The sequence below is a fragment of the Equus caballus genome, chromosome 1, assembly GCF_041296265.1.
Source record: "Equus caballus isolate H_3958 breed thoroughbred chromosome 1, TB-T2T, whole genome shotgun sequence".
In the NCBI taxonomy this organism is placed as follows: Eukaryota; Metazoa; Chordata; class Mammalia; order Perissodactyla; family Equidae; genus Equus; species Equus caballus.
Window position 1 is genome coordinate 175,547,255 of NC_091684.1, and position 142,573 is coordinate 175,689,827.

General features: G+C 46.1%; 3 protein-coding genes and 1 pseudogene across 9 annotated transcripts in view; all 4 read right to left on the reverse strand.

Annotated features, from left to right (window-relative positions):
* The window catches only part of LOC138919162 (granzyme B-like), a 1,771-nt gene extending 1,711 nt beyond the window's left edge, over window positions 1-60 (reverse strand). The window contains exon 1 of the mRNA XM_070243485.1: window positions 38-60. Coding sequence (XP_070099586.1) covers window positions 38-60 — 23 coding nt within the window. The remainder of the gene's footprint in view (window positions 1-37) is intronic.
* Window positions 61-51,381: 51,321 nt separating this feature from the next.
* On the reverse strand, window positions 51,382-59,867 carry LOC138925082 (granzyme H-like; annotated as a pseudogene).
* A 6,925-nt stretch (window positions 59,868-66,792) lies between these two features.
* On the reverse strand, window positions 66,793-117,829 carry LOC100053132 (granzyme B-like). 3 transcript variants are annotated; one of them, XM_070273614.1, is made up of 5 exons: window positions 117,608-117,803; window positions 69,024-69,171; window positions 68,385-68,520; window positions 67,921-68,178; window positions 66,793-67,266 (listed from the first exon to the last, which is right to left on the reverse strand). In XM_070273614.1, exons 1-5 carry the CDS (start codon window positions 117,660-117,662, stop codon window positions 67,105-67,107), a joined length of 759 nt encoding a protein of 252 aa, XP_070129715.1. In that variant the 5' UTR covers window positions 117,663-117,803; the 3' UTR covers window positions 66,793-67,104. The 3 variants fall into 3 exon arrangements, with proteins under 3 accessions (XP_070129715.1, XP_070129731.1, XP_070129722.1); XM_070273630.1 differs by having other exon boundaries at window positions 66,793-67,182; window positions 117,608-117,801; XM_070273621.1 differs by lacking the exons at window positions 66,793-67,266; window positions 67,921-68,178; window positions 68,385-68,520; window positions 69,024-69,171 and adding exons at window positions 114,426-114,644; window positions 115,260-115,520; window positions 115,725-115,860; window positions 116,391-116,538 and having other exon boundaries at window positions 117,608-117,829.
* Window positions 98,827-107,595, reverse strand: LOC100146914 (granzyme H). Of its 5 annotated transcripts, XM_070273526.1 has the most exons (8): window positions 106,909-107,575; window positions 106,638-106,835; window positions 105,190-105,410; window positions 102,107-102,628; window positions 100,822-100,969; window positions 100,160-100,295; window positions 99,698-99,955; window positions 98,827-99,051 (listed from the first exon to the last, which is right to left on the reverse strand). In XM_070273526.1, exons 4-7 carry the CDS (start codon window positions 102,159-102,161, stop codon window positions 99,779-99,781), a joined length of 516 nt encoding a protein of 171 aa, XP_070129627.1. In that variant the 5' UTR covers window positions 102,162-102,628; window positions 105,190-105,410; window positions 106,638-106,835; window positions 106,909-107,575; the 3' UTR covers window positions 98,827-99,051; window positions 99,698-99,778. The 5 variants fall into 5 exon arrangements, with proteins under 5 accessions (XP_070129627.1, XP_070129624.1, XP_070129621.1 ...); XM_070273523.1 differs by having other exon boundaries at window positions 106,638-107,585; XM_070273520.1 differs by having other exon boundaries at window positions 105,190-107,541.
* Window positions 117,830-142,573: the final 24,744 nt, after the last annotated feature.

A 142,573-nucleotide genomic window follows, 5' to 3' on the forward strand; every position in this document is an offset into this window, starting at 1 on the left:
TTGCTCTCATCTCTGACCCTCTGATGCCAAAGCTTACCTGTCCTGTTTCTCACTTTCCATCACCCAGTCATGCTCTCAGATGGCCCCTCTCAAGAGCTCTCATGGCCCTGAGTTACCAGGAGCCAGGAGAGCTACCCTGGGCTGTAGCCCCTGGGCAGAGGACAGGGGTCCCTGTAGGGGTCTCAGGAGGTGTCAGTTGTCTGCGGCCCCTCACCTTCCCCAGCAGCGACCTGCCATCAAAATAAAGTACTTTCTTATGAGGACACCTCCACATTTCACGGTCTTCTTTTCAATCAGAAACCTAACCAAGGCCATGTAGGGGCGGGAGTGGGACCTGGCCTCATGTCCTCCAGTGATGATTCCTGGAAGAAAAAACTGGAAGATGGGCTTTCTGGAAGCAGCTGTGGTCAGGAGGGAAGGCTCTGGAAGGTAGTGATTGAGGGTGGGGTCTACAGTGCCCTGCTGACACTGGGGACAGTCCTCCCAGGTCCTCCTTGCAGCAGATTAAACTTTTCTGAATGTCAAGCCCCAGAACCCCCTGTGTTAAAAGGGAGCACAGTGCTTGTTGTCCCAGTTCTGCTTCAGACCATTCACGGAGGAGGTAAGAGGTGTCTTCACGATGGTGGAGCCCAGGGGATTGTGGACAGGGCTGCCCTGATGCCTTCTGTCTCAGTTAGTCTCCCAACCCTTCTGAGCCTCTGCTAACATCTCGACTGGTGCCCGTATCTAACAACCTGTCCATGAGCTTACGGTGTTGGATTTTCTGAAATCCTCATGTCATAGGGTCTAACCCAACCTAGGATCTCAGTAAACGTTTTTTGACTGTGTGAATGAATGGCCTTCAGTTAGCTTTCTGCTGAGGTTTGGTGGGGATCATTCTTGTGGGATTGAAGGTCATCATCATGGGGGGAGGGCCCTGTGTGGAGCAGCCTATGGCTTGGGAAGTTGGGGGAGGTGTAGTGGAAAGTGGCGTCCTTGTGCCTCTTGTGAGCCAAGGCAACAGGGGAGCCCTGCATGCAGTCACCTAGTTCTTTCTGAGATGAACTGTTCCCTGGGCTCCTCTCCTGGGCAGGGGTGACGGGCTGAGGGCACCGAGAAGTGAAACTGCTTCTTTAGCTGGGTCCAGGGACAGGTCCCACGACTGCAACCAGATTGTCTGAACTTCCCTTTCCTGAGTTGGAGCGAAGAATTTTAATTACTTATCTTTTGTATGGCCATTTCCTCTGCCAAATGCCTTTCTGTGAACAGCCCGCTTTCCAGTTGATAAGAGAGAGTTTCACAAGCTAAATCTTTTAGTGAATACCCTTTCTTCATACTATCCTTGATGAGTGTCTGTGTAACATCTGTTACATGTGTTAGTCTAAGTTTAGGATGGCAGCTGAGTTCTAGAAAACTCTTGGTCTGAAATTGAGGGAAATCTGTGACTGTGCTGGGTGGAAGGGTCAGGAGTCTAGAAGGTTTTGTGAGATGGGCTGGAGCCTCTGGAATGGGGATGGTCACTCACCTGTCCCAGCCTCAGGAGGCAGAGGAAAGGCCAAGAAGAGCAGGAGTGGCTGCATCTTCCCTGAAGTTCTGCCCAGGTCTGAGCTGCTGGTGTTTCTTCCTTCCAGACACACAGCCCAGGAGGGGAAGGCAGGGGTGTGGCTCAGGACCTCACAGACCTCCTAGAAGTGTGCTCCTGGTTTTCCTGCGCCATCTGGTAGGTAGTTTGTCGAAGTTCTCTGGCTTGGGATAGGTGACAGTAGCCCTGTCACCACACCTGCACTCCTAGTGCTGAGTCACAAGGTGAAAGCCAGAACAAAGAATAATAAAGGGTGGCCTTTGCTGCAACCAGCAAAGAAGCTGGACCCTAGAAGCCCCTCAGTAACTGAATCTAGAATGTCTCTATTTCTCAGCTCTTGGCTCTTTTTCCATCCTGATGAAGTCATGAATAATTATTTAGCAAGCTAGCTCCAGGGAGATGAGCGAGATGGCTCCTGACCTTGACAAGATGATGGTCAGCCAGAGTAGACTGAGAATCTGTGGTTAGAGTACAGTCTGGTAAGGGCTGTGGTGGGGGTGTGCTTGGTGGTGTGAGATAGACGTTGGACCTGCCTTAACAGCATGTAGATCTGGACACACCCATACACCCCAAATGGTAACCCCACTTCCTCTCTGACCACCAGTCCAGACTGGTAGTTTGGAATATTTAGAATCCCCTCTTTAAATGTAAATATTCTGTGACAAAGAGAGATTCTCTTATCCTACACTTTTGAACAAGGTTCCTGGAAGTGATATTCATTGGACCAAAACAAACCATCAGCGGGTCTGTCAGAATTGAGTGGCCTGATTGGTTTATGCTGGAGTCTTGTATCATGCCTGTACCCGAGGTGGGGACTGTTCCTCCCAAATCATAGTGCCTGTTCTCTGGGGCAGGAGTTCACTCAAGAAATGCTGGTCACTGTTGCCTGGTTATGGGGAAACGGATGCCAATTGTCCTAATAATTACTATGCACTAAGAAGTCTCTGTCTAGGGTCCAGTGAACCATAGCTCTGATATCTCTTGGCCTAACGGTTATAAATATTTGCAAACAGATTATCCCAACACTCTCACCAGTGTGATGACAGATGAAGGAGTAATGAAAAGAAGGCATTATGAGTTCCAAACAGCCCAATTCCAAGTCTGCTAAAGGAACAGCATCCTATGAAGATATAGAAAAAGAGAGGTAGGCAACTTGCTTAAGCATTAATGATGAAGATCTCTGGGTGGTGGAATTCTCAGGGGTTTTAATCTTCTCATTTCTGTTTTCTGCTTCTACTGTGTTTCTCTGTTGTATGTAATACTTTTCAACCCAGCATACATTTTCCTGTAGTTGAAGCATGCTTATTAATGGCAAGCATTGAGCAGACCAGGTTGTTCTACTCTAGCTTTCTCTAAGGTGGATGCTTTAAAAAATGTTTTAAAATTAAAGGTTACTTTTATGAATCAATTCTTATATAAAAAAGACATTCTTGATAAATAGAAGAAAAATTTACTCAGTAAGCTATAGTCTATAGGACATTTTGGTGAGTAAAGGAGGAATCAATGATTTCCATTCTAGAGGTGGAAGTTTTTTAAGTCCCTAGCAGCGTCCCCTCCACTCTACTCTGCACAGGGCACTTCTGGCCTTGCCTCAAAAAAGATGGGCGGATCAGTCCTGGGGGCACCTGAGTCTGGGCCCTGCCACCTGAAGTATTGGGCTTTTTATCCAGGGCAAAAAGCTCAAGATCCTGGTGAAGCTATATTGAAGCTTCCCATTCTTTTTTGCAAAAGAGACAGTGCCCTGAGTCACGTTGTTACACATGAGGGGGTCCTTGGAGTCCCTCTGTGCACAGAGAATGGAGAAGTCTCACTCAGAGCCCTCTGGCTTCACCTAGCTCCGCATCCTTTTCTCCCTGGTGCTCTCCTGCCACCCTCTAAGGGCCAAGCTGTTAATAGGGGTAGAGGCTGAGTGGTTACCATACATCTTGGCTCTGAGTGTCAGGGGGATTGGTGGATCCTCTGTGATATACCCGTACCATGACCTGATGTCATGGCTGTGTCCTCTCTCCTGCTCAACCCAGTTCCAGAAGCTCCTCTTGTTGTCCATGGGCAAAGGCCAAGAGATTGGCTGCAGGGAGATGCCTGGGCTCCACACGCTGGGAACAGCATGCCTCCACCCATGACTGGACCCAGGTCAACCATTGGTTGTTCAGTGGGAGAAGTCCTGACAATGTCACCCCAGCCTCATTGTGTCCCTGGGCAAGGTGGGAGGACACTTGTCTCCTTATGCTTGCAGTGCCCTTCTTGTCCTTAGATTTCCCCATTCCCAGCTGCATGGAGTTTTTGCAGTTTTAGAGGAGGTCCTTGCACTTCTGCTCATTCTGCACATCTAGATTCACCTCCCAGAGCATGTTTGCCTTTTTGCCATTTGCTAGTTGTCCCCAGACTGCCACACTGCACACCTGCCCCGGCCTCACCCAGTCCTGGCTCTGCGGCAGGGCAATGGTCTTCACACCCCAGTTGAATTGAACCTTGTTTTGCAGCTGGTCAGAAAGGTGAGAGATGGCAGGTCAGGTCCCGCCCTGGAGCTGGGCTCAGAACCAGGGGTGAGGTTGCCTGTACCCATGCCTGGAGTCTCCCAAGCCCCCTTCTATTGCACTGACTCAGTAGAGTGGACAGGTTGGAGGAGAGGAGGGGACTGAGACCCCAAATGAGCTGTCTGCTCCCTCGTGACCTGTGTGAGTAAACCTGAAAGTTGGCAAGCTGGTACCCTCAGTAGCATGAGGTCATTGACCTTTGAATTATCATTATAATCTTTGTGAGGGAAGGTTTGAGCACAGGAATGACCTGCTTGCTGTTTTTTACTTTTCTGATATTGTGAGCACCCAGGATGACACTTATTTCTCTGTAAAGAAAAGGTGGATTGGGCCAGCCACAGGAGCTACAGCTCAGTCTCTGAAAGGCAGGTCGAAGTTCCAACCTAAGGCACACCTGCAGCTGAGTCAGATAAGGAGGAATGGAAAAGGGGACAATATCGCCATTTTGTGCTGTGCAGCAGTCACCCAGCCTGGTTCGTCAGCAGCCTGTCTGTCACCAAGACTTCTTTCCACGCAGTCCACCCCTGAATCCCACACTCACTGTGTCCTGGTCTGAGCAGATCAGATTGCTCCTCTGATTAGTCATTTGCTCTTTGTGCACAGTGACCTTCCTGATTATGGGCCGTGGGACCATGCCAGGGGATCCTAGAAAGACAAGGACTCATTTGTGCTCATTCCCTTCGATTAGAGTGAGCTGCTGTCAATAGGAAGTTGTCTTGCACGAGGACCCCTCACATCTACTCCAGCCTTCTTTGTCATTGTAGGAAAGGACAGACACCCTGTAGGGCTGGGAGGTGGTCTGAACTTTCTGCCTTATCTGATCTTCCCCGAAAGAGAAAATTGCCCTGGATCTCTGTGTTCATGGCAAACATGGGCCGAGCACTGCCTGGTGGCCTCAACACATGGGATGTTTAGAGGCTGGGATGGTTGTAGTGTCCTCATGGACCAACACAGTGAGAGGGTCTGCAGGTTTCAGAGGGCAACTGGCGGGCTTGCAGCATGACTTGTTTCCTGGCTTAGTTCTCAGTTTCCTCCTGTAGAGATGAGGAGCTCAGCCCTTGTTCTGGAGCAAACCGACTTCATATACATGTTAAGGGGACTCTCCTAGAAGATCTGGAAATTACTCTCTCTGACTTACCCTGGTGAATTTGTCCCTGAGCTGCTCAGACCCCTGTGACCTGCTTACTTCCAGGATGTGTCTGGTCTTAGAGCTGAATATTTAGAGCTCATGGAGCAGAAGACTCTGGCTTCTTTCTCCCCAATCCTGGATCAGGCACACAGTACATACCCCAGAAACGCTTGCTGGATTCATAAATGAATGGTCCTCAAATCTGCTTGGATCAGAAGCTGGGGAGGAGTGGTTTTATTGTAATGTGAACTCCAGCACAGTTTATCTTTCAAAGGCACCCAGAGGACAAAATACAAAGGAGGTGGAATCAGAGTGAGATGGGGACTAGGGTAGAGGGGGCTGGAAGGGAGCCAGTGTGCACTAGAGTCATGGGAACAGTGGTGAGGCAGCACTCTGACGGCTCCTTTAGGTTATGGATGTGTGCTCTGGCAGAACTGAGTGGCTCTATAGAATGGGGCAAGGTGAAAATGACACCTAGGAAGCTTAGTATTAGCTAGCTCTTCTATTCTTGATCCAGACAATAGCTCCTGGGATAGATAACCACACGTACCTTTGTAGAATGAGAATTATAGTGCTTATTTCAGCTTTCTCCTTCTGCCAGCATCACGTGCTATCCTAATATTATGTCACTTTCCAGGTGACAAGGATGTAACCCTTGGAAGGGAGAGGACTTACCAGGTATCCTTTGGAGTAGCTTTCTTTTCTTTAATTTCTCCACACTACATATCCAATGAAGATATAGGGATCATCAAATTTCTGGGAATGGACTGAGGCAAGAAATGGTCATAATGATAGTCTCACTGGGAGACCGTGGAAGTGTCACTGTTGGAATATTCTAGGCCTCTCAGGATCTACAGGGACACTTAGCTCCTTCAGCACTGGAGGGTTGGAGATTGGCCAAGAAGAACAGAAGCAGCAGCATCTTCTCTGAAAGTCTGATCAGGTCTGAAGTGCTGTGTGCCTTCTCCTCCCAGGCTTTTCAATCCTAGAGGTGAAGGAAAATGAGGCAGGCTCAGTGACCAACAATTTCCTCCCAGTTTTATTGATTCTCAAGAATGGAGCTTTCATCACATCCCTCTTCCCCTTACAGTGAAAGGGCTGTGTGGTGAGGGTTTTGCAAGAACCATGTTCGAAGGCTGTTGATAGCATGACCACGTTTATCAGGATAAAGTACTGGACACTTTGAATGGAGAAGGAGGTTTGGGGTGCTTTAGCATTAGCCAGACAAGGTGTCCCCTTTGCCTAAGTGAGATCTTTCAACAACAAGAATACGACCCAAACATGACTTGAATTTGTGATTCTGCAGCGTCTACCTCCTAAAATAGAATGCATCTATACAATCCTACTATTTGGAGAGCTTCATTTTTTTGACAACCCAAGGTTTTTCATTCTTATTTTTAGTATAAATGCTAAAGTACCGAGCACTGGTGTCTCCTAAAACACACCAGCCAAGAGCCTAGTCATCCATCAACTTCATGGTTGTTGCAGGCAACTGCAAACTCTTGGGGATGGGAGTGAGAGCAGCTATTGGGGATGAAGTGTAGATGGAAGGCTGATGAGAGTGCTAGGAAGAGAAGGCAATGACAGAGTAGGAGAGTTTGAGAGGAGGGGTTTGACAGACAAATGCACTTGAGTTCCCTATGTGGTCCCAGGTTGCCCTGATAAAGCTAATGTTGGCCTCAACTTCGGGATATTTCAAAGCTTTAAAAGACCCCAGTGTTGAAGTAGTTGGGGACATGCAGTTAAAGACTGAAAGAAGACAAACAATGCTTTGCTACTCATTCTGATTTTCCTTCGTAACTCCTGTCCCACCTAGAACAGGTAACCTGGTGTCCCAGTGCAGACTTGATTTAGGAAAAGGTTCTGTCCCTGGGGCTCCCTGTCCGTGGTGAGGAACCTGGCATGGTTGCTCTCAAAGTTCTCTGCACACAGGAGCTTGAGGGCTGTCAGCTTTTGAATGGGAGAAGTTTCAAGGCATCATGCTACTAAGAATACAAGCAATCAGCCTGACAGTTTAAATTATTTTTCTTTGTTCTAATATAATTTAATATAGATATAAGGAGACTTCCGAAGTCTTGTCTCAAACTGGGTATATTGCTTATGTTGCTTTTCCATCTGTTGGATCAGTCATTACCCAGAAGGTGGAACATGTCAAGTATCTTCTCATTTTCATTCTCTGTCCAGACATGTTTGCTGCTTACAGGGGATATCATTGTTCTCCTACCTTTGGTGTTTTATGCCTCCTCCCCACCCTCAATTTGGAAATCACAAGTATGTTCAACAATGTTGTAGTGATTTATTAATTAAATGTCTGTTAACCTGTTGGGTTATGAAGTACCTATTAAATAATGTCTGAAGTTTTGCAAGCACAGACAATGAATCAAAGATGATAGAAGTAATTTTGGCTCTAAGGAGGTGTTTATCAATTGAGTGCATCTTGTCACATAAAACCATGAGAGTTTTCACAATTTACATAGCTGGTTTTCTTACTGAAACTGAAGAAGGTTCCCTCCTGGCAAGTTAAATCAGACTCTCCACAAGAAGTAGTTGTGTCACAAATTAAAGTATATTTGCTCCAAATAGGAAAGAAGGGGAATTATTTCCAGAGGCATGCCGTCCCCAAACAAAGGGCAGCAGAGACCTTTCTTTTGAATGGGGAATGAATATTTAAAAGGGAGAAGTGAGTATTCTCCTGTGCAGGCTCAGCTGGAAAACATGCTTCCACATACACTGCAGGTTCCTGGAATAAGGCCTACGTGCCTCCTGGAGAGATCTTGGCATTAAAATTAAGGAAAAATGTCATAAGCATAGCTGTCTGGTGAGGCTTGGTCTAGTTCAGGGTGGTTGATGATTGCCTCTCCTTAATATTACCTAAGGTAAAGAACAATTTGGAAAAACAGTTAAAATATCCAAACCCACCGTTGGGTTCCTTGGAGTAACTAGTCAGTGACAGTTTCTTGTACATTTGGCTGCGCTATCACATTTTTCTGGTAGATAACCTTCCTCTGACTACTGGCACACTGCTCATAGCTATTTGTCGATGTGGGCTATACATCCACCCCACAAATGGCACAGGCCCCCATTGTCTCAGGGTGACCCATGGATCCAGATCATATCAGCAAGCAGTTGCCTCCTTCAGCTCTCCTGCTGCCCCTCTTTGCCCCCTGTCTCATCTGACCCACACCTAACTGATCATGACTCTGATGCCCTGGCCAAGAGCTGAAGGCACCTGTGCCTGTGCTTAGCTATTGTGACTGGAGAGAAGTTGGCTGCTCTTCTGAGGCTCTCATTACTACATTTGTAAGTGCTCTACAACTTTTCAGTGAAAGGAGGAGAAAAGAAAGAAGTGAAGTGAACAGAGTGTCAAAGATGTGTGGGACACTGCATTCAATACACGTGTAATGGGAGTCCCAGAAGGAGAGGAAAGAAAGGAGCAGAAAAAAAAATTTGAAGAAATATTGGCTGAAAATTTCTCAATTTTGTTGACAAAACCCCAAAACAAACCAATAATATTAATGTACACACCCAAGAAGCTCAGTGAACTCCAAGGAGGATAAAGTATCATAGAAGAATGAGCAAGATTTCCCCCATCTCTCCTTCCCTTCTACCCTAGATCTCGTGGTCTCATTTCCAGCCCAGCCCTCTCTCCAGACATCTCCTCTGGATCATTCTTCCCACAGCTGCTGCTTCTATGTCATGTTAACAGGGGAAAAACTCTGGGATGGAGCCACTTCTGAGTCTGTGACATCAAGCACACATTATGCCTCCTCTGCTTGAATTAGAACCCAGAGAGCTCAAAGGAAAATGTAGCTCTAACAATGCCGTACATGTGCAAAGCAGGTCTCTGCCCACTTTCTCCAAATAACTCTACTACCATTAGGACCTTATTCCTTTTGTATTACAAGAGATTCTTTTCCACTGTTACTTTTTAAATTGTAGTAAAATAAAAATAACATAAAATTTAACTCTTAACTATGTTTAAGTGTACAGTTCAGGGACATTAAATATATTCACATTGTTGTGCAGCCATCACAACTATCCATGCCCGAATTTTTCCTTTTCGCAAATTAAAACTCTGAATCCATGAAACAGTAACTTCCCTTTTCCATCCCCCCTTGGTGCCAGCCTATCACCATTCTACTTCTTGCGTCCATAAACTTTTGAGAAATTCTTGTGTAAATGCAAGAGCCTTGAGCATGGTCTCATCTTAAGCTTTACCCCGTATTTATCCATTGGACATCCTTAGGCAGTAGGCCAACTCTAGGCAATGAGATTGAAAGAAAAGTGGAAGGGACAGAGGAAGAGCTGGGGAGTGGCAAGTGATAGCACACAAGCCTGCCTGAATTCATCCTTCTGCCCCCGACCACATGAGGAAATTGAGCTTCCTCCTAACTTCTCCAGACTGTCTTCAGGTGGGATAGAGAGGCCCGGCTCTGCACACTTTTAGATATTTTGGAAGATAAAGAGAGAGATGAAGGGCGAATTTCTTCATCTGAATGGGGTTTTGATGTCATCAGGGACAACTGACCAGTGCTTGAAGCCTAGCGAGGGCTTCTGTTCTTGTTTCCAAGGAAAAAACAGTCCCAGTGAAGAGTGACTGTCTCCACCTGGGCTCTGGTCCTCTGCCCTTTCTACAAAACTCATTGTTTTGAGAAGTGGGAACATAAGCAACATTTCCTCCAGAAACCACATCCTTAGTCCTGATCCTCAATGGAGCTTCTCAGTATAGTGCAGATTGGGCTCTTCCTCCACTTTCTGGTTTCCTTCACTACCTGACAGGTTAACTTGGGACAAGGTGTGAGAAACCTCAACTTGAGGCTGGGTTTTGGAGGCACATGCCTTGGGCTCTGATGAAAATTCTTGAAACCACAGGACAGCTCTGGTGGCCAGACCTGGTTAGTCTGTGGAGGTGGACATGGTAGGGAATGGAGCCCTCTCTCAGGAGCGCTACACGCTGACTTGGGGCTCCTGGCTTCTGTGGGCAGCATGGTGGCTTTGTGATATGGCCTGTTTCCTTCCTTTGTTCTCGATTTCTTCCAGTTGTGATGAAGAGCTCAGCTCTGGTCTGTATCAAGCATGCTTCAGATGCATCTTACAAGGATGGGTTCTGTCTTTAGGGTAGACTATCCAGAAGACCTGGAAAACACTTTCTCTTGCCTATGCTGGCTGGTTCTTTGTCCCTGAGCATCTCAGATCCATGTGTCCTGCTCCTTAACAGATTGAGGCTGGTCCCTAAGACCTGAATATTTGAGACCATTGGGCAGAATACTGTGGTGTCTTTCTCTTCCATCCTGAGTAGGAGACATACGAAATACCCATAAAGGTTAGTTTGATTCATAAGTGAATAATACATAAATTTGCTTTAGCTTGCATGTTAGTGGGAGATGTCCACATGGGTTTCTGAACTCCTGCATGGATTTAACCTACTAAGGCATCGAGCTCTCAGAATAATGGGGGCAGACTGCAATGGATGGGACATCAGAGTGAGATGGTGAAATGGGCAGGATGGGCATGGGTGGAAGCCAGCCTCCAACAGGGCCATTGGAGCAGTGGTGAGGCAACACTCCGATGGCTCAGTTAGGTTCTGGGTATCTGCCCTGGTAGAACTGAGTGGTTCAGCAATAGAGGGACAGGGTGAAAGTGACACCTAGGAAGCTATTAGTGAGCTCTTCTATTCCTGATGCAGAAAATAGCTCTTGGGATACATAACCACTCTTAACTTTGGACAATGGAAAGTTGTATCCCCCTTTTTCAGTTTACCAGCCACCAGAGTCAAGTGCCATCTTAATACTTGCTCAGTATCTTGCCTATAAGTGAGCGAGCCGTGAAATGGAGAGGCCCACCATTGCCCTTTGGAGAAGTTTTCATTTCTGCCCTTTCAGTGAATTATTGTCAACAATAGTGCTGGGGTTCAGAAAATTCCTTGGTAGGAGTGGGGCAAGGATGGGTCACAGAGATAGCTTGGCTGAGGCTCTCTGCAAGAGCTGAAGGTGTGGTGAGAACCCCATTCTTAGGCAGTTGCTGAGTCAGCCTGACCACGTTCACCAGGAGGAAATACTGGGCTCTTAGAAGGAATGAACAGAGCTTTTGGGGACCCTGGCCTGAGTCAGAAGTGATGTTCCCTACCTTGGTTGAATTCTGGGTGTTCAAAGAGGCTGAATATCACCCCACATTGTCCTGCATGTGTGATTAGCATCAAGCTACTTCCTAAAATATCGTCATTCGACCCAATCCTTTCCCTTTTAGTCTCTCACTGTTTGAAGCCTGAGCCCCTTTTTCACATTCATGCAAAAGTGCCCTTGTGGCCTGCCCTGTGTCAAATAATTAGTTTTATGGGCTCCTTTTTGGCAGCCCTGGGTTTGCCAGTTCTGATCTTCTGTGCAGACGTACACACTGCTCATTAAGCCATGCTGTGATGACACCCCATATAGAAGAACTAGAAGAACCTACAACTATGATATATGGCTATGTACTGAGAATTTGAGGAGGAAAAAAATAAAGAGGAAGATTGGCAGCAGATGTTAGCTCAGGGCCAATCTTCCACAACAAAAAGCATACGTAAAACAAAACAAAACAAAACAGTGCCCAGCTCTGGTCTCGCCTGAAACATGCTAGCTAAGAGCCCAGTCATCCATCAACTTCTTGGTAGTTTCAGACAACGGCAGAATCCTGGGTGTGTGGGTGGAGCATGGAGATGGGATGTTGAAGAGAGTAGGAGGAAGGTAAGGAGAGGCCAGAAGGGGAGCCCTTAGAAGAGAGAGGGTTGAGGATTAATGTACTTGAGTTCAGCATTTGTTCCCTACAGACCAGAGGTCTACTTTATTTCCAAGTGAGGTTACTAAGAATGAGCTTGTTATGGTTTTATGACTTCCCAGTCACTCAGTAGGGCCTTTAAAGAACAGAGTCTGCATCGGGAGAAAGAGTGGGAGGAATTGTGTCGTTTTGCACTAGAGTTCAGTGTGCAAAACACTAAGGCCAGAATTCTGCTGCTGAGGTTTCCTTAATATAGAAGAGGGCAGAGCTGTGGGAGGTGGTGGGCCTGGCCTCTGGGATGGTCAGGAAGGAATTGTCTCCTGGAGGTGAGTGCCATGAGGCATGGAACTCTTTGCAGCAGAGCAGCTGGAGGCAGAGAGCTGCCTGGGAAGTGCTGACAGGCAGAGAAAGACCTGGAGGTGAGACATGTCTGCCCTGGGTGTTTCCTGGGGACTGAGTCCTGAGACTGGGTGGTGCTCTGGGGCTCTGGGTAGCTGTCGCAGAAAGGAAGGGCTATCTGGGGGACTCTTCCAGTGCTCTACCCTACCCCTCCCCACCATCAAGTATTCTTTCCGTTTGCCACCTGAAATATTTAATGGGACTGCTATCCTCCCAAGCAGGATAGTAAAGGAAAATTCCTGTGGGTAGATGGAAGCAAACATAGAGAGTGACTGAGTGTTGTCAAAGATGTATTCTTGATTAAAATTTCATTGATAAATGGCTTACACTGAATATTAGCCTAGTGAGTTTGTGATAAGCAAGACCCATGTAGTAATGATCACATTTACCAGAGCATTTCTGTGCATAGTCACCTGGATTGTATGAAATATGTCCTCAGTGATTATTACATTTAAGATCATGGAAATTTCAAAAGTTCAGATAGTATGTGTCACACTGCAATGAGTAAAGACATTTTTTCCTTGATTTTATTGGGATCATGAAGGTTTATAACATTGTGTAATTTCAGGTGTACATTGTTCTTGATCAGTTTCTGTATACACTGCAAGAGTAATTTACATTTTGCTCGAGGTAGAAAACTCTGCCAGCTCATTCTGTATAGTTACCTCAAGAAGGTCTTTAAAACATGATTTTAAATTAAATGACTTCAGTAATCTTTTCTTTGAATTTGGTGTTATCTTTAGGCTAAAAGTCATTTTATTTTGGTCAACATTTTGTGTGGCATTTGCTATATCTTCAGAGCATCCAGTGACGAAGTTGACCCTCCTCACACTGAAAATGAGAGCATTGCTCCACAGTACGGTGGGGTCAGTGTGTTGAATTGTTGAGGAGGGGGACTCTGGCTGTGATGGACATGTGGGTTCCTTCTATCTCTTGGCCATTGTGAATAGTGCTGCTGTGAACATGGCTACTAGCTGGTTAGCTATCTTTCAGCAAGTAAATCTTTTTTCTTCCAGTACTTGTATGGTTTAGTTTTTTGCTTTTAGACATCTGATCCACTTGAGGGTTATTTTAGACTATGGTGTGAGGAGTGGATCCAACTTTCTCTTTTTCCCCAAATAACTACCTGGTTCTTCTAACACCATCTTTAAATGTTTACTGTTTCCGAGTGATTTGAGATGCCACGTTTACCATGTATTAAATTAGGCCTCATATGGCATTTCAGTTCTGTCCCTTGTTCTGCCTGTCCCCCACACACCAATGGCACTTAGTGTTAGAGTTTACAGTCATCCCTCAGTATCCAAGGGGGATGGGTTCCAGGACCTTCATTGATATCAAAATCTGCAGCTGTTCAATTCCTTGTATAAAATGACAAATTATTTGCATATAACCTATGCAAATCCTCCCTATCATACATTTTAAATTATCTCTATTACTTATAATACTTAATAGAATGCAAATGCCGTGGTGGTTAATACTGTAATTATTGTTTAGGGAATAATTACAAAAAAGAGTGTGTACATGTTCAGTATGACACAACCATCACAGGCTTTTAGATCTCCATTGGTTGAATCCTCGGGGGACACAGAGGTGGATTGTACTTTGATATGGGTTAGGGGGTCTCTGGTAGGGTGGAAAGGAGGAAGCTTTTCCTTGGGGAGAGAGATGTCCTTCCATCCCTTCCCAAGGCCATGTGGGGAGGGAGGATAGGGAATGGGCAGCTTAGAAGAGGGAAGAAGCTCATCCTGATCTCCAAGACATTGAGGGGGATTCATTTATCCTGAGGAAGAGAACTCATTTTCCTGGATTTGCTCAGACTCGGTCCTGGCATACATTTGTTGTCTACTGAATGATGTTGAATGAGCAAATGAGAAATCGGCTATTTCTGCTCTAGACGAGGTTGTTTATTAAGGCTCTGGGAACCCCCCTGGAGCTGGCCTTTACCCCAGAGAAGAAGAGTAAGTCATGGGGGGGGTGTCTCAGTATGATCCCACTGTTTGAAGTATCTCATTGTTCTCCTTATGCAGGGTAGGCAGCTGGAAACCCTGGTGAAGACTGCTGGAGGAGTCCCCATCCTATTTCCATAGGAGCCAATGCCCTGGGCCTCCTAGTGGCACACCAGGGAGCCTGTGGTGTCCCTCTGTGAGTGATGAGAGGAAGGGACATGAAATCAGGCCCACCAACTCCTGGCATCCTAAGGCACAGTCTTCAGAGAAGATAGGGATGGGGGGCTCCTTCAATGCGGGGTGTGTGTGAGATGGGAGGTTGTTGGATGGAGAAGTCAAACTTCTGGATCTTTCCATTGCTAGGCTTCAGTCCTTACTGTGGTTACTGTCTGTATTCAACCAAAGCAAGGGTACCTTCCCCTTCCCCAGGCTGTACATGTACAGGTTGTGTGTCCGATGCTCTTCCAATCCCCCAGAAATCCTACTGATAGAGGAAAGCCCCATGTCACTCAGGTCTAGGCCCCAGACTGAAGCTGTGGGCATGTGGTCTGTTCCAGCTGGTCAGTACTGCCGAAGCCTGTCTGTTTTGTAAAGTTTTGGCAGATGCCTGGGCCTTACCAGGAAGGTGGACTTCCTCATCCTAGGCGTCCCCACGCAAATCTACATTGGACAGGTGTAGAAATTGAAGCGATCGTTGCACCGCTGGTCCCTCTGCCCATTCAGCCGCACATCCTGGGCTATGTCTGTTCTATCATACAGCCGAACCAGGCCCCACCCCTCCACGATGTACTTGGCCCCAGGACTCAGCCTGGCCTTGGTCTGAAGCGGAGCACTGGCCTCATGACTCGGTTCAGTCTGGCTCTATTCTCCAGCTGGCAGGAAGAGTGCAGGCCATCAGGGACCCTTGGGCAGAGCTCACCCCTTTCCCCCACCACTACCTGGACTCTGTACCTGCTTCCTATTCCATAGTTCCAACATAGGGTGGAGCCTCCCATGCTGGGCAAAAGACAACTGGGTTGGAAAACCAGAGGTTCAGCTGGTGGTACCTGCAGTAACATGATGTCATTCAGGTTGTTCTGCTGACATGGATGCTCCGAGCACTGATAAGCGCTGCTGGGTGCTTTCCAGCCTCCCCATGTTGTGGGTGCCCACAATGACATTTACAGCACTGCTAAGGAAAGTTGGCCTAGAGGTAGGTGTGAGCCCCAGGAGCTCAGTCCCCAGAGCTGTAGGACAGGAGGACAGCCCAGGATGCTGAGACAGTAGCTGAGGGAATTAAAGGGACAGTAGTGCTCTAGGGCTGAGCTGTCTGTGCCCTCTGATTCTCCAAAGCCCTGAGCTGGGGATGGTGGGGGTCACTGGGACGTTGAGTTTTACTCCCTGTAGAATCAATTGAGAGAGTGCTGGAATTCATATTTTGGACCCCAATATGTGTCTTCCATTTCCACCATTGCTCTTTTTCATCATGTCCTTTTCTCCTGTTCTCTGGTCTGTTCTCTACCCCTAAACCTACCTGGTGCCCTTGTCATCCCTTCATTGCTAAAACCCTGCTTTCGGATGGCCCTTCTCCTGAGCTCTTCTGCGCCAGTGTGATTGGTCACCCAGGAAGCTTCTTAGTGCCTCACATTCCTCAGCAAAGAGCTGCCATCAGCACAAAGTATTCTCACACCAGGAACACCCTGCAGGTGCCCGGACCTGCTGGCCACTGGGTCTGAGGGTTGGCCATGTAGGGATGGGAATGGGTTCCGGCCTCTTGGCCTTTGATGACTTCCTGTGGAAGGAAGCATTCAGTAGTTATCTCTGTGCTCTCAGAATCCTCAATGTGGGTACCAGCTTGGTGCTCCAGAAAGGCTAGAAGATGGGAGGCAGGAGAGATGATGCAGAGGACAGAGGAGTCACTGACTGCAGGGGTCTGTTCCACACATCAGAAGAGCACTCCAGGTTCTTCAGGAAACACTGCTGACTCTCCATCCCAGACCTCAGCTCCCTCCCACCTCCCTCAAAGGAGGAGAGGAATCCTTTGTCCAATCCTGGTCAGCTTCAGCCTCCTCTGTTGAGGAGAGATGTTCTGCTGTTGGATGGGAGCCCAATGGACTGGCTTCTTCCTGAAGTCCCTGGTACTTTCTTCTCAGGGAGCTTCCCAGATCCCTCCGAGTCCAGCTCATGGCCAGCTCACGACCAGCAAGGGACTGATTTGAAGATTCTAGATGCGAGCCAATGAGACTGTTATTGCTGTCTCCTTATCTCCTAGGCTCTGACACATGGATGTCAAAGTGAATTTAGAGAGCACATTTATATAGCACATTCTAGGTGCCAGGGGCAATTCCAAGAGTTTTATGTACACCAACTAATTTAACTCTTATAGGAATCTATGAGGTAGGCATGAAATGATTCCTATTTTAGGGTGAGAAACCTGAGGAATGTGAATTCAAATAACTTGCCCCGTGAAGCTGAGGTAGGCAGTACCTAGGCAGGCTGGCTCCAGGGTCCAGGGTCAGATCTCTGAGGTTGGGGATGGTCACTCACCTGTCCCAGACCTGGGGGGTTGAGAAAGGCCATGAGGAGCAGGAGGGTGTGCATCTTCCTAGGATGGCTGCCCAGTGAGTTGCTGCTGGTACTTCTTCCTGACAGACTTTTAGCCCCCGAGACAGGAAGGAAGCCTAGGGCAGGGGGTCAGAATTCACAGTCTCATTAACCTGGTGGTACAATAGGTTTCATCACCCAAGGTGCCCAGGAGGCTTGCCCCCTAACTGCCAGTGATCTGGACCCAAGAGAGTCATCCCAGCCAACACCCGCAAGCCCCCTCCTACTGCTGAGTCAGTGCTGGCAGCAGAAACGGGAACCCAGGGTGATGGAGGGCTGCTTGGAACTTATGTCTCAGAACGCTAAACCCACCAAATTCAATAATTTCCCAACAACGCATGAAAGCTGGTGGCTGCTCATTTCCTCTATTTCCTGTGTCTCTGGGATTAGACCTCAGTTGTTTGGAATTTCAGCTTCTCTGAATGAATATAAGTTTGCTGGATTCCTTCTTCATTTCTACTTAGTAATGAATGAAGAAAGGTGAAAGAAGCACAGGTGTGTTGGTGGGATGTGGTAGGGCACCAGGAATCAGTTGAAGGAGATCAAGGAGCAAGGATGAAACCTGCCCGTCTTCACCCTCTGAACCCCAGCCACCCTGCTGAGACCCTGGCTGCTCCCGCTTCCTATTTGTTTATTTATTCATTTATTTTTATTTTATTGAAGTCACATTAGCTTATAACATCATGTAAATTTCAAATGTACATCATTATACTTTGGCTTCTGTAGACTGCATTCCATTCACCACTGAAAGTCCAGTTTCTCTCCGTCACCATAAATATGTGCCCCTTACTCCTTTTCACCTTAGTCTACCTGCTTACCCTCTGGTAGCCACCACTCCGTTCTTGGTATCTATGTGTTTATTTGTTTTCTTATCTTCCACACATAAGTGAAATCATATGGCATTTGTTTTTCTCTGTCTGACGTATTTCGCTTACTGAAATGCCCTCGAGGTCCACCCACATTATTGCAAAGGGCAAGTTTTGTCATTCTGGGGGCTGAGTAGTGTCCTGTTGCATATACGTACCATGTCTTCTTCATCCATTCCTCCTTTGATGGGCACTTACGTTGCTTCCAGGTCTTGTTTATTGTGAATAACACTGCAATGAACACAGGGGTCCATATCTTTTTGAGTTAATGTTTTCCTGTTCTTTGGAATAATATCCAGAAGTGGAATAGCTGGATCATATGATATTTCTATGTTTAATTAATTTTAATTTTTTATTTTTTGAGGAAGATTAGCCCTGAGTTAACATCTGCTGCCAATCCTCCTCTTTTGGCTGAGGAAAACTGGCCCTGAGCTAGCATCTGTGCCCATTTTCCTCTACTTTATATGTGGGACGCCTACCACAGCATGGCTTGTCAAGCGGTGCCCATGTCCACACGGGGATCCGAATCCGCGAACCCGGGCCACTGAAGTGGAATGTGCAAACTTAACCACTGCGTCACCAGGCCGGCCCCTCTATGTTTAATTTATTGAGGAATCTCCATGCCATTTTCCATAGTGGCTGAACAAGTTTGCATCCTCACCAGCAGGGTATGAGGGTTCCCTTTGATCCATATCCTCTCCAACACTTGTTATTTCCTGTCATTTTAATAATAATCATTCTGAAGTGTGTGAGGTGATGTCTAATTGTACCTTTGATTTTCATTTCCGTAATTGTTAGTGACGTTGAAGCCCTTTTTAGGTGCCTGTTGGCCATGTGTGTATCTTCTTTGGAAACATGTCTGTTCATACCCTCTGCCTATTATTTGATTGAGTTGTTTGGTTTTTTGTCGTTGCGTTATATGAGTTCTTTATCTATTTCAGGAATTAACCCCCTTGGATATATGATTTGCAAATATTTTCTCACAGTTACTGGGTCATCTTTCTGTTTTGTTGATAGTTTGGTTTGCTGTGCAGAAGCTTTTTAGTTTCGTGTAGTCTCATTTATTACCCTTTCTTTTGTTTCCCTTGCTTGAGGAGACATGATATTCAAAAAGATACTGCTAAGACCCAGGTCAAAGAGAGTACTGCCTATGTTTTCTTCTAGGGGTTTCATGGTTTCATTCTTACATTCAAGTCTTTAATCCATTTTGAGTTAATTTGCATGTGTGGTGAAGATAATGGTCCACTTTCATTCTTTTGCCTGTGGCTGTCCCGTTTTCCCAACAGTATTTAGTGAAGAGACTTTCATTTCTCCATTGTATGTTCTTGGCTCCTTTGTCAAAAATTAGCTGTCCTCTATGGGGCCCTCTGCTGGTGCAGCAGTCAAGTTCTCACATTCCACTTCGGCCACTCGGGGTTCACTGGTTTGGATCCTGGGTGCCTAGCCTAGGCACACACCAGTCATCAAGCCATACTGTGGCAGGCATCCCACATATAAAGTAGAGGAAGATGGGCATGGATGTTGGCTCAGGGCCAGTCTTCTTCACCAAAAAGAGGATGATTGGCTGCGGATGTTAGCTCAGGGTAATCTTCCTCAAAAAAGAAAAAAAAAAGACAAAATTAGCTGTCCTCCCATTTCTTTCTATGAGTTGTTCAAGGAGAATGGGAGGTATGAGAGTAGATAGGGTTATGTATGTTTTTAAAATGCATTTATTTTCTATTTTAGTAAAAAGTTGTAATATCAGATCAAATACGAGTGTGAAACATTTCACAACATCCATAGCCCGTTACATCTACTTTGGACTGTTTCATTACATTTCTGTCAGTTACATCTTTTTCTCCTCTCAGATGTTGTGACATTAAAGTTGTGTGTTCCCGCCTTCTCCTGGAACCCCCTAGGCCGCCAACAATGTAAATCTTCTGGGCAGGCTGCTGCTGGGTCACTTCCCCTTCATCCCTCTGATGCTGCTGTGGTCAGAAACCAATCTCGGTGCTCTTGGCTTTGTAGGAGAGCAGTGTACTACTGAGCCATTCCAGACATCCTCAGGGCTGCCTTAGTGTCACTCTCAGAAGGACGTTTTGGAAGCTCCTTGAGGAGTTTCTTCTGATGAGCCTGTGATGTTTTCTGGAGTGTCAGTGCTGGGAGAAGGCTGTGCATGCGCCATTGTCTTCCAACCACACGTGTCTGTTGGGAGTGAGAAACTCTCTTTCCAAGAAGTGGCCGGTGATGTTGTCCTTGTAGGAAGGAGCAGGTGACACAGGACATTCAGTGACATCAGCATACAGTCTTCCCCTCAGAGTAGTCAGTGGAAAAGAGGGCCCCAGACCCTGGATGTGGCAGAGAACAATTTGAAAAAAGGTGCAAGACCCTCAGTGTTCCCTGGCAGAAAAACTTACTTCTGAGACTGAGCTGCTGACCTGGGGCCTCTCCGTAAACGTAGAAAGACGTGGAGGTGGACATATTCCCTAAGACCCTCTTCTGCAAATGCTCAGACAGTCCAATTGTTCAAGATAGGAGAGTTGTAATATACATTGTGATATGTTCCTGGGATGGAATGCTGACCTGCTGTTAAAAAGCATCATGTTTTAGATGACTGCTTAGTGGCATGGAGCGGTTTGTGTCATCCAGTGTTAAGGAAAAAAAGTAGACTGTAGAACGGTGTATACAATTTGATACTATTCTTTTAATGTGAAAGACAAGAACCAGAACAACCATTTTATGTGACTCTTATTTTCACCTTTCCATTATCCAATTTTTTTCTATAATGGAAATATATTAGTTTGATAGACAGAAAAACAATTTAGGGCCCGCGGTCCCTATAAACAGCAAACTCTATTAAGCATCGCGGTAGAGATGAGCTAGCAGTTTACCCAGACAATTTCCTTTTCTTCCAGGGGGCACAGGTGAACCCCATTGTGCAGCCTCATTGAGGTCTCATGTGGCTGTGTGACTGTTACTGAAAATGGAATGTGAGTGGAAATGATGTGGGCACCTTCCAGACTTGGACCCAAACAGAGGCCTGTGCCCGACCATGCAGATTTCTCCCCTTCCAAGGTTTGACGCAAGTGATCACGGGGAACACAGATACCATCTTTAGGGGACTGTGCCTGGTCCTTGAGCATGGGTTGACCATCTAATTATTGTCCAAACAAGGACACTTGAAAGTAAGAGGGGGCACTACTCTCCAGGAAACTCCTTTTAGATGGTGTGTGAGCAAGAAACAGACTTCTCGGGGCATCCCTGTGGCGCAGCAGTTAAGTTTGCATGTTCCGCGTCAGCAGCCAGGGTATCACCCGTTCAGATCCCGGGTAGGGACATACGCACCACTTGTCAAGCCATGCTGTGGCAGGCGTCCCACATATAAAGTAGAGGAAGATGGGCGTGTATGTTGGCTCAGGGCCAGTCTTCTTCAGCAAAAGGAGGAGGATTGGCAGCAAATGTTAACTCGGGGCTGATCTTCCTCAAAACAAATTTAAGAAAAGAAAAGAAAAAGAAATAGACTTCTTTTGTGTTAGTCACCAAAATCCTGTCTGTCATTTAGAATAGTTAGAGTTATCTTAACTAACATATGGACCATCTTACTGAAGCCTTTTTCTGAATTTTACTATTTATAAAAATAAAAGTATTTTAATCATTGTCCATTTTCAAAAAGTAAATAAACTAAAAAATAGAAAGAAGAAAAATATCAGCCTTAATGTCACCACCCAACTGACCATGGTTAACAGGTGTTTTCCACAAGACTTTTTCTATGTATGTTTTTATATAGGCGTGATCACAACATATTTAGTTTTTCTTCTTATAATTTACTCAACATAAACATTTCCCTCATTTTGTTAAAAATCTATTATTGAATATCATTTTATGATCTCCTTCGTATTTAATAAATACACTTTAAAGTTATCTAAATAATACAGAAAACTTATGAAAATGAATATGTAGGAGGAATAAAAGCCAAAAGGAAAATATACTTATAAGCAAAGATATGAGTGTAGTCTATACTGAACTTTAGCTAGTGTTCACTTCAACAGACCAAAGGAACATTCTTCCATGTGATGAAATGAAATTCTATCTCAAAACATTGAAGTTTCCATAGTGTTCGATGGTATGAAACTTTTCAAAAACGAATCCCCAAATTGGTGCTGAACATTGGCACTTATTTAGATGATTTGACATTTGTAACAAGTCTATAAGGAATAACCTTGTCCACTTTTCTCAGTGTGGTTGATCACGAGGTGAAAGACTCTTTTTGTCTTTCTTTTTTTAAGGACCTTTGTGCTCAAGGTGTGAAAATGCCATTTTCTCAATGTCCATACTGAGTGTAAACATCACTGGTTTCGTAAATCCTTCCCAATTAGAGAAGCACAAAATTATTAATATTTTAATTTGCATGATTTTTTAGTGAGCTTTTCCTTTTTTGCAAATGTTTATTAGTTTTTTATCACTTGCCTATTAATGTTCTTAGCCGAGTTTCTTAGACCCACGAATAACGTGGATGTTAAGAGCTGTAGAGTCAACAATGAGCATGCACCATATGTTACCCTTTTCCTCCTTGGAAATTAATACTGATTCCAATTTGGGGTCTATTATTGAATAATGGTGTGATGAACATCTGTATGAATAGCACACAAATACATACACACACACATGCTTTTAGACCTCATGTAGGAATAAGAAAAATCGCTAGATCAAGAGAGAAATAGATGTAAAATAATGTGGAAGCCATTTTAAGAAAAAAGGTGCCATCAGGAGCAGCCAAGTCTTCCTGATGCTACAGGTATTAGAAGGTCATCGTTTTCCTTCATGATGTGTGTCATTCAATATCAAGTGTTCCTCTCAGGTGTGAGGGGAAAGTGACCCACCAGGCACTGTCATTTGAGGACACACATGCACGTCCCTGGTGGCGTATTTCCCTGGCTACTCTCTCGCTGGCTCTGGCTTACACCCTGGGACTCTGTGGGGCGCCTCATGGCCGACTTTCTGGGGTTTCTAATTCTGTAGTGTGATGGCTTCTCCTAAGAGTGTCCATTTCTACTGCTGTGGCCCAAAGTTGTCCCCTGGCTCGTGCACCTTCTACTATTCACTTGCTTGTCTCCGCACGTGCGTTCAGCTCTTCCCTCCCCTGTGCTTCTGCCGGTGCTGTGAGCCCCAGGGGAGGCTTGGCAGATGGACATGGGGACAGTCATGAATGAAAAATAAGCTTTCTTTTGCTTTTCATCTTGGTTTTCAATGTACTGGCTTTTGCTTTTCATATCTGTGCGATTTATTTGTTATTCTTTTTAATGATGGTGCTTCTCTTTTTGATGTTGGTCCCAGTTGATTAGGTGTTTGTCCAGCTATCATGAATTTGCTGTGTTCTGTCACATTCAGTTCACTGGTGGTGCTGTTTGAAGGATGCAGGATCCTAAAATAAGGTTGTCTGGGTCATAATTGGTGACGAAAATAGTCAATGACCAATCTTTAGATAGGAAATATGGAGTGATATTTATTGAGCCAATTTGCTTCAGACTAGCCTGGAAGTGCTGTCTCCCCCAAGGAAGAAAGCTCTCCTGAGAAGCATGGTCACCTCATGGCTATAGACCATTCCACAACAAAGAACATACAGGAAGCATGACAGGAATATAATGTTTTTCCAAGTCACAAGGTATGTTTTTCTGCAGTTTAACACATGCATAGCAGGTCAACTTGACCTTGGTCCTCTGGGAAGAAGAGCTTACCTTGAAAGAAGTGCTGGTATTGGGGTCAGAGAAAGGCAGACATTCATCCCTGTCTTTAAAGAGTGCATTCTTTACTTTGGGAAAATGTTTGAGCAGATGTATAATGCGTGTTTTGTGGGTCATAAGTCAGGCTATGCTGGGAAAAACAAGTTTTAGGTCGATCACGGTTAAACCAGAATGCCTTCCCCATACACCTCAAGATGTGAAAGCTTCTTATTACTCTTATTGTTTTCATCACAATGAAAGGGCTTGCACTTGAAATGTGGCACTTTGTGGGTTTGTGGACTGAGGGTCATGCCTTCCACATGTAAATAAGCAAAAATATGGCTGCCCCAAGTGCCTCTTCCCTCCCTCCCCTCCAGACATGGACTCCACTGAGCACAGACTGCGAACTTCAGGACCTGTGGGTCTCGAAGTCTCTTCATTTTCACACTGACCTTCTGGAATCAAACAAGATCACCCATGTGAAACTCTAACGTGCACTCGAGATAGAATACAGAGAATTTAATTACTTTCAAGGCAAGATGTCTTGAGGATTCCTAACACTGATCCATTGGCCAAACTGGCAGGCCTGGGGAAAGAGGAGGCACCAGGGGAGTTTAGAGGAAATTTCCCCTCACTGTAAGTTTCCCAGTATCAGGGACAGAGCCTGTTATGTGCCTGGCACAAAGACTCAGGTTGCCAGCAGGGGGAGTCCGGATAGTCTGCCAGGGCCTGAGGCTCTTGGAGTGACTCCACAAGCCATGATGGCAGAAGGCCCGGGGATGCTGGGCTGCATGGAGGACCTGAACTGTCTCTGCTCAGATGGGAAATGGGTACTGGGTGTTCTGATTGTCATCAGGTGGGCTGGTGGTTATGGTATGACAAGGACAAGCTATAGAGGAGAATTCACAAGGGGCTTTAGGATCTCTGTTAGGGATCCCAAGGAAGCAGGAATCACACACCTTAGGGAGATGAGAGAGAGGCTGGTGCAAAACAGGGTGGGCTGGAGGGAAAGGAGCTGATGGGCAGGGCAGTCACATGGAAAACAGGGGCTGATGTGGGACGGCCAGTCAGGAGGATGGTTGACTGAACTCAGTGCTGGGCACATTGTAGGGCAGGAAATGGGACGAGAGTGAGGCTAGAGGCCATCTAGGGAGCATCTGAGTGTGTAAAGCTGCAGATGGTCCTGGCTGTGGGAGAAGCTGCCCCCACAGCAGAGAGAGGCCCTGGAAATAGGAAGCTCAGTGTCCATGGCCTGGCCCCTGTCCTCTTGGGTTTTTGGAATTACTCCCTTTCCACTGCCCTGCTTCTCTTCCTGCCAAATTGTTGGGGGGGCTGGTGACGGTGGTTGGCTTAGAGAAGGTAAGAATTTTCAATGTCCCAAGGAGGAACATATTTTGGGGAAGAAGTTTGTCCTTTTGTAATGGGCACCCTTCAGATTCAGCCATTGCACAGGGCTAAGCACCACAGAGGTGTGACTGAGAAACTATTCAGCATGAGGTTTAGGGGGAAGCAGGACTGGAAAAGAAAGGAGGAAGGCCAGCCCACAATTGACAGCAGAGGGCTGCCTGGAGCATGCTGTTGCGTGTTGAAAGTGGTTCAGTGAGTCAGTGAGACTTCAGTCACACTCGCTAGAGATCCATTTATTATGGCCCCTGCAGTCCCACTGCCCGCCCCATGGGATTCCTGCCTCTGCCCCAGAAAAGGTGGTCAGGCGCAGAGGAAGGTCAGCATCATGCCTGCTATGAGAAGAACTTCATTGTTCTCTTTATCCAGTGCAAGTAGGGTGACACCTTCATGAAGACTCCTGGAAGGGTCCCTCTCTCTTGTACATGGGAGGAGATACTCTGGACCACATTTTCACAGACAAGGGGGCCCCCTGAGTCCCCCTGGAAGCAGAGAGAGGAAAGACTGAGCTTGCATCCTCGTGGCCCTGCCCTTCTCACCACCCCTAGGGTCAGTGGTATCTTAGGGGGCCACGTGTGAAATCAGAGCAGGGCAGGCCTTGTCACCTCCCTCATCCCAGGGCTCCAGCCTGGCTCTGACTGTCACATGCAGCTCCACCCAGGCCAAGGCTTTCTTTCTAATCCTCAGGGAAATTTTGGTGAGTACTCTGCTGTGGGATGACTGATCCTTCCTCAGCTTGCACCCCTGATCTACCCCAGGGAAAAAACTAAAGACTGGATTTGTGGACCCAGTCAGCCCACCTCTCAGGCTGAGGCATGAAGATATGGCCACTCCCATTCCCCAGAGCTCCCCATTTCCTCTCTTCCCGGGTCTGTCTAGGTAGACGCTGGAAACATTACCTCAGAGTTGGTCTTCAACTTCTTTGGGTCCCCTACACAAATCTGAGTGGCCCCGCTGGAATACCCAAGGAAGCAGGAATCACACACCTCATCCTTCTGCACGGTCAGCTTCACTTCCTTCAGAGTGGTTGCTAAAATGTCCATTGAAATTTTCCCCAGCCGGCCACACTGCACACCTGTCCAGGCCTCACCTGGGTCTTGCCCTTGGGCAGGCTGAGGGGCCTCACAGCTGCAGTCAGCTTGGCCTTTCTCTCCAGGTGATGGGAAGAGGCAGGAAAGTACCCCTCAGCCACTGCCCTTGGGCCACGACACCACAATGGGGCTGCATTGACTTCCCTCTCCCCTGAGCCACTGGGACTAGTCAGGTGGCCAGGATGGGAAGGAAGGAAGGGACAGGCCCCAGTGGGAGGGGAAGCAATCTGGACCCAGGACAGCAAGAGCAGTAGGGAGATTCCCTTACCTTTAGTAACATGACGTCATTGGAGAAGTTCTTAGGATTATAGTGTGGCTGGCAGATGGCTTCTCTGACACGGATGACCTGCTGGGTCCTCTCCTGCTCCTGAATGTTGTGGGCCCCCAGGGTCATGTTGATTGAGCTGCCAGAAAGTAGAGTGGGGATGTGAGGGTCATGGAGTCACAGGAAATGAAGCCCTGGAGTCATGAGGGGCAGATGACAACCAGGGCAGGGTAGGACTGCAGCAAGGGGAAATCGCGACAACACGAGCTCTGGGTGCTGAGTGACTGTCCCCTGTGCTTCTCAAAAACCCTGAGGGAAGGACACTTGGAAGCTTGTCTTGCCCTCAGTCAATATTGTGAAAACACTCTGAGTTTGCCTGTTGACCGGAATACATGCTTTCATTCTCCACAGCTGTTTTATTTGGCCAGTGTGGTCTCTCTTCTCAAATGAGCCTCTTGCTCTCACCTCTGACCCTCTAACCCCAAAGCTTACCTGTCCTGTTTCTCACTTTCCATGAACCAGTCATGCTCTGATCATGAACCAGATGGCTCCTCTCATGAGCTCTCATGGCATTGAGTTACCAGGAGCCAGGGGAGCTCCCCCGGGCTGTAGCCCCTGGGTAGAAGACAGGGGTCCCTTTAGGGGTTTCAGAAGATATCTATTGTCTGCAGCCCCTCAACTTTCCCAGAGTGATGAGCCATCAAAACAAAGTCCTTTCTCATGAGGACACCGCCGCACCTGCCTTGATTCTCCCCCTCCACAAAGTGAACCAAAGCCATGTAGGGGTAGTAATGGGGCCTGGCCTCATGTCCTCCAATGACGTCCTCTGAAAGAAAAGACTGGAAGATGTGCTTTCTGGGAGTGGCTGTGGTCAGGAGGGAAGGCTCTGGAAGGTGGTGATTGAGGATGGGGTCTACATTGCCCTGCAGACCCTGGGGCAGAGTCCTTCCAGGTTCCCCTTGCAGCAGAATAACCTTTTCTGAATGTCAAGCCTCAGAACCCCCTGTGAGAAAAGGGAGGACAGTGCTTGTGGTCCCCATCCTACTTCTGACCTTGCATAGAGGAGATAAGAGCTGTCTTCATGATGGTGGAGCCCAGGGGATCATGGACAGGGCTCCCCTGATGGTTTCTGTCTCAGTGAGTCTCCCGACACCTCTGAGCCTCTGCTCATGTCCCACCTAGTGCCCATATCTCATGTCTGTCCTTGAGCTTATGGAGTTTGATTTTATAAAATGCTCATGTCCTACGGCCTAACTCATCCTAGGATCTCAGTGCACATTGAATGAGTGAATGGCCTTCTCTTAGCTTTAAACTGAGGTTTGGTGGGCTTTGTGCTGGTAGGATTGAAGGCCAATGGCATGGGGGGAGGAACTTTGCGGAGCATCGGAGGGCTTGGGAAGGCAGTGGAAAGTGTGGCTGTAAATGGCTGCCCAGGGCTGCGACAGATGTAAGGCACCAGGGGAGCCCTGCGTGCAGTCTTCCACCCCCTTCTGAGATCTACTGCACCCTGGACTCCCCTCCTGGACAGGGATGAGGGGGTGATGGCAGCGAGAAATGAAACTGGTTCTTGAGCTGGTCCAGGGACAGGTCCCACCACTGCAGTCGGTTTGTCTGAGCTGCCCTTTCCTGAGCTGAAGGGAGGGATTTTAATTACTTGTCTTTTGTAGCATCGCTTCCTCTGCTGAATGCCTTGCGATGAAGAACCCACTTTCCAGGTGATAAGGGAGAGGCTCACACGCTAAATATTTCAGTGAACACCCTGCCTTCTGGCCATCCTTGTTAAGTGTCCATGTAGCATTGGGCTTGTTAGTCTAGGCTTGGGATGGCAGCTGGGCACCAGAAAGTTCTTGGGCTGAAATTGAGGAAAATCCCTGAACGTGCTGGGCAGAAGGGTCAGGTGTACAAAGGGGTTTGTGAGATGAGCTGGAGCCTCTGGAATGGGGATGGTCACTCACCTGTCCCAGCCTTGAGGGCAGAAGAAAGGCCAAGCAGAGCAGGAGTTGCTGCATCTTCCCTGAAGTTCTGCTCAGGTCAGAGCTGCTAGTGTTTCTTCCTTCCAGACACACGATCCCCCAGGGGAAGGCAGGGGTGTGGCTCAGGGCCTCACAGACCTCCTAGACCTGTGCTCCTGGTTTTCCTGTGTTATTTGGGAAAGTGGTTTCTCAAAGTTCTTAGGCTTGGGTTAGGTGACAGTAGCACTGTCACCACACTTGCACTCCAAGTACTGAGTCACAAGGTGAAGGCAAGAAGAACAAACAAGAAAGCGAAGCCTGTGCTGCAGCCAGCAGAGAGCTGGACCCCAGAAGCCCCTCAGTGACTGAATCTACAATGTCTCCATTTCTCAGCCATTGGCTCTTTTTCCATCCTGATGAAGTCATGAATAATTATTTAGCAAGCTAGCTCCAGGGAGATGGGCAAGATGGCTCCTGTCCTTGAGAAGACAGCGGTCGGCTGGAATAGACTGATAATCAATGGTTAGTGTACAGGCTGGTAAGGTCTGTGGTGGGGCCTCCACTTGGTGGTGGGAGATAGAGACTAGACCTGCCTTAGGAGCATGTAGAGCTGGACACACCCAAACACCCCAAATGGTAACACCACTTCTTCTCTGACCACCATTCCAGCCTCGTATTTTTGGAATATTCAGAATTCGCTCTTTAAATCTAAACATTCTGTAACCAAGAGAGCTTCTCTTATCTCACAATTTTGAACAAAAGTCCTGGACTTGATATTCATTGGACCAAAGCAAACCACCAGCAGGTCCATCGGAGTTGAGTCGCCTGATTGGTTCATTCTCGGGTTATTTAGCACCCCTGGGCCAGAGGTGGGGACTGCTCCACACAAACTGCAGTGCCTGGTTTTGGGGAGAGGGTTCTCCTACAGGAAGGCTGGTTACTGTTGCCAAGTGATGGGGAATTGGATGCTGATCATTGTAATAATTACTACCCACTAAGTGTTCTCTGCCCAGGGTCCAGTGAACCATGGCTATCACGTCCATGTACCCAACAGTCATAAACATTTGCAAACAGATTATCCCAACACTCTCACCAGTGTGATGACAGATGACAGAGTAGTGGAAAGGAAGGCACTAGGAGTTCTAAACAGCCCCATCCCAGTTCTGTTAAAGCAACGGCAACTTATCAAGACACAGAAAAAAAGAGGGAAAGGCAACCTGCTTAAGCATTAATGATGATGACATCTGGGTGGTGGAATTCTCGGGAATTTTAATGCTCATATTGCTATGTTCTGCCTTTCCCTGTCTTTCTATGATGAACATGTATTGCTTTTCTACCCAGTAAACATTTTCCCGTAGTCAAAGCACATGCATCAGTGGCAACCATTCAGCAGACCATTTCTTTACAGTTCAGCCTTCTCTAAGCTGGATGTTTTAAAAATGAGGTTATTTTTCTGAATCCATTCTTATATAGAAGATTTAGAGACTGTTGAAAAATAGAAGAAAAATTTACTCCGTAGGCTATAGGCTATAGGTTATTTTGGTGAATAAAGAAGGAATCAATGATTTCCATTCTAGAGATGGAAGTTTATGAAGTCCCTGGCAGCCTCCCCTCCACCCTGCTCTGCCCAGGGTAGTTATGGCCTTGACCCGAGAGAAGAACAATCATGTCCCATCCAATCCCGTCCAGATCAATCCTGGGGGCACCTGAGTCTGGGCCCTGCAACCTGAAGTATTGTTCTTTCTATTGAGGGCAGATAGCTTGAGATGCTGATGAAGACAAATGGACATTTCCCATTGTTTTTTCCAAAGGAGATTACACCCTGGGCCACGTTGTTACACATGAGGGGCCCCCAGAGTCCCCCTGTGCACAGAGAAGGGAGAAGTCTCAGTCAGAGCCCTCTGGCTGCCCTTCTCAGCATCATTTTCTCCCTGTGGCTCTCCTGCTCGTCTCTAGGGCCCAGCTGTTCAGATGTGTAGTACCTGATTGATTACCATTCACCTTGGCTCTCAGTGTCAGGGGGCTAGGTGGATCCGCTGTGACCTACTCACCCCATGAGCCTGTGTCCTGGCTGTGTCCTCTCTCACACTCAACCCAGTCCCAGGCCCTGCTCTTGTTGTGCCATGGACAAAGGTGAAGAGACTGGCTGGAGGGAGATGCTTGGGCTCCACATGCTGGGAACAGCAAGCCTACACCCATGACTGGACCCAGGTCAACCATTGGTAGTTAGGTGGGAGAAGGCCTGGCCATGTCACCCCAGCATCACTGTGTCCCTGGGGCAAGAGTGGGAAGATCCTTGTCTCCTTACACTTGCACCAGCCTTCCTGTCCTTAGGGTTCCGCACGCACAGCTGGACGGACTAGTTGTAGTTATTGAAGAGGTCCTTGCACTTCTGCTCATTCTTCACATCTGGATCCACCTCCTGGATTATGTTTGCCTTTTGCCACTTACCGGTTGTCCCCAGCCTCCCACACTGCACACCTGCCCTGGCCTCAGCCAGTCCTGGCTCTGCGGCAGGGCAATGGTCTTCACAGCTGAGTCAAGTAGAGCCTTTGTTTTGCATCTGGTCAGAAAGGTGAGAGATGGCAGTTCAGGTCCTGCCCCCTGCTGATCTCAGAACCAGGGGTGAGGTTGCCTGTATCCCCTGCCTGGAGTCTCCCAAGCCCCCTTCTATTACATTGACCCAATAGAACAGACAGGTTGGAAGAGAGGAGGGGACTGAGACCCTGAGTGAGCTGCCTGCTCCTTTGTGACCTGTGCAGTTTCACCTGAAAGTCAGCAAAATGGTACATTCCATAGCATGATATAGTTGACCTTTGAATGATCATTATAATCCTTGTGAGGGAAAGTTTGAGCACAGGAGTGACCTGCTTGCTGTTTTTCACTTTTCTGATATTGTGAGCACCCAGGATTACACTTATTTCTCTCTAAAGAAAAGGTGGATTGGGTCAGTCACAGGAGCTAGAACTCAGTCTCTGAAAGGCAGGTTGAAGTTCCAGCCTAAGGCACACCTGCAGCTGAGTCAGATAGGGAGGAAAAGTGGACAGTGTCACCCATTTGTGCTCTGTGGCAGGACTGAGCCTGGTTCTTCAGCAGCCTGTCTGTCACCCAGGCCTCGGTCCACACACTCCACCCCTGAATCCCACACTCACTGTGTCCTGGTCTCAGCATATCAGATTGCTTCTCTGATTAGTCATTGGCTCTGTGTGCTCAGGGACCTTCCTGAATTGTGGGCTGTGGGATGGTACCAGCTTTCCCAGGAAGACAAGGACCCATTTGTAATCCTTATCCTCCACTACAGTTAGCCGCTGTCAGTACCAACTTGTCTCATGCCAGGATCTGTCCCCCCAACATCTGTTCCAGCTTTCCTTGTCGTTGTAGCAAAGGACAAATGCCTTATGGGGCCGGCAGTGCACTCTGGCCTCTGTCCCATCTGATCTTCCCTGAAAGAGAAAATTGCCCTGAATCTGTGTGTTCATGGAAAAAAGGGAATGGGCATTGGCTGGTGGCCTAAACCCATGGGATGGTCGAGGCTGGGGTGGTTGTAGTGTCCTCAGGGACCCAACACAATGAGAGGGGGCTGCAGGCTTTAGAGGGCAGCTGGCGGGCTTGCAGCATGACTTGTTTCCTGGCTTAGTTCTCCATTTCCTCCCACAGAGATGAGGAGCTCAGCCCTTGTTCTGGAGCAAACACACTTCATATGCTTGTTAAGAAGACTCTCCTAGAAGACCTGGAAATTTCTCTCTCTCTCTGACCCTGGTTGCTTCTTTGCCCCCGAGCTTCTCAGACTCCTGTGTCCTGCTTACTTCCAGGATGGGTCTAGTCTGACCTGAATGTTTTGTGCTCGTGGAGATGAATACTCTGGCTTATTTCTCCCCCATCCTGGGTCAGGTACATGGTACATACCCCAGAAATGCTTGTCAGGTACATGAATGGCCAGTCCTCAAATCTACTTTGGTCAGCAGCTGGAGAGGAGTGATTTTAATGAAATCTGAACTCCCCACAGTTTACCTTTCTCAGGCACACAGAGGGCAGAATACAAAGGATGGGAAATCAGAGTGAGTTGGGGAAATGGGTTGGAGTGGCTGGGTGGGAGCCAGACTCCACTAGGGTCGTGGGAGCACTGGGAAAGCAACACTTGGATGGCTGAATTAGGTTCTGGATATCTGCTCTGGTAGAGCTGAGTGGCTATGTAGAATGGGGACATGGTGAGAGTGACACTTAGCAAACTGAGTAGTAGCTGGCTCTTCTATGCTTGATCCTGACAATAGCTCCTTGGATAGATAAACATGTAGCTTTAGAGAGTGGGAATTACAGTGCTTATTTCAGCTTTCCCTTCCACCAGAATCATGTGCTATCCTAATACTGTCATTTTCAAGCTGACAAGAATTTGACCCTTGGAAGTGAGAAGACCCACCAGGTCTCTTTGGGAGTGGATTTATTTTGTGTAATTTCTCCACACTGCAGATCTAGCGACAGATCTGGGGATCAGCAAATTTCTGGGAATGGTCTGAGGGAAGGAAGGATCATAAGGACAGCCTCACTGGGACACTGTGGAAGCATCCGATAGAATAAGCCAGGCCTCTGAGGATCTACAGGGGCACTTAACTCCCCCAGCCCTGGAGGGTAGGAGATTGGCCATTAAGAACAGAAGCAGCAGCATCTTCTTTCACAGGCTGATCAGGTCTGAAGTTGTATGTGCTTTTTCCTCCCAGCCTTTTCAATCGTAGAGGTGAAGCCAGAAGGAACCGGCTCAGTGACCATCAATTTCCTCCCAGTTCTACAGATTCCCAAGATTAGAGCTTTCATCAGCTCGCTCTTCCCCTTAGAGAGAGGGGTTTGTGTGGTGACGGTTTTGCAAGAAACACATTCTTAGGCCGTTGATCACATGACCATATTCACCTATAAAGTACTGGACACTTTGAATGGAGAAGGAGCTTTGGGGGGCTTTGGCATTAGGCAGACATGGTGTCCCCTTTCCCTAAGTGAGATCCTCCAAGAACATGAATATGACCCCATTATGCCTTGAATTTGAGATTAGGCAACTGTCTACTTCCTAAAGTACCATGCATCTATGCAATCCTACTCTTTGTGGAGCTCCATTTTTTGATGACCCAAGAGTTTTTACTTTTATTTTTAGTATAAATACCAAAGTACCAGCGCTGGTCTCTCCTAAAACACCTCAGCCTAGAGCCAAGTCTTCCATCAGCCTCTTGGTAGTTTTAGGCAGCGGCAAACTGCTGAGGTAGGGGTGAAAGCAGGGATTGGGGATGAAGTGCTGATGGAAGGCTGATGAGAGTGCTAGGAAGAGAAGGCAATGACAGAGCAGGAGAGTTTGAGAGGAGGGTTTGACAGAGAAATGCATGTGAGTTCACTCTGTGTTCCCAGGTTGCCCCGATATAGCTAATGTTGTTCTCAACTTCTTGATATTTCAAAGTTTTAAAAGACTCCAGTGTTAAAGTAGTTTCGGACATGCAGATAGAGACTGAAAGGGGAGAAACAAAGCTTTGCCTCTCATTCTGAGTTCTGTGGTCACTCTTGTCCCACCTGGCACAGGTAATCTTGTGCGACAGCGAAGAACATGATGGAGGCAAAGATTCTGCCCCCAAGGCTCCCTGTCCCTGATGAGGAACGTGGAATGGCTACTCTCAGAGTTCCCTGCACACAGGAGCTGGAAGGCTGTCAGCTTTTGGATGGGAGAAGTCTCAAGGCATCATGCTACTAACAATACGCAATCAGCTTGACAGTTTAAATTATTGTTCTTTGTTCTTATATGATTTAATATAGATATCAGAAGACTTCTGAAGTCTTGTCTCAAACTGAGTATAATGCTTTGCTGCTTTTGCATCTGCTGGATCAGTCATTGTCCAGGAGGTGGCACACGTCACGTGTCTTCTCATTTTCATTCTCTGTCCCAGACATGGTTGTTGCTTACAGGGTACATCATGTTCTCCTGCCTCTGATGACTGATGCCTCCACCCCACCCCTGATTTGGAAACCAAAAGTATGTTCAACAATGTTGCAGTGATTTATTAATCAAATGTGTGTTAACCTGTTGGGTTATGAAGTATCTATTAAATAATGTCTATGAAGTTTTGAAAGTATAGAAAATCAAAGATGATAGAATGTAATTTTTGCCCAAAGCAGATGTTTATCATTTGATTGCATTTCGTCACTTAAAACGATGAGAGTTTTCACAATTTCCATAGCTGGTTTTGTTACCCAAACTGAAGACTGTTCCCTCCTGGCAAGTTAAATTAGACTCTTCACCAGAAGCAGTTGTGTCTCCAAGTATATTAAATAAGAGAGCATGGGGAATCATTTCCCAAGTCATGGGGTCCCTGAAAACAGGGAAGCTGGGACATCCATTTCAGACGGGGAATGAATATTCAAAAGGGAGAGGTGGGTATTCTCTTGTGCTGGCTCACATGGAAAACATGCTTCCACACACACTGCAGGTTTTGGTAATAAGGCCTAAGCCCCTCCTGGAGAGCTCTTAGCATTAAAGATAAGGCAAAGGTCGTAGGCATAGATCTCTGGTGAGGTTTGGTCTGGTTCAAGGTGGTTGGTGATTGCATCTCCTTAACATAAGAAAAGGAAAAAAAAACAATTTGGAGAATGGTTAAAATATCCAGACCCATCCTTCAGCTCCTCGTGGTAACTAGGGGGTGACAGTTTCTTGTACCTTCGGCTGCGCTAGCACAAGTTTCTTATACATAACTTTCCTCTGAGCTATTGGCACACTACGTAGGGCTATACATCCACCCTACAAATAGCTCAGATCCCCATTCTCACAGCTTGACCTGTGGATCCAGATCATATCATCAGGCATTTGCTCCTTTCTGCTCCCCTTCTGCCCCTCTTCACCCCCTGTCTCATCTGGCCTACACCTGGTTGATCATGACTCTGCTACTCTGACCAAGGGTAGAAGGCACCTGTGCCTCTGCTTAGCCATCGTGTCTGGAGAGAAGCTTGGCTGCTCTTGTGAGTTTCTCATTAATAAATTTGTAATGGCTTTAGAACTTTTCAGTGAACTGAAAGAGAAAATGAAGAAGGGAAATGAACAGAGTGTCAGAGATGTGTGGGACACTGCATTCAATATATGTGTCATGGGAGTCCCCGAAGGAGAGAAGAGAGAGAAAGGAGAAGAAAAAGATATTGGAAGAAATAATGGCTGAAACTTTCTCAATTTTTGTGAAAAAACCACAAACAAACCAAAACTATTAATGTACACACCAAAGAAACTCAGTGAAGTACAAGGAGGATAAAGGATCATAGAAGAATGGGCAAGATTTCCCCATTCCTCCTTCCCTTCTATCCTAGATCTCATGGTCTCATTTCCAGCCCAGCCTTCTCCTCAGACAGCACCTCTGGCTCATTCTCCAGCTCATTCTCCAGCAGCTGCTGCTTCTATGTCATGTTAGAGGGGAGATGTACTGGGATGGAGTTGCTTTGAGTCTGTGATACCAACCACGCATGATGCCTCTTCTGCTTGACCTAGAACCCAGAGAGCTCAGAGGAAAATGTAGCTCTAACAATGCCATGCATGTGCAGAGGACGTCTCTGCCCACTTTCTCCAAATAACTTCTTCTACAATCAGAGCTTTGCTCCTTTTGTATTACAGGAGAATCTTTTTTACTATTACTTTTTAAATTGTGGTAAAATATACATAACATAAAATGTAGCTATTAACCATGTATACATGTTCACATTAAATATAGTCACATTGTGTGCAACCATCATGGCTATCCATCTCCAGAACTGTTTTTCTTCCCAAATTGAAACCCTGAACCCATTAGACAGTAACTTCCTTTTGCCCTGTCCAGTTAGTGCTGGGAAATCACCATTCTACTTCTTGTCTTTATAAATTTGCAAGACATTCTTATGTAAATACAAGAGCTTGAGCATGTTCTCTTCTTAAACCTTACTCCTTATTTATCAATTAGAACTTTTTAGGCAGTAGGCCAACTCTAAGCCAGCAGAGATTTGAAGGAAAGTAGACAGTACAGAAGAAGAGCTGGGGAGGGAGCAAGGCATGACACAAAGTTTGCCTGAACTCATCCTTCTGCCCCCGACCACCACGAGGAAGTGGAGGGTCCTCCTAACTTCTCGTGAATGTGTTCAGGTTGGACAGAGAGGCCTGGATCTCCACAGTTTGGGATATTTTGGAAGAGAAAGAGAGAGGAGAAGGACAATTCTTTATCTGAGTGGGGTATGGGTGTTGTCAGGGACAACTGAGAGGTGCTTGATGCCTCATCAAAGAAAGAACAGCCCCAATGAAGAGTGACTGTCTCCCTCTGGGCTCTGCTTCTCTACTCTTTCTACACAACTCCCTGCCCTGAGAAGTAGGAATATAAATGGCATTGCCTCCAGAAACCACATCCCTAGTCCTGATCCTCAGTGGAGCTGCTCACTAGGGTGGAGGATTGGATCTTCCTCCACAACTCTGATCAAGTTCATGACTGGCAGGTTAGCTTGGCACGAGGTATGAGAAAGCTCAACTTGAGGCTGAGTCTAGGAGGTCCTTGTCTTGGGCTCTGAGGAGAATTCTAGACACCAGAGGACAGATCTGGTTACCAGACCTGGATAGTTTGTGGAAGTGGACATTGTGGGGAAGGGAGCTCATTGTCAGGACTGCTACACACTGAGTTGGGGCTCCTGGCTTTTGTGGGAAGTATAGTTGCCTCATAGCATGCCCTGCTGCTTCCTTAGTTCTCAGGTTCTTCCTATTGGTGAGTTGCTCAGCTCTGGTCTGTATGAAGCATGCTTCAGATATGTCTTACCTGGAAAGCTTGTGTCCTTAGGGTAGACTGTCCAGGAGACCTGGAAAACACTTTCTCTTGCCTGTGCTGGTTACTTCTTTGTCCCTGAGCATCTCAGGCACTCGTGTCCTGCTCCATTCCAGGATGAGGCTGGTCCCTAAGACCTGAATATTTTGAGCTGATCAGGCAGAATACCCTAGTATCTTTCTCTTCCATCTTGAGTCAGACACATATGAAATACCCATAAAAGTTTGATGCAGAAGTGAATAATACACAAATTTGCTTTTGCTTGCCTGTGTGTGGGAGATGTGCACATCTGAAGTCCTGTGAGGCTTTATCTTCTTAAGGCATTGAGCTCTCAGAAAAATGAGGGCAGATACAAAGTTGGGACCTCAGAGTGAGATGGGGAAAGGGGGAAGAGAGGCCTCGGTAGGAGGCAGTCTCCACTACAGCCTTGGGCGCAATGGTGAGACAACAGTCTATGGATCAGTTAGGTTCTGAGTATTTGCCCTGGTAGAAGTGAGTCGCTCAGTAGTAGCGGGACAAGGTGAAGGTGACACCTAGGAAGCTATTAGTAAGCTCTTCTGCTTTTGATCCAGACAACAGCTCTTGAGATAGGGAACCACTTTTAACTTTGGAGAATGGAAAGTTATATCCCCCATTTTCAGCTTTTCCTCCACCAGAATCATGTGCTATCCTAATACTTGATCAGAGTCTTGGTTACAAGTGAGTGGACCGTGAAATGAAAAGGCCCATCATTGCCCTTTGAGGAAGTTTTTATTTCTATCCTTTCAGTGAATGGTTTTGGACAACAGTGGAGGGGCTCAGCAAATTCCTGGGTTGGACTGAGACAAGGATGGGTCAGAGAGACAGCCTGGCTGGGGCTCTCTGAAAGAGCTGAAGGTGTTGTGAGAACTCTGTTCTTAGGCAGTTGTTGAGTCAGCCTGACCACGTTCACCAGGAGTGAATGCTGTGCTGTGAGGAGGAGTGAATAGGGCTTTGGGGAACTCTGGCCTGAGTCAGAAGTGATGTTCCCTACCTTGGTTGAATTCTGGGTATTCAAAGAGCCTGAATATCTCCCCACAGTGCCTTGCATGTGTGATTAGCATCAGCCTACTTCCTAAAATATCATCACTTGACCCAATCCTTTCCCTTTTAGTCTTTTACTGTTTGAAGCCTGAATTCTTTTTTCATATTCATGCAAAAGTGCCCTTGGGGCCTGCCTCATGGTCCAGTGGTTAAGTTCACAGGCTCCTCTTTGGCTGCCCTGGGTTCACCAGTTCGGATCTTGGGTGCAGACCTACACACTGCTCATCAAGCCACACTGTGGCAGCATCCCATATAGAAGGACTAATAGGACCTACAACTAGGATAAACAGCTATGTACTGGGACCTTGGGGAGGGAAAAAAAAAAAAGAGGAAGATTGGCCATAGATGTCAGCTCAGGGCCAATGTTCCTCACCAAAAAGAATACTTTAAAAAAAAAACAGTGCCTTCCTCTAGTCTCACCTGAAAGACACTAGCCAAGAGTCCAGTCATCCATCAAATACTGGGTAGTTTCAGACAAAGGCAGAATCCTGGGTGTGCGCGTGCAGCATGGAGATTGGGGAAGGAGTGGAGATGGGGTGTTAAGGAGAGTAGGAGGAAGGTAAGGAGAGGCCAGAAGGGGAGCCTTAGAGGAGGGTTGTGGACGAATGCACTTGAGTTCAGTGTGTGCTCCCTGCAGACCACTTTAGCTCTGGGTGAGGTTACTAGGCATGAGCTTGTCATGATTTTAGCAGTTCCCAGTCACTCAGTAGGGCCTTTAATGCACAGTCTCCACCTGGAGAGAGAAAGTGGGAGGAATTTTGTCCTTTTGCACTAGAGTTCAGTGTGCAAAACACTTTCTTGCCCCAGTTCTGCTGCTGAGGTTTCCTTAATAGAGAAGAGTGCAGAGCAGTGGGAGGTGGTGGGCCTGGCTGCCAGGATGGTCAGGAAGGAATTGTCTCCTGGAGGTGAGCACTGTGACATGTGGAAATCTTTTCAGCAGGGCCGCTGGAGGCAGAGAGCTGCCTGGGAAGTGCCAACAGGCACAGAAAGACCTGGAGGTGAGACATGTCTGCCCTAGGTGTTTCCTGGGGACTGAGTCCTGAGACTGGGCTGTGTTCGGGGCTCTAATTGACACAGAGAAGAAGGGCTGAATGGGGGACTCTTCCACTCCTCTCTCTTACCCCCTCCCCAGCATCAGGTATTCTTTCCATTTGCCAATGCAAACAGTTAATAATGAGACTGTTATCCTCCCAAGCATGCTAGTAAAGGAGAATTCCTGTGGGCAGATGGTAGCAAATATGGAGAGTGACTGAATATTGTCAAATTTTGTTGATAAATGGCTTACACTGAATATAATGACTTTCTGATAAGCAAGACCCATAAAATAATGGTCACATTTACCGTAGCATTTCTGTGTATAATCACTTGGATTTTACGAAATATGTCCTCTGTGATTATTTCATTGAAGATCATGGAAATGGCAAAAGTTCAGATGGTATAGGTCACCCTGCAATGAGTAAAAGCTTCATTTTTTTCAGTTATTTTATTGAGGACATAATGGTTTATAACATTGTGTAATTTCAGGTGTATACTATTATATGTTGGTTTCTGTATACACTGCAAGAGTAATTTACATTTTGATGGAGATAGAAAAATCTGCCCGCTCATTCTGTATAGTTACCTTAAGAAGGTATTTAAAGCATGATTTTAAATTAAGTGACTTCAGTAATCTTTTCTTTGAACATGGGCTCATCTTTAGGGTAAAATTCATGTTATTTTAGGGGCCAGCCTGGTGGCATAGTGGCTAAGTTCACATGTTCCGGTTCGGCAGCCTGCTCTGCGCCACTTCAGATCCAAGGTGCAAAAAAGAGGAGGATTGATGGCAGATGTTAGCTCAGGCCTATCTCCCTCAAAAAAAAAAAAAAAAAAAAAGTCATGTTATTCCAGTCAACATTTTGTGTGGAGTTTTGTACGTCCTCAGAGTATCAAAAGAATAAGTGGACCCTGTTCACGTTGAAAATGAGAACATTGGTCCATAGTACAGTGGGGGCTGGTGTGGTGAAGGGTTTAGGGGAAGGACTCTGGCTGTGATGCACCCATGGGTTGCTTCCATTTCTTGACACTGTGAATAGTGCTGCTGTGAACACAGGCGTTTTTTAGGTTTTTTCAGCAAGCAAATTTTTTTTTCTTCTAGTTCTTTTATGGTTTAATTTTTTCACATTAGATGTCTAATCCATTTGAGGCTTACTTTAGATTATGATATGAGGTGTGGATCCAATTTTCTCTTTTTCCCCAAATCACTACCTGGTTGTTCTATCACCGTCTATTAAAAATTTCTTGTTTCCCAGTGATTTGAGATGTCACCTTTACTCTGTGTTAAATTGGGCTTTCTGTGGAATTTCAGTTCTGTTCTTTGTCCTGCCTGTTCTACACACACCGTGGCACACAGTTTTAGAGTTTACAGTCATCCCTCAGTATCCAAGGGGGATGGCTTCAAGGACCCCTGTTGGTAAGAAAATCTCCAGCTGTTCAATTCCTTGTATAAAATAACAAATTATTTGCATATAACCTATGCGTGTCCTTCCTACTGTACATTTTAAATTATCTCTATTACATATAATACTTAATACAATGCAAATGCTATGGCTGTTAATACTATAGTTGTTGTTTAGGGAATGATGATAAGAAAGAGTCTGTGCATGTTCAGTAGGATGCAACCATCATTGGCTGGTCTATCCCTGTTGGTTGAATCCTAGGGAGATGTGGAAGGTGCATTGTTCTTTAATATCTACTAGAGGGTCTCTAGTAGGGTGGGGAGAAGAAAGCTTTCCCCTGGGAGAGAGATGTGCTTCCATCCCAACCCAAGGACAGAGGGAATGCATAGTTTGGGGAGGGAAGAAGTTCATCCTGGTCTCCAAGACATTGTAGGGGATTCATTTGTCCTGAAGATGAGACCCCATTTTCCTGGATTTGCTCAGACTCAGACCTGGCATACATTTGTTGTGTACTGAATGATGTTGAATGAGCAAATGAGAAACCGGATATTTCTGCTCTAGATGTGGTCATTTATTAAGGCTCTGGCAAACCCTCTGGAGCTGTCCTCTGCCACAAAGAAGAGTGGCTCACGGGGGGCATCTCAGTCTGACTCTGCTGTTTGAAGTGTCTCATTGTTCTCCTTATCCAGGGCAGGAAGCTGGAGACACCAGTGAAGACTGCTGGAGGAGTCTGCATTCTATTTCCATAGGAGATGAGGCCCTGGGCCTCATGGCGACACACCAGAGGGCCTGTGGTATCCCTCTGTGGGAGATGAGAGGAAGGGACATGAAATCAGGTCTACCAACTCCTGCTATCCTAAGGCACGGGCCTCAGAGAAGATAGGGACTGGTGACCTCCTTCAATGCAAGGTGTGTTTGAGATGGGAGGTTGTTGAGATGGAGACCACAGCTTCTGGATCTTTCCATTGCTGGCCTCCATTCTGACTGTGGTTACTGTCTGTAGCTCACCCCAAGGGTAGCTTCTCCTTATAGAAGACAAGGCTGCACATGTGTAGGTTGTGTGTCCGGTGCTCCTCTAATCCCCCAGAGACCAGACTGATAGGGAAAAGCTCCGTGTCACTCAGGTCTCGGCCCCAGACTGAGGCTATGGGGATGTAGTCAGTCCTGATTGGTTAGTACCGCTCAGGCCCGTCTGTTTTGGGCAGTATTGGCAGATGCCCTGGGCCTTACCAGGAAGGTGAACTTCCTCTTCCTCAGGTTCTCCATATGAATCTGCATTGGGTGGGTAGAAATTGAAGTGATCACTGCACTCCTGACCCCTCTGCACTCTCAACCTCACATCCTGGACTATGTCTACTCTAGCACACAGGCCAACCAGGCCCCATCACACCACAAAGCATTTGGCACCAGGTCTAGGCCTGGCCTGGGTCCAAGGCAGAGCACTCAAGACCCTGTTCAGTCTGGCTCTATTCTCCAGCTGGCAGGAAGAGTGCAGGCCCTCAGGGACTCCTGGGCAGAGCTCAACCCTTGCCTCCACCACTACCAGGACACTGTGGCTGCTTCCTCCTCCATGGTCCCAAGACAGGGTGGAGTCCCCACGATTGGAGAAAGCCAGCTGGGCTGGGGAGCCAGAGGGTCGGGTAGGTGGTACCTGCAGTAACTTTAGGTCATTCAGGTTGTTCTACTGATCACATTCAGGGTGGCGGAAGCTCTGAGTGCAGATATGAGTGCTGGGTGCTTTCCAGCCTGCCCATGTTGTGGGCCCCCAGGATGACATTTCTATGACTGCAAAGCAAAGGTGGCCTAGAGGTAGTTGTGAGCCGTGGGGGCTGGGTCCCCCAGCTCTGCAGGGCAGGAGGACAGCCCAGGGTGATGTGATTGCAGCTGAAGGAATTGAGGGGACATGAGGGCTGTGGGGCTGAGCTGTCTGTGCCCTCTGCTTCTCTAAACCCCTGAGCTTGGGATCATGGGGACAGTGGGGCCCTGAGTTTTACTTCCTGTAGAATAAATTGATAAGTAGCTTGAATTCATATTTTCGGCCCCAATGTGTGCCTTCCATTTCCCCTGTTGCTCTTTTTGATTATGTCCTTCTTTTTTCCTTGTTTGCATTGGCCCATTCTCTACCCCCAGACATCCCTGGTGTCCTTGTCACCCCTTCATTGCTAGGACCCTGCTTTCAGATGGCCTCTCTCTTGAACTCTTTTTGGCCTGTGTGATTGGTCACCCAGGAAGCTCCTTAGTGCCTCATGTTCCTGAGCGGAGAGCTGCCATCAGCACAAAGTCTTCTGGCACCAGGAATCCTGTAAGTGGCCAGACCCACTGGAGTCTGGGTCTGAAGATATACCATGCCAGGATGGGAATGTGGCCTGGCCTCTTGGCCTCAGATAATCTCCCCTGAAAGGAAGCGTTCAGTACTTATCTCTGTTTTCTCAGAACTCTCGACGTGGGGAACAGCTTGGTGCTCCAGAAAGACTAGAAGATGGGAGGCAGGAGACACGATGCAGAGGACAGCAGAGCTTGGGCCTGCAAGGGTCTGCTCCACACATTGGGAGGGCGCTCCAGAGTTCGTCAGGAAACACTGCTGACTCCCCATCCCAGACCTCAGCTCCCTCCCACCTCCCCCAATGGAGGAAAAGAACCCTTGGTCCAGGCATGGCCAGCTTCAGCCTGCCCTGTTGAGGAGAGATGCTCTGCTGTTGGATGGGAGCCCACTGGAGTGGCGTCTTCCTGAAGTTCATGGTACTTTCTTCCTCGGGGAGCTTCTCGGATCCCACTGAGTCCAGCTCATGGTTAGCTCATGACCAGTATGGAACTGGCTTTAAAATTCTAGATGTGAGCTGATGGGACTGTTATTGCTGTCTCCTTGTCTCCCAGGCTCTGACACATGGATGTCAAAGTGAATTTAGAGAGCACATTTATATAGTACATTCTAGGTGCCAGGGTCAATTCCAAGAGTTTTATGCACACCTACTAATTTAAGTCTTATAAGAACTCTATGAGGTAGGCATGCAATGATTCCTATTTTAGGGTGAGGATCCTGAGGAACTGTGAATTCAAATAACTTACCCCATGATGCAGAGGTAGGCAGTGCCTAGGCATTCTGGCTCCAGACTCTACGAGAGGGATCAGATCTCTGAGGTTAGGGATGGTCACTCACCTGCCCCGGAACTGGGGCCTTGAGAAAGGCCATGAGGAGCAGGAGGGGGTGCATCTTCCTAGGAAGGCTGCCCAGTGAGTTGCTGCTGCTGCTTCCTCCTGCCAGTCTTTCATCCTCCAAGACAGGAAGGAAACCTGGGGCTGGGGGTCAGAATTCACAGTCTCATTCTTCTGCTGGTGTGATAGGTTTCATCTCCCAGCTTGTTTCCTAACTGCCAGTGATCTGGGGGCGAGAGAGTCATCCTAGCCAACACCACCATGTCCCCTCCTACCGCTGAGTCATTGCTGGCCATTCAAACAGGAACCCAGGGTTACGGAGGGGTGCTTGGAGCTTGCGTCTCAGAATGCTAAACCCACGAAATTCAATAATTTCCCAGCAACATGTGAAAGCTGGAGGCTGCCCATTTCCTTTGTTTCCTGTTTCTCTGGGATTAGAGCTCAGTCATTTGGAATTTTACTTTCTCTGAATAATATACGTTTCCTGGATTCCTTATTAGTTTATACTTAGCAATGCTTGGAGAAAGGTGAAAGAAACACAGTCATGGTGTTGGTGGGATGTGGTGAGGACACCAGGAATAAGCTGAAGGAGATGAAGGAGCAAAGGGGAAGCCTGCCCGCCTTCCCTCTGAACCCTGGCCACCCTGCTGAGACCCTGGGTGCTCCCACTTCATATTTATTTATTTATTCATTTATTTTTATTTTATTAAGGTCACATTTGTTTATAACATTATGTAAATTTCAGGTGAACATCATTATATTTCAGCTTCTGTATAGACTGCATTGGATTCACCATTAAAAGTCTACTTTCCGTCTGTCACCATACGTATGTGCCCCTTTACCCCTTTTTGCCTCAGCCCATCTGCTTACCCTCTGGTAACCACCAATCTGTTCTTAGTATCTATGTGTTTGTTTTTTTATCTTCCACCTTTGAGTGAAATCATATGGTTTTTTGTTTTTCTCTGTCTGACATTTCACTTTGCAAAATACCCTTGAGGTCCACCTATGTTACTGCAAATGGCAAGATGTCATTGTTTAGGAGGCTGAGCAGTATCCCATTGTATATATACACCATGTCTTCTTTATCCATTCCTCCATGATGGGCATGTAGGTTGCTTCCAGGTCTTGGTTATTGTGAATAATGCTGCAATGAACATAGGGGTCCATATCTTTTTGAATTAATGTTTTCATGTACTTTGGAATAATACCCAGAAGTGGAATAGCTGGATCATATGATATTTCTAATTTTAGTTTATTGAGGAATCTCCATACCGTTTTCCATAGCGGCTGCACCAGTTTGCATTCCCACCAGCAGTGTATGCGGGTTCCCTTTGATCCATATCCTCTGCAACACTTGTTATTTTCTGTCATTTCAATGATACTCATTCCGAAGTGTGTGAGGTGATATCTAATTGTACCTTTGATTTGCATTTCCCTAATTATTAGTGATGTTGAAGAACTTGTCATGGCCTGTTGGCCATCTGTGTATCTTCTTTGGGAAACTGTCTGCTCATGTCCTCTGCACATTTTTTGATTGAGTTGTTCCTTGTTTTGTTGTTGAGTTGCATGAGTTCTTTATGTATTTTGGAAATTAATCCCCATGGCATATATGATTTGCAAATATCTTCTCACAGTTGCTAGGTTATCATTTTGTTTAGTCGATGGCTTCCTTTGCTGTGCAGAAGCATTTTAGTTTGGTGTCGTCTCATTTGTTTATTTTTTCTTTTGTTTCCATTGCCTAAGGAGACATGATATTCAAAAAGATACTGCAAAGACACATGTCAAAGAGAGTACTGTCTGTGTTTTCTTCTAGGCGTTTTATGGTTTCAGGTCTCACATTTTAGTTTTTAATCTATTTTGAGTTAATTTATGTGTGTAGTGAAGATAATGGTCTACTTTCCTTCTTTCTCCTGTGGCTGTCCCATTTTCCCAAGAGTATTTAGTGAAGAGACTTTCATTTCTCCGTTGTATGTTCTTTGCTCCTTTGTCAAAAATTAGCTGTCCTCCTATTTCTCTCTATGAGTTGTCCATGGAGAGTGGAATGTATGAGAGTAGATAGGAATACCTACGTTTTTAAAATGTTTTTATTTTCCATTTTAGTAAAACATTGTAATATAGATCAAATATGAGTGTGAGATGTTTCACAACATCCATAGTTGGATCTACTTTGGACTATTTTATTTCATTTCCAACAGTTACAACATTTTTCTTCTCTGGGACGTTGGGACATTAAAGTCTTGTGCAGCCCACCTCCTCCCTGGGCCCGCTAGGCTGCCAACAATGCAAGTCTTCTGGGCAGGCTGCTGGCGGGTCACTTCTCCTTCCTTCATTCTGACGCTGCTGTAGTCGGACAGCAATCTCGTCACTCTTGGCTTTGTAGGAGAGCAGTGTACTACTGAGGCATTCCAGACGTCCTCAGGGCTGCCTTACTGTCACTCTCAGAAGGACGTTTTGGAAGCTCCTTGGGAAGTTTCTACTGATGAGCCTGTGATGTTTCATGGAGTGTCAGTGCTGGGAGAAGGCTGTGCCCACGCCATTGTCTTCCCACCACACGTGTCTGCTGGGAGTGAGAAACTCTCTTTCCAAGAAGTGACCTGTGCTGTTGCCCTTGTAGAAAGAGCAGGGGACATAGGACATTCAGAGACATCAGCATACAGTCTTCCCCTCAGAGAAGTTAGTGGGAAAGAGCGAATTAGACTCTGGATGTGGCAAAGATTTGAAAAAGGTGCCAGACCCTCAGTGTTTCCTGGCAGAAAAGCTCACTTCTGAGACTGAGCAGCTGATCCTAGGGCCCTGAGTAAATATAGGAAGAGGTGGAGGTGGACATAGTCCCTGAAACCCTCTACCACAAACACTCAGACAATCCAAATATTCAAGATAGGAGAGTGGTGACACACACTGTGATGCATTCATGGGTGGAATGCTGTCCAGCTGTTCAAAAGCACCATGTTTTAGAGACTGCTTAGTGGCATGGAGCAGTTTGTATCATCTAATATCGAGTGGAAAAAGTAGACTGTAGAACGGTGTACTCAATTTGATACTAATTCTGTTAAAGAAAAAGACAAGAACCAGAACAACCGTTTTATGTGACTCTTATTTTCACCTTTATCTTATCTAGTTTTTTCTATAATTGAAATGCATTCATTTTATAGGCAGAAAACAATTTAGGTCTTATGATTGTTATAAACAGCAAACACTATTAGGCATGGTGGTCGAGATGAGCTAGCAGTTTAATAAAACAATTTCCTTTTCTTCCAGGGGACACAGGTCAGCCACACTGTGCAGCCTCACTTGAGGTCAGGTGTGGCTGTGTGACTGTCCCCACAAATGGGATGTGAGTGGAAATGCTGTGGGCACCTTCCAGACCAGGCCCCTAACACAGTCCTTTGCTGACCGGGTAGACTCCTTCCCTTCCAGGGTTTGATGCAGGTGAACATGGGGAACACGGATGCCATCTTCAAGGGACTGAGCCTAGTCCCTTAATCATGGGTTGACCATGTAATGATTGTCCAAAATGGGACACTTGAGAGAAAGAGGGGCACCACTCACCAGGAAACTCATTTTGGACTGTGTCTGAGCAAGAAATAGACTTCTGTTGTGTTAGTCACTGAAATGCTCAAGTTTATCAGTTAGAATAATTAAAGTTATCTTAACTAACACATGGACCATCTTACTGAAGGGTAACTTTTTCTGAATTGTCATATTTATAAAAATAAAATTATTTTAATCAGTATACAGTTTAAAATATAGAATAAATTAAAAAATAGAAAGAAGAAAAATATCATCCTTAATCCCACCCAACTGACCACTGTTAACAGACGTTTCTCCATGTAGATTTTTTTCTATGTGTATTTTTATCTAGATGTGATCACAATATATTTAGTTTTTCAACCTGTCACTTAAATGATTCAGCATAAATATTTCCCTCATTTTATTAAAAATCTATTGCTGAAAATCATTTAAGGATATCATTCATATTTAATTAATAGGCTTTTAAGTTATCTAAATAATACAGAAAAGTTATGAAAATGAATATGTTGGACTAAAAAAACCTACAAGAAAAATATAAATATAAACAAAGATATGATTGTAGTATATATGGATCTTTAACTAATTAGGCTTAAACATACCTGGTGAATATTCTTCTCCACAAAAAAATGTAATTCAGTCTCAAAACTTTCAAGTTCCCATAGTGTTCACTGCTATGAAACTTTTCAAAAGCTCATCCCCAAATTGGTGCTGAATGTTGGCATTGTTTCGAAGGTTTGACTTTTGTAACAAATCTGTAAGGAATAACCTTCTCCGCTTCTCTCATTGTGCTTGAAGGCCAGGTGAAAGACGCCTTTGTTCCTTTTTTCTTATGAACCTTTGTGCACAAGGTCCGAAAATGCCATTTTCTCAATGTCCGTACTGAACGTAAGCATCATTATTTTTGTAAATCCCTCCTGATTAGCTAAACAAAAATTTATTAACATTTTAATTAGCATTGATTAATAAGTGAGCTTCTCCTTTTTTCCAAATGTTGATTAGTTCTTTTATAACTTACCTGTTAATGTTCTTAGCCCAGTTTTCTCCAGCAGTGGATACTGTCGACGTTAAGGGCTGAGGAATCCATAATGAGCAGGTGCCATATTGTACCATTTTCCTATTTTGGAGATTAATTCTGATTCCAGTTTGGGGTTAATTATTAAATAATGGTGTGATGAACATATTTATTAAAACACACAAACACACTCCTCTACTTTAGACCTTGAGTAAGAATAAGTCCTAGAAGAAAAATGACTAGATCAAAAGAGAGAAATAGATATAAACTGACTTAGAATTCATTTTAAGGAAACAAGTACCATCAAGAACAACCCAGTCTTCCTGATACTACAGGCATCAGAAGGTAATCATTTTCCTTCCTAACGTGTGTCATACTACGTTAAGTGCTCTTATCAGGTGAGAAGGGGAATTGACCCACCAGCCACTGTCCTTCAAGGCCACACACCCAAGCCCCTGGTGGGGAATATCCCTGTCTACTCTCTCGCTGGCTCTGGCTTACACCCTGGGGCTCCATGGAGCTCCTCATGGCTGACGTTCTGGGGTCCATTTCTTTCTTGTGACGGCTTCTCCCAACAGTGTTCTTTTTATCGCTGTGACCTGAAGTTGTCCCCTGGCTCCTGCCCCTTCTACTATTCACTTGCTCATCTCCGCACGTGCATTCAGCTCTTCCTTCGTGCCTCTGCTGGTGCTTCTGCTGGTGCTGTGGGTCCCACAGAATGCTTGGTGGATGGACATGGGGAGTGTCTTGAAGGAAAAATAAGCTTTCTTTGCTTTTCATCTTAGTTTTCAATGTGCTGGATTTTCCTTTTCATGTCTGTGGGATTTGTTTGTTATTCTTCTCCATGATGGTTCTTCTCTTTTTGATGTTGGTCCCAACTGATTCAGTGTTTGTCCAGCTGTAACGAATTTGTTGCATTCTGTCACATGCAATTTATCGGTGGTGCTGTTTGCAGGATACGGGACGCTAAAATAAGATCATCTGGGTCATAATTGGTGATGAAAATAATAAATGACCAATCTTTAGATAAGAAAGATAGAGCGATGTTTATTGAGCTGTTGCTGAAGACTAGCCCGGAAGTGCTGTCTCCATCAGGGAGGAAAGCTCGCCTGAGAAGTGTGGTCACAGCATGGCTATAGACCATTTCACAACCAAGAACATACATGAAGCAGGATAGGAATGCAATTTTTTCCAAGTCACAAGGATATGTTTTTCTGCAGTTTAGCACATACATAATAGGTCAACTTGACCTTGGACCTCTGAGAAGAAGAGATTATTTTCAAAGAACTGCTGGTATTGGAGTCAGAGAAAGGGAGACATTCATTCTTGTCTTTAAAGAATGCATTCTTGGGCCAGCCTGGTGGTGCGGTGGTTAAGTTCCCACGTTCTGCTTCGGGGAGCCCAGTTTGGATCCCGGGTGTGGACCTAAGCACCGCTTATCAAGCCATGCTCTGGCAGGTGAACCACATATAAAATAGAGGAAGATGGGTACGGATGTTAGGTCAAGGCCAATCTTCCTCAGCAAAAAGAGCAGGATTGGCAGTGGATGTTTGCTCAGGGCTAAATTTCCTCAATAAATAAGTAAATAAATAAAATAAAAAATGCATTCTTTGCTTTGGGAAAATGTTTGAAGCAGATGTACAATGTTTGGTGGGTCAGAGGTCAGGCTGCTCTGGGGAAAACAAGTTTTAGGTTGAATCATGGTTAAACCAGAACAGCTTCACCACATGCCTCAAGATGTGAAAGCTTCTTGTTACTCTTACTATTTTCATCACACTGAAGGATCTGGACTTGAAATGTGGCATTTTGTGCATTTGTGGACTGGGGCTCATGCCTTCTACATGTCAATAAATAAAGATACTGCTGCCCAGGTGGCTCTTTCCTCTCTCCCTCCATCCTGGCCGGTCATGGGATCCCCTGAGCACAGACTGGGAAACTCAGGACCTGTGGGTCTTGAAGTCTCCTCCAATTTCACACTGCCCTTCTCGAATCAAACAAGATGACTCATGTGACACTCTAATGTGCAATACAGATGAAATACAGAGAATTTAATTATTTTCAAGGCAAGATGTCTTGAGGATTCCAAATACCACTCCATCTGCCAAACTGACCTGCCTGGGGGAAGGGGAGGAACCAGGAGAATTTAGAGGAAATTCCCCTCCATGTAAGTTTCCAAGTATCAGAGACACATCCTGTTATGTGTCTGGCACAAAGAGAGAGATCAGTAATTGACTTATTGATGGACAGCCAAGTGGTACTTTCTGGCCCAATAGCCCTAGAGTCCTCAGGCTCACTGAGCTGCCATAACCCAGGTTGCCAGCATGGGGAGACAGGCTAGGCTGAAAGGGGCTGAGGCTGCTGAGCGACTCCACAGGACATTGTAGATATGGCCCTGGGAATGCTAGGCTTGATGGAGGACCTGAACTGTCTCTGCTCAGGTGGGAAGTGGGTATTGGGTCCTTTGATAGGCATCAGGTGGGCAGGCAGCTCAGGCATGACAGGGACAAGCCATAGAGGGGAATTCACATGGGACTTTGGGAACTCAGTTAAGGAGATGAGAGAGAAGCTGGCTCAAAACACGGTGGGCTGGAAGGGAAAGGAGCTGGTGGCCAGGGCAGTCACATGGAAAACAGACGCTGCTGTGGGACAGTCAGCCAGAGAGGAAGGTTGAGTGAGTTCAGTTCTGGGCCCAGGGTAGGGCAGGAAATGGGACCAGAGTGAGGCTGGAGGCCATCATGGCAGCATCTGAGCATCAGAAGCTGCAGGTGGTCCTGGCTTGGGAGAAGCTGCCCCACTGGAGACAGAAGCCCTGGAAACAGGAAACTCAGTGCCCACGGCCTGGCCCCCTGGCCTCCTGTCTCCCTGGAGTTATTCGCCTTCCACTGCCCTGTTGCTCTCTCTGCCAAATTGTCAGGGTGTCGGTGATGGTGGTTGATTTAGAGAAGGTAAGAACTTTCTAAAGCCCAGGGAGGAACATATTTTGGGGAAGAAGATCATCCTTTTATCATGGGCAGCCTTCAGACTCAGCCCTTGCACAGGGCTCAGCACCACAGATGTGTGACTGAGAAAGGATACAGCATGGGGTTTAGGGGGAAGGAGAGCTGGAGGAGATGGAGGAAGGACAGCCACAACTGACAGCAGAGGGCTGCCTAGAGCATGCTGTTGCGTGTTGAAAGTGGTTCAGTGAGTCAGTGAGACTTCAGTCACACTCGCTAGAGATCCATTTATTACGGCCCTGCAGTCCCACTGCCCGCCCCATGGGAGTCCTGCCTCTGCCCCAGGAAAGATGGTCAGGCACAGAGGAAGGTCAGCCTCCTGCCTGCTGTTAGAAGTGCTTCATTGTTGACTTTATCCAGGGCAGAAAGTGTGAGACCTTCACGAAGACTCCTGGAGGGGTCCTGTTGTTTTGTCCATAGGAGAAAATACCCTGAATCAGCTTGTTGCAGATGAGGGGGCCTCCGGAGTCCCCCTGGGGGCAGAGAAAGGAAGGACTGAGTTGGCCATCTCGTGGTCCTGCCCTACCCTCCCACCCAAGGGTCAGTGGTCTCCATTATGGGCTATGTTGGAGAGCAGGGCTGGGGCGGGCCTTGTCACCTCCCTCATCCCAGGCCTCCAGCCTGGTTCTGACTGTTACATGCAGCTCCACCCAAGCCAATGCTTTCTCTCTAATCCTTAGGGAAATTTGGGTGAGAACCCTACTGTGGGGTGACTGATCCTTCCTCACCCTGCAGCCCTGATCTGCTCTGGGGAAAAAAACTAAAGACTGCATTCGTGGACCCAGGCTGCCCAAGCTCTCAGGCTGAGGCTTGAAGATATGGCCACTCCCATCCCCCAGAGCTCCCCATTTCTTCTCTCCCCAGGTCTGTCTTGGTGGATGATGGAAACCCTACCTTGAAGCTGTTGTTCATCTTCTTCGGGTCCCCTACACAAATCTGGGTGGCCCGGTTGCAATGGTGGGGGAAGTGGGAGTAACAATCATCATCCTTCTGCACAGTCAGCTCCACCTCCTGCAGTGTGTTGGACACTCTGTCTACTGGGGAGACTTTCCCCCAACTGGCCACACTGCACTCCTGTCTAGGCTTCACCTGGGCCTTGCCCCTGGGCAGGCTGAGGGGCTGCACAGCTGTAGTCTACATGGCCTTTCTCTCCACTGATGGGAAGAGGCAAGAAAGTCCAGCTCAGCCATGGGCCTCCTCGGCCTGGACACTGTGATGAGGCTGCAGTGACTTCCCTCTCCCCTGAGCCACAGGGACTAGTCAGTGGGAGGGGAAGCAATCTGGACCCAGGGGAGCAAGAGCAGTAGGGAGGTTCCCTTATCTTAGTAAAATGATGTCATTGGAGAGGTTCTTAGGATTATAGTCTGGGTGGCGGATGGCTTGTCTCACAGTCATGACCTGCTGGGTCTTCCCCTGCTTCTGGATGTTGTGGGCCCCAAGGGTGACACTGATTAATCTGCATAGAAAGTAGAGTGAGGTGGTGGGGTGCATGGAATCAAAAGAGATCCAGCCCTGGAATCATAAAGGGCGGATGACATGGGGCAGGGCAGGGCTGCAGCCAGTGGAAATCAAAACAAGAGGAGGACTGGCACTGAGCGACTGTGTCCCCTGTGCTTCTCAGTGACATTGAGGGTAGGTCACCTGGATGCTTTCTCTAGCCCTCAAGTCATATTGTGAAAATACTCTGAGTATGCCTTTTCACACTAATGTATGCTTTCATCCTCCCCAGCTGCTTCATTTGGCCAGTGTGGTGTCTGTTCTCAACTGAGTCACTTGCTCTCACATCTGATCCTCTGACTCCAAAGCTTACCTGTCCTGTTTCTCACTTTCCATGGACCAGTCATGGTCTCAGATGGCTCGTCTCATCAGCTCTCACGGCTGTGAGTTACCAGGAGCTGGGGGAACTACCCTGGGCTGCAGTCCCTGGGCAGAGGGCAGGGGTCCCTGTAGGGGTCTCAGGAGGTGTCAGTTGTCTGCGGCCCTCACCTTCCCCGGCAGTGAGCAGCCATCAGAACAAAGTCCTCTCGCATGAGGACACCGCCACACCTCTTTTTGTTCTCAAGCAGAAACTGAACAAATGCCATGTAGGGGCAGGAGTGGGGCTTGGCCTCATGTCCTCTGATGATGTCCTCTGAAAGAAAAGACTGGAAGATGGGCTTTCTGGGAGCAGCTGTGGTCAGGAGAGAAGGCTCTGGAAGGTGATGATTGAGGGTGGGGTCTATAGTGCCCTGCTGCCACTGGAGAGTGTCCTCCCACGTTCTCCCAGTAGGAGAATAACCTTTTCTAAATGTCAAGCCTCAGAACCTCCTGTGAGAAAATGGACGACAGTGCTTGTTGTCCCTGTCCTACTTCAGACCATGCATGGAGGAGATCAGAGCTGTCTTCATGATGGTGGAGCCCAGCAGATCGTGGACAGGGTTCTTCTACGCCTTCTGTCTCAGTGAGTCTCCCAAGCCTGCTGAGCCTCTGCTAATGTCTCAACTGGTGCCCGTTTCTAATAATCTGTCCGTGAGCTTCTGGTGCTGGATTGTCTACAATCTTCATGTGCGAGGGTCTAACCTGTCCTAGGATCTCAGTAAGCCTTTTGTGGCTGCATGAATAAATGTCCTTCACTTAGCTTTCTGCTGAGGTTTGGTGGGGATCGTGCTGGTGGGATTGAAGGCCATTGGCCTGGAGAGGGGACACTGTGTGGAGCAGTCGATGGCCTGAGACGGCAGGGGGAGGTGGGGCTGAAAATGTGCTGCCCAGGACCAGGGCAGAGCCACGGCAACAGGGCGCCCTGCATGCAGTGATCCAGCAGCTTCAGAGATCAGCTGCTCCCTGGGCTTCTCTCCTTGGTGGGGGTGAGGGGGTGAAGTTTCCAGGAAATGAAACTGAATCTTAAGCTGGGTCCAGGACAACTCTCATTACCACACCCGATTTTTCTGAGCCGCCCTTTCTTGGGTTGGAGTGAAGGATTTTAGCTACTTGTCATTTGTAGCTTCCCATCCTCTGCCAAATGCCTTTCCATGAACAACCCACTTCCCAGGTGATAAGCGAGAGGCTTACACACTAAACCTTCTAGTGAACAGCCTTCCTTCCTGCCATCCTTTTTGAGTGTCTGTGAAGCATCGGAATTATTAGTGTAGGTTTGGGATAGAGGCTGGCGTCTAGAAACTTCTTGGGCTCAAACTGAGGAAAATCCCTGACTGTGCCGGGCAGAAGGGTGAGGAGTCTGGAGGGTTTTGTGAGATGGGCTGGGGTTTCCTGAATGGGGATGGTCACTCACCTGTCCCAGCCTCAGGAGGCAGAAGAAATGCTAAGAAAAGCAGGAGTGGCTGCATCTTTCCTGAAGGTGTACCGAAGTCACAGCTGTTGGTATTACTTCCTTCCAGACAAACAGTCCCCAAGGGGAAGGCAGGAGTGGTGGCTCAAGACCTCACAGACCTCCTACACCGGTGCTCCTCTAGTTTTCTTGTGTCATCTGCAAGGTGGTTTGTCAAATTTCTCTGGCTTGGGATAGGTGACAGTAGCACTGTCACCAATGACACTTGCACTCCCAGTGCTGTGTCACAAAGTGAAAGCAAGAAGAAAGAACAAGAAAGTGAAGCCTGTGCTGCAGCCAGCAGAGGAGCTGGACCCCGGAAGCCCCTCAGTGACTGAATGAACAATGTCTCCATTTCTCAGCTCTTGGCTCTTTTTCCATCCTGACGAAGTCATGAATAACTACTTGGGAAGCTTGCTCTAAGGACATGAGTGAGATGTCTCCTGCCCTTGAGAAGATGGCGGTCGCCTTGAGTAGACTGAGACTCTGTGGTTAGAGTGTAGGCCAGGAGGGGCTGTGGTGGGGGTCTGCTTGGTGGTGGGAGATAGTCTGGACCTTCCTGAGGGGCATGTAGAGCTGGACACACACAGACCCCCCCAGTGGTAACCTCACTGCCTCTCTGCCCACAAGTCCAGCCTTGTATTTTGGAATATTTAGAATCCCCTCTTTAAATGTAAATATTCTGTGACAAAGAGAGCTTCATTTATCCCACAATTTTGAATAAAATCTTGGACTTGATATTCACTGGACCAAAACAAACCATCATTGAGTCCTTCAGAATTAAATGCCTAAGTAGTTTATGCTTGAGATATTGAGCACCCCTGGACCTGAGCGGGGGATTGTTCCACCCCAATCAGAGTGTCTGTTTTCTGAGGAGGGAGTTGCCCTTGAGAAATGCTGGTTACTGGTGACAGATGATGGGGAAATGGACGCTGATCATCCTAAAAATCACTATCCACTAAGTACTCTCTGTCCCGGGTCCAGTGAATCATGGCTCTGATGTGCCTGGGCCTAACAGAAGTATTTGCCAACAGATTATCCCACCATCGTCTCCAGTATGATGACAGATGAGGAAGTAGTGGAAAAGAAGAGATTATGAATTCTAAACAGCCCAATCCCACTTCTGTTACAGCAATGGAATGTTATAAAGACAAAGAAAAAGAGGGGAAGGCAAGCTGCTTAAGCACTAATGATGATCTCGAGGAGGTGAAATTCTTGGGAATTTTAACCTTCTTATTTGTCTGTTCTGCCTTTAACTGTCTTTCTCTGATGAACATGTGTTACTTTTCTATCCAGTAAACATTGTGCCATAGTCGAAGCACACTCATCACTGGCAAACATTCAGCAGACGACTTCTTTCTAGTCCAGCCTTCTCTAAGGTGGATAATTTAAAAATGAGTTTACTTTTCTGAGTCCATTCTTATATACAAGATTCAGAGATTGTTGACAAATTTACTCCATACGCTATAGGCTCTAGCACATTTTGGTGAATAAAGAAAGAATTAATGATTTCCACTCTAAAGAAGGAAGTTTAGTAAGTCCCTGGCAGCCTCCCCTCCATCCTCCTCTACCCAGTGCATTGCTGGCTTCTGCCCCAGAGAAGATGGATGGATCAATCCTGGAGGTAGTTTTTGCCTGGGGTAGAAAGCTCAAGGTCCTTGTGTGGACAGGTGAAAGTTTCCCATTCTTTTTTCCAAAGGAGACAATGTCCTGAACCACCTTCTTTCACACAAGGGAGCCACTGGGCTCCCCCAGTGGGCAGGGGAGGAGGGGCTGAGCTGGGCCTTCTCCTGCTCCTCCCCTCCCTTATGCCCTGCTGTTAAGGGGACTCTGTTTGGGGGCTGTGAGTGAGATGTGGGCCAGGACAGCCTTTGTGCCCCTCTTTGGTTCTGGGAGCCCAGCCTGGCCCTGACAATTCCCTTCTTCTCTTTCCCCAGGAAGACTTTGACAATAAGTGGCTGTGGTAGAGTCTCCTATCCCTGCAGGGTAACAAGACACCAGACTGAGTTGGTGACAAGGCTGAGTACACAAGCATATAGCTAGTTCCCTCTGCCCCAGATCTCCTCAAGCTTGGCTGTATCCCAGGCTGGACATGGACAGTGCTGGGGATCTCACCTTAAAAAGAGTCTTCCTCTTTGTTGGGTCCCCAAACATATCTGGGTGACGGTGTTGTAATGGTCTTTGTAGTGAGAGATGCATTGCTCATCCCTTTGGATATCAAGCTCTACTTCCCACAGTTTTATGGCAGAGGGAGTGTTCCCACCAAGGCGCTCCCAGTCAGCCACACTGCACATCATCCCCGGCTTTGCCACCTCTCTCCTCCTGGGCAGCCTGAGGGGGCTCACAGAGGCAGTCAGGTTGGCCATCCTCTTCAAGCTCAGGGCAGAGGAAAGGAATTCACAAAGACTCCAGGGACTGTCATGGGGTTGCCTTCTCCACAGCCCTGAGACAAGTGAAAGGGTCATACTGGGAAGGAGGGACAGGAATGAGGTCGTGGGGGATGCAAAACCTTAGGATTAAAGTGTGCAAGAACCAGCAGAGCAATGTGCCCTACCCTTAGTGACACAATGTCCTTGGAGAAATTCCTAGGCTTGTAGTCTGGCTGGGGGATGGCTCCTCTCACAGGGATGACCTGCTGGGTCCTTTCCTGCTCCTGGATGTTGTGGATCCTCAGGGAGAAGTGGGTTAAGCTGCACAGAGCAGAGTGGGACGTGCAGTCACAGGAGATGCACCCCAGGAGCCATGAAGGAGGCACGAAGGCTTGGGACACGGCAGGACTATAGTGGGGAGGAATTACAGGGGTGGGGCCCTGGGGCTGAGCATCCCCGTGTCCTCTGCTTCTTGGCATTCCATGCTGGGTGGCGGTTCCTGGAGCAGATCCCGGGTGCTCAGTCAGATGCAGACCTTGCCTGTGTCTAAGCAAAACTGTGAATTTCTCCCCTGTGTACTCTGGGCATGGAGCACAACCTCAGCCTCCTCCCGATGCAGCTTTGACCAGCCCGTCTCTTCCACAGGCCCCTTGAACTGACCTGTTCCTCTCTCCCCAAAGCTTCCCTGTCCTCTGAAGGGCTCTTCAGTCTTCCTAGTTGGCTCACTGAGAAGGCAGTTCTCTGTGAAGTGTCGCCAGAAGGGTGGGGCCACATGCTGCTTCTCACCTTCCTCGGCAGCGATCGGCTGTCAGCACAAAGTCCTCACACACAAGGAAACCCCCCGCAGCTTTTTCTTTTCTCTGGAGTCTGGATCAGAAGAAATGCCAGATAGGGACAAGAATAAGGATTGGCCACATGGCCCCTGATGGTTTTCCCTGAAAGAAAATTCTACCCTACTTGTTGTGCTCATGGAGTCACAGGGTGGAGCAGGGAGATGAGGACAAAGGAGACCAGGGCGGAAGGAGTTGGGGTGGCAGGTAGTGCGGTCTGCAGTATCCAGCACCAACCAAGTAGAGGGTCCTATGCGTTCCTGGAGTGGCAAGCCTGGCTTGCCTGGTGACCCTCCAGACTCAGATTCTCTCTCTGACAAAGAGAAGAGCAGTCCTCATTCCTTAATTCCTGCTGCAGACACAAGTGTGGCAGACAGGAATGGTGTTTGGAACAAGCGTGGAAGGCCTGTTGGATCCTGGAAAATCCTTTCCCTGATGTTCTCTGGGTCCTCTCCCCCTCTTATTTTTCAGACCTGACTGGGCTGCTGGTCTGTAATGTTCGGAACATGAGCTCAAGATGCTGGGCTGTGTTTGCTCTGTATCTGCTTGAGCCTGACAGGTTGTAGGTGCCCAGTAAATATCTTGTCTGCCGAAAGGAATGGCTCCCAGTTAGCCTCTGAGGAGGGTAGGTTGGGATAATCCTGGTAGGGTTCTGAGCAGCAGGAAAGATGGAGCCTGCCAAAGCTGTTGTGCCCATTGACTGAAAAATTCCCAGAGAGAACTTGAGAGTGATCCAGCCGAACATTAGTTTAAGGGAACTGAGATGCCGCCAACTATGGGATCAAGTGGATCCTTAGTTTCTTTCCTGGGCAGCATGGGAGTGACAAAGCTTGGAGAAGGGAGTGGATTTGGAGGATATGTTTTAGGACATCGAGTTAGAAAGCTAGTGGGACCTACTTTGATTTCAGAAGTCAGCCCCTTTCTCCAAGCTGCCCTTTCCTCGGGAATTAATTATTTCTCATTCCCAGCTTCCAATCTCCTTCCAGAGGCCTTTGTAAAAGAACCCACTTTCCAGATGTCAAGGGTAGGGCCTGGGGAGGAGCAGCACCCACTGGCCCTTGTGGAGAACAGCGTTCTGCCCTGCCATTCCTGCTGAGTTTTCATTATGCATCAGATTTGCTGGTGTTTGAGGGATGTTGGACCTGGAGTTCAGAAAGTTCCTGGGATAGACCAGCACTAGGATGTGTCTGAGTGCAGCATCTGAGCAGGGCTGAGCCAGTGTGGGATGCAGCTGGGCCTCTGTTAGTGGGGACAGTCACTCACCTACCTCTCCCCTGTAGGACAGAAGAAACGCCACCAGGAGTGGCAGTGGCTACATGTCCCTAGGAAGGCTGACCAGCTCACAGCGGCTGATGCTCCCTCTTTGTCATCAAACTCCAAGTGTCTCCTCAGTGTTGTGGCCATTATCACGTAAGCTTCCCTCTGAATGCCTCACACTGCTGTCTGATCAAGTCCTTGGGCCTGAGTGGAGCAAGAGCTTATCAGTCACCACACAAGCACTCGTAGCTCTTGTCTCAGTGCTGATCATAGTCACAGAAAGCAGGAACTGCCGGCTACATGTGGGGTGGTTGGAGATATTGATCAGCCAGTAGCAGGTCCCTGAGCCCCAGCAACCTGAGTCTTGTGATGATAGATCCAACACTATCTTCATTTCCTTGGCTCTCTTTGGCCCTCATTATCGAGGACGATCATTTATGGAGGCCCCTTTCTGTTCCATGTGAGACTTGGGAGTATTGAGATGAGATTCCTTGCTTCTAGTGGAGCAGACAAAACCATCAGTGATCAGACAAGCGTGGTGAAGATGGTGGTTAGATGCATGGACAGAAGGTGTGGCCATGGCTGAAGAGGGCTTGTTCCATTCCTAAAGAACTGAGTGGTTTAAAACAACAGCAACCACAGTGATTTTGCCCACGAATCTGTGTTTTGCTCTGGGTTTAGTGTGGATGGCTCCCCTCTGCTCCCCTTGGTGTCAGCGGAGGCTTGACGCTCGGAGGCCAGAATCACTTGAAGGCTCGTTCACATGTGCCCAATGGTGGTGCTGGCTGTCCACTAGGCACGTTACTTCCTATCCATGAGGGCCTCTCAAGTAGTCTCTGTGCATGGGACTCTCGGGTCTTCCTCGCAACGTGATGCTTGGCTTCCCCAGAGTGAGCATCTCCCAAAGAGCGAGCCAGGCAGAAGCTGTGTTCTTTTTATTACCTAGACTTTGAAGTCATAATGCATCCATTCTACCCTATTTCCCTGCTTGGGGCAATCAAAAGGCATCCCTGGCCCCAATTAAATAGGAAAGGGCATAGACCCCGCCTGTGAGGGGAGGAGGGTTGCAGTCCTTTAGGAAGAGCCTGTGGGATGGGAGATACACAGAGGCCGTCCCAGCAAAGCACAATGTGTCACACTGCTCTAGGTGCCTGTAGAGTTGTTCAGAGGCTCTGATGTCTCTAAGCCCAGGTCACAGCCTTTGATTGGCTGGAGTCTGCTCTGTCCAAATCCTGTGTCCTGAGAATGGAAGAGAACTGATTCTCCCCAAAGTTATACTCCTCAATGAATTACTGATACCACGTGAAATGGGAACGGATGCCAGGGAGTCACAGCAGTATTCTCTCACCACTGCCCAGAGAACGACATCTCTGATATCCCAGTACTGTTCTCTACAAGAGTTCTCTTGATTATCTCCCCATAATGGAAAAAGAGGAGTGAGTCATGGAATTGAAAATTCTGTTGGTTCTAAACATGTTCATCCCAATTCTCTTAAAAAGCAATAGAACCTTAATTAAAGAAACAAAGCACTATCTCAGTGGTGACACTGGACTGGGAGCCACAGTGAACCAGAGTCAGGTATTCAAGCCATGCCTGTGTGGAGTTGGGAAGGTGCTCACACCCGGCCTCCCTCCTGTGTGGACACCTTACTCACCCCACATTAGCTTGGACACCCTGCACTGGCCTGTGTGGCTTGGGGAAGTCAGAATACATGTGAGATAAGGATGGTAGCCCAGTGCAGGGAGTGATGCCCAAGTTGGGTGAGCAGGGTGTTCACACAAGGGTCTGGCCTAGTAGGTGGTATCAGAGCTCAAGTGGGGAGACAAGGTCCTCTACAGGGAGGCAGGCTGGTGCAATTTGTCAGAGCAGGCTGCTTAGGGTGAGGTGGGCTTTGACATGAAGGGGCTGCTGATGTGGAATGTCAGAGCCTACACGGAGGAAGGAGGGGACCCACTTAGGGGAAGATGGGGATGTGAGAGATTTGTTAAATAAATCTCTGTGGGGATTAATCTAATAAGTGAACATAGTGAGGCTAATGATTAGATGTTTAGAAATTAGTTGGTATTGATAATATGAATGTTAATTTCCTGGGTTTCGTGGCTGGAATGTGGTTATGTACGAGTGTCCTTGTTTGTAGGAATTACACACCAAAGTATTCGGGAAGTGACAGAGCACCATGTCACTAACTTTACTCTCTAATGGCTCAAGGAAACAAAAGTTCTTTTTATTGAACTTGCAACTTCTCTGTAAGCTTGAGATTGTTTCAAAATTAGAAGGAAATCCTTAGCTTTCACATATACAAACAACCATCAGTTTGAAGATATAACTACAAAGAAAATCTGCTATTGTAGTAACAAAAACCCAAGATGCTAGGAAAAGCTTAACCAGAATTGTGAAAAATCTATTCTAGGAAAACTTTTAAATAGTCCTAGAAACACAGAAACAGACTTGAGAAATAGAAAGATAGTCATAGTTCTCAGATAGGATGGATCTACACCAAAAAAGTATAATTTCTCCCCAAAGTCATATATACATTTAAGGTGATTCCTATAAAAATATCATCATTTTTCCTAATGTTGCACAAGTTCTGGACAATTTCTAAATTTACCTGGGAAATAAGCAAGCAAGATTAGCTAGGAAAATTGTGACAAAAAGAAAAAGTACTAGTAATGGAGAGGATTAACCTTGTCAAATATTAAAAACATCTTATAAAACTTCTTTCCTGAAAACAGTGTGGCTCTGGCTCATGAAAAGACAGAGACCAATCAGACAGAACAGAAAATCCAGAATCATCCTCAAGCACATATGGAAATGTAGTTTTTCATAAGGTGGCATTTCAGATCATTGGGGAAATGATGGATTTTTAAATAAATGACACTGGAAAGACTAGACAGTGATTTACTAAGAGATTAAGTTGGAGTCACGTTTCATGTAAACCACCAGAGTAAACTCCAAATAGACAAGATATTCAAATATACAAAATAATACCGTACTTGCACTAGAAATAAACATGGGTAAATTCCTTTATAAACTTAGAAAATGGAAGTCCTTTCTAGAAATGACTCTAAATCCAGAAACATTAAAAGAAAAGATTGATAAATAAACTTTGATATATAAATAAAAATCTTTTTTAATTTGTACGTTGAAAAGCACTGTAAGCAAATTCAAAATACAGACAGCAAACTTGAAAAAAAAACTTTTGCAGCACATATCACAATTAAAGAGCTAATCTATCAATATATAAAAAAATCTGAAAGTTCAGAAGAAAAAGACCAAGACCTGATAGAAGAATGGGCAAAAGACAAGACAGTTCACAGTAAAATATAATTAAAACATAATGAAGTCTTAGCTCACTCATATTAAGAGAAATGGAAATAAAATATGGAAAAAATGGAAATAATAATTCTACCAAGACACTCTATTTTATCTCGTAGCTGGCCAAAATTCTAAAATTAAAGAGCGCACTCCATGGGCAAGGCTCTTTTCTTTGGATTGGTGTTGCAGGACATGTCTTTATTTTTCCTTCTATCATTTTACTCTCACCCTACCCATGTCTTTATATTTGAATATCTCCTGTGCACAGCACACAATTGGTCTTGCAGTTTTTATACAGACTGACAATCTCTGCTCTTCAGTTGGACTGTTTAATCTGCTTACATTTAATGCAACTACTGATAGGGTTAGGTTGAAAAATATCATATTGTTATTTGATTTCTATTGTGTGATATTTGTTCTTTTGTCCTTCTTTTCCTGTCTTCTTTTGTTGTATCTGATTTTGCCTTCTTTATCGGTTTTTGGTTACATCTCTATATAGTGTTTTAGTGGGTACTGTAGGATTGCAATATGCTTACTTCACATATCACAGTCTACTTTGAATTAATGTTATACCACTTCATATAAGAATATTGTAATAAAATATTTCCGTTTATCCTCCCTCCCATCCTTTGCGTTATTTTTGTCATACATCTTGCTACTATATTGGATAAACCTTAAAGCATTTTTGCCTTAAATAGTCGTTAATCTTTGAAAGAAATTTACATAAAGTATTTTACATTTGGTCACATTTACACTTCTTTATTCTTTTTCCTTCCTTCCTACGATGGGGATCTTTTCCCTTCAGCCTGAGGAAGTGCTTTTAGTCTGTCTTGCAGTGCAGGTCCGATGGCAAGAAATTCTTATACCCTTGTTTTTCTGAAAATGTCTTTACTTTGCCTTTATTGTTCAACAATATGTTCACTGATCATAGAGTTCCAGAAAGAGGTTGCCTATTTCTTTTTTCTTTCCAAACATTTAGAAATGCCATCTCACTGTCTTCTGACTTCCATCATTTCTGATGAGAGCTTATTGTTAGTCTTATTTTTGTTTCTATAAAAAAGGACATTGCTTTCCTCCCTGTCTACTTTCAGCCTTTTGTCTTCATCTTTGTATTCTTTTTTTTCTGAAGAAGACTGGGCCTGATTTGACATCTGTGTCCATCCTCTTCCATTTTTTTGTATGTGGGATACCTGGCCCAGCATGGCTTCATGAGTGGTGTGTAGGTCCACGCCTGGGATCCAAACCAGCAAACTCGGGGCCACCAAAGCGGAGTGCACAAACTGAACCACTGCACTGCTGGGTGGGCCCCTATCTTTGGTTTCTACCAGTTTGACTATTATATGCTTACACATGGATTCCTTTGCCCTCCCCGAGGTTCACTGAGCTTCCTGAATCTGTGGATGAGGAATATAGTCTAGCAATAGGCCTATGACGAAAATAAACCAGTGGCTGCACTTCTTTTATGGTGAAATGTGTTTGTTGGACAAAAGCAGTGCTGTGTGGGATAGTAAGACAGGAAAATAACCCTGTGAGTTCTGTAAGTGCACAGGGGGAACCGGCATAAGTACGCTGGTGGGCAAGAAGGAAGAGCCATCCGAAGACATGATCCCAAACAAATTAGCAAGATCTCACTTTCCTTTGGGCCTCTCTGCCCCAGGAGCAGGTCTGGCGGTTTTCTCCCTGCCATCCTGGGACCCAGCTCTTCTGGTGGGTCTGGAGGGAAGGAAGGGAGATGGGAGTGACTTTTGGTAAGTAGCCAGGTCTCCTTGAGTTCATTACAGAGATATTTTGTTTATTTTTATTCTTAAATTTTTGTTACAGAGATGTTGAGAAACAGAAGGATAGTTTCCTCAAAGGCAGGGGTGGAGCAGGGGATGCTTCCACAGACAAAGGAGGTTTGAAGGAATCAGCATGATTAGGGGGTTTCCCCACCCCCATCTAAATGTGCCCCTGAGCAGACTTCAGCGCACCAAGGGAGGCCTTGGAATCCTTGTCACAGAATGCCTGCACAGCAGCCCAGAGGTCTCCTCTCCAGGGAGGTGTGTGAGCAGAAGCTCAGCTCTTGTTCAGGGATGCCAGGAAGTCATCACGGGGCGGGGGTTAGACAACATGTCAGGGCTCTTGCTGGCCTGGCTGTCAGGGCGCCTGGGCTCAGTCCAGGCTCTGTTCTAACTCTGTGGTCCCTTCAGTCGGCCACTGCCCCCTCCTGGGACTGTGTCCCCCCTCATCTCTCACAGGAGGAGGACCTGCAGCAGGGTCCTCAAACTTGTATCCAAACCACAGAAGCATTTCCTCAAGCAAATGTCATATCTAAACAAGATATGCATGTGGCTGGGCTACTTTTTTAAATATTATTTTTGTTTTGCTTTTGGCATTTTCCTTTTTGTCTTTTTCCATGAAGGAGCCAGGTTCTTAGTATGTCTTAGATACAGAGATATTTTTTCAGCTCCAGATCGGAAGCTGCGAGTCCTCACTGCTCTCCCCTTATGAAAGTGCCCTCAGTCATGAAGAGATTGTGTTGCTGCCTGCGTTGTGCACAACAAGGTGGGAAAGGTCGTGCCTGAGAGGATTACATGATCCCAGAGTACATACCCCTTGTGGTGAGAGGGTAGTGCTGTGTGTGTTTGGAGCAGGAGCTCAGAGCTGGAACGTATGCTCAGCTCCCAGGTCGTGCCCCATATGAGCGGCAAGTCCTTGGAGAGGTGGGTGCTGGGCATGTTTTCTGAGGTGAGCCCAACACAGGGAGATCCTCACTCAGCAAAGGATCCCGAACTCCATGTGTGGGCTCCAAGCCAAAAACCTCCTCAAGTTGAAAAATCTGGGTGGTCTGGAAACTACGGATGCAGCAATAACCACGGTGGCCCTAAGAGGAGAGGCCTTTCTCCATGTTTCCAGACCATGTGAATCTCCCTGATTCTGGTTTGATTCTCCGCAGGCAGGAGGTACAGTAACCACAGGGACCAGCTCTCCAGCCAGTCCAGTTGGATGGGTGTTTAGAGTCTGACTCTAGTTGCCTTCAAGCAAGTATGTAATGCAGTTTTTCCTATGATCTGAATCTGTACAATGACATTCCTACCTCTGACTTTAAAGGCAAATGAAGGTAAGGCTGCCCTCGCTGCCCTTCTCCCTCCCTACGGGCTGTCCTCTCCTCTAGGTGCAGACGATGCTCCACTGGACAGAATTGGGTGACTTCATCCCTAGAAACTGAATGACTGATGCAATTTCCAAATCCCACGCCCTGCTGTCCTAGAGTCACACGTGCTCATGCTCACACGGACTGTCACCAGCCATAGAAACAGAACGCAAGTACTTTATTCCTGTGGATTTCCCACGAGATCTAGGCCATGTGCACTCATGTGAAGAGGGAGAGAGAGTTACATTATTTGGGTGAAACTCCCACTATCAGTGTCCTCGGGTTCAGATGACAGAGTCTGTATTAGGTCCACTGTGGATCCCCAGTGCCAGGCACTTAGGAGCTCAATCAGTGTGTGTTTGTTTATTGATTGAAAATTTGTGCTTTCCAGTCCTACTGCAGAGAGGGTAGGGCTACTAACTCAAAAGGCTGAGACAGCTGTATGTGGGCAGTGAGGGGTCTTAGCCTAGAGGCCAGCAGTGAGTAAGAAGGACAGGCTGAAAGGGACTCAGTCTACCAAATGACCAGGTGGCCAATGCACCCTGAGCACTTGGGGGGTCACTGGGCTGGATGTGAGGGGTTGAGTTGGCCTTGCCAGGTGAGAGATGGGGCAGGAGTTCTGGAGAGACAGCCTGCCTGCTGTGTCCTGCATGAGTCCCGCCTGTTGCCAGCACAAGCCTGATTCCTTGTGGCACTCCTTGCCACAGCATGAGCTGGGCTGGCATCTCAGGGGAGAGACCCTGCTGGAACCACACGGAGCTCTGAGTGTCCTAGGCAGGAGGGCTATAAGGAAGGGGTCAGCTCAGATCAGGCTTGTGTGGAGGGGACAGGAGTTAGTGGACACTGAGATCTCTCAGTGGAAAGCCGGGATGGAGAAGAAGGGGCAGCCAGGAGACTGGAGGGCAAGCTGGGCTCCAAGGTCACAGGAGGGCAGGGAGGAAACTCAGGCTGGGTGAGAATGAGGAGCTTCTCCAGAGACCCACCCTGACTCCGTGCCACGTCCCTGGCTGTGGGAGAGCACTGTCCTTCTCAGGCAGCCTCTCCCCTCCCCAGTGTGGGGGTTGTGCCATTGAGCTTCAGCCCCAGGCTTGCGTGCTTGGTGTTCGGGACCCATGGTGTCATCCCCCTTCCTCTTTGCCATATAACACAGGGAAGCAGGTAAGAAGTTTGCCCTGAGCCCCAGGACGAGAGAGGTTCATGTTTTCCCCTGATGATGCTCAGCTGCAGCCCTGGCAGAAGGGCAGGCCCAGAGAAAGGTGTGGGTCAGCAGGAGCTGGGGAACAGCTTTGCTTGAGGTTTGGGGAAGGTGGTGGGAGGGGCAAGAGGAGGAAGCAGAAAACAGCAGATTTGTGCCATTGGCCTTCTAAGGACAGAGTTAGTGCCTGTGACTGAGGGTCAATGAATAAACGAGAAACCAGCCCTTCCCGCTCAGCTAAGAGACTTTTATTTAGTTACTGGTGTCATTCTGGATCAGCTCCAGAGAAAGTGGGCTGGTTCCTACAGTTAGAGGCTTTTCATGGTTTTCTTTCTTTTTTTTTTTTTTAAAGATTTTAGTTTTTTCCTTTTTTTTCTCTCCAAAGCCGCCCAGTACATAGCTGTATATTCTTAGTTGTTGATCCTTCTAGTTGTGGCATGTGGGATGCCCCCCCTGCATGGCCTGATGAGCAGTGCCATGTCTGCGCCCAGGATTCGAACATGCAAAACCCTGGGCCGCTGCAGTGGAGCTCAGGAACTTAGCCACTCTGCCACAGGGCCCGCCCCTTCATGGTTTTCTTTATCCAGGGCAGGAAACTCGAGACTTTGGTGAAGGCCTGTGGAGGAATCCCGCCTATTCGTCCATAGGAGACAATGCCCTGGATCACGTTCTTACACACAAGAGGGCCCCTGGAGTCCCCCTGTGGACAGAGAGCAGGGAGGACTGAGCCCATGCTCTCCTGGGTCCTGCCCACCTGCATCCCAAATGCCCTCTCAGTGAAGGCCACCTGGCCTGGCCTCCATGTGGGAGATCAGAGAGCAGGGCAGGCCCCTGTGGGCCCCTCAGCTGCCCAGTCCTGACCCTGGATGTTGTCAGGACTTCATTTCTCTCAGGGGGCGGCTCCCTCTCCTCCCCGCTCTCCTGGATCCTCCCCCATGAGGGCACTGTGGGACCGTGCTTCTGTCTACCATTTAAGGACAAGGAAGCAGGGAGGTGAGGCCGACACTCAGCGTGGAAGGTGAGCCATTTAACCAAGATGGGAGCCAGCTCTGAGGAGCCACCTGCTTTGACTGCTGCACACCCAGGGAGCAGTTTTCTAACACCTGTGCCCAGTGTGGAGCAGAGTGTTGAAAATTCATCTTCCAGATGGAACATGATGTCTGGATGCATCTCAGGCCCCTCGTGGGCTCCCAGAAGGCCTGTGACTCCCCACTTTGGCTTCTCCCCGCTTCTCTTCCCAGGAGAAAGATCAAAGTATAGAGGGTGAAGGAGTGAACCCCTCTCACTGCTTGGGTTTGAAAGTTCCAAAACACCCCTCTCCCCAGAGCGAAGCTAGGTAGATGCCCAGTCTCACCTTAAAGGAAGACTTCTTTTCCTTCGGGTCCCCCACACACAGCTGAGTGGTACTGTTGTACTTTTGTAAGTAGGATTCGCACTCCTGGTCCTGCTGCACGGTCAGCTCCACCTCCTGCAGAGTGTCTGATGCTCTGCCATTTGGAGCGACTCTCCCCCAGCCGGCCACATGGCACACCTCTCCGGGCCTCACCTGGGCTGTGCCCCTGGGCAGGTTGAGGGGCCACACAGCTTCAGTAAGCTTGGCCCTTCTCTCCAGCTGATGAGAAGAGGCAAGAAAGTCCAGCTCAGCCACTGGTCTCCTGTCGCCTGGACACTGCGATGGGTCTGCACTGACTTCCCTCTCCCATGAGCCACTGGGACTAGCCAGGTGTCCGGGATGTAGAGGAGGGGAGGGACAGGTGCCAGTGGGAGGGGAAGCAATCTCGACCCAGGACAGCAAGAGCAGCGGGGAGGTTCCCTTACCTTTAGTAACATGATGTCGTTGGCGAAGTTCTTAGAATTATAGTCTGGGTGGGGGATGGCTTCCTTCACAGGGATGACCTGCTGGGTCCTCTCCTGCTTCTGGATGTTGTGGGCCCCCAGGGTCACCTTGATTGAGCTACACAGAAAGCAGGATGGGGATGCGGGGTCTTGGAATCAAAGGAGATCCAGCCCATGAGCCATGAAGTGCAGGTGACAGCTGGGGCAGGGCAGGGCTGCAGGTAGGAGATTGGAAACAACAGGAGTACTGGGCAGTGGGTGACTCTGAGAGGGGATTCTGGGAGTTTTCTCAGCCCTCAGGCAATATTGTGAAAGGACTCTGAGTTTGTCTTTTAACCCTAGTGCATGGTTTCATCCTCCACAGCTGCTTCATTTGACCAGTGTGGTCTCTCTTCTCAACTGGGCCACTAGCTCTCATCTCTGACCCTTTGACGCCAAGGCTTGCCTGTCCTATTTCTCACTTTCAGTCACCAGTCATGCTCTCAGATGGCTCCTCTCATGAGCTCTCATGGCCTTGAGTTCCCAGGAGCCGGCGGAACTCCCCTGGGCTGCAGGCCCTGGGCAGAGAACTGGAGTCCCTGTAGGGGTCTCAGGAGGTGTTCATGGTCTTTGGTGCCTCACCTTCCCCAGCAGTGAGCAGCCGTCAGAACAAAGTCCTGTTGCACGAGGACACCGCCACAGCCGTCCTTTGCCTCTTCAACCAGAAATTGAACGAATGCCATGTAGGGTGGAGAGTGGGGCCTGGCCTCATGTCCCCCGAAGATCTCCTCTGAAGGAAAAGTCTTATCTACTTGTGCACACCCAGCGAGTCCACCAGGCATGTGTCACCTTGACGGCAGGACTGCTGGGCATCTGGGAGCCCGAGATGGCCTGGAGTTGAGAGGGGCTGGGGTGGGGCTTTCCCTCTAGAAAAAGGAAGAGGAGCAGGCTTGGCCTGTGAATGTGTCCTCCACAGATAATTGGAGGTGAGCATATGCATATTAGGGACAGCAAAGTCCTAGAGGCTCCTGAGAATTCCTCTCCTGACTTTGCTTTGTTTCAAGAGCCTTTCCAAGGCACTGTTGCCCTGTGATGTCTAGGATGATGCTGTTTCCAGTGGACAGGACTTAAGTTTAGGGACCTAGATGTTGTCATAGCCTGTTTTCCATGGCCCGACACAGAGTGGGTGCCCAAAAGCTGTTTCTTGGCTGCATGAAGGAATGGCCCCCAATGGGCCTGAAGGAGAGTTTGTAGGGCCAGCGCTTGTGGGATTCTGGAAAGCAGAGAAGTTCAGGTCCACAAACAGTGGCTCCATCCTGGAAAGAAGGGAGCTGCTAAAGGCCTGGGAAGAAAAGCAGAGCTGGAGAAGGGACTGAGGGTCCTTGGGACTGAGCAAGGCATCAGCAGTCCTCTGGGGACAGTGGTCCCACCAACTCCGGGGTCTGCAGAGCTCAGACTTCTCTCCTAATCAGATGCTGAGGGGAGCATCTGTGTCATCCCAGACCTGGAGGCCAGGCCCACTCTGCCCTGTGCAGGGGAATTGATTATTTTCTCTTTTCCAGTTTCCCTCCCTCTGCCATGCACTTCCAGTTAAGTTCCACTTTGCAGATGGCAAACGTGGGGCCTAGGGAGGGAATAGCACCCACTGGCTGTTCTTGAGAACTGCCTTCTCCCCTGACATTCTTGTTGGTAGCTTATCCAGCATCATACATGGGATTCTGAGGTGGGACGGGAGCTGGGATAGAGAATGTTGCTGGTGGATAGATGGATCAGGGATGTGCAGAAGGGGCAGGAGATGTGTGCCCACTGTGTTTGGGGGGAGGGGTTGGGCATCTGAGGGTGGAGGTGGTCACTCATCTGCCTCTGCCCCAGGGGGCACTAAAATGGCCAGCAGGAGCAGAAGAGGCTGCATCTTTCCAGGAAGGTTGCCGAGGTCAGAGAGGCTGGTGCTTCCTCCTTGCTGTCCTTTAACCCCCAGGAGAGGAAGGATGTACAGATGGGATCAGTGACCTCAAGTCCCCCTGTGGTTGTGTGGTGCTTCATCAGAGATGGCTTTCTATGAAACCTTCCCCGCCCCCACTCCTGCTGCCTGATTATGTCCTCTGGATGGTTATGTGAGAATCATGCAGTGACCACACAAGAACCCACAGTGGATGACTCAGGGCGGACCACCTGTTGCAGCCTAGAGCAGGAACCCAAGGGTACAAAGTGGAGACTTTGGGCTGTGGTATCAACCAGTACAGGTATTGGAGCCCCTGAAACCTGAGTCCCCAGTGATAGAACCACCAATGCCTCATTTCTGTGTTGCTAAGTCCATCAGGATTTCTTCAGCAGATGTGTGTTTGAGTCCTTCTCTGTGCCATGACCAAACGTAGTGGAGATGTGTCTCCTTCCCTTAGAGAGCTGTCTGTCTGGTGGAGGAGAGAGAAGCATCAGTGACCAGAGCACAGTATGGGAAGGGCCATAGCAGAGGGATGCAGAAGATGAGAACAAAGCATGGCCACCATCTACCAAATCCATGTAGCAACCTATTCATCAGCACTGCTTCCTTCCTAGGGGATTTTTAACATCTTTTTTAAGTTACAAATGCTCAGAGTGATAGAGTCCGTCTCTCTTGTCCATGTCTTTAACAAAAGTCCTACACTTGACATTTATTGGCCTAAATTAACAAATCGTTATGACCCTAGGAATTGAACCCACTAATTGACTCAAGCCTGGGTCAGTTTCCTTTGGGTGGGCTGGAGTCAGTCCCACCCAAACCACACGGACTAAGACTGGGAAAGGGCTGAGTCCCCAGAGGAAGTTCAGATGACTACATTGCCGATACCATGTGAAGTGAGAAAGCTTACCAGGCAACCAAAGACCAGTAATTATCCTTTGAGGATTCTCTGTTCTCCGTCTAGAGAGCCACACTTCTGATGGAGCCGGCCCGACACGTAATAGACTCTCATTTGCTCAACAAACTCTGCCGATGATCTCGCTATGATGGAAGTGAAGGAGTGTTATTTCTAAACAGCCCAAGCCCAATCCTGTTCGGAGAACAACTAAGCATATCTGAGTGCTTAGGGCCTGGTGATTTAAGTTTCCCTCTGTACATTTTCTGTATTTTACAATTTTTGTACGAAGAATATTCTGTATCAAAATACCTTGATTCCAGTGTAAATATTCTGTTTATCAAACCAAGTACATTTATCAAACCTCTACCTTTTTGCACCTAGCTTACCCAGTAGCAGACATTTTAAAAATAAAATCACTTTTCTGATTATAGTGGTGATAAATGTTCATTAAGAAAATTTGGAAAGTAGAAAGGAACAATGCCACTCCTTTTCCTCTCACCAGCAGACAGCCTGTTACCATGAGCAGTGCATTTTAAATACTTGGGATCATATTATATATACAATACAGTTCTCTTTTTGTCCTCATTTAACTCAACAATTTAAGCATCTTCCTATGCTCCTAAAAATCTGGTAGTCAATATCACTATAGTACTTCTTTCCCAGATACTAAAGAATTCAACATGCAATTATTTCCTAACATTGTTGGAAAATTTTAAAAATAATTTAAGCTAAGAGGAAACAATTAACATTACCTCATTTCCCATCACTCATTGATAATCATCTTTAATGTCTTGAAGTATGATCTAACATATTTTTCTTTTGTGTACATCTGTATTTTTTAAAATTAAAAGGGAATTATGCTAAACATAAGTCTACGATGCTTTCTTAAAAATTGAGGTGAAATTCACATAACATACAGTTAACTATTTGAAAGTACAACTCAGTAGCAGTTAGTGCATTCAAAATATTGTGCAACTACCACCTCTCCCTACTTTTGAAACTTTTTTTAACACCCAGAAGAACAACCAACCGTACCTGGTAAGCTGTAGGTCCACAGCACAGTGAGTACCGAATCACTTTCCCTCCTCCCTCTCTCACCCCCGGCCCCGCCCCCTGGCAGCCTGTAATCTTCTATCTATCTCTATGGATTTACACATTCTGGATACTTCATATAAAAGGAATCAGGCGGTATTTAACCTGTTGTATCTGGCTTCTTTCACTTAGCATAATGATTTTGAGGTCCATCCAAGCTGTGGCATGTATCAATATTCAATCTTTTTATAGGTAAATAATATTCCTTTGTATACATATACTCCAATTTATCCATTCATCTGTGGGTAGACATTTGGGTTTTTCTCACCTTTTGGCTATTATGACTAATGCTGCTATAAATATTTGTGTAGACATTTCTGTGTGGATCATATGTTTTCCTTTCTCTTGGATACACACCTAGGAGTGGAACTTCTAGGTCATATGGTAATCCTATGTTTACATTTTTGAGGAACCATCAAACTTTTTACCTCAGTGGTTGCACCATTTTACTTTCCCACCGGCAATGTACAAATGATCCCATTTGTCCATTTCTTCGCCAAAACTTGCGATTTTTCTTTCTTTCTTTTTGAATATAGCCATTCAGGTTGTTATGAAGTGATATCTCACTGTAGTTTTGATTTACATTTCCTTAATAATTAATGATGTTTGTATCTTTTCCTCTGTTTGCTGGTCATTTGTATATGTTGGAAAAATGTTGGTTCAAGACCTTTGCCCATTTCTTAATTGTTTCTCTTCTTGTTGTTGAGTTGTAAGAATTCTTTACATATTCTGGATACTAAACCTTTATCAGATACCTGATATATAAACATTTTCTCCCATTCTGTAGATTGTCTTTTAACTTTCTTGATACTGTGTTTAGTACACAAAATTTTTTAATTTTTATGAAATCCAACTGATGTATTTTACCTTTTGTTGCTTGTGCTTTTGGTGTCAAATCTAAGAATCCAGTGCCAAATCAGAGGTCATGAAGATTTACTCTGTTTTCTTCTAAGAGTTTTATGGTTTAAGCTCTGATATTTAGGCTGTTGATCCATTTTGAATTAATTATTGTGTATGGAGTTAGGCAGGGATCCAACTACATTCTTTTCATGCAGTTATCAGGTTGTAACAGCGCCATTTATTGAAGATATTATTCTTTCCCCACTGAATGGTCTTGGCACCCTTGTCTAAAATCAATTGGCCAAAGATGTTCAGGTTTGTTTCTGGGTTCTCAATTCTATTGCATTGGTCTATATGTCTATCCTTATGCAGTACCACACTGTTTTCAATTGCTGTAGGTTTGTAGTAAGTGTGTTTTTTTTTTTTTTTTTTTTGAGGAAGGTTAGCCCTGAGCTAACACCTGCCGCCAATCCACCTCCTTTTTGCTGAGGGAGACTGGCGCTGAACTAACATCTGTGCCCATCTTCCTCTACTTTATACCTGGGATGCCTACCACATCATGGCTTGACAAGTGGTGTGTAAGTCCACACCTGGGATCTGAACTGGTGAACCACAGGCCACCGAAGCAGAATGTGAGAACTTAACCACTCTACCACCTGGCCAACTCCAGCTTTGTAGTAACTTTGGAAACCAAGAAGTATGAGTCCTCCAACTTTGTTTTCCTTTGCCAATGTTGTTTTGGCTATTTGGGGCCTCTTGCAATTCCATATGAATTTTAGAATTGGCTTTTCCAGTTCAGCAAAAATGGCCTTCAGAATTTTGATAGAGATGGCATTGACTCTGTAGATGGCTTTGAAGAGTATTGTCATCTTAACACTGTGTGTCTTCCAGTCCATGAACCTGGGATGTCTTTCTATTTAATTATTCTGTCTTCAATGTTTTTCAGCAATGTTTTGTAGTTTTCAATGTATGATTTGTTTACCTCCTTGGATAAATTTATTCCTAAGTATTTTCTTCTTTTAGATGCTATTGTAAATGGAATTGTTTTCTTAGTTTCCTTTTTGTATTGTTCATTGCTGGTATACAGAAACACAGCTGATCTTCTACCCTGCACAATTTTTAATATATTTGTTAACTCCTATTCAATTCCACTCCCTTTTATGTTGTTAATGTCACATATTCCATCTTTATACATGTGTGCCCATAAGTTTTACAATTATTGCTTGATGCATTTATTATTTGATAAGTGTTTATTATTATGCATTTATGTATTTTAAATCATATAGGAAACAAAAGGAAGAGCTAAAAACCCAGAATAGACTAATGCTAGCTTTTATATTTATCTTTGTAGTTCTTTTTACCATTTGGACTCAAGTTGCCATCTAATGCCCTTGTTTCAGCCTGAAGGACTCCCTTTAGCATTTCTTGTGGGGCAGGTCTACTAATGATGAATTCCCTTAGCTATTGTTTATCCGGGGATACCTATATTTCTACATTTTTTTTGCAGGGAAATTTCACCAGATATAGAATTCTTGGGTGACAGGATTTTTTTCCTTTCAGTACTCTAAATATATCATCCCACTGCCTCCTGGCCTCCAAGATTTCTGACGAGAAATGGGCTGTTAATCTTATTGTGAATCATCTGTCCATGATAAGTCACTTCTTCTTGCTGCTTTCTAGATTTACTCTCTGTCTTTGGCGTTTGACATTTGATTACAGTGTATCTCAGTGTGGATCTCTGAGTTTACCCTCCTTGAAATTTGTTCAGCTTCTTGGATTTGCATATTCCTATGTTTCATGAGATTTAGGACGTTTTGGGCCATTATTTCTACAAATATTGTTTTTCTGATCTTTTCTTTTTTCTCCTTCTGGGACTCCCATAATGCATCTGTTAGTATTCTTGATAGTTTCCCATGGGTCCCTTAGGCTCTGTTCATTTTCTTCATTCTTTTTTTCTTTCTGCTCCTCAGACTGGGTTAATTTCTTTGGTTTGAAAGTTCATTGATTCTTTCTTCTGCCTGGTCAATCTATTGTTGAATCCCTCCAGTGGAATTTTCATTACAGCTATTGTACTCTTTAGCTTCAAAATTATAATTTCTGTATATCTATGGATATTATCCACTTTTTCATGCTTTGTTCTTGATTCTCTTTAGTGCCTTTCATAGTTTCCTTTAGTTCTTTGATATTTTAAAGACAGTCAATTTACATTTTGTCTTATATGAACAACGTCTGGGCTTCTTCAAATTATTTTCTGTCAATTTATATTTTTCCCCCTGTGAATGGATCATATTTTTTTTGTTTCTTTGTATTTGCAATTTTCCAGTGAAAACTGGGAATTTTGCATATTGTAATGTGGGAGCTCTGGAAATAATGCTGTCCCTCTGCTCCAGGGATGGGCATATTTCTTGTAGAGTGGTACAGTTATCCATTTGTTTAGTGACTTTTCCAAACTTTTTTGCAAGGACTATATTCCTTTTTTGTGTGGTCACTGCAGTCTCTGTTACCTTACCTCTATCTAGTTGTGTCTGAGAAAACTGCTTCAATCTCTGTCAAGACAAGAAGCAGAGAAATATTTCAGAGTACAGTTCATGGCTTTAGGTGGTGTTTGAAGTCTCAAGTAACAAGTCAGTCCCTTGATAAGACAAGGCATGACAGGGTCAACAGAGCACAGCATTAAGGAACCTTTATTTGCTCTGTGTCTGTGGGGTTGTTGCTCATTCTCCTGACTTGAAGCTAGAAAACTTCAGGGCTTTATGTGCACTCCAGCCCAAGATGCCTCTCCTCGGAATTGCTAGAGATCCTATAATTTCACTAATTACTCCCTTGCTTTAGTATATTTGGAAAGCACCAGCTCCTCACACAGGAAGGAGAGTTTAGAGGAGGACATGAAACCCCTGAGTCTCAGGCCCTGCCCTTTCCCATCTTCCTCATTCCTGGCCCTCACCCTATTTGGGTTGGTTCTTCAAGAGTCAGGCTAGGGCCCTGAACAAAGCCACCTTGACATGCTAGACTGATTAGGCAGAGAATGGAGTGAGTGGGAAATTCAAGGAAAATTTTCTTTTAACCTCAATGGCTAGTCAAATGGCCAAGGTCATGGAGGAACACCTCCCAAATCCAGAAGTAGTAATACAAATTTAAGGGAGTGGAAAGATTACTGAGGTGGCAGACATGTGGAAAAGCGTATAATACAGGTGTCTTCCCAGAAAGAATCCTACCTGGAAGAAGCCTCAGTGGAGAGACTAAATTTCTTCTCAGATTTGACCAAATAGAGACAAACTAAAAGATGGTGAAAAGCATTTGTGACTTGTAATTTTAAGAAGCTGTGTTGAAGTGAAAGTTGATAATAAAAATATATCTAGAAAAGAAGATATGATTCTTCAGTTTGTTGAACAAATGAGATAATAATAGCCAGTGTCATAATGTCAGCTAATATTTATTGATCACCAACCACAGATCCTCACCCCACCATCTGAGTTCCTACCAATGTTTCTTCCATTTCTCAAATGAGAATGCTAAGACCCTGAGGAGCTAAGGGACTTGTTCCACATGACTCAGCTCATGAGAATGGAGGGGGACTTGGCATGAGAATGCAGGGATCTGATTCCAAAGTCTGGGATCTTGCCCACACCTCTACAAGCTTAACCATTTCATACAGTGTTCAAGGAATCCAGGGGAAATTTAAGGAGGTGCTGAGGAGTAAAATTTCTGTGTATATCTTTACTATGTGGCTCTAGTTCTCTTAGAAAAGAAAGGTCCCTCAGTGTCCACCATACTGTGATGGAAATTCCATCATATTGTGATGGAAAAGGTCCTTGAGATCACACACTCCCTTTGCTTTTAGTCTTCATTCTCCTGATTTTCTTCCCCAATATGTAGGAGAATGTCATGCTTGGCCCATGAGGGGCAATCCCCTTGGGCCTTAGCCTCTTACCAAATCACATCTAGTACTTATTGGACATGGGCAAGGCCATTCCTTGCAGCAATGACAATGGCACAACGACATGACATTCCTGCACTCATACATGGCATTTGAGTCTGCTGCTATAAACCACTTTCCCTGAGTCTGATCATTCTCTTAAGTTCTGCTTGAAATCAGAACCTACAAGCGTAAAGGGCCGTAGCTGATTTCTTTTGACCATGAGACTCAGCCATGCTGTTGAGAAGAGATTCCTGCCTCAGGTAGGAGTTGTCTCTCCATTCCTATTAGGAAGCTGGGATGATAGTCAGAATTTCTGGGGTGTTTACAGGGCATCAAAAAGAGTTTTCAGGGAAAGACATGTCAGTAAAGGAGAACCTAGGTTATGTGTGGGAGTGGGGAAGATTGTACTTCTCTTTTGCCTCTGTAGTGATAAGGGTAAGGGAGAGAGGGCAGGATTGGGGAGAGAAAAATGTCTATTAGACAGACATAAATTTATGATATTTCCAGAGTTTTGGTAACCACTAGAATACCCTTTAGTTTCTGCTTGTTGCCTACTCTAATCATTGCCCAGCCACCAACAAAGAACAACGTTTCGATGTTGGGTTGGGGATAATTCAGTAAAAATCTGGTGTGGTTCAATGTCCAGGGTGATGAGTAGACAGAGGACTATAGAGGAAGGGGGAGGAGAAGTGGGCTTGGGTGAGAACGGTGTGCCCACCCCCTCCCAACTGGGGACAGGTGTTGACCGCACTTCTGGGTGGGAGCAGGTTGGAAGGGAGTGATGTTCTGGGTTGCGATGTCACTTTTAATGTGACCTTGGATCACACTCAAGACTTCTCTCCCCCAAATCCCCACCTGAGGGTCTTTAGCTCCCCAGGAACTTTGCCCGCCAAGGCCATTTCCCTTCCCCAAAGCGTTCGTTCCCACAGGGCCTAAATGTCACACCTTGCCCTTCTGGAGTGAACGAGTTCTTTTTTCTCCCATCTCTCTCAGGAGCTAGTGCTGTGAGCTTTCTTACCACATCTGTGCGGGATGTGGCAAATGGTTTGGTTTGGGGTAGGTAAGAGTGGTGCTGCTGAATCATTTACCAGAACCTCTAGTATACAACTGCAAAATTGGTGGGTCTTTCTCTTTCTTTCTGTCTCATAGTTCAGAGTAGGTATAATTAAGTGTTGGGTTTGCAAAATATAACTCACACCTAAGAATTCTTGTGTCACATCCCCTATCTGTCCTCCAGTCTTGATATGACATCTCCTAGTAGTAGGGTCCCCACCCCCCACTGCTATTAAACTTCTATTTCAGACCAAGTACTAGGAAGTAGCACTGGAACCACATGCGGGCAAAGCAGAAGATCTGGACCATTCTAGCCAGCCCTCCAAAGGCTGCACATGAGAAATCAGGCATTGCAAAAACCTGCTGGGCCACTGAGAGCATTTTACCAATGGAACTGCAGAAGGATAATTTACTGAGATACGAAAGACTATTGTTCTGTCTGTACTCTCTCTGGCTTAATTTGCCAGAACCTCCAGTATATGCATGCCAAACTCTAAACATTTTTAATGTTGCCTTGTCTCAGGTTCCTAAGCCTGGAAAATGGAGGATGGATCTGTTACTGGACCACAGTTAATTCATCAAGGCATTGAACTTCACCATTGATGTTTTTAGGAGTCAGCCTTCTGGCCCCCTGGGCTTCAAATGTTAAGACTTTGTGCAGCTATGAGCATCTTAAATGCCTACACATAAATACCCACTCATGAGTGACGCTCGATAACTCCTGAGGAGATAATGGGGACCAGAATGAGTGTGCTTAGGATTGGCTTGTGTCTTTGGCTGGGCCCTTGCCTCCCAGAAATCTCATCTTTCCTGAAGTCTCACGGGGGCAGGGAAGTTAGACTTTTTTCTTGACCCCATGGAGGATATAACAGATAAGGGGAGGAAAGCCTTGTCCCAAGAGGGTGCCAACCCTGGGCTCTGCTGAGTGTCCCAAAAGAGAGGGTCCCCAGTGGTAAACCAACTCCCAGCTGACGCGTGTATGAAAAAGATGGGGGGGGGGCGGTGTGTGCATCATGCTATCTGCAAATGGGTCTTTATTTGGTAGGTGCTTTTTAACACAAATACAGTTTGGGGTACATCAGGGAAGAGAGAAAGCCAAGGGCATTACCATGAATCCACACCTCACTATGTTCCCAGGCATATGTGATTCATATATGTGATCTCACTGAATTCTCCACTTTTGGCATGGGCATTCTCAGGAATCACATTGTAAAATGAAACAGACCCAGAGGAATTAAGTGGTGTGCTCAAGGTCACATGGTTACCGAAAGTGTGTACACACACATACACACACAGCACGCGTGCCTGCCCAGCTGCAAACTCTCTTTTGTATCACTCTAGGTGGTGGAAGCCACAGCGGGCAGATGTTAGCTCAGGAAAGGAGAGTGTTCTGACAATCAGAGTTCTCCTAGAATGGCTGCTCAGGTGGCCCAGGAGCTTCCTCTCCAGGGAATTGTTGCAAGAGAGGCTGGCAAACATCTTCATCAGGGGCCAGTGAGGTGATCTTGGTCAGAGACATAAGATCAGTTTTAAGACTTCCCAGCTCTGAGCCTTTATCTCTCAGTTGGGAGCGACCTGACCTGCAGGTTAAGAGCCTTGAGTTGCTGCTCAGTTATATCAATTTCTGGCCTCATTGTCCTCCTCTAACATAAGAACATCAGGCTACAGCAGAGGCTTTGTAAGCATTGTTAGCCATAGAAATCTCTCCTCAAATGGGTATGTATGTGCCAGGGTAGCTTTTCAAAATCATATATCCATACCTATACCTGTATGTATACGTATGTACATAGACACACGTATGCATATTTCATATATGATACACAATCAAATATATGCCTGTCTGTGTGCATATATATTTGTGTGTGTTTGTGTGTATAATCCTATATTTTTGTTTGTTTTCTTCCCTTCCTTTTCTCTTTCTGAACATGATCTTGGAACATCTTTGCTTCTGGAGGATTTTCGTCCCTCGAACAAAAGCTGTGTGAAGTCAACTGTTCTCCCTGTGTCACGAAAGTGGCCACGATCATTAAGATATTCTGCTACAGAGGTCTTTGTGGCAATAAGATGTGAGAAGGGATGCCTGCCAGGGTGACAAGAACCCAGAGGGAGACCTTTACCGCATGTGAAAATGAGTCTGGTGTGCGTGTGTTTTGGTCGGGGGACGTTCATCTGCCGCTGTGACTGGACTGAACTCTACAGCCAGATAAGCATCAAGATAAGGCACCCAGATAAGCATCAAGATCTGGGAGGGGACGGCTGCCCTGCATGCCCGGCTACACGGACCAGGCCCATAGGACCCAGCGTCAACACAGAGGCTCTTATCACACACGTGGCCTCCAAGTTAAGAGCTAGCCAATTTTGAGGGTCACTGTGACCTTGAATTCTAAGGGTGGAGCATTTACCATGGTGGCCTGTGGGTTGGAGGCTGTTCTTCATTTTTCTGGCACCATGTGAGCTTCCCTGATCTGGTGTGATTTAAGGAAGCTGAGGAACTGGGGTACGTCATCCATGTCAGAGTTTGTACTGAACTTTTTACCCATAGTGCACCCTAGATGTGAACCATAAAGAAATGGCGGCCCTGGTTGTTTTTTTCCCCCTTGTATCTCTCCTTCATCCAGAGGTGGGGCTCCACTGACCACAGAACTGGAAACTTCATTTCCAATCCCAAACACTGCTGTTCTAGAGACAAATGTGACAGTTCACGTGAAAACTGGAAGTGGTAAGACACGTGAATTTTGTTATTCTCCGACAAGATGATTTTCACTTGTTTGGATTTCCCCCACAGATTCAGGACAATCTGACCAGCCTGGACAAGGAAGGAGACTTGGAAAATTCTGATGAAAGTCCTTTGGGCTGTAAGTTTCATGGGGCTATGAGTGGTGTGTGCCACGTCCGCTTCTGAGCCTCCTTTGTCTGGCACATAGCGGGTGCTCGATATTCCCTTGTTTGTTGATTGATGGCAATAGTAGTGATGTTCAGCCCCTCTGCAAAGACTCCCTCCCTTATTCAACTGGCACCTATAGCCCAAGTGGGCAGCAAAGTCCTAGGCCAGAAGCCAGGTTACCACAGGTGAACAAGAGACAGGCTGAAAGGGGCCGAGGCTGTGAGTGAATGGTCTATGAGTCAGTTCTAGCCCATAGGGGCTGTGGGCTGGATGTGAGGAGTTAATCCAGGAAGAGGTGTGGAAAAGCATCAATCTGGGTCATAACCCAGCAAGGGTTTGTGAGTAGGTGGAGGGAGGTGGGAGAGAGGAGGATGCAGAAAACAGCGGAGAAACGTAAGCAGAGGCTAGCCTGCGCACAGCTGCTACCCAGTGACTGTTGTTCAACAAATAAAAGAGAAATCAGTCATTTCCATCTAGTTATTAAGGCCGTGGCAGCCTCCATGCAGGGAGGTCTGCACTCTTCCCCAAGAAAACGGTCAAAGATGGGGCTCTCATTGATCTCTTTCTCCAGGACAGGAAGCTCGGGATCTTGGTGAAGACTTGAAGGGGTTCCATTTTTCATCCAAAGGAGACAACGCCCTGGTTGACATTGTTACACAGGAGGGGCCCCCAGAGCCTCCTTCAGGCAGAGGAAGGGAGGACTGAGCTGGCCTCCATGTGTTCCTGCTCTCCCCGTCTCCCTGGCGTGGGTGGTCTCTGTTTGGGTCTGCATGGGAGATCAGAGGCAGTCCTGGTGTCCAACCCTGGCCTCGAGTGTTCTCCCAGCCTGACCCTGGTCTATGCCCTGCCCACTTCTGTGAGGCTGTACCTCTGGAGCTGCTGCCTGGCTTTGGGTGGCCATGCTCTCACACAGGCGCGAGCCTGAACTCTGTTCTCTGGGACTAATCCCTAGCTTGAGGCTGAAGAGCCTTGGAGGAATGGCCACCGTTCTCTTCACGCAAAGGCGTAGTTTAATACCCAGTAGCCACATGAGTGACAGTCCTGAGTGGGTGCCTGTCTGTACTTACTTCTGTCAGAGGGGGCGGCTTTTTCTGAGGCAGCTACCCCAGGGGACTTGATTTCCAAATGCAAACTTCCAGATGAGGCGCTGTGTTAGTTTCCTATGGCCACTGCAGCAAATTCTCACCAACTTGATGGCTTAAAAGGGTGGAAATTTATTCCCTCACAGTTCCGGAGGCCAGAAATCCAACATCAGTTTCCCAGGGAATCTGTTCCTTCTTCCAGCTTCAGGAGGTGCATTTCTTGGTCCATGGCCTCTTCTTTCATCTTCAAAATATACTAAAATATAATTGAAGGAAATACAAATAAGCCAAGATAACAGGAAAAGAATAGCATTATCTAATATTCACCAGCTAGTTATAACCACCAACAACCATTTGGTGTACATTTTAATAGGCTTTTTACTATGCAAATTTGTATACTTTGTAAAATAAAAAAGGGAAAATGCTACACATAAGATTTCTTCCCTTGTTTTATTGAGATATAATTGACATATAGCATTGCATATGTTTAAAGTATACAGCATAATGACTTGACTTGCATATACTGTGAAATAGTCATCACAATGAGTTTAGCTACCATCCATCATCCTTCTAAGGTGATTTGTCTTGGTCTCTGTGGTACAGGGGGTGCTTCAGCCTTGGTCCTCTGTTCTAAGATTTTCTCAGTGGTGTCTTGTCTGTGAATAGTTGTTAGTTGTTCATCTCGTGAGGGGGAGCAAAGTCGGGAATGACCTATGTTGCCATCTTGGTGACGTTACTCTCCCGCACATGAGATTTTGTACCTGCTTCTGTTACTTGGTCATCTATGACTGTCAGGAAATCCTAGTCATCATTTCAACAGCTGCTTCTATTTTGTCATTTGCATGTGATATATGAACTTACAACAATTTACTTACTGATGCTCTTTTTGCTTTATTTCAAGGTAGCTCTCATTTTTAAATTTTTGCTAGTATATACCATACTGCAATGAACAACCTTTAAGTACTTGTCCTATTTTCCAAGAATAAATACGTAAAGTGAGTTTGCTAGTTCAAAGCATACTTGTATTTTTTTTAACTTATTGCACACATTAGCAAATTGCTATCTAAAAGGATAGTACCAATTTATGTACTCTATATCAAGAAATTTCTACAGCAGTTTCTCTTCACCTATGCCCAAACAGAGTATTGTCATTTTTTAAATTGTTGCTGGTTCTAATAATTTTCTCTTTTGGGAGTGAGAGGATGCAAATTCCCAGTTAAGGTTTTTAGCATGGTTTTCTGTAATGTTCCTAAAAATCATATTTATGTTTACATCATACTCCATTATGTGGATTTACCATAGTTAATGCTTTCCACTTTGTTAATTAAGTTGTTTCTCATTTTTGGCAATTTTAAATAATATTGAGATGAGCATCTTTGTGCTCAAAGTTTGTTGTAGAAACGTGTGAACGTGTGAGGGTGTGCATGTTGGTTTGTGTGTGTGTGTTTCACACTGTTTTCAGGACATATTCCCAGTAGCAGAAATATTGTGTCGTATTGTTACCGGCCAAGTTAGGGTCCTCTGCTCACTGCAAGACATGCCAATAGTCAGGAGGCAAAGTGGTAGGAGAGAAAAGATTCCTTTATTACAGCTTGCTAGCAAGAGGGAAGATGGAGGACTAATGTCCAAAAGAATCATCTTACAGAACAAAGACTACAAGCTGCTTATATAGGGGATTGGTCTCCAGGTGGGGAAGGTGACTGGTCTCTGGGTGGGACTGCCATCTGATGTCCAGGTGGGGGCAGACATGTGGTCCCAGTTCCTCACACTCCTTTGTTTTGTTGGATATGCATTAGAGAATGGAGCCGTGCCCTATATCCTGATCTTTCAGTTGTCATTGATGATGGCTATCAGCATAGGCTCTCTGTCTGGGGCTCATCATATTCCTAAGGAACTCAAAAGAACAAAGTTATCATCTTTTTTTTTTGTTTTTGAAGATGTTTAGCCCTGAGCTGACTACTGCCAGTCCTCCTCTTTTTGCTGAGGAAGCCTGCCCCTGAGCTAACATCGGTGCCCATCTTCCTCTACTTTATATGTGCGACGCCTACCACAGCATGGTGTGCCAAGTGGTGCCATGTCCGTACCCGGGATCCTAACCGGCAAACCCTGGGCCGCTGAGAGGCGGAATGTGCGCACTTAACTGCTACGCCACTGGGCCGGCCCCCCACAGTTATCATCTTAAAGCGTCAGGAAGGGGCCACAAAATCTAGAGAGTATGCCTGGGCTAGTGAGTCAGAGGTCATTCATAGTTACAATGTGGTTTCTTTTCTACAATATGGCTTCCCTTATGTCAACCTTGTGTTGACCTGGTATCAATATAATATAAACATTTTAACGAATGATATTGAATAATTGAACTGTTTCTCCTTGCTGCTGGGAAACTTGCTAAGGAAAGAAGAAGACATCCAGAATCCTGGCCCATTAACCACTCTCTGGTTTTTGCCCTGCCACGGTCATTACCACAGTGAAATACCATTTCATCATTGTACTTCTCATCCCTGGGATCTCACCTTTACACAGGTAGATGGGGCCAGGCTTCCCATCAGGTGCTAGCAATCTATGGGGAGGAATAAGAGGCTCAACCCCTCCTCATGAGGACCAAGGTGTGGGTGGGGGCATTTCCGTCCCCTCTCCTGCTCCAACCTTGGTCCCACGTCTACTGGGTCAGAACACTCCCCTCAGCAGGTTTCTCAGGCCTTTCTGTTTCCCTTTTCCATTGCTTGTTGCCCTGGCCAGCAAACGGTAGTGGTTTTAAATGGAGTTAGCCCCTTGGATACTCATAGATTTTTCTAAGTGGTACAAGATTGCCCCTAATCCAGAAAAGGGAATTTTTGACATTCAGGAAGAGGATAGGATCCCAAAGTCAGGAAAGAGTTTGCACACCAGATTGGATTAGCTTTTTGCAGGAATCCTCCTCTGAAGAAAACCAACCTGGGATGAATTTGAAGATTGCTCACTCAGGTTAAACTATCTTTTCTTTCAGTGGCAAGAGTCCACTAAAATGTAGTCACTGAACTATTTTTGGTGATTTTGTGAGGTAAAGAGTAACTGGCAAAATGATAGGGCAGTGATGAGGTGAAATAGTTTTAATTATGTCCTTCACAAGAGAAACCAAATCAAGGTTGGTTGAATAAATACAAAAGTAACACCCTGACTTCCATCTTTAGTGATAGCAGGCCAGGTTATTTGGACCAACCCTCTGAATCAAAAAAATTTAAGGGAAAAAAACTTTTTATGGCATTGACAAACTGAAGACACTGAGGGACTGTCAGGATAAATTTTGGATTTAATTCTGACACCCGAAACGGTAAGCAGAAGTCAAGACAACCCAAGCTGGTTTTGTCATGAAGGTATTTGCAATGTAAACAATTGGGCCTTCTGTTTTGGTGATTTCTTGGGGTAAGAGGGATAAAAGTGAAGGCCCTGGGTTCAACCAATATGGAGACTCAAGTAAGAAACTCTCCTCATGTTAATCTGGGGCCCCCACTGGCTGTCCTTTAGCATAACAGTGAGCAGAACTAAATCTACCCTCCACAGATAAGAGAGCCTTGATACTGAACAATGCAGAAAAATGGAGAAAAGGGAAAAACAACCAGTTTCTGAGAAGTTGTGACCATGGGCAGCCTTCCTGAAGATTTACAGCCTAGGGTCTCATTGGGTCTCCAGCACTGGTCTTGATTTTCAGGTGCTTTGGAAGGGAAATGCCTCCAGGGGCCAGGCAGAAGCTATTGCAAATCCTCTCTGAAGACGATACCTTTATTGCAGGCCTTGAGAAGCCTGCCACCCTTGGCCTCTACCCACTACACATGTAAAATCTTTTAAAAAGTATCAAGCTGCACATAATCAAAATATCAAAGAACACATGAAAACGTGACACCGCGAACGACAGCCAGCAGAAATAACTCTTAGTAGGGACAGATCAGCAACTGTGTACTTGAGATTTTGGAATTATCTTGCACATATTATAATACAAACTTAAAAATGACTGGAGCAGGCCCGGCCTCATGGCCGAGTAGTTAAGTTTGGGCGCTTCTCTTCAGCGGCCCAGGGTTTCACTGGTTTGGATCCTGGGCGCGGACATGGCACCGTGCTTCAGGCCATGTTGAGGTGGCATCCCACATGCCACAACTAGAAGGACCCACAACTAAAATATACAACTGTGTACTGGGGAGATTTGGGAAGATAAAGGAGAAAAAAAAAAGATTAGCAACAGTTGTTAGGTCAGGTGGCAACCTTAAAAAAAAAAGAAAAAGACTGGAGGGAACAGGGAAATATGAAGTGTCATTCCTGATTGGATAAAGATCCAGATAGATTTTCTAAATATAAAAAACGAAATTGTTACCGAAACCAAAGTGGGTTTCCTCCTGGCAAGTGAAATCAGACTCTTCACCAGAAGGAATTGACTCACACAGTAAGGTGTATTTGCAGCAAATGGGAGACCATGAGGAATCATTTCTGGAGTCATGGCAGCCATCCCTGAACAAAGGGAAGCAGGGACTTTTATTTCAGATGGAGAACGGGAGTTTCAAAGGGGAGAGGTGGATGGGGAGGCCCGGGTGGTACAGCAGTTAAGTTTGTGCGTTCTGCTTTGGGGGCCTGGGGTTAGCCGGTACGGACCCCGAGTGCAGACCCGAGTGAGCACCATTTGTTAAGCCATGCTGTGGCAGGTGTCCCACATATAAAGTAGAGGAAGATGGGCACGGATGTTAGCACAGGGCCACTCTTCCTCAGCAAAAAGAGGAGGATTGGTGGCAGATGTTAGCTCAGGGCTAATCTTCCTCAAAAGAAAAAATAAGGCAGAGGAGAGTGTTCACTTGTGCAGGCTCAGATGGAAAACATGCTTCCGCATACTGCAGGTTAATAAGGCCTAAGCTCCTCCTGGAGAGCTCTTAGCACTTCAAATAAGGCCAAGGTCATAGGCATAGGTCTCCTAGTTAGGCTTGGTCTGATTCAGGGTGATTGGTTGCATCTCCTTAACATAACAAAAGGGAAGAAAAACGATTTGGAAAAACAGTTAAATGCTTTCAACTCCCCCTCAACCCTGGAATTCCTCAGGGTAATTAGTCCTGACAAAATAACAACATTAAACACGAAGTGGGTAGATTTGCTTGCACATTGAAGACAACAGAAAAGAGGATTCTTAAGTGGAAGAAATATCTGCAGAAATTATTAGAGTACCATACAGCAAAAACAAAACTAGCCTAGTAACTAGACACTATTAAAGAAAAATCAACATTCTTTGTGTAAAATGATAATCATAATTTCTAATGTGTTAACAAAACAGGGTAGAATTAAAATCCAAAATTTGGGGAGAAGGTAAATGAGATTAAAAGTTCTGCATTTCCTGCATTTTCAGGGAGAAGGGTAAACCTGTGATTAAATTAAGTCTTTGATAAGTTGTGGAGACATCCTGAACTTTTATGTAACTGCTAAAATACTACGAACAATGCGCAACTTCCAAATGGTAGAAGGGAAAAAAGGAAACGCAAAAAGTAGTCCATCCAAGAAAAGGTAAGAAAGAAGAGGGAAAAAACCCACAGAATAGTTGGGAGAAATGCAAAACATAAAGTAAGAGTAGACTTAAAAGCAAATGTATCCATAACTACGTCAAATGTAAGCATCCTGAATTCAAAGAATATCAAGTCAGCTGTGAAAACAGACATAAATGTCTGCTTTGTGCAATAGACAGGTGTAAAATGTTGAAAGTCAGAGAAAGGAAATGGATCTACCATCATTGACAGTAACCGTAGAAAACCATTGTAGGTGTATCAATACCAGAGAAAAGTGACTTCAAATCAAAAGTGTCTGTGAAGAGAAATGGGGTCCTTTCACAACGATAAACAGATCAATCATCAGGAAGATGAAATGATTTTAAATTTTAATGCACCTATTATATGGCCAGAAAATCTATAAAACGAGAATTGAAAGAACTCCAAGGAGATAAATAAACCTACCATCACCTCAAGAATTACGACGGTAAGTTGACCATAAAAGAATTCCATAAGGATATGGATGATGTAAAAAGAACAAGGAACCAACTGGATCTAATAGCATATTTAGAACATTGCATCCAATATTAAGATATTTTTAAAATACACACAAAACTTTTGCCAAAATTGATCATATATTGAGCCCTAAAGCAAATCTTGAGAAACTCTCAAAATGCAAATCTTTGGAATATTTTCTGGCCACAACATAATCAAGCTAGAAATCAATAAAATGGTAACTATAAAAATCCTCATAATACTAGAAAAAAAGAAATACACTTTTAAATAACCCACAACTCAAAATAAAATTTAAAAAGAAGTAGAATGTTATGAGTTGAATAATACCGATAACAGTACTTATTAAAAATTGTAGCATGCAGCTAGAGCAGGTAGAGAAAAACTTATAATCTTAAAACTCACATATTATGGACAAATTGAAATGGCAAGCCATAGGATATATTGGAGTATCTGAGGAAGCCATTTGGTATAAACCTAATTCGACCTGACCTTGTTTTTTCCAAAAGGGCCTGACTGTGACTATTGAGTACGCATTGCATATCTGCTTTAAAACATTTCCTATGGCAAGAACAAAGGCCCTTGAGATAAAGGTGCAACTTCCCCCCACATTGGCATTTCCTTAAGGATAAGAATCTTTCCTTAGGCTAGGAACTGATTGCTGCACTCACCTTTGGCTACCCAGCTCACCTGTGACCACCCAGTTCCAGAGAGCAGATCTGCCACCCTGCTGTGTTCACCAAGACAGTAGACCTACCTGCTGTTTCCATTAATCGCTGTGCTGACAGAGCAGTATCACGACTATTGTAAAAGGGACATTTCAATCACATGTGAAACATCCTGTATGGGTGTATATAACCACTCTGTGCACCCCACTTCTTTGGTACCCTTTCTTACTTTGGGAAGAAAGGCCCCCGGCTATGGTCCTCAGATTTCAGCTCAGAATAAACTCACCCAAATTTTCATTTATAGATTGGTTATGGATTATTTTCATCGACAGTTCAAAAAACTGAAATTATTGGGGTGATCATATATCCTCAGAAGTTAGGAATTAACACATGAATAAATTCAATGAAGCGGGAAAAGCAATAAAAAGTAGCAGAAGTTAATGAAACAGTAGGCCAACATACAACAGAGAGATTTAATAAAGCAAATATTAATGATTTGAAAAGGCTGATAAAATTGACAAGCCTCTGAAGAAACTAATCATGAAAAAAAGAAAGGAAGTGCGAATATTTAAGATCAGGAACTAAAAAGGGAATATTTTTACAAAGCTGCAGACAATTAAAAGATAAGGCAAGAATATTATGAAAAACTTTATGCTAACACATTTTAAATTTTAGACAAAATAGAAATATCACTGCCTAACACATTCTCGAGAAGGAATTGCCACATTAGGTAATACTGGAGTTATCAGAGAAATTGCATCAGCCATCAAATACTTTCCACATAGGGAACTGACCTAGACAGCTTCCCTGTTAATTTCTACCAAAATTCAAGGAAGGAAAGCTATTAATCTACAAATGCTTCCAGAAAAGAGAAAAAGAAGGAACGCTACCATCTTGTTTTATAAGGCTGGCATAACCTTGACACAAATAACAGGAAAAGAAAGAAAACGTGCAGGTCAACCTCATGCACGACTCATAGACAGAAAACACTAACAATATCAACTCTCAAAACTAGTCCAACAATACGCAAAAAGCTTAAAGCATCACAGGCAAGTTAAGTTTACACTAAGAGTGCAGATGTCACTTAAACTTAGAAAGATCGACTAATGCAATTTCCCACTCAAACAGATATAAGAGAAAAATCATATCGTTATCTCAATCGGCAGAAAGGCATTTGATGAAAAACAACATCCACTCATGATAAAGATAACCTTTTATCACATCAAAACAGAAAGAAATTTGCTTAATCTAATAAATGGTATCTGTAAAACCTACAGAAACTGTTTAACCAACCCCTCATCTAATAAGATAACCAAGGTTTCCATCCTTCCCGCAAGACTGTGAGAAAGCCCTTCCCTCTCGGCTGCTTTGCACACAGTGTGCCATCCTGGTGTTCGCCCAGCTCTTTCCCTTGGGCAGGCTTGAGTCTGGAAATGACCCCAAGTGGGATCCTCTCAGGAAGTGTATGGAGATTCAGGGGGGAGATTATGAAGAGTTGATCCGAGGGAGGGAGCAGGGCTGGGCTGCAAAGGGGAGGGTTTGCAGCCCTGCTGGCTCTTTTTCTACCTTTAATGCCCCTTCCCTGGGCCTGATGCTCTGACTCTCATGCTGTTCCTGTATTTGGGGCCCTGGGTTCCCTTGTTCAGGGAAGATCATCAGGGCACAGAGGCCGAGCTCCTCTCCTGCCCTGAGAGGGCACACCTGCAAATGACGCTAAGTACTGGGTCTGGGAGAGAGAGAGGTCATTGTGATGGTTGCTCACTGAGCTGGATGGAGAAAAAGCTTTGGCTTCTCCAGGTTTTGGGCAACAAGAGTCAAAAATTGACGGATACAGTGTTGGGGTAGCAGTTTGAGCTCAAGGGATCTGTTCATTTTCAAGAAAAACTGAGAAGGGAGAACTGATATTCCCAGTTATTCTGGGATATTGTTCCCTGTGGATAACCCCCTTTAGGCCCTCTCCCTCGGAAGAGTTTGTTCCTTAGTCCTTACTGGCCAGGACCAGACTCTCTCAGTCATCTCTCACTTACTGATAAAGCCCCTTTTCCTTTCATGACTAAACCAGCTGTGCCCACTTTCTCTCTCTCTCTCTCACTCTCTCTCTCTCCCCTTTCTTACTCTTCTTGATGCCCCATCTTTACCAGTTGCCCCTCCAGTTTTGGTCTGAATAAAAGAGTAAGTCCCATGAGGCATGAAACTTGGTTCCCTGAGGGACAACTGAGGAGCCAGATCATATCAGCCAGCCAGCTACAACCTCATCCCAATGTCCATCATGCCACAGATGAAAGACAGCAAATGCCAAAACATTTACACTGCTGAAAGCCCACTAATTTCTGGATTTCACACTTCCAAATCCTATACAAGATTTGCTCTTGCTTGGTTCAGAGACACTGTTCTTCACAAATGCAGCTCTGTCTTAGCAAGCACTCCATTCAGATTTGTTTCAGACATTGAATGCTCTTCTCTTCCTGTGACACACCTTGCAATTGTTCTGAGAACTTCCATTGTGTTGACTAAGCTTGCTGAGAAACTTGCCTTTTTTTCTTAGCAGCTTGCTGTGAAGTAGTGGCCAACTGTCATAATGTCACATATCTCATTGCATTGCATCTTTCCTTGACCTAATCCTTTTTCCTCACAATCGTTGTCAGCCTTGCACCTCCCAAATAAATTGTTCCCACATAATCTTTGCTTCAGGCTCTGCTTTCTATAGGAGTTACAACAGAACAAAGTGGGAAAGTACCATTTTTGTCATTTCTTCCTTGTATCTCAGGCTGGAAGTTCAAGTTCAGAAGGAGCCTTCTCACAGATAACAAGGAAAATAATCCTCCTGGGTATCCTTCCATTACACTGTTTTCTCCACATGGGATTCCTTTCTGGCAGTCTTGGGATATTTCTCCCCTCTGTTTAACCATAGTTTATGATGGAAGGTGTTTTCCTATTGCTTTTACAAGGAGTTTCTGGGAAATGAACCAGAAATTTCACCTAAGTGCTTTCTATTTAGGTAGAGTAAAGCCAGCATGGCAGCCTTACAAAGAGCAATCTGAGATTCTCAGCCTCACTGAGGGAAGGAAGCATTACTTGGGCCTTCTAAAGGCAAAGCATCCATGGGGAAAATGAGACATCTATATTAGCAAATACTTTAGTAACAAGAGAAGAGTGGGGCTCAGTCGTACAAAGTCACCAGACAAAACTATTGGCCTCAAAAGGAAGCCCCTTTGTGTGTGAGAGTTGGGGGCATTGAGATGAGATTCCTTGCTTCTGATGGAAAGCCAAAGCCATCAGTGATCAGATAACGGTGGCGCGTTGTGGTCAGGTTTTAGTGTGGACAGCTCCCCTTTGTTCCCGTTGGAGTCAAGGGAGGCTTGATGCCCGGAGACCAGAATCACCTGAAGGCTCGCTCACACATGCCCAGTGCTTGGTGATGGCTGTCCGCTTGGCGTGTCCCTTCCTCTCCACAGGGCCTCTCAAGTAGTCTCTGTGCATGGGATTGTTGAGTCTTCCTCGCAACGTGATGCTTGGCTTCCCCAGAGTGAGCGTCTCCCAAAGGCGAGCCAGGCAGAAGCTGTGTTCTTTTTGTTTCCTAGACTTTGAAGTCATAATGCATCCATTCTACCCTATTTCACTGCTTGGGGCAATCAAAAGGCACCCCTGGCCCCAATTAAATAGGAAAGGGCACAGACCCCGCCTGTGAAGGGAGGAGGTTTGCAGTCCTGTAAGGAGAACCTGTGGGATGGGAGATACACAGAGGCCATCCCAGCAAAGCACAATCTGTCACGCTGCTCTAGGTGCCTGTAGAGTTGGTCAGAGGCTCTGATCTGTCTAAGCCCAGGTCACAGCCTTTGATTGGCTGGAGTCTGCTTTCTCCAAAGCCTGGGTCCTGACAATGGAAGAGTGCTGATTCTCCCCAAAGTTATTCTCCTCAATGACTTACTGATACCACGTGAAATGGGAACAGATGCCAGGGAGTCAATGCAGTATTCTCACACCACTGCCCAGAGAACGACATTTCTGATAGCTTGGTACCATTTTCTAAACGAGTTCTCTTGATCATCTCCCCATGATGGAAAAAGAGGAGTGAGTCACGGGATTGTAAATGTTCTAAACATGTTGTCCCAATTCTCTTAAAAAGCAATAGAACCTTAGTTAAAGAAACAAGCACAATGTCAATGGTGAGTCTGGCAGGGGAGCCACAGTGAACCAGAGTGAGGTGTCCAAGTGGTGCCTGTGTGGGGTGGGGAAGGTGCTCATGCCAGGCCTCTCTCCTGTGTGGACACCCTCGTCACCTCACGTTGGCTCAGACACCCTGCACTGGGCAGCACAGCTTGGGGTGTCAGACTACCTGTGAGGTGAGGATGGCAGCCCAGTGCAGGGAATAGATGCCCAAGGGGTGAGCAGGGTGTTCACACTAGGGGCTGGCCTAGTAGGTGGTATTGGAGCTCAAGTGGGGAGACAGACAGGAGGGCAGGCTGGTGCCATTTGTCAGAGCAGGCTGATTAGGGTGAGGTGGGCTTCGGCATGAAGGGGCTGATGATGTGGAATGCCAGAGCCTACATGGAGGAAGGAGGGGACCCACATAGGGGACGATGGGGATGTGGGAGATTTGTTATATAAATCTCTGTGGGGATTAATCAAATAAGTAAACATATTAAGCGTAATGATATGAAGAATATCTTAGAAAGCTTCTTTCTTGAAAACAGACAGGCACTGACTCATGAACAGACAGAGAGACCAATCAAACAGAATAGAAAATCCAGAAACATTCCCAAGTACATATGGAAATGTAGTTTTTTATAAGGGGGCATTTCAAATCATTGGGGAAATGACAGGCATTTTAATACATGATACTGGATCAACTAGATAGTGATTTGCTAAGAGATGAAGTTGGAGTCACATTTCACACAAACCACCAGCAGAAACTCCAAACAGATAAGAGATTCCAATATAAAAAATAACATCATGCATGCATTAGAAATGAACATGGGTAAATTCCTTTATAAACAGAAAGGGGAAAGCCTTTCTAGCAATGACTCTAAATCCAGAAACATTAAAAGAAAAGATTGATAAATAAACTTCAATATATAAACAAAAAAACTTTTTTAATTTGTACGTCAAAAAGCACTTTAAGCAAAATCAAAAGACAGACAGAGACCTTAGAAAAAAAACTATTGCAACATATACCACAATTAAAGAGCTAATCCATCTAATATATAAAGAACTCTGAAAATTCAGAAGAAAAAGATCCAGAACCTGATAGAAGAATGAGCAAAAGACCAGATAGTTCACAGTAAAATATAGTTAAAACATAATGAAGTCTTAGCTCACTCAGATTAAGAGAAATGGAAATAAAATGTGGAAAAAAATGGAAATAAAAATTCTACCAAGACAGTCTATTTCATCTCATAAGTGACCAAAAATTCTAAAATTAAAGAGCACACTCCAGGGGCAAGGCTGTTTTCTTTGGATTGGTGTTGCAGGATATGTCTTTATTTTTTCTTCCATCATTTTACTCTCATCCTTTCCGTGTCTTTATATTTGAGTGTCTCCTCTAAACAGCACAAAATCGGTCTTGCATTTTTTATCCAGACTGACTATCTCTGCCCTTTAGTTGGAATGTTTAATCTGCTTACATTTAATGCAACCACTGATAGGGTTAGGTTGAAGAATATCATATTACTGTTTGATTTCTACTTGTGTGATTGATTTTTTGTTCCTTTCTCCTTCTTTTCCTGCCTTCTTTTGTTGTATCTCCTTTTGTCTTCTTTATCAGCTTCTGCTTAGACCCGTATATAATGTTTTAGTGGTTACACTAGGATTGCTATATGGCTCCTTCACATGCCACAGTCTACTTTGAATTGATGTTATACCACTTCATGTAAGAACACTGTAGTAATGTATTTCCATTTCTCCTCCCTCCCACCCTTTGAGTTATTTTTGTCATACATTTGGCTACTATATTCCATAAATCCTAAAGCATTTTTGCCTTAATAGTCATTCATCTTTGAAAGAAATTTATATAAAGTCTTTTATATTTGATCACATCTTACACGTTTATTTCTCTTTTGTCCTTCGTGCCTGCAATGGGGATCGTGTCCCTTCAGCCTGAGGAACTGCTTTTAGTCTTTCTTGCCCTGCAGGGCCGATGGCAACAAATTCTCGTACAATTGTTTTTCTGAAAATGTCTTTACTTTGCCTTCATTTTTAAATAAGATATTCACTGAGGATAGAATTCAGATATAGGTTGCCTTTACCTTTCAACTATTTTGAAATATCATCCCAGTGTCTTCTGACTTGCGTCGTTTCTGATGAGAGCTCATTGTTACTCTTACTGGTGTTTCTCTTAAAGTAAGGTATATGGTTTTCCTGTCTGTCTACTTTCAGCACTTTGTCTTTATCTTTGATTTTTTTTTCCTGAAGAAGATCAGTCCTGAGCCAACATCTGTGCCAGTCTCTTCCATTTTATATTTGTGGGACACCTGCCATAGCACGGCTTCATAAATGATGTGTAGGTCCATGCCTGGGATCCAAACCTGCGAACCCTGGGCCACCAAAAGAGAGTGCATGAACTTAACTGTTGCACCAGTGGGTGGGCCCCTATCTTTGGTTTTTACCAGTTTGAGTATTATGTGCTTGCATGTGGATTCCTTTGCCCTCCCCGAGGTTCACTGAGCTTCCTGAGTCTGTGGATGAGGAATGTCGTCTAGCAATAGGCCTATGATGAAAAGGAACGAGTTGGTGCACTTCTTTTATGGCAAAGTGTGTTTGTTGGACAAAAGCAGTGTTGTGTGAGATACCAAGACAGGAAATCAACCCTGTGAGTTCTATAAGTCCACAACGGGGGAACCAGCAGAAGCACGGTGGTGGGCAGGAAGGCAGAGCCATCCCGAGACATGATCCCAAAAGAAATTAGCAAGGTCTCACTTTCCTTTGGGCCTCTCCCCCCCAGGAGCTGGCCTGGCAGTTCTCTCCCTGCCGTCCTGGGACCCAGCTCTGGGTGGGTTTGGGTGAGTAGAGGCATTTCCTTGAGGTCATTCCAGAGATATTTTATTGATTTCTATTTAAATTTTCATTACAGAGGTACTTGAGGAACAGAAGGATTGTTTCCTCAAAGGCAGGGGTCGGGCAGGGGACACTTCCACAGGCAAAGGAGATTTGAAGGAATCAGCATGATTAGGGTGCTTACCACTACCATTCAAATGTGCCCCTGAGCAGACCTCAGCTCACCAAGCGAGGTGCTGGAATCCTTGTCACAGAATGGCTGCACAGCAGCCCAGAGGTTTTCTCTCCAGGGAGGAGTCTGAGCAGAAGCTCAGCTCTTGTTCAGGGATGCCAGGAAGTCATCACGGGGGGCGGTTAGACAATACGACAGGCCTTTTGCTGCTCTGGCTGTCAGGGTGCCTGGGCTCAGGTCAAGCTCTGTTGTAACTCTGTGGTGCCTTCCCTCGGCCATTGCCCGCTCCTGGGACTGTATCTCTCCCTCATCTCTCACAGGAGGAAGACCTGCAGCAGGGTCCTCAAAGTCGTATGAAAACCACAGAACCATTTCCTCAAAGTACATGTTACAGTGAAACTAAATATGCGTGTGGCTGGGCAACTTTTTAGATATCTTTATTTGTTTTCAGCATTTTCTTTTTTGTTTATTTCCACCAAGGAGCCAGGTTCTCAGTATCTCTTAGAAGCAGAGATATTTTTTCGGCTCCAGATCAGAAGCTGTGTGTCCTCACTGCTCTGCCCTCATGAAAGTGCCTGCAGTCATGAAGAGATTGTGTTGCTGCCTGCTTTGCACACAACAAGGTGGGAAAGGCCATGCCTGTGAGGATTACATGATCCTAGAGTATGTGCCCCTTTGGTGAGAGGGTAGTGCTGTGTGTGTTTGGAGCAGGAGCTCAGAGCTGAAACATATGCTCAGCTCCCAGGTTGTGCCCCATATGAGCGGCAAGCCCTTGGAGAGATGGCTGCTGAGAGTGTTTCCTGAGCTGAGCCCAACTCAGGGAGAGCCTCATTCAGCAAAGGAGCCTGTACCCTACGTGTGGGCTCCAAGCCAAAAACCTCCTCAAGTCGAAAAATCTGGGTGGTCTGGAAACTATGGATGCAGCAGTGACCATAGTGGCCCCAAGAGGAGAGGCCCTTCTCCTCTTTTTCCAGACCTTGTGAACCTCCCTGATTCTGGTTTGATTCTGAGCAGGCAGGAGGTCCAGGAACCACAGGGATCAGATTTCCGGCCAGTCCAGTTGGATGGGTGTTTAAAGGCTGACTCTAGTTGCCTGCAAGAAAATATGTAATACAGTTTTTCCTACCATCTGAATCTCATGAATGTCATCTTATCAGTACAATGACATTCCTATCTGCTACTATTCTTTTTTTAAGATTGGCACCTGAGCAAACATCTGTCACTAATCATGTTTTTTTTCTTCTTCTTCTTTCCCTCGAAGCCCCCCTGTACCTAGTTGTATATTATAGTTGTGGTCTGTCTGGTTGTGCTATGTGGGATGCCACCTCAGCATGGCCTAATGAGCAGTGCTATGTCTGCACCCACAAGGCGCACAGGCAAAACCCTGTGCTGGGGAAGCTGAGCCTGCAAACTTAACCATTTGGCCCTGGGGCCAGCCCTCCTACCTCCCACTTTAAAGGGAAAGAAATGTAAGGCTGCCCTCAATGCCCTTCTCCCTCCCATCGCGCTGCCCTCTCCTCTAGGTGAAGACGAGGCTCCAGTGGACAGAGTGAGGTGACTTCACCCCTAGAAACTAAAGGACTGCTGTCATTTCCAAATCCCACACCTGCTGTTCTAGAGTCACACGTGCTCACGCTCACACGGACTGTGACCAGCAATACAAACAGAAGGCAAGTACTTTATTCCTGTGGATTTCCCACGAGATCTAGGCCATGTGCACTCATGTGAGGAGGGAGAAAGGGTTACATGATTTGGGTGAAACACTCTGTCACTGTCACCCAGGTTCAGATGACAGAGTCTGTATTAGGTCCACTGTGGATCCCAGTGCTGGGCCCTTAGGAGCTCACTCAATGTGTGTTTGTTTGTTGATGGAAAAGTTGTACTTTACAATCCTACTGCAGACAGGGCTAACTGCAAAAGGCTGAGACAGACTAGGTGGCCAGTGAGGAGTCTTAGCCTAGAGGCCAGCAGTGAGTAAGAGGGACAGGTTGAAAGGGACTCAGGCTATTGAGTCACCAGGTGACCAATGCACTCTGACCACTTCGGGGGACACTGGGCTGGATGTGAGGAGTTGAGCTGGCCTTGCTAGGTGAGAGATGGGGCAGGGGTTTTGGAGAGACAGCCTGCCTGCTGTGTCTTCCATGGACCACACCTGTTGCCAGCACAGGCCTGGTCTCTTTTGCCCTTTTCCAACAGGGCATGAGCTGGGCTGGCATCTCAGGGGAGAAACCCTGATGGAACCACAGGGTGCTCTGGGTGTCTTAGGCAGGAGGGCTAGAAGGAAGGGGCCAACTCAGATCAGGCTTGTCTGGAGGGGACAGGAGTTGGCGGACTCTGAGAACTCTCCGTGGAAAGCAGGGATGGAGAAGGGACAGCCAGGAGACTGGAGGCCAAGCTGGACCCCAAGATTACAGGAGGGCAGGGAGGAAACTCAGGCTGGGTGAGATCGAGGAGCTTCTCCAGAGACCCACCCTGACTCTGCATCAGCTCCCTGGCTGTGGGGGACAAAGCTCCTACTCAGGCAGCCTCTCCTCTCCCCGTTGTGGGTGCCTAAGCAATTGAGCTTCAGCCCCAGGCTTGCCGGCTTGGTGTCCGGGACCCATGATGTCATCCCCCTTCCTCTCTGCTGTATAACACAGGGAAGTAGGTAAGAAGTTCACCCTGAGCCCACGACCAGAGAGGTTCATGTTTTCTCCTGATGGTGCTCAGCTGCAGCCCTGGCAGAAGGGCAGATCCAGAGAAAGGTGTGGGTCAGAAGGAGCTGGGGAACAGCTTTGCTTGAGGTTTGGGGGAGGTGGTTGTGGGAGGAGGAAGCAGGAAACAGCAGATTTGTGTCACTGGCCTTCTAAGCACAGAATAGGTGCCTGTGAATGAGGGTCAGTGAATAAACAAGAAACCAGCCCTTCCTGCTCAGCTCAGAGACATTTATTTAGTTTCTGGGTGTTTCTGGATCAGCTCCAGAGAAGATTGGCTGGTTCCCAGATTTAGAGCTTTTTCATGGTTTCCTTTATCCAGGGCAGGAAACTCGAGACTTTCGTGAAGGCCTGTGGAGGAGTCCCGTCTCTTCGTCCATAGGAGACAAGGCCTTGGATCACGTTCTCACACACAAGAGGGCCCCCGGAGTCCCCCTGTAGAGAGAAAGCAGGGAGGACTGAGCCTCTGCTTCGCGGCTCCTGCCCACCTGCATCCTAAATGCCCTCTCAGTGAAGGCCGCCTGGGTTGCCTCCATGTGGGAGATCAGAGAGCAGGGCAGGTCCCTGTGGGTCCCTCAGCTGCCCAGTCCTGATCCTGGACATTGTCCCAGCTTCATTTCACTCAGGGGGTGGCTCCCTCTCCTCCCCCAGGTCCCAGATCCTCTCCCCATGAGGGCGCTGTGGGACTCTGCTTCCGTCTACCGTTTAAGGACATGGAAGCAGGCAGGTGAGGCTGACACTCAGCATGGAGGGTGAGCCATTTAACCAAGATGGGAGCCAGCTCTGAGGAGCCACCTGGTTTGACTGCTGCACACCCAGGGAGCAGTTTTCTAACACCTGTGCCCGGCGTGGGGCAGAGTGTTGCAAATTCACCTTCCGGATGGAACATCATGTCTGGGTGCATCTCAGGCCCCTGGTAGGTTCCCAGAAGGCCTGTGACTCCCCACTCTGGCTGCTCCCCTCTTCTCTTCCCAGGGGAAAGATCAGAGTCTAGGGGGTGAAGGAGTCCCTATTGCCTGGGTCTCCAGATCCCGAAACACCCCTCTCCCCAAAGCTGACCTAGGCAGATTCCCTGTCTCACCTTAAAGGAAGACTTCTCTTCCTTTGGGTCCCCCACGCACAACTGCGTGTTACTGTTGTAATTGCGTAAGTAGGATTCGCACTACCGGTCCTGCTGCACGGTCAGCTCCACCTCCTGCAGAGTGTTTGACACTCTGCCATTTGGGGTGACTCTCCCCCAGCCGGCCACACTGCACAGCTCTCCGGGCCTCACCTGGGCTGTGCCCCAGGGCAGGCTGAGGGTCCTCACAGCTGCAGTCAGCTTGGCTTCTCTCTCCAGCTAATGAGAAGAGTCAAGAAAGTCCAGCTCAGCCACTGGCCTCCTGGGCCCGGACAGTGCGATGGGGCTGCACTGACTTCCCTCTCTCCTGAGCCACCGGGAATAGTCAGGCAGACAGGATAGGAAGCAGGGAAAGGACAGGTACCATGGGAGGGGAAGCAATCTGGACCCAGGACAGCAAGAGCAGCAGGGAGGTTCCCTTACCTTTAGTAACATGATGTCATTGGAGAACTCCTTACGTTTATAGTCTGGGTGGCGGATGGCTTGTCTCACAGTGATGACTTGCTGGGTCTTCTCCTGCTTCCGGATGTTGTGGGCTCCAAGAATGACATTGATTAATCTGTGTAGAAAGTAGAGTGAGGTGGTGGGGTGCATGGAATCAAAAGAGATCGAACCCTGGAGCCAGAAAGGGAGGGTGACAGGCTGTAGGGCAGGGCTGCAGTCAGTGGAAATCGAAACAAGTGGAGGACTGGGCACTGAGTGACTGTGTCCCCTGTGCTTCTCAATGACATTGAGGGTACGTTTCCTGGATGCTTTCTCTAGCCCTCGAGTAATATTGGGAAAATACTCTGAGTTTACATTTTGAACCTAATGCATGCTTTTATCCGGCACAGCTGCTTCATGTGGCCAGTGTGGCCTCTCTTCTCAACTCAGCCACTTGCTCTCACTTCAGACCCTCTGACCCCAAAGCTTACCTCTCCTATTTCTCACTTTCCATCACCCAGCCTTGCTCTCAGATCGCTCCTCTCAAGACCTGTCATGGCCCTGAGTTACCGGTATCCAGGAGAGCTCCCCTGGGCTGCAGCCCCTGGGCAGAGGTCCCTGTAGGGGGTCTCAGGAGGTGTCAGTTGTCTGCAGCCCCTCACCTTCCCCGGCAGTGAGCAGCAGTCAGAACAAAGTCCTCTTGCACGAGGACACCGCCACACCTCTTCATTTTGTTCCCCCGCAGAAACTGAACAAACACCATGTAGGGGCGGGAGTGGGGCTTGGCCTCCTGTCCTCCGATGATGTCCTCTGAAAGAAAAGACTCGAAGATGGGCTTTCTGGGAGCGGGTGTGGTCAGGAGGGAAGTCTCTGGAAGGTGGTGATTGAGGGTGGGGTCTATAGTGACCTGCTGCCACCAGGGAGAGTCCTCCCAGGTTCTCCTAGTAGGAGAATAACCTTTTCTGAATGTGAAGCCACAGAACCTCCTGTTAGAAAAGGGAGGACAGTGCTTGTTGTCCCTGTCCTACTTCAGTCCATGCTTGGAGGAGATCAGAGCTGTCTTCATGATGGTGGAGCCCAGCGGATCGTGGACAGGGTTCTGCTACGCCTTCTGTCTCAGTGAGTCTCCCAAGCCTGCTGAGCCTCTGCTAATGTCTCAACTGGTGCCCGTTTCTAATAATCTGTCCGTGAGCTTATGGTGCTGGATTTTCTACGATCCTCATGTCTGAGGGTCTAACCCATCCTAGGATCTCAGTAAACCTTTTGTGGCTGCATGAATAAATGTCCTTCACTTAGCTTTCTGCTGAGGTTTGGTGGGAATCGTGCTGGTGAGATTGAAGGCCATTGGCCTGGAGAGGGGACACTGTGTGGAGCAGCCAAAGGTCTGAGACAGCAGGGGGAGGTGGGGCTGAAAATGTGCTGCCCAGGACCGCAGCAGAGCCATGGCAATGGGGCGCCCTGCATGCAGTGATCCAGCGGCTTCAGAGATCAGCTGCTCCCTGGGCTTCTCTCCTTGGCGGGGGTGAGGGGGTGAAGTTTCCAGGAAATGAAACTGAATCTTAAGCTGGGTCCAGGACAACTCTCATTACCACACCCGATTTTTCTGAGCTGCCCTTTCTTGGGTTGGAGTGAAGGATTTTAACTACTTGTCATTTGTAGCTTCCCATCCTCTGCCAAATGCCTTTCTATGAACAACCCACTTCCCAGGTGATAAGCGAGAGGCTTACACACTAAACCTTCTAGTGAACAGCCTTCCTTCCTGCCATCCTTTTTGAGTGTCCATGCAGCATCAGACTTGTTAGTGTAGGTTTGGGCTAGAGGCTGGCATCTAAAAGGTTCTTGGGTTCCAACCGAAGAAAATCCCTGACTATACTGGGCAGAAGGCTGAGGAGTCCAGAGGGTTTTGTGAGATGGGCTGGGGTTTCTGGAATGGGGATGGTCACTCACCTGTCCCAGCCTCAGGAGGCAGAAGAAACACTAACAAAAGCAGGAGTGGCTGCATCTTCCCTGAAGGTCTGCCGAAGTCACAGCTGCTGGTGTTACTTCTTTCCAGACACACAGTCCGCAAGGGCAAGGCAGGAGTGGTGGCTCAAGACCTCACAGACCTCCTACACCGGTGCTCTTCTGGTTTTCGTGTGTCATCTGCAAGGTGGTTTGTTGAAGTTCTCTGGCTTGGGGTAGGTGACAGTAGCATTGTCACCAACCACACTTGCACTCCCAGTGCTGAGTCACAAGGTGAAATCAAGAAGAAAGAACAAGAATGTGAAGCCTGTGCTGCAGCCAGCAGAGGAGCTGGACCCCAGAAGCCCCTCGGTGACTGAATCTAGATTGTCTCCATTTCTCAGCTCTTGGCTCTTTTTCCATACTGATGAATTCATGAATAGCTATTTAGGAAGCTTGCTCCAAGGAAATGAGTCAGATGTCTCCTGCCCTTGAGAAGATGGCGATCACCTTGAGTAGACTGAGAATCTGTGGTTAGAGAGTAGGACAGTAGGGGCTGTGGTGGGGGTCTGCTTGGTGGTGGGAGATAGTCTGGACCTGCCTGAGGGGCATGTAGAGCTGGACACACACAGACCCCCCGAGAGAGGTAACATCACTGCCTCTCTGCCCACAAGTCCAGCCTTGTATTTTGGAATATTTAGAATCCCCTCTTTAAATGTAAATATTCTGTGACAAAGAGAGCTTCCTTTATCCCACAGTCTTGAATAAAATCCTGGACTTGATATTCATGGGACCAAAACAAACCATCATTGAGTCCATCAGAATTGAATGCCTAAATGGTTTATTCTTGAGTCATTGAGCACCCCTGGACCTGAACGGGGGATTGTTCCTCCCCAATCAGAGTATCTATTTTCTGAGAAGGGAGTTGCCCTTGAGAAATTCTGGTTACTGGTGACAGATGATGGGGAAATGGATGCCGATCAACCTAATAATTACTATCCATTAAGTACTCTCTGTCCCGGGTCCAGTGAATCATGGCTCTGATGTGCCTGGGCCTAACAGAAGTATTTGCCAACAGGTTATCCCAACATCCTCTCCAGAATGATGACAGATGAGGGAGTATTGGAAAAGAAGAGATTATGAATTCTAAACAGCCCAATGCCAATTCTGTTAAAGCAATGGAAGGTTATGAAGGCACAGAAAAAGAGGGGATGCCAACGTGCTTAAGCACTAATGATGATGATCTCGGAGTGGTGAAATTCTCGGGAATTTTAACCTTCTTATTTGTCTGTTCTTCCTTTAACTGTCTTTCTACTATGAACATGTGTTACTTTTCTAGCCAGTAAACTTTTTCCTATAGTTGAAGCACACTCATCAATGGCAAACGTTGAGGAGACTACTTCTTTCTAGTCCAGCCTTCTCTAATGTGGATATTTTAAAAATGAGTTTACTTTTCTCAATCCATTCTTATAGACAAGATTTAGAGATTGTTGACAAATTTATTCAATCTAATATAGGCTAGAGGACATGTTGGTGAATAAAGAAAGAATTAATGATTTCCACTCTAAAGATGGAAGTTTAGTGAGTCCCTGGCAGCCTCCCCTCCATCCTCCTCTACCCAGTGCATTTCTGGCTTCTGGCCCAGAGAAGATGGATGGATCAATCCTGGACGCAGTTTTCCCCAGGGTAGAGAGCTCGAGGTCCTGGTGTGGACAGGTGGAGGTTTCCCCTTCTTTTTTCCAAAAGAGACAATGTCCTGAGCTACCTTGTTTCTCACAAAGGAGCCACTGGGCTCCCACTGTGGGCAGGGGAGGAGGGGCTGGGCTGGGCCTTCTCCTGCTCCTCCCCTCCCTTATGCCCTGAGGTTAAGTGGTCTCTATTTGGGGACTGGGAGTGAGATGTGGGCCAGGAAAGCCTTTGTGCCCCTCTTTGCTTCTGGAGCCCCAGCCTGGCGCTGACAATTCCCTTCTTCTCCTCCTCCAGGTAGACTTTGCCTATAAGCGGCTGTGTGACAGGCTCCTATCCCTGCAGGGTGACAGGACACCAGACTGACTTGGTGACAAGGCTGAGTACATAAGGATATAGCTAGTTCCCTCTGTCTCAGATCTTCTCAAGCTTGGCTGTACCCCAGGCTGGGCGTGGATAGTGCTGGGGATCTCACCTTAAAAAGAGTCTTACTCTTTGTTGGGTCCCCCACACATATCTGGGTGACGGTGTTGTAATGGCCTTTGTAGTGAGAGATGCTTTGCTCATCCCTTTGGATATCAAGCTCTACCTCTCGCAGTTTTATTGCCGAGGGAGTCTTCCCACCAAGGCGCTCCCAGTCAGCCACACTGCACATCGTCCCTGGCTTTGCTAGCTCTCTCCCCCTGGGCAGCCTGAGGGGGCTCACAGAGGCAGTCAGGTTGGCCGTCCTCTTCAAGCTCAGGGCAGAGGAAAGGAATTCACAAAGCCTCCGGGGACTGTCATGGGGTTGCCTTCTCCACAGCCCTGAGACAAGTGTAGGGGTCATACCGAGAAGGAGGGACAGGAATGAGGTGGTGGGGCATGCAAAACCTCAGGATTAAAGTGTGCAAGAATCATTGGAGAATGTGCCCTACCCTTAGTGACACAATGTCCTTGGAGAAATTCTTAGGTTTGTAGTCTTAAGCTTGTAGTCTGGGTGGGGGATGGCTCCTCTCACAGGGATGACCTGCTGGGTCCTCTCCTGCTCCTGGATGTTGTGGAGCCTCAGGGAGAAGTGGGTTAAGCTGCACAGAGCAGAGTGGGACGTGCAGTCACAGGAGATGCACCCCAGGAGCCACGAAGGAGGCAGGACGGCTTGGGACACGGCAGGACTAGAGTGGGGAGGAATTACAGGGGTGAGGCCCTTGGGCTGAGCATCCCCGTGTCCTCTGCTTCTTGGCATTCCGTACTGAGTGGAGGCTCCTGATCAATGTCTGGGTGCTCAGTCAGATGCAGAGCTTGCCTGTGTTAAGCAAAACTGTGAATTTCTCCCCTGTGCACTCTGGGCTTCAGAGCATAACCTCAGCCTCCTCCCGATGCCGCCTTTGACCAGCCCGTCTCTTCCACCGGCCCCTTGCACTGACCTGTCCCTTTCTCCCCAAAGCTTGCCTGTCCTTTGAAGGGTTCTTCATTGTTACTAGGTGGTCCAGGTCTGCAGCCCCTGAGAAGGCAGTTCTCTGTGAAGTGTCGCCAGAAGGGTGGGGCCACATGCTTCTCCTCACCTTCCTCAGCAGCGAGTGGCTGCTGTCAGCACAAAGTCCTTACACACGAGGAAACTCTCACAGTTTTGTCTTTTCTCTGGAGTCTGGATCAGAAGAAATGCCAGATTCAGACAAGAATAAGTATTAGCCTCATAGCCTCGGATGATTTTCCCTGAAAGAAGAATTCTACTGTGCTTGCTGTGCTCATGCAGTCACAGGCTCGACCAGGGAGATGGGACAAAGGAGAGCAGGGTGGGAAGGACTTGGGGTGGCAGATAGTGGGGTCTGTAGTAGCCAGAAGCAACCAAGAAGGGGGCCCTGCAGGTTCCTGCGGTGGCAAACCTGGCTTGCCTAGTGACCCTCCAGACTCAAATTCTCTCTTTGACAAGGAGAAGAGCAGCCTTCGTCCTTAATTCCTGCTGTAGTCTCATATGTGGCAGACAGGAATGGTGTTTGGAACAAATGATGGAGGCCTGCTGAATCCTGGAAAATCCTTTCCCTGACGTTCTCTGGGTCCTCTCCCTGCTCTTCTTTTCCAGACCTCACTGGGCTGCTGGTCTGTAATATTCAGAACATGAGCTCAAGATGCTGGGCTGTGTTTGCTTTGCATCTGCTTGAGCCTGACAGGTCGTAGGTACCCAGTAAATGTCTTTTCTGCCCAAAGGAATGGCTCCCAGTTAGCCTCTGAGGAGGGTAGGTTGGGATAGTCCTGGTGGGGTTCTGAGCAGCAGGCAAGATGGAGCTGCTAAAGCTGCTGTGCCCATCGACTGAAAAATTACCAGAGAGACCTTGAGAGTGATCCAGCTGAACATCAGTGTTAAGGGAACTGGGATGCCACCAGCTCTGGGGTCAACTGAGTCCTTAGCTTCTTTCCTGGGTGGCATGAGAGTGACAAAGTTTGGAGAAGGGAGTGGATTTGGAGGATAGATTTTAGGTCACTGAGTTAGAAAGCTTGTGGGCCCTATTTTGATTTCAGAAGCCAGCCGCTTCCTTCAAGCTGCCCTTTCCTGGGGAATTAATTGTTTCTCATTCCCATCTTCCAGCCTCCTTCCAGAGGCCTTTGTAAAAGAACCCGCTTTCCAGATGACAAGGGTAGGGCCTGGGGAGGAACAGCACCCACTGGCCCTTGTGGGGAACAGCGTTCCGCCCTGCCATTCCTGCTGAGTTTTCATTATGCAGCAGCTTTGCTGGTGTTTGAGGGAGTTTGGACCTGGAGTTCAGAAAGTTCCTTGGATGGACCAGCACTAGGATGTGTCTGAGTGCAGCGTCTGAGCAGGGCTGAGCCAGTGCAGGATGATGCTGGGCCTCTGTTACTGGGGATAGTCACTCACCTGACTCTCCCCTGTGGGACAGAAGACACGCCACCAGGAGTGGCAGTGGCCACATGTCCCCAGGAAGGCTGCCCAGGTCACAGCTGCTGATGCTTCCTCCTTGTCATCTAACTCCAAGTGTCTCTTCAGTGTTGTGGCCTTTATCATATAAGATTCCCTCTGAATGCCTCACACTGCTGTCTGATCAAGTCCTCGGGCCTGAATGGAGCAAGAGCTTATCAGTCACCACACAAGCACTCGTACCTGTTGTCTCAGTGCTGACCATACTCACAGAAAGCAGGAACTGCTGGCTGATCTCAGGATGGTTGGGGATGTTGATCAACCAGTAGCAGGTCCCTGAGCCCCAGCAACCTGTGATGATAGATCCAACGCTATCTTCATTTCCTTGGCTCTCTTTGGACGTCATTATTGAGGATGATCATTATGGAAGCCCCTTTCTGGATGAGACTTGGGGGCATTGAGATGAGATTCCTTGCTTCTGATAGAAAGCCAAAGCCAGCAGTGATCAGATAATGCTGGTGTAAGCCATGGTTAGAGGCATTTACACATGGAGTGGGAGTATTGCTGAAGAGGGCTTGTTCCAGTTACTAAAGATTGAGTGGTTTAAAAGAACAAACCACACTGATTTTGCCCACAAATCTGCGTTTTGGTTAGGTTTTAGTGTGGACAGCTCCCCTTTGCACCCCCTGGAGTCAGGCGAGGCTTGAAGCCTGGAGGCCAGAATTTGAAACCTTCAGAAACTTGAAGGCTCGCTCACATGTGCCCAGTGGTTGGTGCTGGCTGTCTGCTCGGCACGTCCCTTCCTCTACATGAGAGCCTCTCAAGTAGTCTCTGTTCATGGGATTATCAAATCTTCCTCGCAACGTGATGCTTGGCTTCCCCAGATTGAGTGTCTCCCAAAGGCGAGCCAGGCAGAAGCTGTCTTCTTTTTATTTCTTAGACTTTGATGTCATAATGCATCCATTCTACCCTATTTCACTGCTTGGGGCAATCAAAAGGCATCCCTGGCCCCAGTTAAATAGGAAAGGGCATAGACCCTGCCTGTGAGTGGGAGGAGTGTTGCAGTCTTGTAAGAAGAGCCTGTGGGATGGGAGATATACAGAGGCTGTCCCAGCAAAGCATAATCTGTCATGCTACTCTAGGTGCCTGTAGAGTTGGTCAGAGGCTCTGATCTGTCTAAGCCCAGGTCACAGCCTTTGACTGGCTGGAGTCTGCTTTCTCCAAATCCTGGGTCCTGAGAATGGAAGAGTGTTGATTCTCCCCAAAGCTATCCTCCTTAATGAATTACTGATACCTCATGAAATGGGAACAGATGCCAGGGAGGCAAAGCAGTATTCTCACACCACTGCCCAGAGAAGGACATTTCTGATATCCTGGTACCATTCTCTAAATGAGTTATGTTGATTATCTCCCCATGATGGAAAAAGAGGGGTGAGTCATGGAATTGAAAATACTGTTGGTTCTAAACAGGTTGATCCCAATCCTCTTAAAAAGCAATAGAACCTTAGTTAAAGAAACAGAGCACAATCTCAGTGGTGACTGTGGCAGGAGAACCACAGTGGACCAGAGCGAGGTGTCCAAGTCTTGGCATTGTGGGGTGGAGAAGGTGCTCACGTCAGGCCTCTCTACTATGTGGACAGCCTCCTCACCTCACATTGGCTCAGACACCCTGCACTGGGCAGCACAGCTTGGGGTGTCAGACTACCTGTGAGGTGAGGATGGCAGCCCAGTGCAGGGAGTGGATGCTGAAGTGGGGTGAGCAGGGTGTTCACACTAGGGGCTGGCCTAGTAGGTGGTATTGAAGCTCAAGTGAGGAGACAGGGGCCTCTACATAGGGCAGGCTGTTGCAATTTGTCAGAGCAGGCTGATTAGGGTGAGGTGGGCTTTGGCACGAAGGGGCTGCTGATGTGAAGTGTCAGTGCCTGCATAGAGCAAGGAGGGGACCCACATAGGGGACGATGGGGATGTGGGAGATTTGTTATAGAAATCTGTGTGGATTAATCAAATTAGTAAACATAGTAGGGCAAATGATTAGATGTCTAAAGATTGGATGGTATTGATGGTATCAGTGTTAGTTTCCTGGGTTTGATGCCTGGATTGTGGTTATAGAAGAGTGTCCTTGTTTGTAGGAATCACACACTAAAGTATTTGGGAAGTGACAGAGAGCCCTGTCAGTGACTTTACTCTCTAATGGCTCAAGAAAACAAAAGTTCTTTGTATTGTACTTGCAGCTTCTCTGTAAGCTTGAGATTGTTTTTAAATTAGGATGAAATCCATAGCTTTCTCATATACAAACAACCATCAGTTTGAAGATATAACTGAAAAAAAAATCTGTTAGTAGCAACCAAAAAACCAGGATGCTAGGAAAAGCTTAACCCGAATTGTGAAAATTATGTTCGAGGAAAACTTTTAAATACTCCTAAAAACACAAAAATAGACCTGAGTTATAGAAAGCTAGGCTTAGTTCTCAGTTAGGACGGATCTAAGTCAAAAAGGTAGAATTTCTTCCCAAAGTAATATATACATTTAATGTGATTCCTATGAAAATATAAAATCTTTTTCCTAATGTTGCACAAGTTCTAGACATTTCTAAATTTACCTGGAAAATAAGCAAGGAAGATTAGCTAGGAAAATTGTGACAAAAAGAAAAAGGACTAGTAATGGAGAGGATTAACCTTGTCAGATATTAAAAACATCTTATAAAACTTCTTTCCTGCAGTGTGGCTCTGACTCATCAAAAGACAGAGACCAATCAGACAGAACAGAAAATCCAGAAACATTCCCAAGTACATATGGAAATGTAGTTTTTCATAAGGGGGCATTTCAGATCATTGGGGAAATGACGGACTTTTTAACAAATGATATTGGATCAAGTAGACAGTGATTTTCTAAGAGATGAAGTTGGAGTCACATTTCACGTATACCACCAGAATAAACTCCAAATAGATAAGAGATTCAAATATACAAAATAATACCATACATACACTAGAAATAAACATGGGTAAATTTCTTTATAAACTTAGAAAGGGCAAAGCCTTTCTAGCAATGACTCTAAATCTAGAAACATTGAAAGAAAAGATTGATAAATAAACTTTGATATATAAATAAAAACTTTTTTAATTTGTATGTCAAAAAGCAGTGTAAGCAAATGCAAAATACAGACAGCAAACTTGGAAAAAAACTAATGCAACATATACCAAATTAAAGAGCTAATCTACCTAATATATAAAGAAATCTGAAAATTCAAAAGAAAAAGACTAAGACCTGATAGAAGAATGGGCAAAAGACAAGACAGTTCACAGTAAAATATAATTAAAACATAATGAAGTCTTAGTTCACTCAGATTAAGAGAAATGGAAATAAAATATGGGAAAAAGTCGAATAATAATTCTATGAAGACACTCTATTTTATCTCATAGGTGGCCAAAAATTCTAAAATTAAAGAGCACACTCCATGTGCAAGGCTGTTTTCTTTGGATTGGTGTTGCAGGACATGTCTTTATTTTTTCTTCCATAATTTTACTCTCACCCTATCCACGTCTTTATATTTGAGTGTATCCTCTAAACAGCACAAAATTGGTCTTGCAGTTTTTATCCAGACTGACAATCTCTGCCCTTTAGTTGGAGTGTTTAATCTGCTTACATTTAATGCAACCACTGATAGGGTTAGGTTGAAGAATATCACATTGCTATTTGATTTCTATTTGTGTGATAAACTTTTTGTTCCTGTGTCCCGCTTTTCCTGCCTTCTTTTGTTGTATCTCTTTTTGTCTTCTTTATCGGCTTTTGGTTACATCTCTATATAGTATTTTAGTGTGTTTTGTAGGATTGCAATATGGCTCTTTCACACATCACAGTCTCCTTTGAATTAATGTTATACCACTTCATATAAGATAATTGCAATAAAATATTTCCATTTATCCTTCCTCCCACCCTTTGAGTTATTTTTGTCATACAATTTGCTACTATATTCCATAAATCCTAAAACATTTTTGCCTTAATAGTCATTAATCTTTGAAAGAAATGTATACAAAGTCTTTTATATTTCATCACATTTACACTTTTATTTCTCTTTTGTCCTTCCTGCCTACGATGGGGATCATTTCCCTTCAGCCTGAGTAACTGCTTTTAGTCTTTCTTGCAGTGCAGGTCCGGTGGCAACAAATTCTCATCACTTTGTTTTCCTGAAAATGTCTTTACTTTGCCTTCATTTTTCAACAATATGTTCAGACTTCCATCATTTCTGATGAGAGCTTATTGTTACTCTTATTGTTGTTTCTCTTAAAGCAATGTATATTGCTTTTCTCTCTGTCCACTTTCAGCCTTTTGTCTTCATCTTTGTTTTCTTTTTTTTCTGAAGAAGATTGGGCCTGACTTGACATCTGTGTCCATCCTTCTCCGTTTTTTGTCTGTGGGATGCCTGCCACAGCGTGGATTCATGAGTGGTGTGTAGGTCCACGCCTGGGATCCAAACCAGCAAACTCAGGGCCACCGAAGCGGAGTGCACAAACTGAACCACTGCACTGCTGGGCGGGTCCCTATCTTTGGTTTCTACCAGTTTGACTGTTATATGCTTACATGTGGATTCCTTTGCCCTCCCCGAGGTTCACTGAGCTTCCTGAATCTGTGGATGAGGAATGTTGTCTAGCAATAGGCCTATGATGAAAAGGAACCCGTTGGTGTACTTCTTTTATGGTGAAATGTGTTTGTCGGACAAAAGCAGTGCTGTGTGGGATAACAAGACAGGAAATCAACCCTGTGAGTTCTGTAAGTCCACAAAGCGGGAACCGGCAGAAGTACGGTGGTGGGCAGGAAGGCAGAGCCCTCCCAAGACACATTACCAAAAGAAATTAGCAATATCTCACATTCCTTTGGGCCTCTCTCCCCCAGGAGCTGGCCTGGCAGTTCTCTTCCTGCCATCCTGGGAGCCGGCTCTTCTTGTGGGTCTGGAGGAATGGAGGGTAGATGGGAGCAGGTTTGGTGAGTAGAGGCATTTCCTTGAGGTCATTCCAGAGACATTTTGTTTATTTTTATACATAAATTTTCATTACACAGTTTTTTGAGGAATAAAAGGATCATTTCCTCAAAGACAGGGGTGGGCAGAGGACACTTCCACAGACAAAGGAGATTTGAAGGAATCAGCATGATTAGGGTGATCACCCACCCCCATCCAAATGTGCCCCTGAGCAGACTTCAGCTCACCAAGCGAGGTGTTGGAATCCTTGTCACAGAATGGCTGCACAGCAGCCCAGAGGTTTCCTTTCCAGGGAGGGGTCTGAGCAGAAGCTCAGCTCTTGTTCAGGGATGCCAGGAAGTCATCACGGGGCAGGGGTTAGACAACATGTCAGGGCTCTTGCTGTCCTGGCTGTCAGGGCTCCTGGGCTCAGTCCAGGCTCTGTTCTAACTCTGTGGTGCCTTCAGTCGGCCACTGCCCCCTCCTGAGACTGTGTCCCCCCTCATCTCTCACAGGAGGAAGACGCACAGCAGGGTCCTCAAACTTGTATCCAAACCACAGAACCATTTCCTCAAAGTACATGTTACAGTGAAACTAAACATGCATGTGGCAGGGCAATCTTTCAGATATTGTTTTTGTTTTGTTTTAGACATTTTCCTTTTTGTCTTTTCCATAAAGGTGCCAGGTTCGTAGTATGTCTTAGACGCAGGGATATTTTTTCAGCTCCAGATCAGAAGCTGTGAGTCCTCACTGCTCAGCCCTTGTGAAAGTGCCCGCAGTCATGAAGAGATCGTGTTGTTGCCTGGTTTGTGCACAACAAGGAGGGAAGGGCAGTGCCTATGTGGGTTACATGATCCCAGAGTACGTACCCCTTGTGGTGAGAGGGTAGTTCTGTGTGTTTGGAGCAGGAGCTCCGAGCTGGAACGTATGCTCAGCTCCCAGGTCGTGCCCCATATGAGCAGCAAGCCCTTGGAGAGATGGTTGCTGGGAGTGTTTCCTGAGCTGAGCCCAACACAGGGAGATCCTCATTCAGCAAAGGATCACATACTCTATATGTGGGTTCCAAACCAAAAACCTCTTCAAGTCGAAAAATCTGGGTGGTCTGGAAACTGTGGATGCAGCAGTAACCACGGTGGCCCTAAGAAGAGAGGCCTTTCTTCAGTTTTCCAGACCATGTGAACCTCTCTGATTCTGGTTTGATTCTGCGCAGGCAGGAGGTACAGTAACCACAGGGATCAGGTTTCCTGCCAGTCCAGTTGGATGGGTGTTTAGAGTCTGACTCTAGTTGCCTTCCAGCAACTACGTAATACAGTTTTTCCTACCATCTTAATCTGTGCAATGACACTCCTACCTGCTACTTATATGCAAATGAAGTAAGGCTGGCCTCGCTGCCCTTCTCCCTCCCTTCGGGCTGCCCTCTCCTCTAGGTGGTGAAGTTGATGCTCCAGTGGACAGAGTGTGGTGACTTCACCCCTAGAAACTAAATGACTGAGGTCATTTCCAAATCCCACGACCTGCTGTTCTAGAGTCACTCGTGCTCACGCTCTCACGGATTGTGACCAGCAATAGAAACAGAACACAAGTGCTTTGTTCCTGTGGATTTCCCACGGCGATCTAGGCCATGTGGGCTCATGTGAGGAGGGAGAGAGAGGTACATGATTTGGGTGAAACTCTCATTGTCAGTGTCTCTCGGGTTCACATGACAGAGTCTGTATAAGGTCCATTGTGGATCCCCAGTGCTGGGCACTTAGGAGCTCAATCAGGGTGTGTTTGTTTATTGATGGAAAAATGGTGCTTTCCAGTCCTACTGCAGAGAGCGTAGGGCTAACTCAAAAGGCTGAGACAGACTAGGTGGCCAGTGAGGAGTCTTAGCCTAGAGGCCAGCAGTGAGTAAGAGGGACAGGCTGAAAGGGACTCTGGCTATCAAGTGCCCAGGTGGCCAATGCATCCCAAGCACTTCGGGGAACACTGGGCTGGATGTGATGGGTTGAGCTGACCGTGCCAGGTGAGAGATGGGGCAGGAGCTGTGGAGAGACAGCATGCCTGCTGTGTCCTCCATGGACCCTGCCTGTTGCCAGCACAAGCCTGGCCCTTGTGTCACTCTCTGCCAGGGCATGAGCTGGGCTGCCATCTCATTGGAGAGGCCCTGCCGGAACCGCATAGAGCTCTGGGTGTCCTAGGCAGGATGGCTAGAAGGAAGGGGCCAGCTCAGATCAGGGTTTCTGGAGGGGACAGGAGTTGGTGGACTCTGAGAACTCTCAGTGGAAAGCAGAGAGGGAGAAGAAGGTGCAGCCAGGAGACTGGAGGGCAAGCTGGGCCCCAAGGTCACAGGAGGGCAGGGAGGAAACTCAGGCTGGGTGAGATCGAGGAGCTTCTCCAGAGACCCACCCCCACTCCACACCTGCTCTCTGGCTGTGGGAGAGAAATCTCCTCTCAGGCAGCCCCTCCCCTTCCCAGTATGGGGGCTATGCCGTTGAGCTTCAGCCTCAAGCTTGCCTGTTTGGTGTTCAGGACCCATGGTGTCATCCCCCTTCCTCTCTGCCATATAACACAGGGAAGGAGGCAAGAAGTTCACCCTGAGCCCCAGGACCAGAGAGGTTCATGTTTTCTCCTCATGGTGCTCAGCTGCAGCCCTGGTGGAAGGGCAGGCCCAGAGAAAGGTGTGGGTCAAAAGAGGTGGGAAACAGCTTTGCATGAGGTTTGGGAGAGGTGGTGTACGGAGGGGGAAGAGGAAGAAGCAGAAAACAGCAAATTTGTGTCCTTGGCCTTCTAAGGACAGAGGAGGTGCCTGTGAATGAGGGTCAGTGAATTAACAAGAAACCAGCCCTTCCCGCTCAGCTAAGAGACATTTATTTAGTTGCTGGGGTGTTTCTGGATCAGCTCCAGAGCTGGTGGGCTGGTTCCCACACTTAGAGGCTTTTCATGGTTTTCTTTATCCAGGGCAGGAAACTCGAGACTTTGGTGAAGGCCCGTGGAGGACTCCCGTTATCCAGTCCATAGGAGACAATGCCCTGGAGACCGTTCTCACAGATGAGAGGGCCCCCAGAGTCGCCCTGTGGACATAGAGTGGGGAGGACTGAGGCCGTGCTCCCCCTGGTGCTGCCCACCTGCATCGCAAGTGCCCTCTCAGTGAAGGCCACCTGGCCAGGCCCCTGTGGGCCCCTCAGCTGCCCAGTCCTGACCCTGGACATTGTCACGGCTTCATTTCACTCAGGGGGCAGCTCCCTCTTCTCCTCCAGCTCCCACATCCTCTTCCATGAGGGCACTGTGGGACTGTGCTTTGGTCTAACGTTTAAGGACAGGAAAGCAGGCAGGTGAGGATGACACTCAGCACGGAAGGTAAGCCATTTAACCAAGATGGGAGCCAGCTCTGAGGAGCCACCTGGTTTGACTGCTGCACACCCAGGGAGCAGTTTTCTAACACCTGTGCCCGGCGTGGAGCAGAGTGTTGCAAATTCATCTTCCGGATGGAACATCATGTCTGGGTGCATCTCAGGCCCCTGGCAGGTTCCCAGAAGGCCTGTGACTCCCCACTCTGGCTGCTCCCCCCTTCTCTTCTTGGGAGAAAGATCAGAGTCTGGGGAGTGAAGGAGTCCCCACTGCTTGGATCTGTAGGACCCAAAACACCCATCTCCCCACAGCCAAGCTAGGCGGACACCCACTCTCACCTGAAAGGAAGACTTCTTAACCTTCGGGTCCCCTACACACAGCTGAGTGGTACTGTTGTAATAATTGCGGAAGTAGGATTCGCACACCTCATCCTGCTGCACAGTCAGTTCCACCTCCTGCAGTGTGTCTGGGAACCTGCCCTTTGGGGCAAGTTGCCCCCAGCCGGCCACACTGCACACCTCTCCGGGCCTCACCTGGGTCTTGCCCCTGGGCAGGCTGAGGGGCCACACAGCTGCAGACAGCTTGGCCCTTCTCTCCAGCTGATGAGAAGAGGCAAGAAATTCCAGCTCAGCCACTGGCCTCCTGGGCCTGGACAGCGCGATGGGGCTGCACTGACTTCCCTCTCCCCTGAGCCACTGGGACTAGTCAGGAGGCCTGGACGAGAAGGAGTGGAGGGACAGGTTCCAGTGGGAGGGGAAGCCATCTGGACCCAGGACAGCAAGAGCAGTGGGGAGGCTCCCTACCTTTAGTAACATGATGTCATTGGAGAGGTTCTTAAGATTATAGTCTGGGTGGCGGATGGCTTGTCTCACAGTGATGACTTGCTGGGTCTTCTCCTGCTTCCGGATGTTGTGGGCCCCAAGGGTGACATTCATTAATCTGCATAGAAAGTAGAGTGAGGTGGTGGGGTGCATGGAATCAAAAGAGATCGAGCCCTGGAGCCATGAAGGGAGGGTGACATGGGGCAGGGCAGGGCTGCAGCTAGGGGAAATAGACATAAGTGGAGGACTGGGAACTGAGTGATTGTCCCCTGTGCTTCTCAATGACATTGAAGTTAGGTTTCCTGGATGCTTTCTCTAGCCCTCAAGTAATATTGTGAAAATACTCTGAGTTTGCATTTTGACACTAATGCATGCTTTCATCCTCCCCAGCTGCTTCATTTGGCCAGTGTGGTCTCTCTGCTCAACTCGGCCACTTGCTCTCACCTCTGACCCTCTGACTCCCAAGCTTACCTGTTCTATTCTCACTTTCCATCACCCAGTCATGCTCTCAGATGGCTCCTCTCATGAGCTCTCATGGCCTTGAGTAATCAGGAACCAGGGGGAGCTCCATTGGGCTGCAGCCCTTGGGCAGAGGACAGGTGTCCCTGTAGCGGTCTTAGGAGGTGTCAGTTTCCTGCGGCCCCTCACCTTCCCCAGCAGTGAGCTGCCGTCAGAACGATGTCGTGTCGCACGAGGACACCACCACAACTGTGCAGTATCTCTTCAAACAGAAATTGAACCAATGCCATGTAGGGTCGAGAGTGGGGCCAGGCCTCATGTCCCCCGATGATCTCCCCTGAAGGAAAAGTCTTGTTTACTTGTGCACTCCCAGTGAGTCCACCAGGCATGTGTCACCTTGACGGCTCAGGACTGCTGGGCATCTGGGAGCCCAAGATGGCCTGGAGTTGAGAGGGGCTTGGGTGGGGCTTTCCCTCTAGGAAAAGGAGGAGGAGCAGGCTTGGCCTGTGAATCTGTCCTCCACAGATAATTGGAGGTGAGCATATGCGTCCTAGGGACAGTGAGGTCTAGAGACTCCTGAGAATTCCTCTCCTGACTTTGCTTTGTTTCAAGAGCCTTTCTAAGGCCCTGTTGTCCTGTGATGTCTGGGATAGTGCTGCTTTCCAGTGGCCAGGACTTAAGTTTAGGGACCTAGATGTTGTCATAGCCTGTTTCCCATGGCCTGACACATAGTGGGTGCCCAAAGTTGTTTGTTGGCTGAATGAAGGAATGGCTCCCAATGGGCCTGAAGGAGAGTTTGTAGGGCCAGTGCTTGTGGGATTCTGGAAAGCAGAGAAGTTCAGGTCTGCAAACAGCGGCTCCATCCTGGAAAGAAGGGAGCTGCTAAAGGCCTGGGAAGAAAAGCAGAGTTGGAGAAGGGACTGAAGGGCCTTGGGACTGAGCAAGGCATCAGCAGTCCTCTGGGGACAGTGGTCCCACCAACTCCGGGGTCTGCCGAGCTCTAGACTTCTCTCCTAAGCAGACGCTGAGGGGAGCATCTGTGTCATCCCAGACCTGGAGGCCAGGCCCACTCTGCCCTGTGCAGGGGAATTGATTATTTTCTCTTTTCCAGTTTCCCTCCCTCTGCCATGCACTTCCAGTTAAGTTCCACTTTGCAGATGGCAAACGTAGGGCCTAGGGAGGGAATAGCACCCACTGGCTCTTCTTGAGAGCAGCCTTCTGCCCTGCGGTTCCTGCTGGTAATTTATCCAGCGTCATACATGGGATTCTGAGTTGGGATGGGAGCTGGGATTCAGAATGTTGCTGGTGGATGGATGGATCAGGGATGTGCAGAAGGGGCAGGAGACCTGTGCCCACTGTGTTTGGGGGGAGGGGTTGGGCATCTGAGGGTGGGGGTGGTCACTCACCTGCCTCTGCCCCAGGGGACAGTAAAAAGGCCAGCAGGAGCAGGAGAGGCTGCATCTTTCCAGGAAGGTTGCTCAGGTCAGGGAGGCTGGTGCTTCCTCCTTGCTCTTTTAGCCCCGAGGAGAGGAAGGATGTACAGATGGGATCAGTGCCCTCAAGGCCCTCTGTGGTGTGTGGTGCTTCATCAGAGATGGCTTTCTATGAAACCTTCCCCGCCCCTACTCCTTCTGCCTGATGACATCCTCTGGGTGGTGGTGTGAGAATCATGCAGTGACCACATGAGAACCCACAGTGGATGACTCAGGGCGGATCACTTGATCCAGCCTAGAGCAGGAATCCAAGGGTACAAAGTGGAGACCGTGTGCTGTGGTATCGACAAGTAGAGGTACTGGAGCCCCAGAAACCTGAGTCCCCAGTGATAGAACCACCAATACCTCATTTCCATGTTGCTAAGTCCATCAGGATTTCTTCAGCAGATGTGTGTTTTGGCCCTTCTCTGTGCTATGACCAAACATAGTGGAGATGTGTCTCCTTCCCTTAGAGAGCTGTCTGTCTTGTGGAGGAGACAGAAACATCAGTCATCAGAGCACAGCATGGGAAGAGCCGTAGTAGAGGGATGCACAAGATGAGAAGAAAGCATGGCCACCATCTACCAAATCCATGTAGCAACCCATTCATCATCACAGCTTCCTTCCTATGGGATTTTTAGCGTCTCTTTTTAAGTTACAAATGCTCAGAGTGATAGAGTCCATCTCTCTTGTCCATGTTTTTAATACAAGTCCTGCACTTGACCTTTATTGGCCTAAATTAACAAATCCTTATTACCCTAGGAATTGAACTCACTAATTGACTTCAGCCTAGGTCAATTTCCTTTGGGTAGGCTGGAGTCAGTCCCACCCAAACCACATGGACTAAGACTGGAAAAGGGCTGATTCCCCAAAGGAAGTTCAGGTGACTAAATTTTGGATTTATATAACCTGGCATATAATAGACTCACATTTGCTCAACAAACTCTGTCGATGTTCTCTCTATGATGGAAATGAAGGACTGTTGTTTCTAAACACCCCAAGACCAATCCTGTTCGGAGAACAACCAAGCATATCTGAGAGATTAGGGCCTGGTGATTTAAGTTTCTCTCTTTATATTTTCTGTACTTTAAATTTTTCTACGAGGAATATTGTGTATCATAATACATAATTCCAATGTAAATATTCTCCAAATCAAACCAAGTACATTTATCAAACCTCTACCTTTTTGCACCTAGCTTACCCAGTAGTAGACATTTTAAAAATAAAATCACTTCTCTGATTATAGTGGTAATAAATGTTCGTTAAGAAAATTTGGAAAGCAGAAAGGGAAAATGTCACTCCTGTTCCTCTCACCAACAGAGAGCCTGTTACCATGAGCAGTGCATTTGAAATACTTGCCATCATGTTATATACACAGTACAGTTTTCTTTTGTCCTCATTTAACTCTACAATTTAAGCATGTTCCTCATGCTCTTGAAAATCTGTTAGTCAATATCACTATAGTATTTCTTTCCCAGATACTAAAGAATTCAGCATGCAACTATTTCTTAACATTGTTAGAAAATTTTTGAAATAATTTAAGTGAAGAGGAAACAATTATCATTACCTTATTTCCCATCACTCATTGACAACCATCTTTAATGTGTTCAAGTATGGTCTAACATTTTTCTCTCGTGTATATCTGCATTTTTCAAAATTAAAAGGGAGTTATGCTAAACATAACTCTATGACCATTTATTAAAAATGGAGGTGAAATTCACATCACATACAGTTAACTATTTTAAAGTACAACTCAGTGGCATTTAGTGCATTCAAAATATTGTGCAACTACCCGCCTCCCTATTTTTGAAACTTTTTCATCACCCAGAAGAACAACCAACCGTACCCAGTAAGCTGTAGGTCCACAGCACAGTGAGTACCGAATCACTTTCCCTCCTCCCTCTCCCACCCCGGCCCCGCTCCCTGGCAGCCTATAATCTTCTTTCTGACTCTATGGATTTACATGTTCTGGATACTTCATATAAAAGGAACCAAGTGGTATTTGACGTGTTGTATCTGGCTTCTTTCACTTAGCATAATGATTTTGAGGTCTATCCAAGCTGTGGCATGTATCAATATTCATTCTTTTTAAAGGTAAACAATATTACTTAGTATACTTATACTACAATTTATCCATTTATCTGTGGGTAGACATTTGGGTTTTTCCTACCTTTTGGCTATTATGACTAATGCTGCTATAAATATTTGTGTAGACATTTCTGTGTGGATCATATGTTTTCATTTCTGTTGGATACACACCTAGGAGTAGAGCTTCTAGGTCATATGGTAATCCTATGTTTACATTTTTGAGGAACCACCAAACTTTTTAGCTCAGTGGTTGCACCATTTTACATTCCCACCAGCAATGTACAAGGCTTCCCATTTGTCCACATCTTTGCCATCATTTGTGATTTTCTTTCTTTCTTTCTTTTTGATTATAGCCTTTCTGGTTGTTATGAAGTGACATCTCATTGCACTTTTGATTTACATTTCCTTAACAACTAATGGTGTTTGTACCTTTTCTCTGAGTGCTGGTCATTTGTATATCTTGGGAAAATGTTGGTTCAAGTCCTTGCCCATTTCTTAATTGAGTTGTTTGTCTTTTTGTTGTTGAGTTGTAAGAATTCTTTATATATTCTGGATACTCAACCCTTATCAGATATACGATTTTTAAGTATTTTCTCCCATTCTGTAGATTGACTTTTCACTCTCTTGATACTATCTTTAGTACACGAAACTTTTTAATTTTTATGAAATCCAATTTATCGATTTTATCTTTTGTTGCTTGTCCTTTTGGTGTCAAATTTAAGAATCCAGTGCCACATCAGAGGTCATGAAGATTTACTCTATATTTTGTTCTAAGAGTTTAATGATTTAAGCTCTGATATTTAGGCTGTTTATCCATTTGGAATGAATTATTGCGTATGGTGTTAGGTAGCGATCGAACTACATTCTTTTCATGTAGGTATCAGGTTGTACCAGCACCACTTATTGAAGATATTACTCTTTCCCCACTGAATGGTCTTGGCACCCTTGTCAGAAATTAATTGGCCATAGATGTTCGGGTTTATTTCTGGCTTCTCAATTCTATTCCATTGGTCTATATGTATATCCTTATGCAGTACCACTCTATTTTTGACTGCTATAGCTTTGTAGTAAGTTTTTTGTTCAGTAAGCTTAGCCCTGAGCTAACATCAGCCGCCAATCCTCCTCCTTTTTGCTGAGGAAGACTGGCCTTGAGCTAACATCTGTGCCCATCTTCCTCTACTTTATACGTGGGATGCCTACCACATCATAGCTTGACAAGTGGTGTGTAGGTCCACACCTGGGATCCGAAACGGTGAATCCCAGGCCACCACAGCAGAATGTGTGAACTTAACCACCGCACCACCTGGCCAGCCCCAGCTTTGTAGTAAGTTTTGCAACCAAGAAGTATGAGTCCTCCAACTTTGTTTTTCTTTTTCAATGTTCTTTGGGCTGTTTGGAGCTCCATGCAATTCCACATAAATTTTAGAATTGGCTTTTCCAGATCAGCAAAAATGGCCTTTGGAATTTTGATAGAGATGGCATTGACTCTGTAGATGGCTTTGAAGAGTATTGCCATCTTAACACTATATGTCTTTCAATCCATGAACATGGGATGTCTTTCTATTTAATTAGTCCTTTAATTTTTCTCGGCAATGTTTATTGTTTTCGATATATGATTTGTTCACTTCCTTGGTTAAATTTAATCCTAGGTATTTTATTCTTGTTGATGTTATTATAAGCGGAATTGTTTTCTTAGTTTCCTTTTTGGATTGTTCATTGGCGAAAGTTTATAATAAAAATATATCTAGAAAAGAAGATACGATTCTTCAGTTTGTTGAACAAATGAGACAATAATAGCCAGTGTCATAATGTCGGCTAATATTTATTGATCACCATCACAGATCCTCACCCCACCATTAGAGTTCCTACCGATATTTCTTCCATTTCGCAAATGAGAAAGCTAAGACCCTGAGGAGCTAAGGCACTTGCTCCACATGACTTAGCCCATGAGAATGGAGGGGGACTTGGCATGAGAATGCAGGGATCTGATTCCAAAGTCTGGGATCTTGCCCACACCTCTACAAGCTTAACCATATCATACAGTGTTCAAAGAATCTGGGGGGAAATTTAAGGAGGTGCTGAGGGGTAAAGATTTCTCTCTATATCTTTAATATGTGGCTCTAATTCTCTTAGAAAAGAAAGGTCTCTCAGTGTCCACCATACTGTGGTGGAAATTCCATCATATTGTGATGGAAAAGGTCCTTGGGATCACACACTCCCTTTGCTTTTAGTCTTCATTCTCCTGATTTTCTTCCCTGACATGTAGGAGAATGTCATGCTTGGCCCATGAGGGGAAATCCCCTTGGGCCTTAGCCTCTTACCGATCACATCTAGTACTTATTGGATGTGGACAGGGCCATTCCTTGCAGCAATGACAATGGCACAACGACATGGCATTCCTGTACTCGTACATGGCCTTTGAGTCTGCTGCTATAAACCACTTTCCCTGAGTCTGATCATTCTCTTAAGTTCTGCCTGAAATCAGAACCTACAAGCATAAAGGGCCCGAGGTGATTTCATTTGACCATGAGACTCAGCCATGTTGTTGAGAAGAGATTCCTTCCTCAGGTAGGAGTTGTCTCTCCATTCCTATTAGGAAGCTGGGATGATAGTCAGAATTTCTGGGGTGTTTCCAGGGCATCAAAAACAGATTTCAGGGAAAGACGTGTCAGTGAAGGAGAACCTAGGTTATGAGTGGGAGTGGGCAAGATTGTACTTCCTTTTTGCCTCTGTAGTGATAAGGATAAGGGAGAGAGGGCAGGATTGGGGAGAGAAAAATGTCTATAAGACAGATATAAATTTATGAGATTCCCAGAGTTTTGGTAACCACTAGAACACCCTTTAATTTCTCCTTGTTGCCTTCTCTAATCATTGCCCAGCCACCAACAAAGAGCAACGTGTGGATGTTGGGTTGGGGATAATTCAGTAAAAGTCTGGTGTGAGTCAATGTCTGGGGTGATGAGTAGACAGAGGACTATAGAGGAAGAGGAAGGAGACGTGGGCTTGGGTGAGAACAGTGTGCCCATTCCCTCCCAACTGGGGGCAGGTGTTGACCGCACTTCTGAGTGTGAGCAGGTTGGAAGGGAGTGATGTTCTGGGTTTGATGTCACTTTTAATGGGACCTTGGATCACAGTCAAGACTTCTCTCCCCCATATCCACACCTGAGGGTCTTTAGCTCCCCAGGAACTTTGCCCGCCAAGGCCATTTCCCTTCCCCAAAGCATTCATTCCCACAGGGCCTAAAGGTCACACCTTGCCCTTCTGGAGTGAACGAGTTCTTTCTTCTCCCATCTCTCTCAGGAGCTAGTGCTGTGTGCTTTCTTACCATGTCTGTGCGGGATATGGCAAATGGTTTGCTTTTGGGTAGGTAAGAGCTGTGCTGCTGAATCATTTACCAGAACCCCTAGTATATGACTGCAAATTTGGTAGGTCTTTATCTTTCTTTCTGTCTCATATTTCAGCATAGATATAAGGTAGTGTAGTGTTTGCAAAATATAATTCACACCTAAGAATTCTTGTGTCATGTCAGCTATCTGTCCTCCAGTCTTCACATGACATCTCCTACTAGTACGGCCCCGTCCCCCACTGCTATTAAACTTCTATGACTGACCAAGTACTAGGAAGTAGCACTGGAACCACATGTGGACAAACCAAAAGATCTGGACCATTCTAGCCAGCCCTTCAATGGCTCTACATGAGAAATCAGGCATTGCAGAAGCCTGCTGGGCCACTGAGAGCGTTTTACCAATGGAACTGCAGCAGGATAACTTACTGAGATACCAAAGACTATTGTTCTGTCTGTATTCTCTCTGGCTTAATTTGCCAGAACCTCCAGCATATGATTGCAACACTCTAAACATTTTTAATGTTGCCTTGTCTCAGGTTCCTAAGCCTGAAAAATGGAGGATGGATCTTTTACTGTACCACACTTAATTCATGATGGCATTGAACTCCACCACTGAGGTTTTTAGGAGTCAGCTTTCTGGCCCCCGGGGCATCAAATGCTACGACTTTGGCTGAGCAGCTATGAGCATCTCACATACCTACACATAAATACCTAGTCATGAGCGACACTTGACAACTCCTGAGGAGATGATGGGGACCAGAATGAGTGTGATTAGCATTGGCTTGTGTCTTTGACTTGGCCCTTGCCTCCCAGAAATCTCATCTCTCCTGAAGTCTCACAGGGGCAGGGAATTTAAACTTTTTTCTTGACCCCATAAAGGATATAACAGATAAGAGGAGGAAAGCCTCGTTCCAAGAGGGTGCACACCCTGGGCTCTGCTGAGTGTCCCAAAAGGGAGGGTCCCCAGTGGTACACCAACTCCCAGCTGATGCGTGTAGGAAAAAAAATGGGTGGGGGAGGGGTGTGCACCGTGCTATCTTCAAATGGGCTGTTATTTGGTAGCTGCTATTTAACACAAATACAGCTTGGGGGAAATCAGGGAAGAGAGAAGGCAAAGGGCATTACTATGAATCCACACCTGACTATGTTCCCAGGCATATGTGATTCGTATATGTGATCTCACTGAATTCTCCACTTTCTGCATGGGCATACTCAGGAATCACATTGTAAAATGAAACAGACCCAGAGAAATTAAGTGACGTACTGAAGGTCACATGGTTACAGAAAGTGTGTAGACACACATACACACACAGGACGCATACTTGCCCAGCTGCAAACTCTCTTTTGTCTCACTCTAAGAGGTGGTGGAAGCCACAGCGGGCAGATGTTAGCTCAGCAAAGGAGAGTGTTCTGACAATCAGAGTTCTCCTAGAATGGCTGCTCAGGTGGCCCAGGAGCTTCCTCTCCAGGGAATTGTTGTAAGAGAGGCTGGCAAACATCTTTGTCAGGGGCCACGAGGTTATCTTGGGCAGAGACATAAGATCACTTAAGACTTCCCAGCTCTGAGCCTTTATCTCTCAGTTGAGAGTGACCTGACCTGGAGATTAAGAGCCCTGAGCTCCTGCACAGTTATATCAATTTCTGGCCTCATTATCCTCCTCTAACAAAAGAGCATAGGGCTACAGCAGAGGCTATGTAAATACTGTTAGCAATAGAAATCTCTCTTCAAATGGGTTATGTATGTGCCAAGGTTGCTTTTCGAAATCATATGTCCATACCTATACCTGTATCGATACATATGTACATAGACACACACATGCATATTTCATATATGATACACACTCAAATATATGTCTGTGTGTGTGCATATATATTTGTGTGTGCTTGTGTCTTTAATTGTGTATTTTTGTTTGTTTTGTTCCCTTCCTTTTCTCTTTCTGAGCATGATCTTGGAACATCTTTGCTTCAGGAGGATTTTTGGCCCTCAAACAAAAGCTCTGTGAAGTCAACTGTTGTCCCTGTGTCACGGAAGTGGGCAAGATCATTAAGATAGTCTGCTACAGAGGTCTTTGTGGCAATAAGATGTGAGAAGGCCCCCCTGCCAGGGTGACGAGAACCCAGAGGGAGATCTTTACCACATGTGAAAATGAGTCTGGTGTGTGTGAGTTTTGGTTGGGGGATGTTCATCAACCGCTGTGACTGGACTGAACTCTAAAGCCAGATAAGCATCAAGATAAGGCACCCAGATAAGCATCAAGATCTGGGAGGGGATGGCTGCCCTGCATGCCCGGATCCACTGACCTGGCCCATGGGACACAAGGTCAACACAGAGTCTCTTATCACACATGTGGCCTCCAAGTTAAGAGCTGGCTAATGTTGAGGGTCACTGTGATCTTGAATGCTAAGCATGGAGCAGAAGCCATGGCGGCCTGTGGATTGGAGGCTGTTCCCCATTTTTTTGGCACCATGTGAGCCTCCCTGATCTGGTGTGATGTAAGGAAGATAAGGAAGTGTGGTATGTCTTCCATATCAGAGTTTGTACTGAACCTTTTACCCATAGAGGACCCTAGATGTAAACCATAAAGAAATGGCAGCCCTGATTGTGTTTTTCCTCCTTGTATCTCTCCTTCATCCAGAGGTTGGGCTGCACTGACCACAGAACTGGAAACTTCATTTCCAATCCCAAACACTGCTGTTCTAGAGACAAATGTGACAGTGTATGTGAAAACTGGAAGTGGTAAGGCACATGAATGTTGTTATTCTCCGACAAGATGATTTTCACTTGTTTGGATTTCCCCTGCAGATTCAGGACAATCTGACCAGCCTGGACAAGGAAGGAGACTTGGGGAAATTCTGATGAAAGTCCTTTGGCTGTAAGTTTCATGAGGGTAGGACTGGTGTCTGCCACGTCCACTTCTGAGCCTCCAGTGCCTGGCACATAGTGGGTGCTCGATATTCGTTCCTTTGCTGATTGATGGCAAAAGTAGTGCTGATCGGTCCCTCTGCAAAGACTCCCTCCCTTATTCAACTGGCAGCTATAGCCCAAGTGGCCTGCAACATCCTAGGCCAGAAGCCAGGTTACCACACGTGACCAAGAGACAGGCTGAAAGGGGCAGAGGCTGTGAGTGAAAGGTCTATGAGTCAGGTCTAGACCATAGGGGGCGAGGGGCTGGATATGAAGAGCTCATCCAGGAAGAGATGTGGAAAAGCATCAAGCTGGGTGATAACACAGCAAGGGTTTGTGAGGAGGTGGTGGGAGGTGGGAGAGAGGAGGATGCAGAAAGCTGGGGACAAACGTAAGAAGAGGCTAGCCTGTGCATAGCTGGTACCCAGTGACTTTGTTCAATAAATAAAAGAGAAATCACTCATTTCCATCTAGTTATTAAGGCCATGGCAGCCTCCATGCAGGGAGATCTGCACTCTTCCCTAAGAAAATGATCAAAGAGGGGGCTCTCATTGATCTCTTTCTCCAGGACAGGAAGCTCGGGATCTTGGTGAAGACTTGGAGGGGTTCTGTTTTTTACCCAAAGGAGGCAAGGCCCTGGGTGGCATTTTTACACGGGAGGGGCCCCCAGAGCCTCCTTCAGGCAGAGGAAGGGAGGACTGAGCTGGCCTCCATGTGGTCCTGCTCTCCCCGTCTTCCTGGCATGGGTGGTCTCTGTTTGGGTCTGCGTGGGAGATCAGAGGCAGTCCTGGGGGCCGGCCCGGGCCTCGAGTGTTCTCCCAGCTTGACCCTGGCCTAGGCCCTGCCCACTTCTGTGAGGCTGTACTCTGGAGCTGCTGCCTGGCTTTGGGTGGTCATGGTCTCACACAGGTGCGAGCCTGAACTTGGCTCTCTGGGGCTAATAACCAGCTTGGGGCTGCATAGCCTTGGAGGAATGGCCACGATTTTCTTCACACAATGGCATAGTTTAATACCCAGAAGCCACATGAGTGACAGTTCTGAGGGGGTGCCTGTCTGTACTTCTCTTGTCAGAGGGGGTGGCTTTTTCTGAGGCAGCTACCCCAGGGGACATGATTTCCAAATGCAAACTTCCAGATGAGGCGCTGTATTAGTTTCCTATGGCCACCGAAACAAGTTCTCACCAACTTGATGGCTTAAAAGGGTGGATATTTATTCCCTCACAGTTCCGGAGGCCGGAAATCCAACATCAGTTTCCCAGGGAATCTGTTTCTTTCTTCTTCCAGCTTCAGGAAGTGCATTTCTTGGTCCATGGCCTCTTCTTTCATCTTCAAAATATACTAAAATATAATGAAAGGAAATACAAATAAGCCAGGATAACAGGAAAAGAATAGCATTACCTAATAGTCACCAACTAGTTACAACCACCAACAAACATTTGGTGTACATTTTCATAGGCTTTTTAGTATGAAAATTTGTATACTTAGTAAAATAAAAAAGGGATAATGCTACACATAAGACCTTTTCCGTTGTTTTATTGGGTATAATTGACATATAGCACTGCATACGTTTAAAGTATACAGCACAACGACTTGACTTGCGTATATTGTGAAACAGTCATCACATGAGTTTAGATAACATCCGTCATCATTCTACCGTGGTTTGTCTTGGTCTCTGCAGTGCAGGGGGTGCTTCAGCCTCGGTCTCCTGTTCTCGGATTTTCTCAGTGGTGTCTTGTCGTGAATAGTTGTTGGTTGTGCTTCTCGTGATGGGGAGCAAAGTCGGGAATGACCTATGTTGCCATCTTGGTGACGTTACTCTCCCACACATGAGATTTTGTACCTGCTTCTGTTACTTGGTCATCTATGACTGTCAGGTAATCCTAGTCATCATTTCAATGGCTGCTTCTATTTTGTCATTTGGATGTGATATATGAAGTTACAACAATTTACTTACTGATGCTCTTTTTGCTTTATTTCAAGGTAGCTCTCATTTTTAAATTTTTTGCTAGTATGTACCATACTGCAATGAACAACACTGAAGTACTTGTCTCATTTTCTGAGAATAAGTACATAAACTGGGTTTGTTAGTTCAAAGCATACTTGTATTTTTTAACTTACTGCATGCATTAGCAACTTGCTATCTAAAAGGATAGTGCCAATTTATGTACTCAATATCAAGAAATTTCTATGGCACTTACTCCACATATATGCCAAAACAGAGTATTGTCATTTTTTTAAATTGTTGCCAGTCCAATAGGCTAAAGTGTTAACTTGATGTTTTAATACTTTTCTCTTTTGGGAGTGAGAGGATGCAAATAGCCAGTTAAGGTTTTTTGCCTGGTTTTCTGCAAGGTTCCTAAAGATCATATTTATGTTTATATCGTACTCCATTATGTGGATATACCCTAGTTAATGCTTTCCACTTTGTTAATTAAGTTGTTTCTCATTTTTGACAATTTTAAATAATATTGAGATGAGCATCTTTATGCTCAAAGTTTGTTGTAGAAACGTGTGAACGTGTGGGTGTGTGCATGTTGGTGTGTGTGTGTTTAACACTGTTTTCAGGATGGATTCCTTGTAGGAGAGTTCTTGTGTCATATTGTTACCAGCCAAGGGAGGGTCCTCTGCTGACTGCAAGACATGACCATAGTCAGGAGGCAAAGTGGTGAGAGAGAAAGGATTCCTTTATTACAGCTTGCTAGCATTAGGGAAGATGGAGGACTAACGTCCAAAGAATCATCCTACAGAACAAAGACTACAAGCTGGTTATAAAGGGGATTGGTCTTCAGGTGGGGAAGGCAGCTGGTCTCTGGGTGGGGCCGCCATCTGATCTCCAGGTGGGGGTGGACATCTGGTCCCAGTTCCTGATAGTCCTTAGCTTTGTTGGATATGCATTAGAGAATGGAGCCCTTGCATACTCATAGATTTTTCTAAGTGGTACAAGATTGCCCCTAATCCAGAAAAGGGAATTTTTGAAATTCAGGAAGAGGATAGCATCCCAAAGTCAGGAAAGAGTTTGCACACTGGGTTGGATTAGCTTTTTGTAGGAATCCTCCTCTGAAGAAAACCAACCTGGGATGAATTTGAAGATTGCTCACTCAGGTTAAACTATCTTTTCTTTTAGTGACAAGACTCTACTAAAATGTAGTCACTGAACTATTTTCGGTGATTTTGTGAGGTAAAGAATAAATTGTAAAATGATAGGTCAGTGATTAGATGAAATAGTTCTAATTATGTCCTTCATAAGAGAAACTGAATCAAGTATGGTTGAATAAATACAAAGGTAACGCCCTGACTTCCATCTATAGTGATAGCAGGCCAGGTTATTTGGACCAACCCTCTGAATGAAAAAAATTTAAGGGAAAAACAGGGGAAAAAAATCCTTTTTAAATCATTGACAAACTGAAGACACTGAGGGACTGTCAGGTTAAATTTTGGATTTAATTCTGAAACCCAGAAAGATAAGCAGAAGTAGACACAACTCAAGCTGGTATTGCCCTGAAGGTATTTGCCATGTAAACAATTGGGCCTTCGGTTTTGTTGATTTCTTGGGGAAAGAGGGATAAAAGTGAAGGTCCTGGATCCAACCAATATGGAGACTCAAGTAAGAAACTGTCCTCATGTTAATCTGGGGCCCCACAGGCCGTCCCTTAGCATAACAGTGAGCAGAAGTAAGTCTACCCTAGAAAGAGAAGATAGCCTTGGTACTGAACAATGCAGGAAAAATGGAGAAAAGCGAAAAACAACCAGATTCTGAGAAGCTGTGACCAGGGACAGCCTTCCTGAAGATTTACAGCCCAGGTTCTCATTGGGTCTCCAGCACTGGTCTTGATTTTCAGGTGGTTTAGAAGGGAGATGCCTCCAGGGGCCAGGCAGAAGCCATTGCAAATCCTCTCTGAAGAAGATACCTTTATTCCAGGCCTTGGGAAGCCTGCCACCCTCGGCCTCTACCCACTACACATGCAAAATCTTTTAAAAAGTACCAAGCTGCACATAATCAAAATGCCAAAGAACACATGAAAACATGACCCCGTGAACGAGAGCCACCAGAAATAACTCTTAGTAGGGACAGATCAGCAACTGTGTGCTTGAGACTTTGGAATTATCTTGCACGGATAATAAGACAAACAAAAATGACTGGAGGGAACAGCAAAATATGACGAGTCATTATTGATTGGATAAAGAACTAGATAGAATTTCCAAATACAAAAAACGAAACTGTTACCGAAAGCAAAGTCGGTTTCCTCCTGGCAAGAGAAATCAGATGGTCCCCCTGAAGGAGTTGACGCACACAGTAATGTGTATTTGCCGCAAATAGGAGACCATGAGGAATCATTGCCGGAGTCATGGTGTCTCCAAATGAAGGGAAGAAGGGACTTTTATTTCAGTTGGAGAATGGAGTTTCAAAAGGGAGAGGTGGATGGGTGGGCCCGGTGGTGCAGCAAACTTTGCATGTTCTACTTTGGTGGCCCAGGGTTTGCCGGTTCAGATCCCGCCTGCAGACCTATGCACCATTTGTCAAGCCATGCTGTGGCAGGTGTCCCACATATAAAGTGGAGGATGATGGGCACAGATGTTAGCTCAGGACCACTCTTCCTGAGAAAAAAGAAGAAGATTGGTGGCAGATGTTAGCTCAGGGCTAATCTTCCTCAAAAAAAAAAAAAAAAACACAAAGGGAGAGGAGGGTGTGCACTTGCACAGGCTCGGATGGAAACCATGCTTCCACGTACTGCAGGTTAATAAGGCCTAAGCTCCTCCTGGAGAGACCTTAGCACTTAAAATAAGGCCAAGGTCATAGACGTAGCTCTCCTAGTGATGCTTGGTCTGGTTCAGGGTGGTTGGTTGCATCTCCTTAACATAACAAAAGGGAAGAAAAATGATTTGGAAGAACAGTTAAATGCTTTCAACCACCCCCCCCCCCCCTTGAATTCCTCAGGGTAATTAGTCCTGACAAAATAACAACATTAAAAAAGAAGTGGGTGGATTTGCTTGCACATTGAAGACAACAGAAAAGAGGATTCTTAAGTGGAAGAAACATCTGAGAAATTATTAGAGTACAATACAGCAAAACCAAAACTAGCCTAGTAACTAGACACTGTTAAAGAAAAATGAACATTGTTTATGTAAAATGATAATCACAATTTCTAATGTACTTAAGAAAATAGGATAGAATAAAATCCAAAATTTTGAGAGAAGGTAAATGAGATGAAAAGTCCTGCGTTTCCGGCATTTTCAGGGAGAAAGGTAAACCTACTGATTAAATTTATTCTTTGATAAGTTGTGGAGACATTCTGTACTTTTATGTAACCACTAAAATAATATAAGCAATGTATAACCTCCAAATAGTAGAAGGGAAAAAAGGAAAGGTAAAAAGGAATCCATGCAAGAAAAAGTAAGAAAGAAGAGGGAAAAGACCCATAGAATAGTTGGGAGAAATACATAGCATAAAGTAAGAGCAGACTTAAAAGCAAATGTATCCATAACTACGTCAAATGTAAGCATCCTGAATACTCCAGGTAAAATTCAAAGAATATCAAGTCAGCTACGAAAACAAACATAAATGTGTGCTCTGTGCAATAGACACGTCTAAAAAGTTGAACGTAAGAGAAAGGAAATGGATCTACCATTATTGACACTAACCATAGAAAACCATTGTAGGTGTATCAATACCAGACAAAAGTGACTTCAAATCTAAAGTGTCTGTGAAGAGAAGTAGGGTCCTTTCACAATGATAAACAGATCAATTCATCAGGAAGACAAAATGATTTTACATTTTAATGCACTTATTATATGGCCAGAAAGTCTATAAAACGAAAATTGAAAGAACTCCAAGGAGATAAATAAACTTACCATCACCTCAAGAATTAGTACAGCAAGTAGACCATAAAAGAATTCCATAAGGATATAGATGATTTAAATAAAACAAGGAACCAACTGGACCTAATAGCAGATTTAGAACATTGCATCCAATATTAAGATATTTTTAAAATACACACAAAACATTTGACAAAATTGATCATATATTGGGCCGTAAAGCAAATCTTGAGAAACTCTAAAGTGTAAATCTTTGGAATATTTTTTGGCCACAACATAATCAAGAAAGAAATCAATAAAATGGTAACTAGAAAAATCCTCATAATATTAGAAAAAAAGAAATACACTTTTAAATAACCCACAAGTCAAAATAAAATTTAAAAATAAATAGAATATGTTGTGAGTTGAGTAATAATAATAACAGTACTTATTAAAAATTGTAACATGCAGCTAGAACAGGCAGAGAAAAATTTATAGTCTTAAAACTCATATATTACAAAAACCCAAAATTATTGGGGTGATCATATGTCCCCAGAAGTTAGGAATTAAGTGAAAAATTGAATGAAGCGGGAGGAAGAAATAATAAGTAGCAGAAGTTAATGAAATAGTAGGCAAAGATACAACAGAGAGGTTTAATAAAGCAAATATTAATTATTTGAAAAGGCTGATAAAATTGACAAGCTTCTGGAGAAAGTAATCATGAAAAAAAGAGAAGAAGTGCGAATATTTAAGATCAGGAACTAAAAAGGGAATATTTTTAGAAAGCTGCAGACCATTAAAAGATAAGCCAAGAATGTTATTAAAAACGTTATGCAAACACATTTTAAATTTTAGACAAAATAGAAATATCACTGCCTAACACCTTCTCGAGAAGGAACTGCCACCTTAGGTAATACTGGAGCTATCAAAGAAATTGCATCAGCCATCAAAAATTTTCCACACAGGGAACTGACCTAGACGGCTTCACTGCTAATTTCTACCAAATTTCAAGGAAGGAAAACTTTGAATCTACAAATGCTTCCAGAAAAGAGAAAAAGAAGGAATGCTACCATCTTGTTTTATAAGGCTGGCATAACCTTGACACAAATAACAGGAAAAGAAAGGAAACGTGCAGGTCAACCTCATGCACGATTCATAGACACAAAACCCTAAACAATATCAACTCTCAAAACTTGTCCAACAATACATAAAAAGGTTAAAGCATCACAGGCAAGTTAAGTTTACACTAAGAGTGCAGATCTCATTTGAACTTAGAAAGATCCACTAATGCAATTTGCCACACAAACAGATCTAAGAGAAAAATCATATCACTATCTCAATAGACAGAAAGGCATTTGACAAAAAACAACATCCACTCATGATAACAAAGATAACCTTTTATCAGACCAAAAGTGAAATAAATTTCCTTAATCTAATAAATGGTATCTGTAAAACCTACAGAAACCGTTTAACCAACCCGTTGTCTAGTAAGATAACCAAGGTTTCCATCCTTCCCGCAAGATTGCAAGAAAGCCCTTCCCTCTCTGCTGCTTTGCACACTGTGTGCGATCCTGGTGTTCTCCTTTTCTTTCCCTTGGGCAGGCTTGAGTCTGGAAATGACCCCAAGTGGGATCCTGTCAGGAAGTCTATGGAGACTCAAGGGGGAGAATATGAACAGCAGACCCCAGGAAGGAAGCATGGCTGGGCTACAAAGGGGAGGGTTTGCAGCCCTGCTGGCTCTTTTTCTACCTTTAATGCCCCTTCCCTGGGCCTGATGCTCTGACTCTCATGTTGTTCCTGTATTTGGGACCCTGGGTTCCCTTGTTCAGGGGAGATCATCAGGGCACGGAGGCCAAGCTCCTCTCCTGCCCTGAGAGGGCACACCTGCAAACCACTGCTAAGTAGTGGGTGCAGGAGAGAGAGAGGTCATTGTGATGTTCCCTCACTGAGCTGGACACGGAAAAAGCTTTGGCTTCTCCAGGTTTTGGGCAACAAGAGTCAGAAATTCACGGATACAGTGTGGGGGTAGCAGTTGGGCTCAAGGGATCTGTTTATTTTCAAGAAAAACTGAGAAGGAAGAACTGATATTCCCAGTTATTCTGGGACATTGTTCCCTGTGGATGACCCCCTTTAGGCCCTCTTCCCAGGAAGAGTTTGTTCCTTAGTCCTTACTGGCCAGGACCAGACTCTCTCAGTCATCTCTCACTTACTGATAAAGCCCCTTTTCCTTTCATGACTAAACTAGCTGGGTGCACTCTTTCTCTCTCTCTCTCTCCTCTTTCTTCCTCTCAGTTGATGACCCATCTCTACTACTTGCCCCTCCAGTTTTGGTCTTGAATGAAAGAGCAAGTTCCCTGAGGCATGAAACTTGGTTCCCCGAGGGACAACTGAGGAGCCAGATCATATCAGCCAGCCGGCTACAACCTCATCCCAATGGCCATTGTCCCACAGACGAAAGACAGCAAATGCCAAAACATTTACACTGCTGAAAGCCCACTAATTTCTGGATTTCACACTTCCAAATCCTATACAAGATTTGCTCTTGCTTGGTTCAGAGACACTGTTCTTTACAAATGCAGCTCTCTCTTAGCAAGCACTCCATTCAGATTTGTTTCAGACATTGAATGCTCTTCTCTTCCTGTGACACACCTTGCAATTGTTCTGAGAACTTCCATTGTGTTGACTAAGCTTGCTGAGAAACTTGCCTTTTTTTCTTAGCAGCTTGCTGTGAAGTAGTGGCCAACTGTCATAATGTCACATATCTCATTGCATTGCATCTTTCCTTGACCTAATCCTTTTTCCTCACAATCGTCCTCAGCCTTGCACCTCCCAAATAAATTGTTCCCACCATAATCTTTGCTTCAGGCTCTGCTTTCTATAGGAGTTACAACAGAACAAAGTGGGAAAGTACCATTTTTGTCATTTCTTCCTTGTATCTCAGGCTGGAAGTTCAAGTTCAGAAGGAGCCTTCTCACAGATAACAAGGAAAATAATCCTCCTGGGTATCCTTCCATTACACTGTTTTCTCCACATGGGATTCCCTTCTGGCAGTCTTGGGATATTTCTCCCCTCTGTTTAACCATAGTTTATGATGGAAGGTCTTTTCCTATTCCTTTTACAAGGAGTTTCTGGGAAATGAACCAGAAATTTCACCTAAGTGCTTTCTATTTAGGTAGAGTACAGCCAGCATGGCAGCCTTACAAAGAGCAATCTGAGATTCTCAGCCTCACTGAGGGAAGGAAGCATTACTTGGGCCTTCTAAAGGCAAAGCATCTGTGGGGAAAATAACATGTATATTAGCAAATACTTTAGTAACAAGAGAAGAGTGGGGCTCAGTCGTACAAAGTCACCAGACAAAACTATTGGCCTCAAAAGGAAGCCCCTTTGTGTGTGAGAGTTGGGGGCATTGAGATGAGATTCCTTGCTTCTGATGGAAAGCCAAAGCCATCAGTGATCAGATAACGGTGGTGCGTTGTGGTCAGGTTTTAGTGTGGACAGCTCCCCTTTGTTCCCGTTGGAGTCAAGGGAGGCTTGATGCCCGGAGACCAGAATCACCTGAAGGCTCGCTCACACATGCCCAGTGCTTGGTGATGGCTGTCCGCTTGGCGTGTCCCTTCCTCTCCACAGGGCCTCTCAAGTAGTCTCTGTGCATGGGATTGTTGAGTCTTCCTCGCAACGTGATGCTTGGCTTCCCCAGAGTGAGCGTCTCCCAAAGGCGAGCCAGGCAGAAGCTGTGTTCTTTTTGTTTCCTAGACTTTGAAGTCATAATGCATCCATTCTACCCTATTTCACTGCTTGGGGCAATCAAAAGGCACCCCTGGCCCCAATTAAATAGGAAAGGGCACAGACCTCGCCTGTGAGGGGAGGAGGATTGTAGTCCTGTAAGGAGAACCTGTGGGATGGGAGATACACAGAGGCCATCCCAGCAAAGCACAATGTGTCACGCTGCTCTAGGTGCCTGTAGAGTTGGTCAGAGGCTCTGATCTGTCTAAGCCCAGGTCACAGCCTTTGATTGGCTGGAGTCTGCTTTCTCCAAAGCCTGGGTCCTGACAATGGAAGAGTGCTGATTCTCCCCAAAGTTATTCTCCTGAATGACTTACTGCTACCACGTGAAATGGGAACAGATGCCAGGGAGCCAAAGCAGTATTTTCATACCACTGCCCAGACAGCGACATTTCTGATATGCTGATAGCATTCTCTAAACGAGTTCTCTTGATTATCTCCTCATGATGGAAAAAGAGGAGTGAGTCATGGAATTGAAAATACTACTGGTTCTAAACATGTTGATCCCAATTCTCTTAAAAATTGATGGAACCTTAGTTAAAGAAACAAAGCACAATGTCAATGATGAGTCTGGCAGGGGAGCCACAGTGAACCACAGGGAGGTGTCCAAGTCGTGTCTGTGTGGGGTGGGGAAGGTGCTCATGCCAGGCCTCCCTCCTGAGAGGACACCCTCGTCACCTCACACTGGCTCAGACACCCTGCACTGGGCAGCACAACTTGGGGTGTCAGACTACCTGTGAGGTGAGGATGGCAGCCCAGTGCAGGGAGTGGATGCCCGAGTCGGGTGAGCAGGGTGTTCACACTAGGGGCTGACCTAGTAGGTGGTATCGGAGCTCAAGTGAGGAGACAGACAGGGGCCAGGCTGGTGTCCTTTGTCAGAGCAGGCTGATTAGGGTGTGGTGGGCTTTGACACGAAGGGGCTACTGCTGTGGAATGCCAGAGCCTACATGTTGCAAGTAGAGGACCCACATTGGGGACGAGGGGGATGTGGGAGATTTGTTATAGAACTCTCTGTGGGGATTAATCAAATAAGTAAACATATTAAGCGTAATGATATTAAGAATATCTTAGAAAGCTTCTTTCCTGAAAAGAGACAGGTACTGATTCATGAACAGACAGAGAGACCAATCAAACAGAATAGAAAATCCAGAAACATTCCCCAGTACATATGGAAATGTACTTTTTCATAGGGGGCGTTTCAAATCATTGGGGAAATGATGGACTTTTTAATACATGATACTGGAGCAACTAGACAGTGATTTGCTAAGAGATTAAGTTGGAGTCACATTTCACACAAACCACCAGCAGAAACTCCAAACAGATAAGAGATTCAAATATGAAAAATAGTATCATGCATGCACTAAAAATAAACATGGGGAAATTCCTTTATAAACTTAGAAAGGGGAAAGCCTTTCTAGCAATGACTGTAAATCCAGAAACATTAAAAGAAAAGATTGATAAATAAACTTCAATATATAAACAAAAAAACTTCTTAAATTTGCATGTCAAAAAGCGCTGTAAGCAAATTCAAAATACAGACAGCGAACTTGGAAAAAAAACTATTGCAACACATATCACAATTAGAGAGCTAATCTATCTAATATATAAAGAACTCTGAAAATTCAGAAGAAAAATATCTAGAACCTGAAAGAAGAATGAGCAAAAGGCTAGACAGTTCACATTAAAATATACTTAAAACATAATGAAGACTTTCAGCTGACTCAGATTAAGAAAAATCGAAATAAAATATGGAAAAAAATAGAAATAAAAAGTCTTCCGAAACACTCTGTTTCATCTCATAAGTGGCCAAAAATTCTAAAATTAAAGAGAACACTCCATGGGCAAGGCTGTTTTCTTTCGATCGGTGTTGCAGGACATGCCTTTATTTTTTCTTCCATAATTTTACTCTCATCCTATCCATGTCTTCATATTTGAGTGTCTCCTCTAAACAGCACAAAATTGGTCTTGCAGTTTTATCCAGACTGACAATCTCTGCCCTTTAGTTGGAATGTTTAATCTGCTTGCATTTAATGCAACCACTGATAGGGTTAGGTTGAAGAATATCATATTACTGTTTGATTTCTACTTGTGCGATTTTTTGTTCCTTTCTCCTTCTTTTCCAGCCTTCCTTTATTGTATCTCATTTTGTCTTCTTTATTGGCTTCTGCTTAGATCTGTATATAATATTTTAGTGGCTACTCTAGGTTTGCAATTTGCCTCCTTCACATATCACAGCCTACTTTGAATTAATGTTATACCACTTCATGAAAGAACACTGGAGTAATGTATTTCCATTTATCCTCCCTCCTACCCTTTGAGTTATTTTTGTCATACATTTTGCCACTGTATTCCATAAATCCTAAAGCATTTTTGCCTTAATAGTCATTCATCTTTGAAAGAAATTTATATAAAGTCTTTTATATTTGGTCACATCTTACACGTTTATTTCTCTTTTGTGCTTCATGCCTACAATGGGGATCATTTCCCTTCAGCCTGAGGAACTGCCTTTAGTTTTTCTTGCCCTGCAGGGCTGTTAGCAACAAATTCTCGTACATTTGTTTTTCTGAAATGTCTTTACTTTGCCTTCATTTTTAAATAATATATTCACTGAGGATAGAATTCAGATATTGGTTGCCTTTTCCTTTTAACTATTTAGAAATGTCATCCCAGTGTCTTCTGACTTGCGTCGTTTCTGATGAGAGCTCATTGTTACTCTTATTGGTGTTTCTCTTAAAGTAAGGTATATTGCTTTCCTGTCTGTCTACTTTCAGCATTTTCTCTTTATCTTTGTTTTTTTTTTTTCCATGAAGATTAGTCCTGAGCCAACATCTGTGCCTGTCCTCTTCCATTTTGTATTTGTGGGACACCTGCCATAGCACAGCTTCATAAGCAGTGTGTAGGTCTGCGCCTGGAATCCAAATCCGCAAACCCTGGGCCACTGAAAGAGAGTGCATGAACTTAACTGCTGCACCAGTTGGTGGGCCCTTATCTTTGGTTTTTACCAGTTTGACTATTATATGCTTACATGTGGATTCCTTTGTCCTCACCGAGGTTCACTGAGCTTCCCGAATCTGTGGATGAGGAATGTAGTGTAGCAATAGGCCTATGATGAAAAGGAACCAGTGGCTGCACTTCTTTTATGGTGAAATGTGTTTGTCGGACAAAAGCAGTGTTGTGTGGGATAGCAAGACAGGAAATCAACACTGTGATTTCTGTAAGTCCACAGGGGGAACCGGCAAGAGTATGGTGGTGGGCAGGAAGGCAGAGCCACCCCAAGACATGTTCCCAAATTAGCAAGATCTCACATTCCTTGGGGCCTCTCTCCCCCAGGAGCTGGCTTCACAGTTCTCTCCCTGCCATCCTGGGACCCAGCTCTTCTGGTGGGTCTGGAGGGAAAGAGGGGAGATGGGAGTGGGTTTGGGCGAGTAGAGGCATTTCCTTGAGATCATTCCAGAGATCTTTTATTTATTTCTATTTAAATTTTCATTGCAGAGGTATTTCAGGAACAGAAGGATCTTTTCCTCAAAGGCAGGGGTGGGGCAGGGGACACTTCCACAGATAAAGGAGATTTGAAGGAATCAGCATGATTAGGGTGCTCACCCACCGCCATCCAAATGTGCTACTGAGCAGACTTCAGCTCACCAAGCGAGGTGTTGGAATCCTTGTCACAGAATGGCTGTGCAGCAGCCCAGAGGTTTCCTCTCCAGGGAGGGTTCTGAGCAGAAGCTCAGCTCTTGTTCAGGGGTGCCAGGAAGTCATCACGGGGCAGGGGTTAGACAACATGTCAGGGCTCTTGATGGTCTGGCTGTCAGGGTGCCAGGACTCAGTCCAGGCTCTGTTCTAACTCTGTGGTAGCTTCAGTCAACCACTGTCCCCTCCTGGGACTGTGTCTACCCCTCATCTCTCACAGGAGGAAGGAGACTTACAGCAGGGTTCTCAACGTGTTTTAAGCCACAGAACCATTTCCTCAAGTACATGTTACATCTACACTCAATATGCATGTGCCAGGGAAAATTTTTTAAATATTATTTTTGTTTTGCTCTTGGCATTTTCCTTTTTCTTTATTTCCATCAAGGAATCAGTTTGTCAGTATGTCTTGGAAGCAGGGATATTTTTTCGGCTCCAGATCAGAAGCTGTGTGTCCTCACTCCTCTGCCCTTGTGAAAGTGTGCACAGTCATGAAGAGATGGTGTTGCTGCCTGGTCTGTGCACAACAAGGTGGGAAAGGCCATGCCTGTGATGGTTACATGATCCCAGAGTACGTACCCCTTGTCATGAGAGGGTAGTGCTGTGTGTTTGGAGCAGTAGCTCAGAGCTGGAACGTATGCTCAGCTCCCAGGTCGTGCCCCATATGAGCAGCAAGCCCTTGGAGAGATGGCTGCTGGGAGTGTTTCCTGAGCTGAGCCCAACACAGGGAGATCCTCATTCAGCAAAGGATCCTGTACTCTATGTGTAGGCTCTAAGCCAAAATCATCCCAAAGTCGAAAAATCTGGGTAGTCTGGAAACTACGAATGCAGCAGTATCCACGGTGGCCTAAGAGGAGAGACCTTTCTCCAGTTTTCCAGACCATGTGAACCTCCCTGATTCTTGTTTGATTCTGCGCAGGCAGGAGGTACAGTAACCACAGGGATCATGTTTCCGAGCAGTCCAATTAGATGGGTGTTTAGAGTCTGACTCTAATTCCCTTCAAACAAATACATAATACAGTTTTTCCTACCATCTGAATCTGTACAATGACATTCCTACCTGCTACTTTTAAGACAAATGATGGTAAGGCTGCCCTCTGTAGTGGAGGAAGACATTTCCTCTACCTTCTCTGGGTTCATCTGGCTGGATAACGAATTAAATTCACATGAGACAGAATAGCAGGAGAAAATTAAACAAAGTTTTATAACATGTATACATGGGAGTGGCTCAGGCAAGCTGAGCAACTTGCCAAAATGGCTGAAGCCCCCACCTTAAATATCATATCCTGCTAAAGACAAAGGAAGATGTTGGGGGTGGGGGGAGTCAGTTACAGGAGGTTACCAGACAAGCACAATAAACAAATGCAGATTTAAGTCCTTGCCTTCCCCACTGATTAAGAGTTTCTAGTGATAAGCTCATCCCCCATTCTTTGGGTAGAGAGGGAGATATCCTTACAGATGGAGATTTCCTTTACAATGTAAATGTCTCTTACAAAGGATAAGTAAATTCTACTTTTCAGTTGCTTCCCTGTCTGCAAAGTAACCAGTGCCAAATAATCATCATGCCAAAGAGAGATATGTTGGTGTGGCCAATTCCAGGCCCCCACACCTCGCTGCCCATCTCCCTCCCTATGGGCTGCCCTTGCCTCTAGGTTAAGATGATGCTCCAGTGGACAGAGTTTGGTGACTTTACCCCTGGAAACTAAATGATGTCATTTACAAGTCCCACCCACGAGATCTAGGCCATGTGGCCTCATGTGAGGAGGGAAGGAAATTTACATGATTTGGGTACAACTCACACAGTCAGTGTCCCTTGGTTTCAGATGACAGAGTGTGTTAGGTCCACTGTGGATCCCCAGTGCTGAGCACTCAGGTGCTCAATCAGGGTGTGTTTATATATTGATGGAAAAATTGTGCTTTTCAGCCCTACTGTAGAGAGGGTAGGGCTAACTCAAAAGGCTGAGACAGCCCTAGGTGCCAGTGAGGGGTCTTAGCCTAGAGGCCAGCAGTGACTAAGAGGAACAGGCTGAAGGGGACTCAGGTTATCAAGTGACCAGTTGGCCAATGCACTCTGAGCACTTGGGGGACACTGGGCTGGATGTGAGGGGTTGAGCCGGCCTTGCCAGGTGAGAGAGGGGCAGGGGTTCTGGAGAGACAGCCTGTCTGTTGTGTACTCCATGGGTCTGCCTGTTGCCAGCACGACCCTGGTCCCCTGTAGCCCTCTAGGACAGAACATGAGCTGGGCTGACCTCTCAGGGGAGAGGCCCTGCTGGAACCACACAGGGCTCTTGGTGTCTTAGGCAATGAGGCTATATAGAAGTGGCCAACTCAGATCAGGCTTGTCTGAAGGGGACAAGAGTTGGTGGACACTGAGAACTCTCCATGGAAAGCAGGGATGGAGAAGAAGGGGCAGCTGGGAGACTGGAGGGCAAGCTGGGCCCCAAGGTCACAGGAGGGCAGGGAGGAAACTCAGGCTGGATGAGAACGAGGAGCTTCTCCAGAGACCCACCCTGACTCTGCGCCAGCTCCCTGGCTGTGGGAGAGAAAGTCCTGCTCAGGTCGCCTCTCTCCTCCCCAGTGGGGGGGCTATGTCCTTGAGCTGCAGCCCCAGGCTTGCCTGCTTGGTGTCTGAGACCCATGGTGTCATCCCCCTTCCAATCTGCCATATAACACAGGGAAGGAGGTAAGAAGTTCACCCTGAGCCCCAAGGCCACAGAGGTTCATGTTTTCTTCTCATGGTGCTCAGCTGCAGTCCTGGCAGAAGGGCAGACCCAGAGAAAGATGTGGGTGAGAACGAGCTGGGTAACAGCTTTACTTGAGGTTTGGGGGAGGTGGTGGTGGGATGGGGAAGAGGAGGAATCAGAAAACAGCAGATTTGTATCATTGGCCTTCTAAGGACAAGTAAGTGTCTGTGAATGAGGGTCAATGAATAAACAAGAAACCAACGCTCCCCACTCAGCTAAGAGACGTTTATTTAGTTGCTGGTGACATTCTGGATCAGCTTCAGAGAAGGTGGGCTGGTTCCTATACTTAGGGGCATTTCATAGCATTTCATGGTTTCCTTTATCCAAGGCAGGAAGCTCGAGAGTTTGATGAAGACCCGTGGAGGTGTCCCGTCAATTCGTCCACCGAGGGCAATGCCCTGGATCATGTTCGCACAGATGAGAGGGCTCCCAGTGTCCCCCTGTGGACAGAGAGTTGGGAGGACTGTGTCCGTTCTCCCCGGTCCTGCCCACCTGCATCCCAAGCGCCCTCTCAGAGAAGGCCGCCTGGCGTGGCCTCCATGTGGTAGATCAGAG

What these genes read in the sequence shown, in the direction of transcription:
- LOC100146914 (XM_070273519.1), bottom strand. Translation starts at nt 102,161, where the DNA reads ATGCAGCCACTCCTGCTTTTGTTAGTGTTTCTTCTGCCTCCTGAGGCT. An exon ending in GCTGCTCACTGCCGGGGAAG is followed by an intron (nt 100,296 to 100,821) that starts GTGAGGGGCTGC and finishes CTTTCTACACAG; the next exon opens with ATTAATCAATGTCATTCTTG. An exon ending in ATGACATCATGTTACTAAAG is followed by an intron (nt 99,956 to 100,159) that starts GTAAGGGAACCT and finishes TCTTCTCATTAG; the next exon opens with CTGGAGAGAGAAGCCAAGCT.
- LOC100053132 (XM_070273614.1), bottom strand. Translation starts at nt 117,662, where the DNA reads ATGCAGCCTCTCCTGCTCCTGCTGGCCTTTTTACTGTCCCCTGGGGCA. An exon ending in ACGACATCATGTTACTAAAG is followed by an intron (nt 68,179 to 68,384) that starts GTAAGGGAACCT and finishes TCTTCTCATCAG; the next exon opens with CTGGAGAGAAGGGCCAAGCT. An exon ending in AAAAGAAGTCTTCCTTTAAG is followed by an intron (nt 67,267 to 67,920) that starts GTGAGACTGGGC and finishes CTCTGTCCACAG; the next exon opens with GGGGACTCCAGGGGCCCTCT.